This window comes from Rhinoraja longicauda, chromosome 30, assembly GCF_053455715.1.
Source record: "Rhinoraja longicauda isolate Sanriku21f chromosome 30, sRhiLon1.1, whole genome shotgun sequence".
In the NCBI taxonomy this organism is placed as follows: domain Eukaryota; kingdom Metazoa; phylum Chordata; class Chondrichthyes; order Rajiformes; family Arhynchobatidae; genus Rhinoraja; species Rhinoraja longicauda.
Genome location: NC_135982.1, coordinates 7,573,960 through 7,705,177, shown reverse-complemented (window position 1 = coordinate 7,705,177; position 131,218 = coordinate 7,573,960). Strand labels below are relative to the sequence as shown.

General features: G+C 45.4%; 1 protein-coding gene across 3 annotated transcripts; it reads left to right on the top strand.

Annotated features, from left to right (window-relative positions):
- Positions 1 to 20,746: 20,746 nt before the first annotated feature.
- On the top strand, positions 20,747 to 89,537 carry spsb1 (splA/ryanodine receptor domain and SOCS box containing 1). Of its 3 annotated transcripts, none has more exons than XM_078425068.1 (4): positions 20,747 to 20,853; positions 64,604 to 64,651; positions 66,843 to 67,674; positions 88,485 to 89,537. In XM_078425068.1, the coding sequence occupies exons 3-4, from the start codon at positions 66,984 to 66,986 to the stop codon at positions 88,610 to 88,612; spliced, it is 819 nt and encodes a 272-aa protein (XP_078281194.1). In that variant the 5' UTR covers positions 20,747 to 20,853; positions 64,604 to 64,651; positions 66,843 to 66,983; the 3' UTR covers positions 88,613 to 89,537. The 3 variants fall into 3 exon arrangements, with proteins under 3 accessions (XP_078281194.1, XP_078281196.1, XP_078281195.1); XM_078425070.1 differs by lacking the exon at positions 20,747 to 20,853 and adding an exon at positions 43,867 to 43,888; XM_078425069.1 differs by lacking the exon at positions 20,747 to 20,853 and adding an exon at positions 64,282 to 64,366.
- Positions 89,538 to 131,218: the final 41,681 nt, after the last annotated feature.

The window sequence follows — 131,218 nt, the reverse complement described above, 5'->3', positions numbered from 1 at the left end:
CAAAACCCGCCGTTCGCTCTACCTCTCGCAGAGTAATCAGTGTTTTGGGGGAACAGTGTGTGTGATGATACCATAAAAATGCAGAATATATCTCATCTATCAATTCACAGATTTTGTTATATATTTTTAAAATGTTTCTGCAAGTTTCTGCCTACTAAAATGGCGCCGTGGCGTACTATAGTTTTTAGGGTCGAGTGGTCTATCTTGCCCTGCTCTATTATCTTTGGTCGGCGGCAACCAAGTTCCAGACTCTCAGCAGGTCCCGGTAGAAGCCGGGCATCCCCAGCAGGACAGCATGGCTAATGCCCACCACTGGCATCCGCTCACCTCCTTGACCTTCACAGCCTTCTTAGTGGCAATGAGTTCCACTAACGCTCCAACTTGTTTTTAATTTGAATTTTTCCGGATGCTACGCAGCAGAATGGTCCGTTTTTTCCGTCATCCTGAGAATCTATGCTATTAGCTGACATAGTTCATTAGAGATATTGATATTTTGTTGTAGATGGTTGAAGATGTTTTTTTTTTTGTTGTCTTAGCTAATATAAAATGAATGCTTAATTTCAGTAAGATGAATGCTTGTGGCAGAAATGTTATCATTGGGAATGGAATGTGTTTGTCTCTCTAGGAGTGATAGGGAGTAGACAGAGGAGTATAGGGGTTTGTTCTTAAATTACTCCCTTGTCTGATAGTGTCGTGGTTACATATCGTATTATCTCCCATAATAGTATGAGAAAATAACTGCAGATGCTGGTACAAATTCGAAGGTATTTATTCACAAAGTGCTGGAGTAACTCAGCAGGTCAGGCAGCATCTCAGGAGAGAAGGAATGGGTGATGTTTCGGGTCAGACTGAAGAAGGGTCTCGACCCGAAACGTCACCCATTCCTTCTCTCCTGAGGTGCTGCCTGACCTAATGAGTTACTCCAGCACTTTGTGAATAAATACCCTTGTCTGATAGTGTTAGCTTGTGTATTTAAACAGTTAGAGCTATTAGCTAAGACAACAACAAAATAAACCATCTTCAAGCATCTACAACAAAATATCAATATCTCTAATTAACTATATCAGCTAATAGCATAGATTTTCAATCCCAGTACGTTTCAAGGGAGCACGGGTCCTGCGGTTCCGGTAAGAGGATGTGGAGCACAGGGAACATCACCTGGTGAACAAGACGCCGAACCATCAGATGATAGATTATCAGAATTTTATTGAGTCGCTGATCTGTGCCTGGTTAACCTCATTTCTTGACAGGAATTGACTGTCGTACAGCACGGAAACAGGCCCTTCGGTCAAACTTGCCCACGCTGACCAATATGCCCCATCTATGCTAGCCCCACCTGTCCGCATTTGGCCCATATCCCTTTCAACCTTTCCCATCTATGTACCTGTCCAAATGTCTTTTGAAATAAGCACCTGGAGGGCAACCTTTTTACACAAAAGGGTGGGGGGTGTACGGAACGGGCTGCCGGAGGAGGTAGTTGAAGCAGGTACAATTGCAACCTTTGAGAAACTTTTAAGACGGGTACTTTTAAGATGGATAGGATAGGTTTAGAGGGACACGGGCCAAAAGCAGGAAGGTGGGTCTAGTGTAGATGGGACCTGTTGGTCAGCATGGGCAGGTTGGGCCGAAGGGCCAGTTTCAACACTATGACTCTATGACTCTAAATGTTGCCCTTGCCATCATGTGGAGAACTTCACCACAAGAGTGTTTGGCATGGATTCGGGCAGCTGCAACTGAGTTGCCACCGTTGTTGCATGAAGTTTCAACATTTCCAGGTGGTTGGCGTTTTGAGTATTAACATTTATCCCTGGGTTAGTGGTGCTGAGCCAGAAGAGTTTAGGTTTATTATTTTCACATGTCCCGAGGTACAGTGAAAAGCTTTGTTTTTCATGCTATTCAATGATAACAGATAATACTATGTTTTAATACCATAAACCCAAACTCAAATCCAATAGGTAGAGCAGAATATAATTCTCAGCATTGTAACCCATCAGTTCCAGAGTCAATCTATTCTATATCTTAGGCACAAAAAGCTGGAGTAACTCAGCGGGCCAGGCATCATCTCTGGAGAAAAGGAATGGGTGACGTTTCGGGTCGAGACCCTCCTTCAGACTTGAGTCTGAGGAAGGATCTTGATCTGAAACATCACCCATTCCTTCTTTCCGGAGATGCTGCCTGTCCCGCTGAGTTAATCCAGCTTTTTGTGTCGATCTTCGGTTTAAACCAGCATCTGCAGTTCCTTCCTACACTATTCTACAGTTTCCTTGAGCTTCACCCCCTTTGATGGCTCTTTTTCACACCTTACACTTCCTTATCTCTGTATCTCCCCCTCCCCTGACTCTCAGTCTGAAGGAGGGTCTCGACCTGAATCGTCACCCATTCCTTTTCTCCAGAGATGCTGCCTGTCCCGACCGCTGAGTTACTCCAGCACTTTTGTGTCGATCTTCAGTTCCAGAGACAAAGTCCAATGTCCGCAATGAGTTTGAGGTGAATCGGACAGTACCCTTGCTTATGGAAGGACCGTTCAGTAGCCTGATAATAGAGGGGAAGATGCTGTTCCCAAGCTGATAGAAGAAGGATTGACCAGGCGTTGATTATGTTGGCTGCATTTCTGAGGCAGCGTGAAGTGTGGATCGAGTCTATGGTGGGGAGTCTGGCCTAGGTGAGGGACTGGCCTGTATCTGGGCTTGTGATGTGAGCTCTTTGGATGAAGGAGATCTCAATTTTTCCTTTGCATTGAGAAGCCAACAAGTTAAGGCTTTAGGATCTTGACAAATACCGGGTCCTGTTCATCAGCATATACTTTGTGCGGGCGAAGAGTTAAAAAGAATGTTATTTGTAAACTGTAAATGGAATGATGAGGCCACATCACAGCTTTGGTATGAATTTCACAGACGCGTTGCATTAGTGACACCAGGTGCTGAACGCTATGAGGGTGAGTCGATGGTGCTCCAAGGTCTTTGTGATCGGCTGCAGTAGTTCGAGGGAATTGGGGAGAAACTGAACAGTCATCAAAGTTGGGACAGCACTGCCCCACAGTGCCAGAGACCCGGGTTAAACCCTGACACCCGGTGCTGCCTTTGTGGAGTCTGCGCGTTCTCCCTGTGACCAAGCGTGTTTCTCTCCGCGTGCTCCGCTTTCCTCCCACATCCCAACAGCGTGCGGGCTGGAATGTTGCAAGTTGGCTGCGGTACACCGCCTCTAACGCGGAGATGAGCAGCAGAATCCAGGGACAATTGTTTGGGGATGTGGGGGGAATAAGTTGCGATCAATGTAGGATAAGGGGCATTACAGGACGTGCTTGATGGTCAGCACAGACGAGGTGGGGCCGAAGAGCCTATTTCTGCGCTGCATGCCGCGTTCCCTAAACTGCTGACTCATTTACCATTCTCAATCCTTGATGGGAACTTTCCATCGACAAAGCTAATTTTAGCAAGTACATTTGAGACTTGAATTACAATTTTCAGGATAACTTTAACCTATTTTCGTAAGTCCTTATGTGAGAATAACTCAATGTTCTCATTTCTTCGACTGAGGGCATGAAATTTAAAAAAAAGTGCCAGCTGAACATTAGGGGCTCGGCAGTAGAGTTACTGCCTTACAGCTCCGGAGACCTGGGTTCAATCCTGACCTCGGGTACTGTCTGTGCGGAGTTTGTACGTTCTCCCCGTGACCTGCGGGGGTTTTCTCCGGGTGCTCCGGTTTACCCCCCCCCCCACCCACCCACACTCCAAAGACGTGCAGCTTTGTAGGTTAATTGGCTTTGGTAAAGTTGTAAAATGTCCCTAGTGTGTGTAGGATAGTGTTAGTGTACGGGGTGATTGCAGGTCGGCACGGACTCGGTGGGCCGAAGGGCCTGTTTCCGCGCTGCATCTCTAAACTAAACTAAACTAAAGGAAGCACTGCAGTCGGTGACAACTTTAAACCCGGAGACAGGCCACAGAGTTGCATTTTGTACAAAGAGATTCTTTGCTCAGTATTCAGACAGAGCAAGGAGGGCTGTCGAAGGTGAGTGTCCTTTTAATCATCTCTTCGGTGTGGTGGTCACACAGTTTCTCAATAATAATAATAATAAAAGGGGTTGACTGTCCTCGATTCTTAACATGATAAAGTGGAGCAAAGTGTAAGGAAGATGAGGGATGAGAAGTGGGAATGATAAATGAACTCCAGTAATTCAGGAAACACCATCACTCAGGGGATCGTGTGCTCGGAAGAACAGGTGATCTATCTTTCTGGAAGAATGGATTTCATTGCAAAGTGTGTTCTTTTTTTAAAATGAAAGGGCTTTGGAGGGTAAACCGAAGTGCCTTGGCTGTGCCTGACACTGCTGGATCGGGTTTCCAAATCACAGGTTGCAAGCTCAAATTCCAGTCAACGTTGTCACACAGATTCGCTCAGCACTAGGGGGCGGTGTTGGGCAATTTATGCAGACATCAGAAACTGCAGATGCTGGTTTACAACAAAAAAAAGACACAATGTGCTGGAGTAACTCAGCGGGTCAGGCTGTATCTCTGGAGAACATGGATCGGCGCCGTTTCGGATCAGGACCCCACTTCGGACAGTGGTGCAGCGGTAGAGCTGATGCCTCACCGCGCCATAAACTTGGGTACGATCCTGACTACGGATGCTGTCTGTGCGGAGTTTGCATGTTCACCCTGTGACCGCGTGGGTTTCCTCTTGGTGCTAAGGTTTCCTCCCACATTCCAAAGATGTGCAGGTTTGTAGGTTAATTGGCTTCTGTAAATTGCCTCTAGTGTGTAGGATGTGAAAAGTGGGTAGATGTAGAACTAGTGTGCAAATGGTCGATGGCTGGCATGGACTTGGTGGGTGGAAGGGCCTGTTTCCATCCTGTATCTCTAAACACTACAAAGGGTCCCGACCTGAAACGTCACCTATCCATGCTCCCCAGAGACGCTGCCTGACCCGCTGAGTTACTCCAGCACTCTGTGAAACGTCACCTATCCATGCTCCCCAGAGATGCTGCCTGACCCGCTGAGTTACTCCAGCACTCTGTGAAACGTCACCTATCCATGTTCCCCAGAGATGCTGCCTGACCCGCTGAGTTACTCCAGCACTCTGTGTCTTTTTTTGATCACTTATCCTTGACCGCAGGAGGAAGTAAGGACAAAACGGACATACAAATCTTCTTATCGAGTCCACATCACAAGATTAGGAATTGTTTAGCCAGAGCTGAACACACTTCTCGGCTTCTACAGTCAATGGCGTCTTGCACTTCTTGTGGGAAGTGGTGGACAGATTGGTGGAAGCAGGGCCCCGATGTGAACGCTCTTTCCTTGACCCCAACGTACAAATTATACAGGAGGAGGCCATTCAGCCCATCAACTCCTTTCCGCCATGTTTTATCTGTAAATGTAGCTCCATCAGCCGGCCTTATTCCATGAATGTCAACTCAGTCAATGATCCAATGATACGTTATTGTCACATGCACCAAGGTGCAGTGAAATGCTTTGTTTCCCAACAACAACCTGGTAAAATCATGTGGAAGACCTTGCGTAGGCAGTACACAACAGTTGCCGTGTTTTGGTGCAGGCAAAGTTACAAAGGTTCACCGAACAGTCCTGTCTACTGCCTGCCGCCCCCCGGCACATGGCCGAAGCCCCCTGCCCCCCACCCATCGAGCCACTCCTTCGTTCACACGGACCCCACAGCATTGCTCTTCTTTATCATTGGCCCCCCCTTTCCCGCTGGGTTCCCCTTCCCTTCATTTTTTAAGGCGTATGATCTGCTCCCCATCAGCGGTCGGGGCATTGAGTATAAGACGTACAGGTATGTAGGTTAATTGGCTGGGTAAATGTAAAAATTGTCCCTAGTGGGTGTAGGATAGTGTTAATGTGCGGGGATCACTGGGCGGCACGGACTTGGAGGGCCGAAAAGGCCTGTTTCCGGCTGTATGTATATGATATGATATGATAAGAGTCAGGAGGTCTTGTTGCAGCTTTATAAAACTTAGGCTAGGCCACACTTTGAGTATTACGTGCTAGTTCTGATGGCCCCATTACAGGAAGGATGAAAAGTGAAGTAGGGTGTCAACCATTTCTTCCACCCAGAGATGATGCCTGTCCTGCTGAATTGTCTGAAGAAGGGTGTCGACCCGAAACGTCACTCATTCCTTCCGTCCCGGTCACAGGAGGAGGCAAGGGCAAACTCACTTTTTCTTTCGTACGTCAACTGCAACAATCGAAAGTGGCGATTGGTGCTTCAGAGTATCGTAGTTGACGCTCTGCTGCAAATGTTGCCAGTTCCGTAGAATTACCCAGGGTGGAAGACCAGGATGTAAGGCAGCTCCCACCCCACAAAGTTACTGTCCCGCTGAGTTACTCCAACATTTAGTGTCTATCTTAAGGATGTGGAGGCTTTGGAGAGGGTTCAGGTTTACCAGAATGCTGCCTGGATTAGAGCGTATTCGCTCCCGGGAGAGATTGAACAAACTTGGATTATTTTCTCTGGAATGTCGGAGCTTGATGGAAGTCCTTATAATAGTACATAAAATGATAGGCAAGGATAGGGTAGACAGTCAGACCTCATTCCCCAGGGTGGACATGTCAAAGACTAGAGGGCAGAGCTTTAAACTCAGAGGGAGAAAGTTTGAAGGAGATGTGCAAACTTTCGTCCAGGGTGTTCAGACCCACAACTTGGAACCCCTTTGTGAAATGGCCACTCAGTCGTACGGGCAAATTGGGGAGGACAACAAATCTCCAGCAACGTCCACAGACTGAGGAAGGATGGCAAGGAACCGGCGAGACCAAGCGGTGAGACGGCGAGACTGATAACGAGAGCGTTTCGCTCAACACCTCCGCTCAGTCCATCTTAACCAACCTGATCTCCCGGTGGCTCAGCACTTCAACTCCTCCTCCCATTCCCAATCTGACCTTTCTGTCCTGGGCCTCCTCCATTGTCAGAGTGAGGCTCAACGCGAATTGAAGGAACCGCGCCTCACATTTCGCTTGGGTGGGTTACACCCCAGCGGTATGAACATTGACTTCTCTAACTTCAGATAGTCCCTGCTTTCCCTCTCTATCCCCTCCCCATTCCCAGTTCTCCCACTAGTCTTCCTATCTAGGACTACATCCTATCTTTGTCCCACCCCTTCCCCTGACATCAGTCTGAAGAAGGGTCTCGGCCCGAAACGTCACCCATTCCTCTCCCGAGATGCTGCCTGTCCCGCTGAGTTACTCCAGCATTTTGTGCCTACCTTCGATTTAAACCAGCATCTGCAGTTTTTTTCTTATACAAAGCTTGCAGCAGTCTCTGCACCTTCTGATAGCCAGACTGCACTGGTGCCAGCTGCAGGAATTGGAGCGCGCGCGCTGCGAGGTTTGTGGGGACCTGCACCAGTGCAGGAGAGAGCATCAAAAATGGGACCGAGTGGCAAATAGAACAAGAGCAGCAAGTTAGAATGGTCTCTCTTAACACCACTGACTTTACTGGTGTTGTATTATTGCTCACTGTATATGATTGTATCGTTCATCCTTCTGAAAGCCAACATCTTTAAATGGTGGCGGAACTTTTTTATGGATATTTTTGAGCCTCACTTTTTCCATTAAATTGCGCACAGCTGTGAAAATCTATTTTTCCAAAATGGGTATTTTTAAAGTCTTTTTTCAGATTTTTTTATACATGAATAATGACAATCGGGTACGCATCTCTAATTATGTCAAATGTAAGATTTAATAAAGCCTTTATTTTACATCCAAGTCGCTTGGTATTGTGAGCCTGACTGGGGCAGGAGTTGGTCTGTTTTTTGAGGAATGAAAGGATTTCAATGCTTTTGTTCAGTCACTCCCAACATAACATTCCTGGATGACTCCATTGGGAAAATTCATCATCCATCCTTCAGGATCCCAAATGCATCGTGTAAGCTGCAGTTATCCATGCACTCTGACCAGGAGGCCATCCACACTTATCAATTGAGAACAAATATGGTAAGATCAGGCTGAAGGAGGGTCTCGACCCGAAACGTCACCCATTCCTTCTCTCCAGAGATGCTGCCTGTCCTGCTGAGTTACTCCAGCATTTTGTGTCTATCTTCGATTTAAACCAGCATCAAACAGTTCTTTCCTACACATTTGGTAAGTTTATTGTCAACTTTAGTCAGTAGAGGCTGAGGGGCTTTTATACACGGCTTACAGAGGCGTATAAAATTATGGGGGGAATAGATCGGGTGGATACACAGAGTCTCTCCCAGAGTAGGGGAGTTACAAATCAGAGGGCGTAAATTCAAGGTGATGGGGAAACCATTTAATAGGAACTTCAGGGGTAAATTTTTCACGCAGAGGGCGGTAGGCATATGGAACAATCTGCCAGAGGAGGTGGTTGAGGCAGGTACTATAACAACATTTAAAAGACATTTGGATAGGTACATGGATAGGACTGGTTGAGAGGGATACGGGTCAAACACAGGCCGGTGGGACTAGTGCGGAGGGGGCACCTTGGGCCAAGGGGCCTGTTTCCATGCTGACTGGCCTGACATTTCATTCTATAAACTTCCATCTTTTGGGACAACTGTGATGATCGGGACGTTGAATTGTTACAGCACAGGGAGCACATTGATGCATTAGTTTGAGCAGCCGCCTCACGGCGCCAGGGATCCGGGTTCAATCCTGACCTCAGGTGCTATTTAACGTGGAGTTTGCATGATCTGCCGGTGAAAGCTGGGGTTTGCTCCCATGGCCCAAAGCCATGTGGGTTGGTCGGCTAATTGGCCTCTGTAAAGTGCCTGTCGTGTGTAGGTGAGTGGTAGAATCTCAGATGAGTTGATGAGCATGTGCAGCGAATGAAAAAGATGGGATGAATGTAGGATTAGTGTGAATGGGAGGTTGATGGTCGGCACGGACTCGATGGGCTGAAGGCCATGCTTCATTGCTGTGTGCCTCTATGACTCTGGGCACATGTCATGAACCCCATTAAGTTCCCATTCCTACCCAATGGATAGGAAAGGTTTAGAGGGATTTGGGGCAAATGCAGGCAGATAGGACTAGCTTAGATGGGGCATCTTGGTCGGCATGGACAAGATGGGCCGAAGGGCCTGTTTCCGTGCTGTATGACTCAATGACTGTGTAAAAATGTCATCAACCCCATTAAGCACCCATTCCTACCCTATGGATAGGAAAGGTTTGGAGGTAAATGGGCCAAACACGGGCAAATGGGACTAGCTTAGATTGGGCATTTTGGTTGGCATGGACCAGTTGGGCCGAAGGGCCTGCTTCTATGCCTTATGACTCTCAGACTCTAAAGTGCTTCCTGTCTCTTTTTTACATTTGAACCAGCATAACTTTGTTTAACTTGTAACCTGTCCAAATATTTTGAAACCCCACTCATTTCCTTTTGTAAGTCATGGGATGGGTGTTACTGGCGAGGCTGATAATTGGTGCCCATCCCTAACGGCCCCGGGGAAGGTTGCGCTGAGCTGTCGCCCTGAGCTCCGGCTGTGCTTCTGATGTGGGTGCGCTGAGGGACAGGGAGTTCCAGGATACACTGAGGGAACGGGGATGCTTTTCCAGTGCAGGCTGGTTGACCACTTCGAGAGAAACCGGGCTTCCGCCCTCGTCGTTCCCAGCGAGAGACGGTGAGGGGCACGGATGGTGTAACACAGGTGAGGAACTGCAGCGCGTTTTGTGAATGATACACACCGTAGCCACTGCATGCGGCTGGCGCCCGAGGTGTTTTCAGAGATACAGCGCGGAAACAGACCCTTGGGCCCACCGAGCCCACACCGACCAGCGATCCCCACACATTAACACTGTCTTACACACACTAGGGACAATTTACAATCCATACCATAACGTACAAACCTGTATGTCTTTGGAGTGTGGGAGGAAACCCGCGCAGGTCACCAGGAGAACGTACAAACTCCGTGCAGACAGCGCCCGTAGTCAGGATCGAACCAGGGTCTCCGGTGCTGTAAGGCAGCCACTCTACTGCTGCACCACCGTGCCTGCCCGTTGATTTGGGGGATCAACGTTCAGTTTAGTTTAGAGATACAGCGCGGAAACAGGCCCTTCGGCCCACCAGGTCTGCGCCGACCAGCGATCCCCGCACATTAACACCATCCTACAAACACCAGGGGCAATATTTTTCATTTACCAATCCAATTAACCTACAAATCTGTACGTCTTTGGAGTGTGTGGGAGGAAACCGAAGATCTCGGAGAAAACCCACGCAGGTCACGGGGAGAACGTACAAACTCCGTACAGACAGCGCCCATAGTCGTGATCGAACCCGGGTCTCCGGTGCTGCATTCGCTGTAAGGCAGCAACTCTACCGCTGCGCCACCTTGTAAGGAGGTGGATGGGCTGCCCGTTCAGTAGGCTGGCTGGCGTTGATTCACGTGCTTGTTGTTGGGGCGGCACTCTTCCAGAGTGTTACACATCCCACAGCAGGAGAGGTGTGTGCTGTCGTGGGTTTAGTTTGTGTTTGAGTTTACTTCATTGTGAGGCAGCACCTCTACCAGCTGCGCCACTGTGCCACCCAAACAACTGGAATGGGGCATCGTACATTGTGTTTTGTTTATTGTGCTGGGTAAAGCTTTTCTTGCGTGCTAACCGGTCAGCAGAAAGACTCTAGATGATTACAATCGAGCCTTCCACAGTGCACAGGGACAGGATAAAGGGAATGACGTTTAGTACAAGACAACGTCCAGTAAAGACCAATCAAAGATTGTCTGAGGGTTCGATGGCGATGAGTTAGCAGCCACAGAATCTCTTCCAGTAGCTCCATGGCTCAATAGACACAAAGTGCTGGTGTAACTCAGCGGGTCAGGTGGCATCTCTGGAGACTATGGATAGGTGGCGATTCAACCTCTGAAGAAGGGTCCCGACCCGAAACATCACCTATCCTTTTTCTCCACAGATGCTGCCTGTCCTGCTGAGTTACTCCAGCACTTTGTGTCCATCTTTGGTATAAACCACCATCTGCAGTACCTTCCTAATACCTTCAGGTGGGAGTTTGGCACTGTGGATGTTATTACTGGGGAGGTTTGATGATGGTGTCACCTTTCATTGTCCATGGCAGCTGGCGTCTCAGTTATTTTAGTTTTAGAGATGCAGCGTGGAAACAGGCCCCTCGGCCCACCGAGTCCACGCCGACCATCGATCTCTGTGAGCTCTATGACATCCCACTTTCTCATCCACTCCCTACACACCAGGTGCAATGTACAGAGGGCCAATTAACGTACAAGCCCGCACGTCTTTGGAGTGTGGGAGGAAACTGGAGCACCCGGAGAAAACCCACGCGGTCACAGGGTGAACGTGCAAACTCCGCAGTCAGCACCCGAAGGTCAGGATTGAACCCAGATCTCTGGCGCTGTGAGGCAGCGGCTCGACCCGCTGCACCACTGTGCTGCTTCCTCCACACAGTCTGTGGAGATCCAGTTGCCCTGCTGACACGATCTTACTTGCCACTTACCACCCTGCCCTTGTACAGTGTGTCACTCTTGTGGATTGCAAGCCTCACCTGCTTTGCTTTCTGAAGCAGAGAAATGATGCTGATCATCCCATTAATGGGGTGTCCCCGCGGTGGGTTCAGTCCTGACCTCAGGTGCTGTCCGTGTGGAGTTTGCACGTTCTCCCTTGGCTTTCTTCCCGGTGCTCCGGTTTCCTCCCACAAACCAAAGACGTGTGGGTTTGTGGGTGAATTGGCCCTCTGCAATTGCCCCTAGTGTGTAGGGAGTGGATGAGAAAGTGGGATAGCATTGAACTGCCTGAGGCGGTGGTGGAGGCAGATACAATAGGATAGGCACATGGATGTGTACGGAATGGAGGGATATGGATCTTGTGCAGGCAGGTAAAAGTTGGTCTGGGCATCATGTTCAGCATACACATTGTGGGCCGAATGGCTGCACTGTTTAATGTCTTATGATGCCATTTCAAGAAGCATCTCATGGTCAAAGTCCTTTGGGACATTCTGACAGAATGCAGAGTGGCGCAGCGGATAGAGCTGTTGCCTCAGCTCCAGCGACCTGGGTTCAATCCTGACCCCCGGTGCTGTTTGTGTGGAGTTTGCACGTTCTCTCTGTGATCGTGTAGGTTTTCCCAGGGTGCTCTGCTTTCCTCCCACATCCTTAACCAACATGCATAGAAGGGGCATTTTGGTTGGCATGGACGAGGTGGGCCGAAGGGCCTGTTTCTGTGCTGTATGACTCCATGATTCTCTGTGACTGTTCCAACCATGCGTGAATGGTTAGGCTCGCGGAGTCACACAGCACGGAAACAGACCCTTCGGCCTAACTCACCCATGCTGACCAACATGCCCCCCCATCAAAGCCGGGCCCATTTAATCCACGAAGACAGACACAAAAAGCTGGAGTAACTCAGCGGGACAGGCAGCATCTCTGGATAGAAAGAATGGGTGATGTTTTGGGGTCGAGACCCTTCCTCAGACTGAGAGTCAGGGGAGAGGGAGCTACAGAGATAAGGAAGTGTAAGAGATCAAAAGAGATACAGATGAGGGAAAACGTGGAATAGACCATTGTTAGCTCGGAGACGGTGACAACAAAGCAAACAGAGATACTTTATAATCCGAGGGACAGTCAGACTGGTCGGCGCAGAACTCTCGTTGGAGAGAGGAGGAAAACTTCTTCAAAGTAGACCTACCATGAGGAGATATTGCACTGGATCATGTTTGACCCACATCCCTTTATAGACAATAGACAATAGGTGCAGGAGGAGGCCATTCGGCCCTTCGAGCCAGCACCACCATTCAATGTGATCATGGCTTATCATTCTCAATCAGTACCCCGTTCCTGCCTTCTCCCCATACCCCCTGACTCCGCTATCCTTAAGAGCTCTATCTAGCTCTCTCTTAAATGCATTCAGAGAATTGGCCTCCACTGCCTTCTGAGGCAGAGAATTCCACAGATTCACAACTCTCTGACTGAAAAAGTTTTTCCTCATTTCAGTTCTAAATCGCCTACCCCTTATTCTTAAACTGTGGCCCCTTGTTCTGGACTCCCCCAACATTGGGAACATTGGCTTTGTATAATTTAAATTGTCCCCAGTGTGTGGAGGATAGTGTTAGCGTGCGGGGATCGCCGGTCGGTGGGCTGCTGGGTAAATGTAAAAATTGTCCCTAGTGGGTGTAGGATAGTGTTAATGTACGGGGATCGCTGGGCGGCGCGGACTTGGTGGGCCGAAAAGGCCTGTTTCCGCGCTGTATATATAGGATATGATATGATAAACTAAACTAAACTCAGGCTGTTAGCTTTACAGAGGTGCAAGTCTTCCTTTACTTTCAGTTCTCTTGTCTGCCTTAAGGTGGCAGTGTCGCCCCAGTTAAGCAGAGAGGGCAGCAATATTCCTGCAGCAGAGCTTGGCACTGGTATCTTATGTGGACAACATAGCCTCATGTATCACAACAGTCTGATTCTCTCTGGAACGTATGCTTTGGAAACTTTTGCTGGAGCAAGAATGCCCACCCCCAACTGTCCATACCCCCTGATTTATTTATTCAAATGTTACGACACCAAAAGGTAAATATCAATAATGAGAATCGACACAAAAACGCTGGAGTAACTCAGCGGGTCAGGCAGCATCTCTGGAGGAAAGGAATAGGTGACGTTTCAGGTCGAGACCCTTCGTCAGACAGAGAGTCGGGGGAAAGGGAATCGAGAGATACAGATGGTGATGTAGCTAACAATAATACAATGATATAATAATGAGAAATGATTTTATAAATATGACGAATAGTTTGGTTTAGTTTAGAGGTGCATCGCGGAAACAGGCCCTTCGGCCCACCGAGTCTGCACCGACCAGCGATCCCCGCACATTAATACTGCCTACACACACCAGGAACAATTTACACTTATACCAAGTCAATTAGCCTACAAACCTGTACGTCTTCGGAGTGTGGGTGGAAACGGAAGATCCTGGAGAAACACAGGAACACAGTCACGAGGAGAACGTACAAGCTCCGTAGAGATAGCGCCCAGAGTCAGGATCGAACCCGGGTCTCTGGTGCTGCAAGAGCTGTAAAGCGGCAACTCTACCGCTGTGCCACCGTGCCGCCCAATAGTGTTTAACGTAGAACGTAAAATATAGAACAGTGCAGCACAGGAACAGGCCCTTCAGCCCAACAGTGTCTATGCTGAACATGATGTCAAGTTACATTAATCCGAGCGGCACGGTGGCGCAGCGGTAGAGTTGCTGCCTTAAAACGCCATAGACCCGGGTTCGTTCCTGACTACAGGCGCTGTCTGTATGGTGTTTGTACGTTCTCCCCGTGATTGCGTGGGTTTTCCCTGGGTCCTCTGATTTTGTCACACACTCCAAAGACGTGCAGGTGTGTACGTCAATTTACTTCAGTAAAAATTGTAAATTGTCCCAAGTGCGTAGGATCGTGCTCGTGTGTGTGGATCGCTGGTTGGTACGGAGTGGTTGGTGCGGTCGGTGGGCCAAAGGACCTGTTTCCGTGCTGTATCTCTGAAGCAAAGTAAACTAAAGTAATCTCCTAAATGTACTAAAGTTAAACTAATCTCCAAGATTTACTAAAAACGATTTTCAAAAAAATTAATTACCTCTGCCTGCACATAGTCCCTTATCCTTCCATTATATCCATGTGCCTGTATATAATCATCTTAAACCACCCTGTTGGCTCTTCTCCACCACCTGATAGTGCATTCCGCGCACCAACTATTCTCCTGCCCTGTTGGGCTCTACAAACGTTGTTCCTCTCATCTTAAAGCTCTCTTTGACATTTCCACCCTGGGAAAAAGTCTGTGAATGTCTACCCTATCTATGCCTCTCATAATTTTGTACACTTCTATCAGGTCTTCCCTCAGCGTCCGACGATCTGGAGAAAACAACCCAAGTTTGTCCAACCTCTGGTGTAGCGGTAGAGCTGCTGCCTTACAGCGCCAGAGACCTGGGTTCGATCCTAACTACTGGTGCCGTCTGTACGGATTTTGTACGTTCTCCCTGTGACCGCGTGCGTTTTCCCCGGGTGCTCTGGTTTCCTCCCACGCTCCAAAGACGTAAAAGTTTGTCGGCTAATTGGCTTGGTATAATTGTAAATTGTCGCTAGTGTGTGTTGGATAGCGATAGTGTGCGGGGATCGCTGGTCGTCGCGGACTCGGTGGGCCAAAGGGCCTGTTTTCCGCGCTGTATCTCTAAACAAAAGTAAACTAAACTCTCCATGCAGCCAATACCCCCTCAGATCAAATAGCATTCTTGTAAAAACAAGACACAAAGAACCACAGATGCTGGAATCCTGAGCAAAAAAAACAAAGTGCTGGATTAACTCAGCGGGTCAGGCAGCGTCTGTGGAGGAAATGGATAGGTGAGGTTTTGGGCTGGGGCTTCTTGGAGTGGGTTGTTGGTGAAGTTCTCTCTCTGTTGAGGTGTTTGTCTAAAGGGATCTGTCTGCAGTCTCTGCTTGAAGTAAAAGTCCCCATTACACTGGAATACGTGCGAGGGAGTTCTCCCTGAAGACCAGACCCAAATTTAACACCCAATTAACACAAGCAACAACAGATTACCTTATTATCACGTTACTCTTTCTGGGACCGCACTGTCTGAAAATTGGCCAAGTTCCCTCCATTACCACAATGGCTATTCTCAGTGCATTAATTGCTTGTAAACTGATTCAGGGCATCTGAGAAGGATATTGAGGAGCGCTGCATTCATGCAAACCTTTCCCGATAATGGAGGCAAATAGTTCTGCACCAGTCTGAAGAAGGGCCCCAACCAGAAACCTCGCCTGTCCATTCCCACGACAGATGTTGCCCGACCCATTGAGTTCCTCCAGCACTTTGTCTTTTGCTCAAGTTCCAGCGTCTGCAACTCCTCGTGTCACCTGCATTGTTCCTGTGATTTGCTGAGAAGTGTGCATGGAGACAGTGTTGTCACAATAGACAATAGGCAATAGGTGCAGGAGGAGGCCATTCGGCCCTTCGAGCCAGCACCGCCATTCAATGTGATCATGGCTGATCACTCTCAATCAGTACCCCGTTCCTGCCCTCTCCCCATACCCCCTGACTCCGCTATCCTTAAGAGCTCTATCTAGCTCTCTCTTAAATGCATTCAGAGAATTGGCCTCCACTGCCTTCTGAGGCAGAGAATTCCACAGATTCACAACTCTCTGACTGAAAAAGTTTTTCCTCATTTCAGTTCTAAATGGCCTACCCCTTATTCTTAAACTGTGGCCCCTTGTTCTGGACTCCCCCAACATTGGGAACATGTCTCCTGCCTCTAACGTGTCCAACCCCTTAATAATCTTATACGTTTCGATAAGATCTCCTTTCATCCTTCTAAATTCCAGTGTATACAAGCCTAGTCGCCCCAGTCGTTCAAGATATGATAGTCCCGCCATTCCGGGAATTAACCTAGTAAACCTACGCTGCACGCCCTCAATAGCAAGAATATCCTTCCTCAAATTTGGAGACCAAAACTGCACACAGTACTCCAGGTGCGGTCTCACTAGGGCCCTGTACAACTGCAGAAGGACCTCTTTGCTCCTATACTCAACTCCTCTTGTTATGAAGGCCAACATTCCATTGGCTTTCTTCACTGCCTGCTGTACATTCAAGGGAATGGTTGTAGCTTTGTTCATGCAGAAGGTTAGGCGATCATCGGCATTAGACAGGGCAGGCCACTCGGCCCATCATCCCTGTCCCTCACCCAGACTCTCTGCTGTCGCTGAGTTACTCCAGCAGTTTGTGTTTTTATTTCTCTGCAGCTTCTTTAGACTTTAGACTTTAGTCTTTAGAGAGATCCCTTGGCAATAGGCCCTTCAGCCCACCGAGACTGCGCCGACCAGTGATCCCCGCACATTAACACTATCCTACACACACTAGGGACAATTTTTACATTTGCCAAGCCAATTAACCTACAAACCTGCACGTCTTTGGTTGGGGACGTGAAAATCCCACTGAGTGCAATCCGTAACGAAGCATTAATCTATTTATAATTTCAGTGCCAGTGGAGATTTAACCCTGGGCTATCAGTACGCTTGATCAGTGGTTGATGACAGTGTGTCCTCATTAAAGTTTAACCGGTCACTCAGTACTCATCGAGCTCCTAGCCGTTCTCTGATGAGCTGTTCCATCTCGATTATTGGACTGAGGATATTAAATATTCATGGCAACAAACCTGAGACCAGGAAGGAGGAAAGATAAATATGTCCACCATTGCCACTCTTGCTTCTACCTCACTACCTCTTAGAAACATAGAAAATAGGTGCAGGAGGAGGCCATTCGGCCCTTCGAGCCTGCACCGCCATTCAATATGATCATGGCTGATCATCCAACTCAGTATCCCGTACCTGCCTTCTCTCCATACCCCCTGATCTCTTTAGCCACAAGGGCCACATCTAACTCCCTCTTAAATATAGCCAATGAACTGGCCTCAACTACCTTCTGTGGCAGAGAATTCCATAGATTCACCACTTTCTGTGTGAAAAAAAACTTTCTCATCTCGGTCCTAAAAGACTTCCCCCTTATCCTTAAACTGTGACCCCTTGTTCTGGACTTCCCCAACATCGGGAACAATCTTCCTGCATCTAGCCTGTCCAACCCCTTAAGAATTTTGTAAGTTTCTATAAGATCCCCCCTCAATCTTCTAAATTCCCTCTTGCTTCCACCTCCTTCTCTCCAGAGATGCTGCCTGTCCCGCAGAGTTACTCCAGCTTTTTTGTGTCTATCTTCGGTTTAAACCAGCACCTGCAGTTCCTTCCCACACAGTTCCAGAAAGTCCCATGCCCTCAATGGGGTAGAGGTGAATCAGACAGCACTCTAGCTTATGGAAGGACCGTTCAGAAGTCTGATAACAGAGGGGAACAATCTGCTCTTGAGTCTGGTGGTACGCGCTTTCAAGCTTCTGTACCTTCTGCCAGACTGGAACGGGGTGAAGGAGGAATGATTGTGGTGGGACAAGGCTGTGTTGGATGCTTTGGATTCTGCTCATCTTGCCGCTGATGTGCAGAGGGTTGCCTGGTTCTGACTGGCGTATGGACGGACAGGATGGAGTTGTGCATTCTGGCAAGGTCACAAGATAGGTGCAGGAGTAGGCCATTCGGCCCTTCGAGCCAGCACCGCCAGTCGATATATTCTTGGCTGATCATCCTAAATCAGTATCTTATTCCTGCTTTCTTCCCCATATCCCTTGATTCCGTTAGCCCTGAGAGCAAAATCTCACTCTCTCTTGAAGACATCCAGTGAATTGGCCTCCGCTGCCTGTTTGTGGTAGAGCTTTCCACAGATTCACAACTCTGGGTGAATTTTTTTTTTGCCTCATCTCAGTCCTAAATGGCCAACACCTTATTCTTAAACCATGACCCCTGGTTCTGGACTCCCCCAACATCGAGAACATTTTTTCCTGTCCAATCACTTAAGAGTTTCACATGTTTCTGTAAGATCCCCTCTCAATTGGGCATTGCCCAGTCCATCACGGGTACTGACCTCCCCACCATCGAAGGGATCTACAGGAGTCGCTGCCTCAAAAAGGCAGCCGGCATCATCAGAGACCCACACCACCCTGGGCACGCTCTCATTTCACTCCTGCCATCGGGAAGAAGGTACAGGAGCCTGAAAACCCTCTCCACCGGGTTCAAGAATAGCTTCTTCTTAACAACCATCAGACTCTGGAAACCTAGACAACACTAACCTCAAGAGCGCTAACCACTATTATGTCATGGTACGTTACATTCACATCCTGTCAAAGCCAGCTGGTGGCTTTCTGAGCATGGTGCTGGGGCGGCAGAGTCGCTGCCTTACAGTGCCAGAGACCTTGGTTCAATCCTGACAACGTGTGCTGTCTGCACGGAGTTTGCACGTTCTCCCCGTGACCTGTGTGGGTTTTCCCCGGGTGCTCCAGTTTCCTCCCACACTCCAAAGACGTGCAGGTTTGTCGGTTAATTGGCATCTGTAAATTGTCCCCCGCACGTGTCGGATGGTGCTGGAGTATCATCCAGGGGAGCGCTGGTCGGCGCGGACTCGGTCGGGCCGACGGGCCGGTTTCCTCGCTGTATCTCCAAAGTCTAGAGTGAAGATGGGCCTGGGCGAGCCACGGGGACAGTGCAGGGTGCTGGTCGGTCTAGCCGGACTCTCCTCATCTGTGACCCCCCTCCACTGGACAACCTTTACTCCGAATTGTGACTCACTGCAGGCACTTCCTCTGGGCTGACTCAGAGCACGGTTCTTGCATCACGGCACCATTGTGCGACCTTCTGGTGAATAGAACAGGAAGTGAGTGTGCCACACAACAGCACAGAAACAGCAGCTGAGGCCCAGTTTACTCAGACCCGACCTTCCAACATCTTTCATCAGGTTTACTCTCCGTCAATGAGCCAAATGGCCTTCAGTGCTCAAAAGGTCAAAAGGCAGGAAAAATGTTCCCAATGTTGGGGGAGTCCAGAACCAGGGGGCACAGTCTTAGAATAAAGGGGAGGCCATTTAAAACTGAGGTGAGAAAAAACTTTTCACCCAGAGACTTGTGAATTTGTGGAATTCTCTGCCACAGAGGGCAGTGGAGGCCAAATCACTGGATGGATTTAAGAGAGAGTTAGATAGAGCTTTAGGGGCCAGTGGAATCAAGGGATATGGGGAGAAGGCAGGCATGGGTTATTGATTGGCCCCATGCCTGCCTACAATGAATGGCGGTGCTGGCTCGAAGGGCCGAATGGCCTCCTCCTGCACCTATTTTCTATGTTTCTATAAGGTCATAAGGAATAGGAGTAGAATTAGGCTATTTGGCCCAACAATCTACTCCGCCATTCAATCAAAACTGATTTATCTAAATACGCCTTTAATCCTGGATTCAAAATGCATGACTCCACACTTTGCTACACTACATTCCATCTGCCACTTCTCTGCCCACTCATCCAACCTGCCCAAGTCCTTCTGCAGAGTCCCTGCTTTCTCTGCACTACCTGCCCCTCCACCTATTTTCATATCATTCGCAAACTTGGCCACAAAGCCTTCAATCCTCTCATCCAAATCATTAATATACAACGTGAAGAGTGCTGTAACTGTTAGAGTCATGGTGTCATACAGCACGGAAACGGGCCCTTCAGCCCAACTTGTCCATGCCGCCCAATATGCCCCATCTAAGTTTTAGAGTTTAGACGTTCGAATTAAGATGTTAGAGGAACAGCGCCCACCGAGTCTGCGGTGACCATGAACCCCGTACTCTGGAATTAGGGAGGAAACCTGAGCGCCCGGGTAAAATCCAAACGGTCATGGGAAGAACATACGAACTCCATACAAACAGCACCCGTAATCAGGATCAAACTTGGGTCTCTGGCGCTGTAAGGCAGCAACTCTACCTCTGCAGCACTCGATTTAGAGTGTGCCTCCACCAGGGGCGGGTGGGGATTTTGGGTGCGCTGCTACTAGGGGCGGTGTGGTGGGGATTTGGGGTGCGCTGCTACTAGGGGCGGTGTGGTGGGGATTTGGGGTGCGCTGCTACTCGGGGCGGTGTGGATTTCGAATGCTCTTCTACTAGGGGCGGTGGGGGATTTCGGGGTGCGCCACTACTAAGGGCGGTACGGTGGGGATTCTGGTGCTACCAGGGACGGTGGGGATTTTGAGTGCGCTTTACCAGGGGCGGTGCGGTGCGGTGAGGATTTTGGGGCGCGCCGCTAGTCGGGGCAGTGCGGTGGGGATTTGGGGGTGCGCCGCCACTAGGGGGCGGTGAGGATTTGGTGTGCGCCGCTCCTCGGTGCGGTGGTGATTTGGGGTGCGCCGCTACTCGGGGCGGTGCGGTGGTGATTTGGGGTGCGCCGCTACTAGGGTAGGTGCGGTGCGGGCAGCGCTGGCGGATAAAAGGTGGCCGGAGAGTCGCCGCCATAACCGGCGCGGCGGGGAAGGAGGAGGAGGAGAGGCTCGGGGTCGGCGACGCTCAGGTAACGAGGGCCCGCTGGAGGGTGGGTGGGTAAGGCAAGGCAAGGCAGGGCAGGGCAGGGCCACCCGGCCCACTCTCTCTCTCTCCCCGCCTGCAGCCAGACTCGACCCCCCGGCCCAGTCCCAGTCCCCGGCCCCTGCATTGCTGTGGCGCCTTGCACTGCCGAGCCGAGCTTGTGGCGCAGTTCGGCCCGCCGCGCCCATACTAGCCCACTAGTCGCACCTCATTAGCAGTGACTAGTCGCCCCTCGATACTGTGCCAGTGCATCACTGGTGTTGAAGCCGCCTGCCTCCACTGCAGCTGGCGACCAGCGCGCTGCCCAGTGGCGACCAGTGGCGACCAGCGCGCTGCCCAGTGGCGACCAGTGGCGACCAGCGCGCTGCCCAGTGGCGACCAGCGCGCTGCCCAGTGGCGACCAGTGGCGACCAGCGCGCTGCCCAGTGGCGACCAGCGCGCTGCCCAGTGGCGACCAGTGGCGACCAGCGCGCTGCCCAGTGGCGACCAGCGCGCTGCCCAGTGGCGACCAGTGGCGACCAGCGCGCTGCCCAGTGGCGACCAGCGCGCTGCCCAGTGGCGACCAGTGGCGACCAGCGCGCTGCCCAGTGGCGACCAGCGCGCTGCCCAGTGGCGACCAGTGGCGACCAGCGCGCTGCCCAGTGGCGACCAGCGCGCTCCCAGCCCTGACTCGCTCTAGTCTGACCTTGTGTCACTTTTACTTCCATTTATTTTCCTCAATCTCCAGGCCAGCAATGTCCCTGTCATTCTTGGTCCTCTGGTTAGTCCCACTGCAGCCTCCTCGCTGCCCTCAAGTGCCCCTTTGTTTGCAATAACTACCATCCGCTGCCCTGTTGCTGTGTTGCTTTGTTTAATCTCTCGGCAAGAGGCACAAGAGTGTTTAATTGTCCTGTTTACCGACGATGGTACAATGAAATCCGTACCTGCAGTAACTTAACACGTCTGTGAATGCAAATGTCGGCAACTGTAAACTTCTATGGCCTGTCGCTGGTTGCATCCAATACTTTGGTGTTTGCACTGAAGATTTTTTTTAATTGAAAATAAATTAAGAACTGTAGTACTAGTGCAAAGACCAAAGCCCTTTGCAACCAACGACAGTCTATGGAAGTTCATTGTTGCTGACACTTGCAATAATTTAAAGTGTGGTAATGACCTGCAAACGCTGCTGGTTGAGAGAACAACATACCTTGGCCGGAGCATGGGAGGATGGTGATGTGAGCTTGCCTACTCCTTGAAATAATTTGGTTGGGTCTGCGGTATCCACTTGAGGGCACTTGGTACTACAGTTTAGTGTCTAGTCTTGGAAGACGGTGCATCTATTGTTGCAGTGTTTTGTACTTTACTGTCGCACTGAGTTTTGTGCCTGTCATTTTGTTCAGTATTTCCACCCCACTCCCATCATCCCTTCCTAGAATTTACTTTTCAGATTGGCTTGATTCAACCTGTAGATTACTAGTCCTCGTATAATTCCTCTGGGCAGCCTCCATTCTGTATTTGATGCTACCACAGAGTGCCTTCTCCAGATTTTCAGGCCAGCCTCAATTATGCTGATTTGCTTTATTCAACCCTTCTCCCCCCCCCCCCCCCCCCAATGTATTCTGCCCCCCAGTCTTCTGTTTACTCACGCAGTTGGTGGGCAGTGATTCCTCGTATGGCCCCTTTTTAAGACTGGGACCTCAGCATTGTTCTCTGCAGGTATGCTTGATCGTTTGCACAGATGGTAAATGCATCCTCATGTGGAGCTTAATCTGAGGCTCTTTGCTGCTTTGCCAAAAATACGCTGTTGCTGTTTTTTTAAATGTTTGGGTCTTCCAGTGTTGCTAAAAATAATGACGGCAGAAGGGGAGAGGAAGGGGAAGAATGTTGGAAGACATTATAAATCTAGTCTCTAGGTTCATTATGTGAGCGTAAATTGCATTAATACTCCAGTGGTTTGTTTTCTCTCTGCCTTGCTCCAAGCACTAGTTCTGTGTTCTGTGGTGAAATTACTATAAAAGTAGTGATCTGGCATCCTTGAAACCTTGGTGCCAGATCAGCTGATTTTCCAAATTATTAGCTGCTTATCCTGTTAATAACCTACCATCTTGATTCATGTTTGGTTATGATAACATTCCCAATAATTGAGTTCGGAGGGAATTTGGGAAGTGGTGTCCTGCAGCGTCAGAATCTTAAAGTAGGATTTTCAAACGATGGAATAATGGTTGATTGGAATTTTACTGTGCTACTTTGAGGGTCTAACGGTAGGTTGCATGCAGTTTGGGAAGGAGGGTATTGGGAAGACAATGGTTGATGGGTGTAGATGAATCGATGGTTGGTGGGTGCTGATGAATCGATTCCACTCTGACTATGTCCTCTGGAGTATGAAGTATTAAGCAATTTGTAGAATTGGGTAACAAAACTTCAGCCTTATTTGGAGACACAAGAAACTGCAAATGATGGAATATTGAACAATGAACAGTGTTGGAGGAACTCGATAGGTCAGGCACCTTCTGAATGGAGGGGATGGAATGGAAAAGGGGATGTTTTAGGTTGGGTCTTTTCTTCAGACTGATTATAGTGGGGATGGAGAGCTGGGAAAGCAAAGTAGGATTGGGACGAAGCCTGGAAAGTGATGGATGGAGAAACGAAGAACTGTAGATGCTGGTTTCTGCCAGCGATATAGTGTAAATTAGTTCATGGGGTTGTTTCTGTTTTATTTGAAATGCGAAAGACTGGCCTTTGGTTCATTCAACATATGTTGGTGGTTTTAATTTTAGAAAGAGTGTGGAAACAGGCTCTTTTGTTCCATCCTGTCCATGCCGACCATTGATCTCTCATTCACATTAGTTCCATGTTGTTCCACTTTCTTATCCACTCCGTACTCTGGGATGTGGGAAGAAACCGGAGCACCTGAAGGAAACCCAGGTGGACCCAGAGAACGTGCAAACTCCGCAAGGACAGTGCTGGAGGGCAGCATAGAAGCATGGGTCTCGTGTTGAGGCAGCTCGGCCAGCTGTGCCACTGTGCTGCCCTCTTTGTTTTATTTTAAATGCAAAGGACTGGCTGTTGGTGTTTCTGCCAACATCATGGAATGTTGGCGTTTGAGGGGAGTTTGGTAGAAGTGTATAAACCTGTGAGTGGCATGGGTAGGGTTGACTGTCAGAATCTCTTTCCCCAGGGTGGAAGTTTCCAATGCGAAGGAACATTGGTATAAGGTGCAGGGGGGGGGTGGAGTTGAATGGAGATGTGCGTGTGAAGTTTTCTTGCAGAGTAGTGGGAGCTTAGAACGCATTGCCAGGGGTGGTGGTGGACGCAGGTATAATAGTGGCATTTCAGAGGCTTTCGGATAGGCATGGGTATGCAGGGAATAGAGGATATGAATCCTGTTCAGACATATGAGTTCAGTTTAACTGGGCATTGTGTTTGGCGCAAACATTGTGGGTAGAAGGGCCTGTTCCTGTGCTATACTGTTAATGTTCTAACGTAATGTTGGTGGGTCTGTGGTGTTGAATGCGTATCCTGCTGTGAGCATTGGATCAGTTGTACTTGTAATGGGCAGATTTGTGTGACTGGGACCAGCAGTTTGTTCAAAGCTTCTGAGTCTATATTTAGTTCTGTTTCTGTTTTCTACTGCACAACCGCCAACAGCTGGGTTATCTCAATGGGCCATATGAGCTATGGGCATTCTGTGTGGCGTGCGCAATTCATTATATTAAATGTGCCCCAGTGCTAATTGGTTGTGCTATTTAAGGGCGCATTTTGATAATAGCGTGACTCTGCATTTCTGGCAACCCATTGTCATCAGGTCGCATGTCATTCTGTTTGTTGCTAGTGATTCGGTTTGTGTTATGTTAAACCTGTTGTGCTGCCTGTGGTGAGATGTTGCATTCATGAGGAACCCATCTCTCCCAGAGGCACTCACGGTTCACCTTTGGGTTTCTCTTCTCAAAAACCTATTGGTTAATTTTGAGAGCAGCAAGTTTTGGCTATCCTTAGTTTTAGTGTTGGAGATACAGTGTGGAAATGGGCTCTTCGTCCCACTGAGTCCATGCCGACCGGCAATTATCCATACACTGGCTCCATACTACACACTAGGAATAATTTACAGGAGCCATTTACAAACCTGCACACTTTGCCACGTGGGATGAAACCGGAGCACTGGGAGAAAACCCATGTGGTCACTGAGAACATACAATCTCCACACAGACAGCACCCATTGTCCAGATTGAACCCAGCTCTCTGTCGCTGTGAGGCAGCAAATCTACCGCTGTGCCACTGCTGCTCCATCTGTGCACTAGTCTGATGCATGATCATAGAGCAAGTACAAATCCTGGACATCACCTGAGCTTGTTTGGGGTAGGATGCTGTGGACCCATGCTGCAGCCAGGCTGGGGTTTTGGCTATGAATTATACAAGAGCTAGCAGTTGTACATGAATTGTTCAGCTTTGAACAACCCTTCATGTTTTGCTCTGTCCATGTGCTCTGCCAAGTTGCAGTGGGGTTAGATTTCAGGTGCTTTCTGTCCTACGTTCGATTGGGATTCATAATTCATGTGTGGGATGTGCTGGGTTGATATTGTAAGTTTTGGATGATGAAGTAGGTTTGGATTTGTGGTGTCAAAAATTGGAGCACCGTACAGAACAAATGCAATTACAGAAAGGTGGTCTCTTCAATATTTATTTTTAAATAATAGACTGGTTGTCGGTGATTCTGTCCACATAATATAATTTCCAAGATTTATTCACAAAATGCTGGAGTAACTCAGCAGGTCAGGCAGCATCTCGGGAGAGAAGGAATGGGTGACGTTTCGGGTCGAGACCCTTCTTCAGACTGATGTCGGGGGTGGGACAAAGGAAGGATATAGGTGGAGACAGGAAGATAGAGGGAGATCTGGGAAGGAGGAGGGGAAGGGAGGGACAGAGGAGCTATCTGAAGATGTTAAGTGTGTAATTTGTGGATGTACTGATGGCGATGAAATTCTTCCATAAGCTTAGTTGGCCTGTAGACTCAATGCACACAGATAATGTAACAAAAACAATAAATAAATTAATAAGCAGAATACTAGAGCAAAAAATGTCCTTTGTGCAATCAGAGTCCACAGTTGTGGTCAGTGTGTAGAGTTCAAGATCCTGATGTTTAGAGACAAAATGCTGGAGTAACTCAGCGGGATAGGCAGCATCTCTGGAGAGAAGGGACGGGTGACATTTCGGGTCGAGACCCTTCCTCAAAGAAGGGTCTCAACCCAAAATGTCACCCGTTCCTTCTATCCAGCGATGCTGCCTGACCCGCTGAGTTACGCCAGCATATTTTGTCATCTTCGGTGTAAACCAGCATCTGCAGTTTCTACCTACACAAATCCGATGGTTGTTGGAAAGGAGTTAATCTTGAACCCGGTGGTCAGTTTTCAGACTCCTACACCTTCTTCCTGATGATAGGAATGAAATGAGAGGGGGAGTAAGCATGCATCCCTATTGTTAGGAATGATCATGTATTAGTGATAACTAGTCGATGGAATTAATTGCCTGTGAAATGCTGTGGCTATTCATCTTAAAAGAGGGTACCAAAGAAATTAAAGCCCATGATAGGAAGATGGAAAAATGTTTACTAGCATGGCTTGAGAACTTTAGCTGTATAGAATCTTTTTTTTTGTGCACTTAAATTTTTTTTTGTGTAGATTGACCAGGTTGCGTTTGTGTAGAACCAGTAAGTGATGACGTGTCTGATCCACTACCTCAAGGCCCGGAATGTTCTACGTCATCACATGAAGGTCAATAATGAGCCTTCTGGCGCTGTAGATTAAAGACTTCCGTCTGGCCTGCCTGAGGTGTATCTGGGTGTTGACTGCTTCAGAGTCGTTCTCTGCTCCAGGGAAGGTCCATCCCCAGGGATGATGGGAACATTTAAATGGTGATGAGTGTTTGTGTTGCAGGCACGTGTCTGGTAACATCGAGCCCTGAGGACTGTTGTCAGTTGGACATTTGAATACAGTTCCCCATGTTCCCAATACATGTTCCCAATGTTGGGGGAGTCCAGAACCAGGGGTCACAGTTTAAGAATAAGGGGTAGGCCATTTAGAACAGAGATGAGGAAAAACCTTTTTAGTCAGAGTTGTGAATCTGTGGAATTCTCTGCCTCAGAGGGCAGTGGAGGCCAATTCTCTGAATACATTCAAGAGAGAGCTAGATAGAGCTCTTAAGGGTAGCGGAGTCAGGGGGTATGGGGAGAAAGCAGGAACGGGGTACTGATTGAGAATGATCAGCCATGATCACATTGAATGGCGGTGCTGGCTCGAAGGGCCGACTCCTGCACCTATTGTCCATTGTCTATTGCTGCCTTGTTAATATTCAGATGGAATATATTCAAATTTTATATGCAAAAATTGTCCATTGGTAGAGAGAAGCAAAGCTGGAGTAACTCGCGGGACAGACAGCATCTCTGGAGAGAAGGGATGGGCAATGTTTTGGGTCGGGTCGAGGCTCTTCTTTGTTGATCTTGGTTATGCAAACATCAGTGGTCGGTTATGCAAACCAAAGGTTTCGGTGTTGTTTGTGCAGCAAAAGAAATGGGGTCTCTGATGGTATGGTCTTCAGTCAGTGTCATGGTTGACCTCCACTGAGTCTTCATTCAATGCTCTTGCCTGTTTCTCTAATATTAGTTCAGATCCATTGCCAGATTGAGTACTTTTAAAGCCTCTGCTTAGATGTGTGTTATCCAAAGATTCAAGATTAGATGGGATGAAATTCCTTCTAGTTCGTTTCTTCTGACAGAGCAGCTTCATCTTGAATATTTTCTCCAGTTCCCCTTTGAAGAATCCTCTTCCAGAATCTACCTGTCAAGCTGTGCACCTGTCTTTGGGTAAGATTCTTGCTTTGCAGTCAGAAAAATCTGGTTTCAACCATCAGCAGCTAAAATGTATTTTCTGCATGTCATTCAATCCTCTTGAAATTATCCTTGGTGCTTAATCTAAGTAGTTCTGAATTAGTATCAAACTGTTTTTTGCTGCTGATGAATGTTTCTTGATACATTTCAATTGCCGTTTTACTGGAGTTTGAATCCTCTGTCATCTTGACACGGGAGACAGAGGATTTCTCAACTGATAAACTGAAACAGATTGATGCAGTCTGCCATATTCCCACCTCTGGGTGTGACGATGAACCTTCAATCCACCCTTGTGCACAGGTTGCATTGAATGATGATCACAATGATGGAAACCTGTGATCTGTTCTATAACAATGCAACAGGTGAGGCTTTGGTTGTCAATTTTGAAGTGCAAGCATGCAGTTGATGCCTGAACAACAGGTTTTGTATTGATTGTGGGGCCAGAATATCAAAGGGAAAATGCCCTTTGTATCAAGTGGCTTTGTCACATTCAAGAAATGCTGCAGTGTTCATTCCACTACCCCACAGTGCTAATGGATTCCTGGACAGTGTCTCGGAAGTCTCCTGTAAATGCAAAATGACCCCAGGGCCTGAAGATCAGACTTGTTGCAGCCGCATTAATGCGGGCACTAGGTTAGTGTCTGCCACAATCTAGATGTCAGACCTATTACAGACTGAATTGAATAAATTTTATTAGCCAAGTATAATTCATCCAAAGAAGTTGCATATACCTTTAACAAAACTGGGCTAAAATCAGCTAAAAAAGATTTTGGTGTCTTAAAGACAAGAGGCGAGTTTGTCAAGGAAGTGCTAGGAAGCAGGGCTGATCGTGGCAATTGTAAATGTATGTGGGTATTACTGTTGAATGTGCTACAACACCAGGATAAGTGCTTGACTAAGAAAACCAAGGCAATGCCAATGAAGTATCCAAACTACATATAAACACTTGTGCTGTAGGACAATAACTAACTTCATAACATAACATAACATAACAACACTTTATTGTCACTCGGCTTTTTACACCGAACGAAATTTCAGCAGTCACACAAAACACAGCAAAAAAGAAAAGAACACAGGACACCCGACCCCAACACAAACATCCATCACAGTGACTCCAAACACCCCCTCACTGTGATGGAGGCAACAAAACTTCCCTTCTCTTCCCCCCGCACCCACGGACAGGCAGCTCGACCCCTACCGAGGCAAACGACACGCACAGTCCCCGCAAGGCCCCGCGGCCGAGCCGCCCTGGGCACCGAAACGTCCCGCGGCCGCACCGGGCGATGTTAAGTCCAGCGGCCGAGCCGCACCGGGCACCGAAACGTCCCGCGGCCGAGCCGCACCGGGCACTGAAACGTCCCGTGGCCGAGCCACACCGGGCGATGTTAAGTCCAGCGGCCGAGCCGCACCGGGCACTGAAACGTCCCGCGGCCGAGCCGTGCTGGCGATGTTAAGTCCAGCGGCCAAGCCGCGCCGGGCACCGAAACGTCCCGCAGCCGAGCCGCGCTGTCGATGTTAAGTCCAGCGGCCAAGCCGCACCGGGCACTGAAACGTCCCGCGGCCGAGCCGCGCTGGCGATGTTAAGTCCCGCAGCCGAGCCGCGCCGGCGATGGAAGGCCCCGCGGGCGAGCTACGCCCCGGGGAAGAGACCTAATAAAAGAAAGGTTTCCCCCGCCCCACCCCCACACCCCACACCCAACCCCCCCACCACACATACACAGCCAAAAACAGAAACAAAACCCATCCCAACACCGACACAAACAACAACAAAAAAGACAAACAGACTGCCAGAGAGCCGCAGCCGTTAGGCGCAGCCAACTCCTCCTATTCACTAATAAGCTATCTTCATGTTAACAGACACACAAGTGACATGTTTAACCAAGTAACCCAATCCCAATGCTACATGAGAGTTTAAAATGCCTTTAAAAATGCACAGTTAAACTATAGAACAAAAAAAAACTAGGGGTATAGATGCCATTATATTATGGGGTTCTCCAGTGGGCACCTCCCATTCACTGGTGTTTTGTAGAGTTGGGCGCACAACATCTTGGGAAGGATCAACAGTTGGTTCTGGTGTCCCAGAGCCACCCCGCTCAATACCTGCTCTCACCACCAAGAATAGTTGGTAGACACAAAATGGTGGAGTATCTCCTGAGATGCTGCCTGACCCGCTGAGTTACTCCAGCATTTTGTCTATACCTTCGATTTAAACCAGCATCTGCAGTTTTTTTTCCTACACACCTAGAATGTTTGGTTGGGCTATGGGGTGCAACTAGTCTAGAATCGTGCTACAAAGCTTGATCCAAGCTGGAGTGAAACCACTGGGCAAACTGATTATTTAAAAGTAACCTGGCTTGCTGGGTGGATTGACTATTTTGAGCAACTTGTGGCAGCGCTTTCTTGGCATGCACACCATCAATCTCCTCTGGAGTCCAGTGTATAATTGACAGACGCACTGGCAATGCAAGAATGAAGGAATAAATTAAACTTGCCTTGTTCTTGATTTGCCGCATCTATTATATCTTCCCCACGAAGGTTGTTATTAAGAGGCCGAGTCTGAAGAAACGTCCCGACCCAAAAGTCACCTATCCATGATCTCTGGAGAGGCAGCCTGACCCGCTGAATTACTCGAGCCCTTTGTCTTTTGTTTTACCCAAATTTGAAATTTTGTGTCTTGACAGCTCCTTTTTTTCTGTCATTACTTCGGGTCGTTCTTTGGCCTAAATGGCCTGTAGTGCTGTGAGGGTCAAGGTTTGGCACATGTTTCTTTTTAAATTCTCTCTGTTTAAAATTGATCTGCTTGTGCAGTGTAGTGCTGTGAGCATTGTCAATAGTTGTAGTTACTGGCCAAAGACTGCACGTGTAGCTTACACAGTGAGAATCTGTCGCACTGTCTGGTGCACTACTGAGATTGAAACAGCATGTTGGAGGCACAACTCATCTCTCCGTGTTCTTTAATTCCACACTGAACAGAGAAAATTATCCCTCAAAGCTATCAATTCTTCCAGAATAATAATTCCTTCACCAGATACATTCCTTCTCGGCAGCAAATGTGTTACTGTAGCTAAGGCTTTGTTTTGAGGGCACTACTGAAATCTTCTTAATATCCATGCTAACAGTAAAAGCAAGCTGATCTATCGTTTCCCTAAACTTGTTTAAAAAGGTTTGCAGCTGTTAAGTGTCTGGTCCTGTGTGACTGTTTTGATGCTAGCATATTTGTACGTCTGTCAGAACAGCCTAGTATTAAGATTTGGGATTTTATTTTAAAGTAAAATAACTTGAGGTTACATTTGGGGAAAATTGTACCCTTTGTGCATTTGTTATTTAAACCAGGAAAAGAATGACCAAATATTTGAATGTCTCATCTACCACTTGGGGAACTCGCGGGCAGTCCCAGTGAGGGCTTCCTACCTCTTGTGTTTTGAGCTAAGATCACAATGGGACATTCTGGTGGAGTGGTGGGTAATTTGGGAACTGGTGGTATTTAAACCGGACTAGTGCCATTCTCTACACCATTTTGAGAAGTAGTGAGTCAAATTCCTATGAATTAGTGGAATGTCGTACTTCCCACAAGAGGTTTTGACAGCCTCTTTGTCTTGGTGGCATGGATTGGCATTTGGGGGTGTGTGATGGTGGTGTCCATTGGAACTGATTTAATTGGGGTCTCTGGTGATAGCCTGGTCAAGATACGTAAGTAGCTTTGCTTATCTGCCAGTGGATTTGGAGGATTTTGCAGATAATGTGTCTTTGGGGCCCCTCTCCAGTATTTTGAGGGCTGTCCTGGAAGTACACAAGAGCAGGTTGAATGATGCCAGGCGACCATGAGCTTTGTATTGACTGAGGCAGCTCTTCCACTATTCCTCTCAATGAGCTAAAGGCTGGTGCAATGCAGGAAAGGAACATCTATCATTATCTGTGTTCATGAAGAAGGCCGTAGGAACCGGAAGTCTGGGAAGCAGTTAATTTTTGTTGTCGTCATTCTTCTTATTGCAAGGTTGTAGTGGTATAGCTATTTGCTGGCGAAGGTTAAATGCTGACATTTGGTTAACCTTGCTTCCTACAAATATTGCAGTACTAGATGCATCAATGCATAATTGGGACATGAATCATTTGAAGTTTGGTTATTTTGCAGATGCTCAATGGCAATTCTCTATTACTGCATGAAACTCATAGTAACTTGTTTCTGAATGGAAGAGTATGAATTTTGCTTTTGTGGGTTTGTGTGGTTCACTGTTCCACTGTATGGTGAGTAGCAGCCTGAGCGAAGGTGTTGAGTGAAACGATCGCTGAGCCTGCGTTTGGTCTCGCCGATGTAGAGAAGTTGACATCTAGAGCAGCGGATACAATAGATGAGGTTGGCGGAGGTGTAGGTGAACCTCTGTCTCACCTGGAAAGACTGTTTTAAACAAGTTTAGGGAAACGATAGATCAGCTTGCTTCTGTTAGCATGGATATTTTCCTGATTAAGAAGATTTCAGTTGTGCCCTCAAAACAACGTCTTAGCTACAACAACATATTTGCTTGATGGTATTTTATTAGTGACTCTGGCAACAAGGAAATAATGTTTGAATCATGTACCTTCCTACCCTGAAGAAGGGTCTGGACCTGAAACGTCACCCATTCCCCTCTCCCGAGATGCTGCCTGACCCGCTGAGTTACTCCAGCATTTTGTGTCTACCCTGACTTTTTGATCAGTGTGCCTGGAATCATCCCATCTATTCTGATTTAAAATATTTGCTTTAGGTCGTTATAGCCTGTGATTCTAAAGCAATCAAGCAGCTATTTTTCTTCATACTAAGCATTAGGTAAGATTAAAGGTTACCATTCATTCAATGCTGGAATTGTAGAGAAAACAAAGTAGGAACTGCTTGGTTCAGCCAACTTCTCAAGAAATGGGGAACATTTTGTGTTGTCAACCATAACTGGAACAAGTTGGATTAAAACTGTATTGAAAGTGCAGAGGGAAGGGAAAGAACAAGAGGTCCGTGATTAAAGTACAGAGCACAACAGATAAGTGGTAGTTGTGTAACATGAGTGTGGTAAAGGGATTAGTTTCATCAAGATGTAAATGGTAGATGTGGGATGTTGACCAGATTAACTAGTTCAAGCTGCAGCTCCATCTGTGCAGTCCTTATTGATTTGGAATTAAGTGTACTTTTCATAACTTCTGAATAGTTGCTGGATGGCCATGTGGGCTGTGAGGAGGAAGTAGAAAAGCTTTGGAGGTGCAAGAAACTGCAGATGCCAGAATCCTGAGCAAAAAATGGTGGGTGAGTAACCCAGTGAGCCAGGCAATATCCGTGCAGGGAATGGACAAACTATCAGGGTCCTTCACATTGAGATGAAGATGAGGAAAGCTTTATGGTTGATGTGGATATCAAATCAAATATAATGTGGAAAAGCAAAGCCGTCCAATTTGATAGACATGTTATTGAAAAATTGCTTATTTGAAAGGTGATGTTTGGAAAGATCTGAGTGTGGAAAGATCTGAGTTTTCTTGGACATGAGCCACAAAGTGAACACGCAGATATTCCCAGCTATTGGGAAGGTTAATAGCATTTCTGATTTGGTGGGGAAAGGTTAGTGAGACATCTTATTTCCAATTCTGGGGTTCTAGCCTTGTGGTGGAGGAAGTGTGCTGAAATTACATTGGATTTTATTCTTGGAATAATGGGATTGTCTATCTAAATTTCATTTGGAGCAATGAGCTGGTCTCATTAAAAGCTTTTCCTTTTGAGGGTTGATGGGGTGAATGTTGGCATGTTTTCCCCCAGCTGGTGTCCAGAATCGTGTGTTGGTCAAATGCAGATTGTTGTTAAGACTGCAGTGATTTCCTTTTACACGTTTATACCCTGAACTTTTAGAATTCACTAACTCAAAAAGGCATCCAGCATCAGCATCATCAAAGACCCGCACCATCCCGGCCATACTCATTTCACCATGAGGCTCATTGAGGAGGCGCTGTGAACTGTTTGCGTGCTACTGTATGTTTCATTTTTTTTCCTTAGTACCTAATCAGATGTACAGCACTTTGGTCAACGTGGGTTGTTTTTGAATGTGCTATACAAATAAAATTGACTTGACTTGACTTGACCACTGCCATCGAGAGGAAGGTACAGGAGCCTGAAAACTGTAACGTCTAGGTTCAGGAACTGCTTCTTCCCTACAGCCACCAGGCTATTAAACACTACAACTTCAAACAAGCTCTGAACTACAATAGATTATTATTATTATTTACATTGTTCTATGTTTACATATTCTGTTGTGCTGCTGCAAGACTTTCATTGTTCTATCTGGGACATCTATATACTAAAACTCATTTGTTTGTTTGTTCCTGAATTACAGCCAAAACGGTACACGATAGTGTGACAATTTTAGGCCCACCTTACTCACTGTCGTCCCTTTGGTGCTAATGGAAGAAGTTTCATTGAAATCGGCGTTATATTTTTTAAGTTGTTCACATTTTAATGTTTAAATCTATCTCCTGGGGGGAGGAGGGAGGGTACAATACAAAACAATACAATATATCTTTATTGTCATTGTACAGGGGTACAACGAGATTGGGAATGCGCCTCCCATACGATGCAATAAATTAATTAGCTAGTCGGTATTAATTTAAACAACCCAATGAAACACATTGGAATGGTTTTAAAACAGAATAAAGTGCAAGTAGGTCTGTGCCGGTTCACTGTGCGATGTGACCATCCGGCTCAGCAGGACCGGTTCATAGCAGCTATGGCCCTGGGGATGAAGCGGTTCCTGAGTCTGGAGGTGTGGGCGTAGAAGGCCTTGTAGCGTCTGCCCGATAGTAGAAGTTCGAACAGACTGTTGTAGGGGTGTGAAGAGTCTTTTTGGATGCTGGTGGCTTTTCTAAGGCATCGTGTGTTGTAGATGCCCTCCAAGGCTGGTAGCTGTGTTCCGATGGTCCTCTGAGCTCTATGGACTACCCGCTGATGGAGTGGGCATGGAAGTATAAGATCTGCTAAAACTCTGAGGATCTGGTCTACTGCAGGGATTGCACCTGTAATATTTGTAGCCTGTTGTGAAGGGGTTGTAATGGTAATCCAATTGGGATGCTTATCAATTATCAGTTTCAAACTTGGAACAATGAGAGTAACCAGTCGTCCGATTAAACAATTTGTCTCCAACCCTTCCATTGGCAGCAGATTTTTTGTGACCTGCTTCGTTAATTTATTGTGAATATGATCCCCTTGTGTCCTTTTTTTGCTGTTAATTAAAATATTTCGGGACACTTTTGGGTGCAGTGAAATGGTGCCCAGTCTCGGTGAGACAACTGACGACAAGGTTGATAGATGGACAGAAGATGCCTGGAGTCTGAGGTTGCTCTTGGCTTCCAGGCAAAGTACGAGATGCAAGAAAGCAGGTGGGTGTCGCAGTATGGTGTGCTCCCTTTGAAGAAAGATTACTTGAATGGCTGCTGGGGTTAGATGTGGGGAAAGTCGACTTCATCTGTAGATCAGTTTTATTACTAAGTAATACTACTTACTTATTACTAAGTATGATTGTTTTGTCTTGTGAATAAAGTATTTTTTGCTGGTGTATCTTTGGATGCAGCACAAAAATAACAGTTTGTAGTGTTGAAACTGTCTCCTGGTGAAGTCATGAGACCATTGAGATGCATATCAGGATAGAATTCTTGAACTTGCCTTGTGTTTGTGGTGGAACATTTCCTTCACTTGATACAAAAAAAGTAACCATTACAGCACAATGGACCTCCTAGCTTGCTCCATTTTGTCATGTTAAGAATCCTCTGCTTTAATTTTCACTACTTTGCATCTGCAAATGATCACAATATTAAGGTTGTCTTTGAATCTATGCATTATGAGCCAGTCCCATTGAAAACTTTCTTTTGAGGCTTGAAGGGGTAGAACTGTGGAATGTATGTACGTTACAGCAGTTCAGATGACAGAAAATAGTCATCGTGGCATTCGCATCTGGACCCATAATCTGGCTCTGAATAATTTGCTCATGAAATTTGTGAGGGGAAAGTAAATACAATTTTTTTTTAAAAATCTCGTTTCTTCAAGCATGTGCAGATGACATGGGTTTGCATCATAGAAAATTGAAAGATGATTCATTTTGAAGGAACTTGGCCCTCAGTAATGCAATAGTCACCTGTGCTGTCTAGCCTGCTAATACTTCAATGGGTAGCTTGAGATGTAGAAGTCAGATTTCTGAAGAACAATGGGGATTAAAATCATCATGTAGATATGTAGATCACTCATTCAGAGGATCTTTTTGAAGTTACTCATTTGTTATGACCAATTCATTTGTTAAGACCAATATCTAGCATTATGCTGCAGTTTTTGTATAATCCTTTTGGTCTCAAAGGTTTCATGGGCTGAAGGATATATCCAAGCTAAGATTAGAGTGGGGATTTGATAATTTTTTAACTATGTGTAATTTAGTTTTTGCAAGGCAACCTAGATGTCAGGATTCCATCCGTTCTAAACTTTTTCGTAATTGCCTGAGGTGACTTTACACTTTGTTCTAGTTCATTTGTTCACCATTCCAGAAACTAAATGTTAAAGGTGTAGGAAGGAACTGCAGATGGTGGTGTAAACCAAAGATGGATGGAGTCTGAAGAAGGGTCTCGACCTGAAAAGTCACCCTTTCCTCCTTTCCAGAGATGCTGCCTGCCCTGCTGAGTTGCTAAATATTAAAGTACTATTTTTGGCAGCATGCTTTATTGTCTGTTAGGAGTCTGCTTGTTTAGATTTGTTCAGAATATCACAGAAGCCACTTCTGTTTCTCTTGGTGCCTTTTTTGTGTCCCACGAGTTTTAATGGGTATCTTGCTGACCAAACATGTGATGCTGTGTTACAGGGGCATGTTTAGGCAGGTGGCAAAGGTTGACCCAAAGATTGCCGATGAAGAGGACATGTTTTTGGTCATATGTAATGGCTTGAAGATTTAACTTGTCACAGTGGGTAAATGATGTTAATAAATGTGGTGAAAGGCCTGTAAAATGGCTGCAAATCAGTTCAAGCACAAAAAGCAGAACAAAGAATTGCTAAATAAAGTTGGATGGTAGAAAAAAAAGGCATTGGGCTAAATAACCTTGTTAATCCTTGCATTAAATGTAAGGGTAATGAATAAAAATCGGAGGTGATTTCATAGAGCTGATTCCTTTGAGCATTCCACAAGCCAAAAGAAATGACTTCCTTCAGAAAATTGGGCCAGAAATTAAAACTGACTGTAATTTAAATGTTCTGTTCCAAATCGCCAGAAATTCAGATGCAGTTAAATATTTGGTTATCTGTTGCATTAAAATTCTATAGTCTGATGTGGAATATTGCCTGAGTTTTAATATTTTAAATCTCTGCATGGAAATTTATTAGTTTGGTAGTGCCTATACTTCAGAAGTACTTTGGCTGAAAGTGTTTTGTGTGCTGAGGGGCCACAAGGCTTTGAGCACAGTGTCTGTCGATCTTTGCTTTTTTTTGGATGCCGCCTTGTGCCCCAGTGTGTGTGGATGTGAAAGTGGGATAACATGAAACTAGTGAGCAGGTGAGTGTGGATAAAGTCCCTTCGCCCATCGCGTTCATGCTGACTATCAGTCACTCGTACGCTAGTTCTATGCTATCTCATCCTACACACCAAGGGCAATTTACAGAAGCTAATTAACCTACACACCTGCGCGTTTTTGGGATGTGGGAGGAAACTGGGCAGCTGGAGAAACCCTACAGTCTCAGTGGAGAAAGTACAAACTTTATGCACCCGTAGTCAGGATTGAACCCAGGTCTCTGGCACTGTAAGGCAGCAGCTCTACAGCTTATACAGGTAAGTGCTGTAATATGGGAGTGAGTTCCCAAATACAAACACTAGCTAATATTGTATAAGAAAATAACTGCAGATGCTGGTACAAATCGAAGGTATTTATTCACAAAATGCTGGAGTAACTCAGCAGGTCAAGCAGCATCTTGGGAGAGAAGGAATGGGTGATGTTTTGGGTCGAGACCCTTCTTGGCTAATATTGTGATCATCTGCAGACACAAAGTAGTGAACTAAAAAGCAGAGGATTCTGTATGACAAGCAAAACAGTGCGAGCTGCAGGGCCCCTTATACTTTAAGGGTCACCTTTTACGCATTGAGGTAAGGAAATGTTCCACCACCACAAACGGTGCGATCAATGTTTTCCATGAAGGTGCAAATGTGGCTGTGTGTTGTGACATAATTAATGTCTGGCCATCAAATTTAATTCAGCAACTTAATGTGCATTTTGACTATGATGCCATAAACCTTGCATGAATGATTTGCAGTGCAATTTGACACACGCCCTGGTATGGAGTTTGTTTCCTTCATGAAGACAAAAACTTAAAAGCAAATGGCTTAATGTTGTGATTTGTAATGTTAATTTTGAGCCGCAGTTGCCGGCTTGAATGATTTGGTTCATACCAGGGCTAGCTGTGACTGGGCAAATTCATTTGGAACACTTCACCAGACTAGAAAAATCTCATCTTCCTTTTATGGACTATGAGCAGCAGTATAGTGGGTCCCAATGTTGTGTAATGGCTGTTCTATTTTAATACTTGCTACCTTCCAAAAAAGATTATTTTCCATTGGGTTTCAAAGTTAATATACTGTCCATGTGAAATTCCTCAAGTGCTTTGTGCAGAGATTGATGGAAAGTTGCCAAAGCAACCTTTCCTCCTCCTGTTGGAATTCAGAGTTGGGTATAATCCAGTAAGTGCTGTTTTGTGTCAGACATAGGGTTTACTGTCTCAGTAGTACAAACTGTCATTAGATTTTGGATATTTTTGAAGTGAACCAAGTCTGGTGTAATTATAGTGTCTACGTCACTGGAGACTCTTGTAAACTATTCAATTTATCCATGATGATAGGATTGGCAATGCATTTACATGATTCAGTCAATGCTGGAGTGTTTTGCGATGCTACTTGATAGTTTTTTTTATCATAAAGTCATTTATGTTTCATCAATGGTTCAAACTGTTGAGCTTTTAAGCTGTTGTGCGCCCCCATTGCTCCTACTGTCCCACAGGTTGGCTGTTGTCAAGAGTGTTTTATTGTCAGATGTCTCGGATAGGACAATGAAATTCTTACTTGCTGCAGCACAACAAAATATGTTGTGCTGACCATGGGAGGAGGTGTGATCATTGTGGATCTAGTCCATTGCACAAACTTGCTATGTCCACCCACTTTGTTCTGTATACAGATCGCCAGACAAGCTGACCCTCTGTTTGGATTGGATGCGCTGATATCTGCTCTCTCCTGCTGTCTGTGATATGGTTAGAAGTCCAAAGTGAGCTGATCTCTTGGTTGTGGCGAGGTGGTGATTGTGCATCTTAATAATGAATTTATCAATCAGTTGTTCTCCAATCTGAATCTCATTCTTTGCACAACTTGTCAGTGCCTTGCCAATGTTTGGTTGTCAGTTCTTGAGGGTGGGGTGGGTGTCCATGCGAGTTAAGTGCCTTTAAAATTCTAAAAATTGGTGTCAGCCACTTTGTTTGGAAATGGCCTTTGTGCCAACGTGTGCAATTGTAACAGAGCACTGCCTTTTAATTCGTCATTGGATATGTTGTGTCATGATTTGGGCAAATGTTTGGGTTGGTTGTTTTTACAATCCTCCATGCGTTTTTGGATGCAAGTACCTGAGCAAGCTTTGTATGTACAGAACTGGATTGCTACATACTCTGCTCTCCAACAGTACGGGGATAAATGGATAGTGTAGTGCAAAGTTAGGAAACAGAAGTAAAGAGCTGGGAAGTGTGTAGGAAGGAACTGCAGATGCTGGTTTAAACCAAAGATAGACACTAAGTTGGAGTAGCTCAGCGGGTCAGTCAGCATCTCTGGACAAAAGGAAAAGGTGATGTTTTAGGTTGAGACCCTTCAGTCTGAAGAAGGGTCTCGACCAGAAACGTCACCTATTCCTTTTCTAAAGAACTGTGAATGTTGTTTTTAAGCAGGTAGTTTTGACAGTAGTTTACACTGCCTTAATCTTATTGCATCAGTGATCAAGGAACATTGATTAAGAAAATAACTACATATGCTGGTACAAATTGAAGGTATTTATTCACACAATGCTGGAGTAACTCAGCAGGTCAGGCAGCATCTTGGGAGAGAAGGAATGGCCGGCGTTTCGGGTCGAGACCCTTCAGACTGACGGGCCAAAGGGCCAACTTATACAGCACTGAAGTTGGCCCTTTGGCCCACTGCATTAACCAAGCCTTGATTTTACAGAAACCCTTTGTTTTATTCTCTTGACATTGCTGACGACTCCTTTGACTAATTCCTTCTCTCTGGGGAAACTGCTGTACATCAGTAAGTGAATAGTACAAGTTTGTTGATTCAATGTGGAGTCTTGTATACTTCACTTCAACAAGGACCAATCAAAGATTGGCCTCTTGTGTTTTCACCAGTTGACTCCTCAGTGTAGATTGTGGGATGTTTGCAGGCTGTGCTTCCCTTTTACTGTGGGAGCTCTTTTTCACATAATGGAATTGAAACTCTGCCACAGGGAATTTTGCAGCTCTAGAAACAACATGAGGTGCTTATTGAATTTTAAACCGCATGAAATGTGAACACTTTGCCTGTCTTTTGTAAACTCTATATTCTGATATTTTCAAGTTCAATTGACCATACTTGATCACAATCTAGACTAACATGAGATTTTGTCTAAGTTCCTCCCTTTTTTCTTCCAAAAAAAGTGGTGGCATTTTTTTGTTGAAATGCAGCAATTCTCCCAGGTTCTGGTCAATATTTATACTCGTGTTTCAAATAAAATAACTGATCTTTTTATAACTGGTCTGGGTGCATGTGGATGACTGCACACCAGAAGTTAGTCCATTTTGGAATGATGCATAACTACCGGGTTCCTAAAGTATATTGAGTTAGAGGTGCAAAGTATTGCAGTCGGTGGTGTGGGCAATGCAACAACAATTTCCACTGTCCAGATGCTAAAATATCTGAATTGGCACTTACTGATCGGGATTACTGAAGGTTAAAGCACAGAGATGACTTCCCAGCTATTATCTTGCTGAGGTAGCAAATGAGATTCTAATTTTCATCCAGTGGCTCTTGAGTCTTTTTAAAAACCATTCTGCAGAGAGGTCTGGTGTACATTGAAACTCTGACAGGCAGCTAGTAAATTGCCTGTACGTTAAATATGGCGTACCTCGTATCTGTTCAGAAATGTTGCGACAAATTAGTGAATTGTGTATATTTAACTATATAATGCAGGGGCAAAGGCAGTTTGCATGTGGTACTTGGGGGCTTGCAATCAAACGATGTACTATATTGGATTTGTGCCTGGAGTAACTGACTCCACTGATCCTTGCCTCTTTCCCCTAGCCGCCAATAGGCCAGCGCCGTCAAGTCACATGGATTCTCTGCCCATTTCCAGATCGAGAGTCTGAAGAAGGGTCTCTATTCGAAACATCTATCAGTGTTCTCCAGAGATGCTGAGTTACTCCAGCTTTTTCCTTTTGTGTATTAACCAGCATCTATGGTTCTTTGTTTCTACTACTTGTGCAATGATACTCTATTACTCGGTATTAGCAGACAATTGGCTATAACGACCATTTTCCACTCCCCATGGTCTGCTATAACAAGGGTTTAGTTGACTGTGTTGCTTGGAAACTAAACTAGCTTTCATCTGTGCCATTGAACATACTTCACAGCCATCTGGCAGGGCAAGTGCAGGCTTTATGCATTTCTTTGTTTAATACAAATCTGGAGGTTATTAATATGTGCTGTTTTCTTACTTGAAGTGCTCGAAGAGAAGTATATTTACCCGTGAGAAGTTGATTCTGTTTCATCCACTAGTGCAATATTAGTGGAGATTTGTCATCTTGGGGATAACTCAAGATGACATTTGAGGATACAAAAGGAAATTAAATAAGACTGTTATACAGGAAGCCTTGATTGTACCTATCAAAATTCTGAAAACTATCATGAAGGGTTAAATTTTGCTTTAACGGCTATTCATCTCTTCAGGGCATGTAGTGTTAACCTGTCTTTTTTCTAAAAGAAGGTGCAAACCTAACAGTGGGCAGCAACATCTGACAAAGATGTCACAATTGGCTTGCTGGAAAGATAAAGAAGTGAAATTCAGGTTGTGGTCACAATAGACGAAGTCTGAAGGAAGTTGATCAGACTCTGTAGTAAAAGGTGTTCCAGACCAATTGGTGAGAGCAGCATTTTGTCCCTGGGTGTCAGCCTTGTCTTAGTGTTGATTATTCACCTCTGAATCAAAACCCCTTCTGGAGACTTGAGTGCCAGAACTTATTTTGTAAGATCAAAGGTGTGCCTCATGTTGACTTAATGCAGCATCAACACTTAGCATTTGTCAAAGGCAAATGTTCAGCTGAAATCTGCACATGCATGGCTGGGACCTATCTGGTACACAAAGTGCCATAGTGAGTCCCACCGGAAATTGGAGGAACAGCACCTCATATTTCGCCTGGGCAGCTTGCAGCCCAGTGGTATGAACATTGACTTCTCCAACTTTAGATAGTTCCTCTGTCCCTTTCTTCCCCTCCCCTTCCCAGATCTCCCACTGTCTTCCTGTCTCCACCTATATCCTTCCTTTGTCCTGCCCCCCCTGACATCAGTCTGAAGAAGGGTCTCAACCCGAAACGTCGCCCATTCCTTCTCTCCCGAGATGCTGCCTGACCTGCTGAGTTACTCCAGCATTTTGTGAATAAATACCTTCGATTTGTACCAGCGTCTGCAGTTATTTTCTTATACTTATTGTTCACTAAGCGTCTCTGGAGAAAAGGAATGTGACGTTTTGGGTCGAGACCCTTTTTCAGACGTGTGCAGTGCCAACCTACATTATTACAGCTCTTGTGATTTTTAAAATCTGTACTTTTGCTGTCACATTATCTTCTGTGCTCTGGTATTTTTCCCTTTGCCTACCTGTGTGGCTTGATTGTAGTATTGCATTGTATGACTTGACTGGATGACGTGCAAACGTTTATCGCTACCACTGTCCATCTAACAACCTCACAATGAAGCATACAAATGGGTGGAGATCATTGCCTCGTTAGGCCATGTTTGTTTCAAATAGAGTCTTTGTTAAACCTTTTCCTTGAAGGCTAAAAGATGTTCTAGCAGAGAAGGTGGTGCTGACTTTCATCTTTTCTGGGGGATGATTTGCTAAGTGATTTGTTTTTCTCCACATTTACACGGTCGACTTGAAGCCCAGTGTAGGAAAATAACTGCAGATGCTGGGACAAATCGAAGGTATCACAAAAAGCTGAAGAAGGGTCTCGACCCGAAACGTCACCCATTCTTTCTCTCCAGAGATGCTGCCTGACCTGCTGATTTACTCCAGCTTTTTGTGAAGCCCAGTGTTGTGCACTGAATGAAGGATGTTGCTTTGCAGAAATTTGTTGCAAGGCCCATCCTTGGCTTGAGCTCCAACTGTGAGTTTGCACATGAACAAACCTGTGGAAATTGTTTGCTAAATTGTATGCACACTTGTATAATGTGTTTTGAGACCCAAGTTAATAGGGCCACGAAGTGTCTCTGCTTTAATCATTGACTTGACGGTTAGGCAACTTGTATCACTTGCACCAATGATCTGCCATAATATTGTCATCAGATGAAGCATTTGTGTAAAATGAGGAAAAAAATCATTGCTCCAGCAATTGAAACCGACTTCAGTGATACAGCGTGGAAACAGGCCCTTAGACCAACCCAGTGATCACCTGGTACTCTTCACACTATCTTACAACTTGCCAAAGCCAATTGTATGTCTTTGGAATGTGAGAGAAAAGGATGAGGCCCACGCGGTTGGGGACCGGGGTCCACGCGGTCAGGGACCAAGGCTGCAACACTATTGTTATGTTGCTGGAGGTTATTCTGAAGGGAAGATGACTGTTTGCTCCGATCTGACTCCTGAGACATGACTTTTTGTTTAAGTGGAACATGCTTGATGCTTGTTACTTGCATGGACAGATCAGTTTGCTTGTTGGAAGTGGGTCTTGCAAAATAAAAAAAAACATTAAGCTGCAACAATAATTGTGGCTCAACACTGCAGGAACTAGCTAGCACCTTGTGCAATGCTGATTGTGTAAACCTTCAGCATCCTCATGCAGAATGTGCTGTCTACAGCTAGCAGTTCGGCAAAGCATCCTCGGCAGGTCCCAAATCCTTGAACTGGAAGGACACAGGTAGGAGGCACAGGAGTGTTTCACTCCATGGGTTCTTTACAAATTAGTGAACTTGTTTGGAAACTTCACCATTCCTTCATCACTCAATCTAAATCCTAAACTCCTTACCAAGCTGGACAACTGAGTAACCCGCACTGCACAGTCTGCAGTCTTCAAGGGTGGCTCAAAGTTGCAACATTGAGGCAGTGGTGGATGTGCAAAGCCTCGCTGAAATAGTGGACAGGGTGGGGAAAAAATGCTGGCTGTTCAAATTGCACTTTTGTTAAACCTAGCTTAAGCTGTGCATCATGCTTCAGCGTTTCTTGCACCTGTTCATCCTTGCCTTTTACAACAACACGGTGGTGCAGCGGTAGAGTTACTGCCTTACTGCGTCAGAGACCCGGGGTTCAAATCTGCCTATGGGTGCTTGTCTGTACAGAGTTTATCCATTCTCCCCATGGCCTGCGTGGGTTTTCTCCGCGATCTCCTGTTTGTTTCCTTCCACATTCCAAAGACCCACAGGTTTGTAGGTTACTTGGCTTTGTATAATTGCAAGTCCCTAGTGTGTAGGAAGGTGTTACTGTGCGGGGATAGCTGGTCGGCGTGGACTCCGTGCACCGAAGGGCCTATTTCAGCGCTATATCATTCATCAATGAAAACCAGGGAATGAGTGGGATAGTAGTCAATACTTGGCCTGTGCCACAGTTGATCTTGCAAATGGAGCCTGTGTTCTATAATTGGGCTTACAGCTATATTTTGCAAACTTCACTTTGACCTTATATTTAGAATTTTGCATGCACCGTCAGTTTAAAATCTCTAATTGCTGCTGAATCTAATACAATACGAAAGATCTTTATTTATCCCAGGAAGAAATTAATCTGCCAGCAGTCATAAAAGCACAAAATACATGAAACATGAAATCAAAGTGACGAGTGGAAAGGATTGGGATGTGCAAAGATTGGGGTGGGGTGGGGTGAAGAGAGTCTGACTCAGTCTGCCCCACGACAGAAGGGGGAGGGGTTGTAAAGTTTGATAGGCACAGGGAAGAAGGATCTCCTGTGGCGTTCTGGCCTGCATCTTGGTGGAACAGTCTGTTGCTGAAGGTATTCCTCGGGTTGACCAGTGTGTCATGGAGGGGGTGAGCTGTTTGTCCGCTACATTCTGCAGTTTGAGGAGCATTCTCCCCTCCAAGTCCACCCCCCATGGATCCAACTCCGCCCTCAGGACGGAGCCAGCCTTCCGGATGAGCTTGTTAATCCTATTGGTGTCAGTGGCCTTCGCCCTGCTGCCCCAGCACATTGCAGCGAAGAAGATGGCACTGGCCACCACCGATTGGTAGAACATCTGCAGCATCTTACTGCAGACGTTGAAGGAGCGGAGCCTCCTCGGCTCTGTCCCTTGTATGGAGCCTCAGCATTCCTGGACCTGTCCAGGTACACTCCAAGGTATTTGTACTCCCTGGTAAACTGCACATCCACACCACTGATGGAGATAGGACAGGGGTGTTCCCCCCCTCCTAAAGTCTGCCATTAACTCCTTAGTCTTGTCGGTGTTGGAATGTTGGCCTTCGTAACAAGAGGAGTTGAGTATAGGAGCAAAGAGGTCCTTCTACAGTTGTACCCGGCCCTGGTGAGACCGCACCTGGAGTACTGTGTGCAGTTTTGGTCTCCAAATTTGAGGAAGGATATTCTTGCAATGGAGGGCGTGCAGCGTAGGTTCACTAGGTTAATTCCCGGAATGGCGGGACTGTCGTATGTTGAAAGGCTGGAGCGATTGGGCTTGTATACACTGGAATTTAGAAGGATGAGGGGGGATCTTATTGAAACATATAAGATAATTAGGGGATTGGACACATTAGAGGCAGATAACATGTTCCCAATGTTGGGGGAGTCCAGAACAAGGGGCCACAGTTTGAGAATAAGGGGTAGGCCATTTAGAACGGAGATGAGGAAGAACTTTTTCAGTCAGAGGGTGGTGAAGGTGTGGAATTCTCTGCCTCAGAAGGCAGTGGAGGCCAGTTCGTTGGATGCTTTCAAGAGAGCTGGATAGAGCTCTTAAGGATAGCGGAGTGAGGGGGTATGGGGAGAAGGCAGGAACGGGGTACTGATTGAGAGTGATCAGCCATGATCGCATTGAATGGCGGTGCTGGCTCGAAGGGCTGAATGGCCTTCTCCTGCACCTATTGTCTATTGTCTATTGTGTTGAGCTGCAGGTGATTCAGCCCACACCACTCAACAAAGTCGTTGACTACACCTTTGTATTCAGCTTCCCTCCCCTCACTGATGCAGCCCACAATTGCAATTTACTGTCTTCTACTTGCCTTCCTTGCACACTGCCAAAATTAGTTTGTCATGTTCTTGTGCCTTGGTCACCCTGCCAGTTGAAATGGGGGAAAAAAAGCATAGTGCTGGAGTAACTCAATAGGTCAGGCAGCTTTCTTGGAAAACATGGATAGGTGATGTTACGCATTCCGACTTGAAACATTGTCAATCCATGTTCTCTGGTCATGCTGCCTGATCCACTGAGTTACTCCAGCACTTTTCTTTGTAAAAGACCAGTACCGTGTACCCACAGTCAAAATTGGCAGTATAGTTAACATTCGTAAGGGGTAATTTTATGGCTCTACACCAGAATTTGAAAAAACTATTCTTCCATTTTCCACTCCAAACATGTTATAAAGTCTTTCCACAGTGTAATTGCAGGCAATCGAAATGTTCAGTCGGTATTAATCAAATGCAGCAGTGCTAACAAACCAGGTGATCTCATAATTGACGGGTTGACCTGAATGCTGAATGTTTTTAGCTTGGCAACCTGCCAGTTAACTTCAGCCAATGAATTATCTGGGGAGCCCCAAAATCTCCAGTTGGCAGTCTCCATTTTGCACATAATTAAATATTACAGGCTGCTGTTTTTAGCACCTTTTGCATTTTTGGTGGTGCAGAATACTTGTACTAAAATGTCACAGCGTAGTCCCTGATGTAATGTATAGAGAGGTTGGCTGCCGGAATCTTGTGAAGTTCAAAGAATAAATGTTTGAGAAGTCTGGACTATTGTCCCAGCACCAGAAATAACACTGACAAAGATTCATTGTTGTAATCTGTGAAGGTGGGTAAGGACTCTGGAGGATGAGTAATGTTTTGTTTAAAGAGAGCACCCTGGAATTTGTAACTCTTATCATGGTGCCACTCTGAAATGCCAAGATGGATTTTACTTCAAGTGGGGCTTCAATCAACCTGCATCATTGCAACTTTTGTACCAACAAATCTTATCAAGATTTAGAATAGCATATTGTAAACATCGTCAAAGCTGTAAACACAAATCTTAAAGATGCAATAAATGAGGGAATTTTCAAAATGACAAAAACATGTGGAAGCATCAGCTCCATTCTAGTATTTTTTGCTCTTTATGCTTCAGTAAACAAATCAAGAGAGACTACAGCGCCTTTGTGTGCAAATGCATGTATTGTCTTTGTGCTGAAACTGATGTCAATCAGGAATTGAGTAAAGGTTGAATAGTTTCTAATGAGTTTCTAATGGCTCTATTTCTTTGTAAAGCTTAAATTGAAATTGGTTTTAAGACTGCCCCTGTTTGACATTGAGTTTTGGTTTGCGCTGACATGAGAAAATGTAAAACTAATTTAAAGGCAAATTAATTAGTGGGAGATATTCCACTGTACCTATAATTGTGAGTCTCTAGTTTTAAGAGGTCAAGAGGTATTGCATTGTGCGCTAAACTGCTGGCTTCACTTGGAGTTGTGTTGTGATTTGGGGAGTGACCTTTGCTGCTGGGAGGTGTTGGTCGAGTTTATTGGCCACTACTTTCTCTGGTATAATATGCTGAGGTGTCTGTTACCACCGTAGGGTTGATTTGTTCTTGATGGTCAATGTTATAGTGTCTGGGATTCTCCGGTAAATCATCTTTCCAGATGTGGACAGTGAGACTGGATTTGCGATTGAAATTCTTCAATGGCACTGCAGTTCTCTTCTACAAAACTTTATTTCGTAACTGGGATGTGGCCATTTTGGTGACTTGTCAGTCTGGCAAGGCTAGACTGAAAAGTTTGCTGGGTTGCTAGCTTGGTGGCTAAAATTTGAACCTGGATAAATGATCTATGTGTTTTTTGTAGTGCACAGGAGTAAAGTTCCTGTTGTATTTTTCAAGTTCATGCTCAATTTGTCTTGGAATTGTTGATCACTGATCTAGTTAGTTGGGTAAGGCAGAGTGCAATGTAACAATATTAGCCACCATTTCTCCTAGACAATGTGACTACAATTTAATGTATGTCTACTCCAGCACTTTAAATTGTTCTACACTGTGCTCTGAAAGTATTTTGTTATCTACTTCCTGTGGGCTGCGTCTTTGCCAAATGTATTTCATAAGATACATCAAATTCTCCACTAAGTTGTTTTTCTCTATTAGTGGGGATTGGAAAGGACTTGTTTGAGAAGAATCCTGAACATGAATGTCTACCTAATGAGCTTCTAAAAACGGCAGCTTGCTTGTAGCCAAGACGGCGTTTGCTGTGCTTTTAGTAGTTGTAAGCTTCTGCTTCTTCCAGAGATGAGAATGGTAACAACTTCGGTTGATTTTTGTACTTTAAAAATTGTGTCATTTGATACTGCTTGTGTAGTATTTAACTTAACTACTATTTTTTTCAAGTAATCCTGTGGCGCACTAGTTTATTGCTACGAAGGTCTGCTTCAGAATTGGACTGTGATTCAGTGGATAGACCTTCCTGTAGGTGGTTGGGAGTGGGTGGCCCAATTGATTATATTTTTTAAGCAAAGGTGTGAACAGTGCAGACTTGTTAAACAAGTGTGAAGAAATTTGGTTCCAAATGTGTGCTTAGAGTCTTCTACAGTCTAAACACCATGCTGTATTGTCATAAATATTCAGGGGGAGCTATGCAAGTGAAGTTGTGGTGGGTTTCTGGAAATATTGCTTGTGCTGTAGAGTTGTGGTGACAAAAATCCTGTGTACGTTTGGAAAGTTGGCTTTTATCCACTGTTGAAATAGTTGGGAGGATTGAAATGCAGGGAATTTCCAATAGTGAAGATGGGGAAATGCCAGATCTAACTTGTTTTATTCACATTGTCAATAATTAAAACCTAAAGGTCTCCAGCTTGATGTATTACATCATTATTAATTCACTAAAATGTGGGTAAAAGCAGCTTCCCAAATCCCTGCGACTGTTTTGCAATCAGTCAGCAAGGCCTGCCAGATCTCCCAGTTGCTTGCCATTTATCCTTGATTTCCATACTGACATTTCTGTCGTGGCCCTCATTTGCAAACTGGAAGAGCATCTCTGATTCTGCTTGGGTAGCTTACAATCCAACAGCATAAATATTGAATTATCCAATTTTAAGTAAGGTATGTAGGGGCCCTCTCCCTTGATACATGTGCATTTCTACCTCCATCCTTCCACCTTGCCTCTCCCTCATTCCCCTGGAAGGGCAGCTGGATCCTTTGATGGATCTAAGGGTGGAGATTTAGGAACAGGTATTCTAGTTACAGGGGAAAGTACATGGGGAGGGAGTGGTTTGGGTGGGCCATTTTTTGGTTCTCTCTTTTTAAGCATCCCTATTTTACTTTGGTTTGTACTATTTTTTGTAGTCCTGTGCTAATGACAAAACTATGTTTTAAATTGATCTCTGCGGTATGGATAAAGAATCTCCAGCTTGGCACTGTTAAAACAAGGGAGAAATAAATGCAATCATTTTCCCATTGTCTTACAACAAACTACTTGCTTGAAGCTTGCTAATTGTATTAAAGGAAAATGCTATTTATGTGGAGCAACTGATAGCATTATGCCAATCGACTGAAGATGTGCCCTTGGTTGATATCCGTGCCAATGATAAAGAAGCATTTGTGTGGAACTTCTGGGTGTAACTATCTGGAGCATGCTGAAGGCTTGTCCATTCATACCAGTTATGGGGTCAGAGCTTGACATTTTGTTCCCCAAAGATACTACACACTTGTGACAATTTTACTGAGTCACTTAGTTTGAGAAAGTTAAGCTGACCTGAAATGTAAACATGATGGGAATGGTATAAAGTACATTTGATGGTTAATAGAAGACTCTGTTTTGGAAGATTTGTAGTAACAGATTTGGCTAATTTTTAAACTGGAGCATAGATTGACTGAATCGATTCTCCATTTAAAGCCCTGCACTGTTTGGTGTAGTTAAATAACTAAACATGCCATTGCCAAAGGTTCAGTTGGCATGAAATTCTTTAATACTCTTTAACCTATCTAGGTACGTAAAATATTTCTCTGGATGTGGTAATTGCTGTAATCATAATGTCTGAAATGTTTGGACAGTTCTTGCTGTCTAATTGTCAAGTGGGGAAAATATTAAATTTCATTCAGTCTTGTAACAAGGCAAGATTGTTTCATCAGAAATGTGTATGAATGAATGAACTTTAGTTGTCCTTCTGAAGAAGGGTCTCGACCCGAAACATCACCCATTCCTTCTCTCCCGAGATGCTGCTTGACCTGAGTTACTCTAGCATTTTGTGAATAAATACCACCTTAGTTGTCCTTGATCATTTGTATGTGTGAATTTGATCCATTGTTTTAAAGTGCATTTCCAGGCAGTCCTGTTGATTACTTTTTTGACCTGGAGGGTTGCCTTAAACCAAAGCTTTCTTAGACACTTTTACAAATACTCTAGAGAGTGTTAAGAGTACAGGAAAAATGTCTCTGGGTCTAAAAAGTAATCGATATGAAGTTGGAGAATTAATGTTTTGTAACAACAATCGATGTAAATTGTTAGCTAATGATTTCTAATTTTGGGAGCAAGCGAAGAAACTGTTAATGTTTCTTGGCCTTCAGTTGATCTGCAGGCATTGAGTAATTAAATTTATGCAACGGTGCAGACCTTGAAGAAAATTTTGAGATAAAGGACTTTGATATTGAAGTCTGGAATTGGGACCATTGTTCTTGCCATGTTGACCTGGCTTTCCTATGTATCAGAAGTCTGATCAGCTGGCATAAAAACAGTGCTGCAAACACTCAGCTGGTCAGGCAGCATCTGTGGAAAGTTAACGTTTCAAACCTGAGGTAACTGACAATAGATTTTGATAACAAACACTAAATGTTTCAACACTAACATTAGTATAAGACAATAACTGCAGATGTTGGTACAAATCAAAGGTATTTATTCACAAAATGCTGGAGTAACTCAGCAGGTCAGGCAGCATCTCAGGAGAGAAGGAATGGGTGACGTTTCGGGTCGAGACCCTTCTTCAGTCTGAAGAAGGGTCTCGACCTGAAATGCTGCCTGACCTGCTGAGTTACTCCAGCATTTTGTGAATAAACACTAACATTAACTCTTAATGGTTTCTGGCCAAAAATCCTTTCAAAGCTTGAACCACTAACCCTTTCCATAGATACTGCAAATACTCAGTTGGTCAGGCAGCATTTTCTGGTTTCCAGCAGCTGCAGGTTTACTTCTTTTGAGTTTGTTGTCATGGTTGAGGTGACTTAGGCTTGCTCAAACTTTGGGCAAAGTCATTTGATAATGCTGAAATGTGGGGTGGTCAAATGTGTCTACTTTTTTCCCCTCTCTATTTAATGTTAATGGAGTGAGTTTTTTTTTTAGACAAAGCCAAGGGTCTTGGCAATGGAGGTGTTTCTTGGTAAGCTGGATTGTACTCCATGGCCCCACTCTCAAGATAGGAACAGAATGCCACGTGTGTATTTAGTGGTAGTAACTAAAATGCTATTTTACTCATCTGGATTATGAACTTTCCTAAATGTTTGTGGAATTGGGCTGTCAGATATTAGTTGAGACTTGGGTAAATGCCAGAGACAATTTGAAATTCAAATCCTCTCCCAGTATGTTGGAACAAGTGCTCTTTGAATCATTGGGGAAGTGAAAGGCAGAGTTTGGTACTTCCCTGTAACTTAATAGATTATTCAGTAGCCTGACCACTCTTGTCTGGTTCAGTGCGTCCCGTCGATTTTGCTATTCACACGCTCCAAGAACTTGCTGAAAGACTTCTCATTTGCATCCACGCTGAAGGGTGGGTAATTATTCTTTTGATTATTTCATGACAAACTTGTTGCCTGGAGGTGGGGGAGGGGAAGGAGAATGGATGAATATTCTGTTTTCCAGTAGAACAACCCACTCACAGTGAGTAGATGTTTTAATCATTGCATCTTGCTTTTTTTTTAATGCTTCCTCAGGGTGGGGCGTTCAGTGGTACTTTTTGTCACGTGTACAGAGTACATACAGTGAAATTGTTTTAATTTTTTTTGCATGCCGTTTAGTGGCAATCCTGCTATAAATTAGGCAAAATCATACTAGGTACAAGTATCAGATGGTAGACCACCTTGAGTCACTACGTGGTGGGTGACATCCTGTGCTCTTCCAAATTCAAATTTTAGAAGTTGTTTTAATTTGACCATAAAGGCCCCTTCCTTCCTTCTGGCAGAAAAAGAACTGGGCCAGAATTTCAATGGTCGGCCTGGCCAGGTGATGTTTCAGTGTCGGTGTCCACCACCACTGCTCCGTGCAGCCACAAGCCGCATCCATCAATGCAGTGACAGACAAACAAGTCATCCATCGGTGTTAGACAATAGACAATAGGTGCAGGAGGAGTCCATTCGGCCCTTCGAGCCAGCACCGCCATTCAATGTGAGCATGGCTGATCATTCTCAATCAGTACCCCGTTCCTGCCTTTTCCCCATACCCCCTGACTCCGCTATCCTTAAGAGCTCTATCTAGCTCTCTCTTGAATGCATTCAGAGAATTGGCCTCCACTGCCTTCTGAGGCAGAGAATTCCACAGATTCACAACTCTCTGACTGAAAAGGTTTTTCCTCATCTCAGTTCTAAATGGCCTACCCCTTATTCTTAAACTGTGGCCCCTTGTTCTGGACTCCCCCAACATTGGAGACTGAGGAATTAATTTTGTCTTTTCTTTGCCTCTTCTAACTCACTTTCTATGCAAATGTTGAATTGGGCAGTCTGTGTCAGAGTCCACTGTCTAGACTTTCGCAATGCAGTAGTAATGTTGTTGACTGGGTGGCATGAGTCATTTAACGCAGAATTCTGATACACTAGAATAAAATGATGGATTGAGTAAACCTTAAACACTGCTGTTTTCACAATGCCTGTGATGTCATGGGTTTTGAAACATCCTTGTATTCATCATTCCCACGGCTAAATATTGCACAAACTGAATACTATCTTTGCTAAATATTGCACAAACTGAATACTATTAGTTTTCTCTGCCATTTAAACCAAACATCCACCTCTAATCAACGTTTGCCCTTTATTGATTTTTCATTTCATATGTATATTATCTTGAAATTGTAAATTGAGAATTGGAGTTATCTTGAGAGGCTAGAATTTGGGCTTTTATATCCATCGGCAATTTTAAAATTGAACTAATTTACGTTGCCAGAATATTTCTGTGATAGCAGTTTTAGACAAACTTGCTGAGAAGGATAATAAGACGAGGGCAGAATTAGATCATTTGACCCATGTCTGCTCCACTATTTGATCATGGCTGATCCATTTCCCCACTCAACCCCATTCTTCTGCCTTCTCCCTGCAACCTTTTGGCTCCCTTACTAATCAAGAACCTATCAATCTCCACTTTAAAATACCCATTGACTTGGCCTCCATCTCCATCTGTGGCAATGAAATCCACAGATTCACCCCCTTCTGGCAGAAGAAATTCCTCATCCTCTCTGTTCCACAGGTAGTATAAGAAAATAACTGCAGATGCTGGTACAATACGAAGGTATTCACAAAATGCTGGAGTAACTCAGCAGGTCAGTCAGCATCTCAGGAGAGAAGGAATGGGTGACGTTTCGGATCGAGACCCTTCTTCAGACTGAATGTTCCACAAGTACATCATTTTATTCTGATGCTGTGTCCTCTGGTCCTGGACTCTCCCACTACTGGAAACATCATATCCAAGTAGGGTCAGCCGATGAAATCCCTGTACAAGAGGGTATAGAATCCTGATTTTGCACCAGCCATCAGTTTTAAATCCCAATTTGAATATTTAAAAAACCATACACAATTTTAAAAAATATATTGTTTTTGTCCATTTGGATCCTTGTGCAGAGTGGACTTGCCTTGTCAGCAGAAATCCTGAAGTTTCTGTTCAAAGTTCTTAAGTAGGATTGGATGTTTTGTAAACTGGCCTGAGGTTAGCTAATCTCAACCCGAGAGTGTTGGTATAGTTTCATTACAATTGGCCCCTGGGAAGAGCGGAAATTGGCCACCACTCACAAGCTCTCAATACTCAGTAAATCTCGCTGGTAACTGTGCATAAGAGCGTGACGGCCTTTATTCCTGATTCAACGGGTCAATTCCTTGGTGCCAAGCAGCAATTTGTGTAATGGCACACTCGGCAATTCTGGCCCCTTGAGGAGAATGGGCAAATGCCAAAAAACATTAAACTTGTTCCATGCCTTGCACTTGGTTGGTTTCACTATTTTCATTCTCACTGAAGGATTAAGAGAATGGGAATTTCTGGCAGAAATCCTCTCTGTGGATTGTAGACAGCAGCTGTTCCCAACTTGAGTGTTTGTGGATGGCTAACAGTGTTTTGAAATACTAATTGATTTTTGCATTTTGTGGGTGAAATGTTTCTGCCCTTTTAATTTCCTACATTTGTATAATTTTCTACTTTGCTCACAAACTTGTATACTGCTTTCAGAGCAGGTGTGAACTATAACATGTCCTTGTACACAAGGCAGATCTTTGATCTTGATTTTGTTAATCTGTCCTGTAGTTCTATTGATTTAGCAAGCAAATTTTTGGGACCTTGACAGGAACCAGTTGTTTTTTGCATAGCAAGAGCCTGTTTCACACCACCCTACTTAGTTTGACCTCCTTCCTGTCCAACCCCCCCCCCCCCCCCACCCAAAGTCGAGCATGTGGAGCCCCCTATGTGCATTGTAGAGAATTGTTGTTTCACATTCAAGATTCTAGTGTTTAATTGATATTTTTATTGAAAAGGAACAATGAAATTCTTACTTGCAGTGCAGCAGTATAACGGGTCTGTAAACACTTCTCAATGGATGACATAATCAACAAAGTTCAAAAAATAAATAAACTCCGATGTTCATGGCAAAACTCAAAAGGTCCAAAATCCTTAGTGCAACTAAAACAGTTTGATAGTCCATTTGGTGTTTGTCGTGTTCAATGGGCTGGTTGTCGGGAAGAAGCAATTCCTGAACCTGGAGGTCAATTTTCAGGCTCCTGTAGCTTCAGATAGGAGTGGAGTTGGAGCGTGGCCAGGGTCGTTGATAGTGGTTGCCTTTGAGGCAGCGATTCCTACAGATCCATTGGGAAGATGCCTGTGGTGGACTTGGCAGTTCCACTTTTTGTAACCTTCTTTGTTCCTGGGCATTTGAGTTGGTGACCCTGGCCATGATGCAACCAGTCAATGTGCCCCCTATTATACACCTGTAGATGTTCAAGTATTCGATGAAATACCAAATCTCCTCAAAAAAAGTAGATGCATTGAGCTTTATAATTGCATCAATGTTCACATCTAGTACTAATGCTGGGTATAGGAGAGTTGGCTACAAAAGTTGCCTCTGTTCCAATCTTGCAGTCACAATGTTGGTGACGGCTTGAAAGATGTCTATTGGAGCATTATCATCTTTGTATGACTTGTAATGCTACATTATAATCTTTAGTATAAACCTAGTCCTTGCTACCGAGAGTTCTAGGAGAAATAATAACATGGATTGAGAATTGGCTGTGAGACAAAGTCTGGAGAAGTCATTTCCAGATCAGCGAGCTGCAGTGAGTAGGATGTTCCAGGAATCTGTGCTGGGGTCCTGAGTATACAGTCCATATTAATAACTTCGATAACCAGGCCAAATGCCTCACCGCTTTTCGCCAGAATGTGAAGCCAAGTGAAGAGGAAAGTAACAATGTTCGGAGGCTGCAAAAAAAATAAGCAAGTGGGCAAATATTTGGAAGAGAGCTATGTTGGGGAATGTGAGGTTATTCATCCTATTGGGAATAGAAATACAGCATATTGCTTTCTGGAGAGAAGGCAGAATGCTGTGTGCAAGGATCTGGGCTTTCATTTAACTGAAGCGCAAGGTTTGCATGTTTGTCCAGCAAGTATTTAGGAAAGCAAATAATAAAATGGTCTCAAATGCTCGGGGTTGTGGTATAGAAGTGGGAGTACTTTTACAGCTGCTTGGAATTGGAGACGGCAACTGGAGTACCGTGTACAGTTTTGGTCTCCTTTCAAGAGAAAATTGAATTGATTTAATTTACTCCTCCAAGGAAGGGGTTATTATAATTAAGGTTGAGCAGGTTAGGCCATAATTGGAGTTGCTGAATGAGAGGTGTAATTGAAGCCTAGGATTAAAGTGTATGCTGACAGTTGAGTTGAGTTTAGTTTATTGTCACGTGTGCCGAGGTATGATGCTTGCCCAGAAAATCTAGTAGAACGAGAAGGCTGGGCTTCCGAAGGAGCTGTGCATTAAAGACTAGAAAGGAATTTCTTGTGGATTTTGAATCTTGAGATTTTCTATTACAGAGCTGTGGTAGCTGGATCACTGAATGTCAAGGCGGAGGGTTGCATTTCTTTGTGTGTACACAAGCAGGCTTGTGGTAACGGCATCTGATTTGTCTTAATTTTGCTACGTGTTGATCCTTGTTATTTCCCTTTAAATCACCATCACAACTCTAATGTTATTGTTATGACTAGTGTACCCCCTTTTGGCTTTTGGATATTAATTGAAAATGGATCAAAGTAAAATTTGGACCTGCAATATTTATAAGTGGAACATTTTGGAAGAACAAGAGGCAGGAGTCTTTCAAGGAGGCATTAAATTGTTAATTGAAATAGTATGGCTAACTATTGATGAATGCATGATTTGCAGAATATGCAGTATTTTGTCTTGACTTGAGTGACTTCTGCGATTTGTATTCAGTGCCCAGGCATTGAAGCTATTTCAGAGCTAATATGGAAAAAGGTGAGGAGGCTGGTAAGAACTTGCTTGCCATACTATGGATCCAAAAGCACACATGATTTACCATAATGGAGTTTCTGCACAGTATTTTTTAAACCTGAGCTAGTTGACAATTTTCCTGCAGGTTTGAAAATGTGCACCATGCTCAATCAGCACATGACTGGGTAGCACTAATCTTTTTTGAAGATATCGCAATGCTGGAGTAACTCAGCGGGTCAAGCAGCATCTCAGGAGAGAAGGAATGGGTGACGTTTCGGGTCGAGACCAGACTGGTGTCAGGGGAGGGGGCGGGACAAAGAAAGGATGTAGTTGGAGACAGGAAGACAGTGGGAGAACTGGGGAGGGGAAAAAGAGGGACAGGAGCTATCTAAAGTTGGAGAAATCAATGTTCATACCGCTGGGGTGTAAGCTCCCCAAGTGAAATATGAGGTGCTGTTCCTCCAATTTCCGGTGGGCCTCACTATGACAATGGAAGAGGCCCATGACAGAAAGATCAGACTGGGGGTGGGAGGGGGAGTTGAAGTGCTGAGCCACTGGGAGATCAGGTTGGTTAAGGTGGACTGAGCGAAGGAACAACTAATCTTTTTTGAGGTTTGTGCAACTATGTATTTTGTTCTATTGTGAAATCTCTTGCACAGGTTGATTTGCACCCAACCTCTATTTTCCTATTTTGTGGTTTACCTATTAGGAAAATGCCCTTTTTTGAAAATTACTTCTGGGGGTTTTCATTGAACATTTTTGAACATTTTCTTTTCTGCAAACACCGCTCCAAATGGTAAAGTTTGCTGTCCAGATAGCACCATTAGAAGAGCGTGTAACTTTAGGTCCTTGCTTGCAGTCCATGGATATTGGCAAATTGGAGGAGAATGCTTTGCTGAAGCAGGTAAAGTGGAGAGAAGTCTTGTTGGATGGTGCAGAGCAAAGTAGGATGATTTAACCTTTAAGTAGGATGGCTTAACCATTATATACTATTATATACGCAACATACCTCTATTTTCCAAACAAAACAATGTTGCGTTAGATTGCCGTTCGCTTGGAAAGATAATTGAATGCTGTATGTGGAAATTGAGACTTCCTTGCCATAGTGCGCAAATGTTCCCTGGTCAAGCATTTGGATGTTGATTTGTGCAAAACACGAATTATAATGAAAATGTTTCTGGACGTTTTGTTTCCTTGTAATTACAACATTCATCACAGGACTTGTGATTGTATAAAATGTCCATATCTCATTGAAAAATCCAAAATATTAGCTTGTTTATAATAGCAGAACGCATGTACTTTGAGCTGCAATTGTTTATTGGTGTTAGTTGTGATCCTACATTCTTCATATGTAGCCTGGTAACCCCCTGTGTTCTTCATATGTAGCCTGGTAACTATTGGGGTAGATTAAAAATGACCTGTTTTCTTTGTTTTGGAGGTCCTGGCTGACTTTACTTAAAACCCATGTTTTAATTGTTATATAGCACTAGAAAAAGGGCTCAAATTAATTGGTGAAGGAAGCTTGTTGTGTGCTTGTAGAATCTCCAATGATCAGTTATTCCCAAAACCGCAGCTATACTTGCAGCTTCCAATTTGCATGCCAAATTTTTTAAATGTTTCTGCCTGATGGGAGATGTTTATTTTTCTGGAGGCTGAATGAATTGGCAAATAGTTTTGCAGTTGTGGAAATGTGCCTTCAAAACAGGTTTTGTTGTTGGTGGTGGATTCTTCAAAACAAAATTTTCTTCACAAAATTCTGACTAAATTTTGAACCTACCCATATCTAAAATGGTCTTTCAAACTCAAACTAGTTTTTAAGCTGTATATTGGAACTATTAATCTCAAGATGTCTTGACTTTCGTCCATGTCTTGGTCATTCGCACTAAAATGTTGTTGTCTTCCACTTTATCAGTGCTTTGCTTTTGCAGAGGTGTTTACTTTTGTTTACTTGTAGCTCCATGACAATGCCTCTTCCTGTAATCTTGTCAGTCCAACATTGTGAATAACTTTGTTTCGAGCATCCCTGAATTTAATTGCTGCCTGTTTCTCCTTCAACTGTGGATTGATCTTCCCCAAACCTTCTCACAACCAAAGTGACTTTTCAAAAGGGCTTGAGGCTTTGCTCCTCTATCCTTGTGATGTGGCTTGGGGTCAAATCTTTATTTGATTTGACGGGCATGTGAAATACCTTGGGCCATTCCATAAATAGAAATTGTTTACATGCTGTTGGACCAGCGAAGTTGCTCAACGAGTTTCCCCCTTGTGATGTTGACGACTTACATGACTTCATGTGCTCCGTCATATGCACGCTTGGCAAACAGGCTTGGCCTAAATATATTCCACACTGTTTCTCCACCCTCTAGTTACTATAGTAATAGACCAGCCACATTTGGGCTTTGGTGCACAAGTGTGTGACCATCTCTCGTTCCAGACTACACCACGTTACTCTACCTATGCTGGATCTGACTTCAAATGGTAGGCAGTACCTCTTAAACTTTTTGTGACAGTAATATTGTTGCTACTTTGACAGCTTCCATCCTTTTGTACCATGGACCTAGCGCTTTTGCAAGAGAAAGTGATGGATTTAATTCTAACTCGAATGCTTGAGCATATCTTTAGAGGACAGAATGGTGCACTGCCACTTTAACTGCAATAATATGGTTCATGACATGGTTTGGGCCTTTGTTGGCAAATTGGTAGTGCTTTCCACAGAGCATTGACAGAGCTTTGGGGTGTTGGGTCATGAAGGGAAATAAATTGTGTTCTTGGTTGTATTTGCTGTGTTTATACTAATGAGATGCCATAACTCATGTCAGTGACTTTATCTTCACCTATGAATCTGATTTTTGGCAACCGGGTGGTGTGGTGGCGTCGGAGTAGAGCTACTACCTTGCAGCACCGGAGACCAGGGTTCGATCCTGACTGCGGGCGCTGTCTGTAAGGAGTTTATACGTTCTCCCCGTGACCTGCCTGGGTTTTCTCCGAGATCTACGGTTTCTTCCCACACTTAAGGCATACAGGGTTGTAAGTTGATTGGCTTGGTATAAATAAAAATTGTTCCTAATGTGTATCGGGTAGTGTTAGTGTGTGGAGTCAGTGGGCTGAAGGGCCTGTACTGTACCTCCAAAGTAATTTAAACTGAATGTGGACTTTCTGAAAAGCCTTTGCAAAAAGTACCGAATGTAGATTTGAGTGTAAAATTGTTGTTTACTGTTGCCATTGGAATTCAGTGGCCTTTTTAGATGGCCCTCTGAGCATCGTTTCAACTGATGCGTTTCATGCTTGATCAGAGTGACTATTAGGTATCATGTTCACTTTGCCGGTTAGACTAGTTCACTGTTTTTGGGGTCCTTTTGATTGTGACCCTATGTCCTGTGTTGCATTGACTGCAAGTCATTTGTCACACCATGTTGGATTTGTGTAAAATAAATGCATGGCTGGTTTTTCTTGGTTGGTACTGGAGACTTATGAAAGATGGCTCAAACGCGTCAATTGAGTGATCATTTGAGGGGCTACCTTGGAAATTTTACCTTCTGCTCAGCAGGGCATGCTTGGAGCGGCCACTCCGAAGGAATGGGTTTGAGTTGATCTTGATGCCAACAAAAAAAGTGATGTTGAAAACTGCTGATAAACCTTTTGGTTCTTGCTCACTTTTAACATGTAGCAGGACAGCTTGAAGTTTATGTATTCTTTTAAGAATAATATATTAGAATTTCAAGACTCTTTTCTTTGCCATTTGGGCCAATATTTCTTTGGCTCTTGCCTCTGTAATTGGCTCTTCCATCTGGAGAGGTGTAGAGTTTCCTTAGTGTTGGTTATTGACGGTAATGCCCATATAACGATATTGTCGAAAAGCTGTCTGAAGAAGGGCCCCAACCTGAAACTTTTCCTATCCATATTCTCCAGAGATGCTGCTTGACCTGCTGAGTTTCTCCAGCACTCTTTTTTTGTAAACCAGCATTTGCAGTTCCATGTTTCTGCGAAAGGAGTCTGTTTCCTGGCCAGAAGTCCTCGTAGAAAGAGTGACTGAAACTGTTCCATGGAACATATTAATTGGTTGCACTCTTCCTGTTTTAGGACTGCAGTTCAGAAATAATTTGGCTACAATCATTTTGGGATCCTAAAGTAAATGTGTTGCTTTCAGAACCTCTATGCTAGAATGGGGAATCCCTCCTAACTTAGTGCGAGGGTTTTTGCCTTGTCTTGCAGCAATTGTAGCTAACTGCATGTGATTTAAAATGGACTATTTGAAGTTTGATTTAAATGCCATTTTATGTCAATCTATTTTAAACTAATAAAAACAAAAGATGCTGGAAGTACTCAGTAGTTCCTACAACATTTGTGGAAAAAAACAGTAATGTTCCAGACATCCACTGGAGTAGCAGCAACAGTCCAGGCAGCATCTGTGGAGGAAAATGAACAGACTGTGGGTCAGAGGTATCACAAAATGCTGGAGTAACTCAGCAAGTCAGGCAGCATCTAGGAGGGAAGGAATGGGTGATGTTTTGGGTCGAGACCCTTCTTCAAACTGAATCTGAAGAAGGGTCTCGACCCAAAACGTCACCCATTCCTTCTCTCCTAGATGCTGCCTGACCTGCTGAGTTACTCCAGCATTTTGTGATGCCTTTGATTTGTACCAGCATCTGCAGTTATTGTCCTACAGACTGTAGGTCAGGACTACCTAAAATATCATCTATTCATTTCCCTCCACAGATGCTGCCTGACTTGAATTCCTCCAGTTTTTATGCTCAAGATTCCAGCATCTGTAGTTTCTAGTGTTTCCAGTTAATGTTTCAAGAAGCATTTAACTCTTTCTTTCCCATATTCTGCCAGATCTGTTGATTCCCCCCAGCAGTATTCTCCATTTCAGAATTCCAGTCCCTGCAGTTACACGATTATACATTGGCAATGCAGTAGATTTCTTAGTTTGAAATTCTCTTGGATGCCTTGAATTTGAGTTAATGTAAAACAATACCTTGCGATTGCTCACGCAAAAGATCCAATCTCCTAAATCACTTTATTTTAGTAGATTGAATTACAAACCGTTCAATTAAAACTAGTTGTATGACTTTTGGAATGCTTAAATGAATATGCTATCTGTTTGCAGGAGTGGGGAATTCTGAAGCTATCAAGCCACTTGTGAATTCTTAAATTGGTCCACAGTGTTTGTTCAAAGCAATTCAGACTCTTTCTCAAAATGGAAGGGATGAAGGAAAGACTGCATGTGAAATTAAGATGAAGTGCCATTATTTTACCAAGGCTGACCACATGCACACCATAGAATTCCAAGATTATACTTTGTTTATTTCAAGTGAATGCTTCAGTGGCTGCCGTGTTTGAGTCTGCCCCTTGAATATATTTGAGGATTGTGAGTGTATAAAATTAAGTTCTGATCACTGCCAACACCCTGTTCAAGTCCTGTTGGGCATGGTTTCTTGTCTGGCTTTACATTGAGGAATATAAGCCTTTGCACTGCAGGCTATTTGGGTCAGTTGATAGTTGTGGAGATGCAACACAAACTGACCACAGTAATGCTGGCCAGCTGTGCATCAACACTAATTCTACATAAAGCCCACTTTATTCTGTCCACATGGTCTAAATCTACCCAGAGTTTTATCATTAACTTACACCCAGGCAAGTTAGTGGTCAAATAACCTACAGAGCATGGGCAAAGGTCCAGATTGAATACTGGTCTCTTGTGCTGTGGGACAGCAGCTTGCAGCTTGATTGATCCAATGGTAGAGTTGAGGTGAGCTGACGATGAGGACTTAAACTTTTTTAATGTCAGTTAAGTGTTCTATCAGACTCTGATTAGGTAGATAGGCATTTGTCCTGCTCTATGATCATGATGTATGTATTCAATTGTCTAGTTTAATTGTTCTGTTTCTAATGGTGAGCCTTCACTTTTGCTGTGAAGTTGTGAACTTGCTGTGCTGCAAGTTGCCCCACAAAAATAGTGTGCTTCAAATTCTCAAATCTTTGCTTGAGAGCACTGTAGCAAGATATGGTAACTTGGCCACTAGCTTGAAGGGCTAGTACAGGTGACTCTTCTTCAGATCATGGAGACTTGCCCAAATTGAATTTGCATGTTGCTACGCACTGAAGGAGGGTCCCGACCCAAAATGTTGCTCGTCCCTTTTCACCATAGATGCAGCCTGACCGCAGAGTTGCTCCAGCACTTTGTCTCTCTTTGGTATAAACCAGCATCTGTAGATCCTTGTTCCTACACCGACAAATCTGAGATCCGTAATGAAATCTGTTTTCTTGCAGAATGCAATGTGGGGAAACCGATAAATAAAATGTAAAATTAGTCAATTTTATTTATTCACTCAATACTGCAAGGCAGTAAGTATTATACTTTGGTATGCTTTTTCTATGACCAAATTAAACACCTTCATTTGTAGTTGGTCTGGGAAGAACCGGTCGGGTGTTTTGACCTCCCCGAGAGAATCTCAACTGGGGATTGGTGAAAGATAAAATGAATGAGCTTTCATCTTGGACTTTGTTGATTTTTAGATTACAATCTCCCCAGTATGTGAATAAACCAGACCATGTATATGCTTACCCTATCCAGTTTTGGCTAGAATTTTTGTGACAATTTAGTGCTTCTACTAATTTAAGTTGCAAGAATAAAAATGAGTGGAGTTGCAGGATATTGCGCTGTACAGTAACATGTTTTGTATGTGCCTTCAGCAGTGTTAACTGGCAGATATTATCTCTTCCCAAAGCCTTTGCAAATGATTCTAATCTTTATCCATTGTTAATAAATTCCTTTGAGTCTACTGCCTGGGTTCGAGGAGGCCATTTAATGCATGAATTCTCTGCATAGTTAATGCGGAGAATTAATACATTGAATGGCCTCTTAAAGATTGCATATCACTTTTGACTTCTATGCTCTTTTATAAAATAAAAGCTATGATAGTGGGATTGGTGATATCTTTTGTGGGGGTGGGAGAGGGGTCAGAGGCATGTGCTGAAATATGCTGCAAATATTCAGCTTGACACTTATTAATAGCTGTTATGTTTGCAATCTCTGTTGAAAGGTGCACTTTAGTTGTTCATGCCTTCCAATACATTAGCTGCTTTGTAGCAGTAGGTCATGTGAAGTTTAAGTTCCAGATTTACTGGATGGTTGAGAATGAAGTGTTTAATCTATTAGAACTAGTATTGCCTGTCTGTATAGCATTCCAGAATAAGCATTTAGGGAGGTTTTGCTGCAAATATCACCAGTCGATCGCCTAATTCTCCAAGCCATCTTTATCTAAAAGCTATAACAATTGAGCTAGATACTAAAGCTAGAAGTTTAGTATCACTGTTTTGTATCCGTCTCGACTGTTCGGGCCACGTTGGTTTTGTCGTGATGAATAGTCTACTATTTCGCCCCGAAGGATGGGCGTGTCTTGTCAAATACTGACGTAGCCTATATATATCACATACATGCACACTGTCATGCCTATTTAATTGCTAGTACGTAGATTCCGTACTAAGAGCACTTTTGCCAGTATTGCAAACGGGGCAGGTCTGTTCTCCTGACCACATTTCAAAGCTATCTTTGGTAATGTCTGCTTCGTCTTGACTTTAATTTGGTACAAGAGTTGCTCCTTAAATTGTAAATTTGCAAAGTTAGCTTTAAATGCTTTGTAGTTGAAGACTTTCAAAGTAGAGAGTACTTGGTATATGCATGCTGCAATGCATTAATTGGATTCAATTCCTCTTCTGCTAAATATAGACTCTGAATCTGCTAATGATGAATGTGTTGTCTTGATTTTGATTTTTTTTGTTTTCCTTCCAGATCATTTGAAAGCATGTTTTGGTACAGTGGAGATTAACGCAATGTGAGGTAAGCTAGTTCATCGCATTAAGTTTTTTAAAAATAACTTGTAAAATTGTGTTTGGTGTGTTATACTGTGAAAGTGAGTGTTCTGTTGGCGAGTCTCTTGACTGGCATAATCAAGGTCTGGGTGATTCCTTTAATGATCACCTTGCCTTTTCATAGCACAAAGGGGTGGAAGCTTGAAGAAAAGTAGCAGCCCTAATTAATCATGTGAAATATGGTAATTAAAACATTTTCATTGTAAATTCTAGACCTTGCACTCCAGAGATTTGAAAGGGCTAACTTTACAGAGTGATCACTGCTTATCCAAATTCTATAGATTTTAGATTTGGGGGGAAGCAAATACCTCCTTGTAAATGGAGAACTGGGTATTTGGTCTAATATCTGCAAAGTAGGATATCCACTAGACAACACATTAAGAGTGAGCAGAATCAGCATGGATCCATGAAACCAGACTTGGCTGATCTACTGGAATGCCTTGAGTAAATGCCCAGTAGAATATATAAAGGGAACCAGTTGTAATGTGTTTGGGTTCTAGGCTTCCAACAAGATCCCATGCACAAACATGGTCAACAAAGAGCAAGAGGGTAATTATTGAAAGGAATTGAGAACTAGTTATTGGACATGACTGGGTACAAAGAAATGGGTCAGATGAGAAGTGAGGGTCTGGCGGAATCTGTGCTTGAAGCCCCAGCTATTTGCAGTTTGACCGTTGGTCCCATTTTGCTGAAACTAAACTAGATGGGATTGGGTATAGAGGTGAAAATTGAGATTTTAAGGGAACACAGCCAGTAAATGGCCAGGAGTAATACGATATGGAAAGAATTGAGTTACCCACTTTGCACAAAACAAAAGCAGTGTTTATAAGTGCCAAGATTGAGCATTGTAAATGAAGGGCACTTGGGTTTACTTGTCAACAAATGTGCGTGTGCAGCAAGTAATTACGAAGGCAAATGGCATGTTGGCCTAGGACAAGATTTGGGTGCAGGCAAAATGTCATGTTGCAATTATAGGTTTGCATTGAGACAACACCTTCAGCATTGTGCACCGTTTAGGCCAAAAGGTTGTACTTGCCATGAGCAGTGCAGTGAAGATTCCCTAGACTGGTTCTGGAGATGGTAATGAGGTGAGGTTGATAAACAAAGTCTGTTTTACCAGGGCATAGAATGAAGCGACCTTTTTTGAAACACATTCTTAGTGGGCTTAATGGAGGCGTTACCCTGGCTGAGTCTTAGTTGGGAGGCAGTTGCAGTCTAAGAACTTGGAGGGGAATCTGTTAGAACCTAGTTGAGAAATTTACAAATCTCTGAAATTGTCCTACCTGCAGGGTTGTGTGGGTTCAGTCATGAATTAATTCACAACAGACAGCAGATTTCTGAATATAAAGAGAATCTGATTGAGATTGGGCATGACTTCTACTAACAAAACTGGCTTAACCCATTGCTTGACATACTACACAAGAGGAACAATGCAGACATCATTCACAATTTGTTAAACAGGATGAGTTTAAGTCTAACAAGATGTGAATAAAATGGCTGCTCACCGGTAACAAATATATGCATGTCTTTCAAAAAAAAGCAAGGGAGGAACAGGCAGAGGCTTCATATTTCTGAAGCTCCTGGCTACAGGCAAGTGGTAAAGTCCTCAATTGGTATATTCCCCTCCAAAATTAGTCCTATTAACAGGTCAGTTTGTGTGATGGCATCATTGTTTTTCATTGAAGAATGGCATAAACCAGCGTTCAGAGGGGCATTGGGTTTAGAATTGGCATGGATTTGTTAATGCAAAGTTTTAACTGACTTGGGGAAGTTGAGTAGGAGCCTAGCACATAAACCCATTTCTTAGGATCTACCTAACAAAGTTTGACGTAATTTTCATTGAGAAAATAAAAGGAAAATTTAAAAATGCAAATAAGTTTCTAATTTCTCAGTGGAGGGGGGGATTGGGAATAGTTTTTCACAACGGGATAGACAAATTCTAACAAGCCTCTGGTTTAGTTTGAGGATCTAATTTATAAATATCTTAGCTGCCTCTCTCCCAGAGAAGTCCTTATTTTATTGTTGGTTATCTTTTCAATTGTGTTTAATGTTTTTGATTAGCAAGTTCTGTATGAATATTAGCTGTAGAACTTGTCTTGCAAACAATATCTGAAGAATGAATGTTTGACGTGTCTTTTTAATGTGTTTCTATACGTCAGGAAGTGAAGCTAAATATTTCCATTCGCCTGATGTGTTTGACCTACTTGAGAGAGTTCGATTTGAGGCCGAGCGAATTGGAAGGCTGGGTGCAAGGAGGTTTGGTTGTTTGGCTATTTTCCTTTCTGCCCTGAAGTTTAACCATGGGGCAACGAGTTGCTGTTGGACTCAAGACTGTGGATGTAAGAGATCCTTACCGGCCCCTTCGACATGAGCAGCAGGGGCTCGACTATTGTAAGCCAGCTCGGCTGGACATGCTGCTGGACATGCCACCAGTTTCTTGCGAAGTCCAGTTATCGCACTCGTGGAACAATGATGACCGATCACTGAATGTATTTGTTAAAGAAGACGATAAGTTGATATTTCATCGGCATCCAGTGGCACAGAGCACCGATGGCATACGAGGCAAGGTCGGATATACCAGAGGACTACACGTGTGGGAAATTTCTTGGGCAATGAGACAACGAGGGACACATGCAGTGGTTGGTGTTGCTACGGGAGATTCTCCTTTGCACTCGGTCGGTTACACGGCACTTGTTGGAAGTAATTGTGAATCCTGGGGCTGGGACCTTGGACGTAACAAACTATACTATGATGGCAAAAATCAGCCAAGCCAGACTTATCCAGCTTACCTGGAGCCCCATGAGACTTTTATTGTACCTGATGCATTCCTAGTAGTTTTGGACATGGACGAAGGAACTCTCAGCTATATGGTGGATGGACACTATCTGGGAATAGCATATAGAGGACTTAAAGGGAAAAAGCTTTATCCTATTGTAAGTGCCGTCTGGGGTCACTGTGAAATCCGACTGCGCTACATTAATGGACTCGAACGTAAGTAAGCTAAAACTAATTTGGAGGCGTAGACTAATTTATTGTAACCTTTATTTTCAGCTCGTCTAACTAAAGGCAAGTTTTAAAAACTGAAGTCTATAATCTGACTAATTCAAATGTTTTGTCCATTCACAAATACGGGTTATTTGATTAGTGCCACATTCACTTTAATCGATTGAAATACATTGCTTATCTGAAGTTGCAAATTAAGTCAATTTTAAATGAAAATTAATTGATGCTCAATCATATTTCGAGTTATGACTGCCATTTGATTTCTATCATTTTAATTGATGGCTTCATTGGCTAGGCTGGAAAGGCTCACAATACAAACCTCCATTTTAGTTGAGTCATTGGGTAGCATTCAAGAGAGCTAGATAGAGCTCTTAAGGATAGCAGAGTCAGGGGGTATGGGGAGAAGGCAGGAACGGGGTACTGATTGAGAATGATCAGCCATGATCACATTGAATGGCGGTGCTGTCTCAAAGGGCCGAGTGGCCTCCTCCTGCACCTATTGTCTATTGAAACTAGATACCAGATGTGGTTTGATTCTGTCAAATAAGCAAAGGTTTTGTTGTTCTAATTATTAACTGGTGTTTTGGTGTGAGAAGTGCTTATTCTGGGAACATAGAATATGTAGCTCTTTGAAATTGCTTTTTCCAGACTACCTCCATACATGTGCACCGTATTAAATTTCTAATGGTCCAAAATGTGACAGCCAGTTTAGGTAAATGGGACGTTAAGATTTATTTCCATCTCCTCCCATGGATATTGACGCACACAGTGACATGATTCTGTCGGCAGCAACATTCTTCCAATACCTTGCAGAAATACCTTTTGTCACCTGCCGTGAATAATGAATGTAACCAAGGCAAAATCTACAGAGCAAATTTGAAATGAAAGCAAGGACCACCCGAGTTGCAGCTGCATATTTGATTTTCATGATCTTTTTGTCAGGGGCTGTAGGCTTTTAAAGATGAACTAATTTGAACACCTGTGGGGAGGTGTTCAAGTTGGAACAGATCCTATTGCATACATTGGTAGCTTGAATTAATAATATAGCAGTTACATTGCACATTAATGAGCAACTATTTGTCTGGAGTTTAATTAAACACGTGCAAGTTCAGTCACAAAATCATACCAGGAATATCCACTGCATCTCCTCTACAAGGAGAGAACGCCAGAGCATTTGTTCAACAGTTCAACAGAGCTTTATTTGTCATTCGGTACCAAGGTACCGAACGAAATTACATAGCAGTCATACACAAAAAAGAACACAAGACACATGACCCCTACACAAACGTCCATCACAGTGACTCCAAACACCCCCTCACTGTGATGGAGGCAACAAAACTTCCACTCTCTTCCCCACGCCCACGGACAGACAGCTCGTCCCCGACCGACCCGCACAGTCCCCGCAAGGGGATGGAAGTCCCCGCGGCCGAGCCGCACCGGGCGCTGAAACATCCCGCGGCCGAGCCGGGCGACGGAAGGCCCCGCGGCCGAGCCGTGCGGAGCTAAGTCCCGCGGCCGCGCCGTGCGATGCTAGGCCCCGCGGCCGAGCCGCACCGGGCACTGTTAAGTCCAGCAGCCGAGCCGCACCGGGCACTGTTAAGTCCAGCGGCCGAGCCGCACCAGCGATGTTAGGCCCCGCGGCCGAGCCGCACCGGGCACCGCTAAGTCCAGCGGCCGAGCCGCACCAGCGATGTTAGGCCCCGCGGCCAAGCCGCGCCGTGCGATGTTAGACCCCGCGGCTGAGCCGCACCGGGCGATGTTAAGTCCAGCGGCCGAGCCGCACCGGGCGATGGAAGGCCCCGCGGCCAAGCCGCACCGGGCGATGAAAAGTCCCGCGGCCGAGCCGCACCAGCGATGAAAAGTCCCGTGGTCTCTGGTTGATGGGACAGTTGCCTCGAGTGGAGAAACTTTAAATGGTCACAGTTGGCAGGCCAGAATTGGAGCTCAGAATTGGATCATCAGTCTGGAGGAGATTTGTAGTGGGATTTAAGTGTGATCTTGCAGTTGAGCCAATGTGGTTCAAGCAAGCGGAAAGTTTTGAGTTGGGTTAGGGGAAAGCCCTTAAGTAGGAGGTAGTAGACTGGTCTTAAATGTAGACCTGTCAAATCTAGCGATTAGATCCAGTCTACAGACTTGTAGCCATTTTATTTTAACTATTATTTACATTTCTTCGTCTTGCGTGACTCTGTTTATTTTAAATACAGCTGCAAAGCCTATTGAAGTATCTTTACAGCATGAAAAATTGCAATTTAATCCATGTGCTGTACAGGGTGCATAATTCAATTCATTATTAAATATTCTAGAAAAAAATCTAAATGAGTCATTTTTGACACGTTCAGAACTGTGTGGTAAATATAATCTGCAACCCTGCAAGGTAAATAAAACAGCAGAACATTCAACCTGTGGTTTAACAAATACTGAAGTCTCAGTACAGCAAACGAATGAGTTTGTTATACACGGAAATGTAGGATAAAATGACTACAGCCTCAACCAGATGTCTTGAAGACCATCTTCAAAGGATTAGAAATGGCAAATGATATCTACTTTCAAACAATGTAGACGCAACATGAATTGTGACTGGAGAAAGTTAAAGACTTGAGGTTGGAGGGGTGGGATTTGCAAAGAATGTCATTTGAAATGAGGCATTTGAATTGGATGTTTGGACTAGCTGGCACTAACAGTCAAACAGAATGCTCTTGGCCAGTGACAAATGTTGAGTTGAGATTAAGTTGGGGAAGTGTGAGGGTGTAGTGCGAGACCTGCTGATAGAACAAGTGGTTTGTGGATTTGAGCAGCTCGTGGGCTAAGACAAAAGTAGTGTTGCTAATCTACTGTAGAAATGACGTTCCTGGTGTGGTACATTTTAGTCGGAGGATCATCTCGGCCAAATTGGAATGTTTCTGAGCAGTTAGGATCAGAGTTGCCAACAGACGGTCACGTGTGTTCTGGGGATTGAAAGCAATGGTTTGAGACGCTTGGATGCTTTTCGTCTGGGAGCAAGTTGTTAATGGAGAAGTCTTGACAATTTGGAGATTGGGTTGAGACTGATGACACAGCTGGGTGCAATGAATGGGGGATGAGTTCTGAGAAAACTGTTCTAGCTATTGGAAGTGTGCTTACTTCCTCAACTATCATTAAGTTTTTTTTTTAAAGTTGTCTGGGCTGTCTTCCACCACAAAAAAATTTAATTTCCTTTCAAGCATTCTTATGAGTACTTGATGCATAGATTGATCCAGAAACCTGGAACAGTGTCGTTTGTGGATATTCTGTTTCAGAGGTGATTCTCCTTTGGGAATTAACTTTAAATATACAGCTCCTCCTGGGTTATGAACACCTGACATGTGTGCAACCCCAACACACTGGTGAACATTTGGATGACCGGTGGAGTGGATTTGCCAGTTGCTGTAGGTATCCTTTGCCAACTGGCATCTCCGTGGCTGCACTTCTGTCTAGCAAACTGTCCAGGTTATGAGAGTCAAGTCAAGTCAATTTTATTTGTATAGCACATTTAAACCCTGTCATAACCTGTGGGTTGTTTTATGTTTTACTTTATACCTCTTTAACTAGTTTCCACTAGTGGGAGCGTGTAGGTCCAGATGTCATAGCCTCAGAATTAAAGGAAGTCCCTTTAGGAAGGAGCCAAGGAGGAATTTCTCTAGTCGGAGGTGTCTGAGGTGAATCTCTGGAATTTATTGCCACAGAAGGCTGTGGCGGCCAAGTCGATGGGTATTTTTAAGGCAGAGATAAATTTGTTGATTAGTGCAGTTGTCTGGTGTTATGAGGAGAAGGCAGGAGAATGGGGTTAGGAGGGAGAGATGGATCAGCCATGATTGAATGGCTGAGTAGATTTGGTGGCCAAATTCTACTCCTATCACTTATGAAATGAAATCACTCTGGGGTTTTTAATTATCATTCTTTGCCCTTTCATTTTTTTCTGGTAAAATGCAAAAATGTTGCTTTCCCCGAGGGAAGGCTGGAATGGAGGATGTTTTGCTGTTTTGTTCAATCTTTTTGGCACTTTAAAAACAAAAGTTTGATTTTGATTGACTTGAGGGTTGATGGAATGTTAATTTTGTTCATCTTTGCCAACCCTTCTCAGTGAGTCACCAACTGAATTACAGCATCCTCTGTGGCAAAGTTTAGAGTTGCACTTGCGACTTTCACAACTGATCCTGAATTGCTTAAACGGCTAACAACTTGCTTCACTTTATGTCATTTTTTGTACTCTTGAGAGATGCTGGGGTTGCATGGTTTAACCTGGCAGTGATGAAGTAACAGATGAACAAGTACAATAGACAATAGACAATAGGTGCAGGAGTAGGCCATTCAGCCCTTCGAGCCAGCACCGCCATTCAATGCGATCATGGCTGATCACTCTCAATCAGTACCCCGTTCCTGCCTTCTCCCCATACCCCCTCACTCCGCTATCCTTAAGAGCTCTATCCAGCTCTCTCTTGAAAGCATCCAACGAACTGGCCTCCACTGCCCTCTGAGGCAGAGAATTCCACACCTTCACCACTCTCTGACTGAAAAAGTTCTTCCTCATCTCCGTTCTAAATGGCCTACCCCTTATTCTCAAACTGTGGCCCCTTGTTCTGGACTCCCCCAACATTGGGAACATGTTATCTGCCTCTAATGTGTCCAATCCCCTAATTATCTTATATGTTTCAATAAGATCCCCCCTCATCCTTCTAAATTCCAGTGTATACAAGCCCAATCGCTCCAGCCTTTCAACATACGACAGTCCCGCCATTCCGGGAATTAACCTAGTGAACCTACGCTGCACGCCCTCCATAGCAAGAACATCCTTCCTCAAATTTGGAGACCAAAACTGCACACAGTACTCCAGGTGCGGTCTCACCAGGGCCCGGTACAACTGTAGAAGGACCTCTTTGCTCCTATACTCAACTCCTCTTGTTACGAAGGCCAACATTCCATTGGCTTTCTTCACTGCCTGCTGAACCTGCATGCTTCCTTTCATTGACTGATGCACTAGGACACCCAGATCTCGTTGAACTCCCCCTCCTCCTAACTTGACACCATTCAGATAATAATCTGCCTTTCTATTCTTACTTCCAAAGTGAATAACCTCACACTTATCTACATTAAACTGCATCTGCCATGTATCCGCCCACTCACACAACCTGTCCAAGTCACCCTGCAGCCTTATTGCATCTTCCTCACAATTCACACTACCCCCCAACTTAGTATCATCTGCAAATTTGCTAATGGTACTTTTAATCCCTTCGTCTAAGTCATTAATGTATATCGTAAATAGCTGGGGTCCCAGCACCGAACCTTGCGGTACCCCACTGGTCACTGCCTGCCATTCCGAAAGGGACCCATTTATCCCCACTCTTTGCTTTCTGTCTGTCAACCAATTTTCTATCCATGTCAGTACCCTACCCCCAATACCATGTGCCCTAATTTTGCCCACTAATCTCCTATGTGGGACCTTGTTGAAGGCTTTCTGAAAGTCGAGGTACACCACACCCACTGACTCTCCCTTGTCAATTTTCCTAGTTACATCCTCAAAAAATTCCAGTAGATTTGTCAAGCATGATTTCCCCTTCGTAAATCCATGCTGACTCGGAATGATCCCGTTACTGCTATCCAAATGCTCAGCAATTTCGTCTTTTACAGGCCAGAACTGTAATACTTGGCGTCACTCTTCTGTCTTTATCCACTTGCCATGCAGTTTGCATATTTTGGAGGTACTGCAACATTCCAGTGGCACCTCCCAAAAGTGTAGCGATGTTAATTCAACAGAGGAAGTTGTGCACAGCACCACCCGCCAATTAACATGATCAGCGTTGAATACCAAGCCTTGGTTTGAAACTTCAAACTTAATCCATCCCTTAAGTTGCTGGACTAGGCTACACGTGTTTGAGCTACAAAAAGACAGTGCTGGAGTAACTGAGCAGGTCAGGCAGTGTCTCTGGAGAACATGAAGTGATGTTTGGTGTCGCGACCCTTCTTCAGACTTTAAGGTTCCATAAGAGTGTTTCTACTGAGTGCAACCACTGAATAATTAAATCGTATCTTGATGAATGATTTGTCACAGAATGCAAAAGATATTATCGTAGTTGAAATGTTATAGGATCCCTTCAACCCTAAAATATTTGTGGGAAACTGCAAATTTGGAATTAGGAATTAGGAATCATCTCTAGTTCATAAGACTGCTGCCAAGTATTGTCTTGGCATGGCAACTTGTAGTCAGTCATAGGGCATGGAAACAAGTCCTTTAACCCAACATGTCCATGCCAACCAAGATGACCTTATAGGCTAGTTGTTTAGAGATACAGTGCGGCAACCCATGTGGTCACAGGGAGAACATACAAACTCCATACAGGCAGCACCGGTGGTCAGGATCAAACCTGGGTCTCTGATGCTGTAAGGCAGCAACTCTTCTGTTGTGCTGCTTTGCCTCCCCACAACGGGTGAATTCTCACCCTCTGTAGTACACTCCTTAACTGAATGTGTTACCATTGTACTATTGACCTGAAATGCACTTGGTTATGAGTGGTTTAGATGGTGAACTTGATGGATAGACACAATGCTGCAGTAACTCAGTGGGACAGGCAGCATCTCTGGAGTGAAGGAATCCAGAGATGCTGCCTGTCCCGCTGAGTTACTCCAGCATTTTGTGTCCACCTTCTATTTAAACCAGCATCTGCAGTTCTTTCCTAAACATTTTGAGAACTTGGTGGAGTTGGGTAACTTTTAATCATTTGAGTTGTTAAATGCCACCTTTTTTGGCAAGGAAATGTATCTGCCTCTGGTTACTTTCAGGGGTCCTTTGCCCTGACTGTTGCTCAGAGGCTAATGGTAAGACTGGTGCAATTTGGTTTGAAGACTAACAAGAGGCTTTGGATTACATGCTAGTAAACTTAAAATTGCATATACAAACATAGAAAATGGGTGCAGGAGATGGTCATGTGGCCCTTCGAGCCAGCACCGCCATTCATTGTGATCATGGCTGATCATTTACAATCAGTAACCCGTGCCTGCCTTCTCCCCATATCCCTTGGTTCCGCTCGCCCCGAGAGCTCTATCTAACTCTTAAGTTCATCCAGTGAATTAGCCCCCACTGCCTTATGTGGCAGAGAATTCCACAAATTCACAACTCTCTGGGTGAAAAAGTTTATTCTCGCCTCAGTTTTAAATGGCCTCCACTTTATTCTTAGACTGTTCTGAACTCCCCAACATTGGGAACATTTTTCCTGCATCTAGCTTGTCCAGTCCTTTTATAATTTTATACGTTTCTATAAGATCACCTCTCATCCTTCTAAATTCCAGTGAATACAAGCCCAATCTTTCCTCGTATGACAGTCCTGCCATCCTGGGGGTTAACCTTGTGAACCTGTGTTGCACTGCCTCAATAGCAAAGATGTCCTTCCTCAAATTAGGAGACCAAAACTGCACACAATACTCCACATGTGGTCTCACCAGGGCCATGTACAACTGCAGAAGGACCTCTTTACTCCTTTACTCAAATCCTCTTGTTATGAAGGCCAACATGCCATTAGCTTTCTTCACTGCCTGCTGTACCTGTATGTTTACTTTCAGTGACTGGTGTACAAGGACGTCCAGGTCTTGTTGCACTTCCCTTTTACCTAATCTGACACCATTGAGATAATAATTTGCCTCCTTGTTTTTGTCACCAAAGTAGATAACCTCACATTTATCTACATTATACTGCATCTGCCCACTCGCCCAACCTGTCCAAGTCAGCCTGCAACCTCCTAACATCCCCTTCGCTGTTCACACAGCCACCCAGCTTTGTGTCATCTGCAAATTTGCTAGTGTTACTTTTAATTCCATCATCAAAATCATTAATATACATTGTAAATGGTTGCGGCCCCAGCACCGAGACTTGCGGCACTCCACTCGCCACTGCCTGCCATTCTGAAGAGGACCCGTTTATTCCTATCTTTGCTTCCTGTCTGCCAATCAATTCTCTATCCATGTAGAGAGCTGTAGAGAGCATCCTGTCTGGCAACATTACAGTCTGGTTTGGGAACAGCACTGCCCAGGACAGGATGGCCCTGCAGAGAGTAGTGCATTCGGCAGAACGCACCATGGGAACTACACTCGTCCCCCTGCAGGACCTATACATCAGGAGGTGCAGATCCAGAGCAAGCAAGATCATGAGGGACCCCCGCCACCCCAATAATGGACTGTTCCAGATGCTACGATCAGGCAAACGCCTCCGCTGTCACGCTGTGAAAACAGAGAGGATGAGACGGAGTTTCTTCCCACAGGCCATCAGGACTGTCAACTTGTATAACTCCAGAGACTAAATTTTTGTCTACACTATTTATTTTTAGTAACTTATTAACTTATTATATGCTGTAACTGTAATTCTTTTTTGTGCACAATCCGCAGGCATTGCCACTGTCATTTCACTGCACATCGTGTATGTATGTGACAAATAAATTTGACTTGACTTGATGTCAGTACCCTACCCCCAAATACGATGTGCTCTAATTTTGCCCGCTAATCTCCTGTGTGGAACCTTATCAAAAGCAAATTCAACTGTAAGAAAAAGGAGCATGTCCTCAACATGCAAGTCTAAAATCGGGGTTAATCAAAGGTAACTAGTTATGGGAGTTTTGTGGAGAACGGAAGTTTTCACAGCAAAAGGCCACAGGAAGCCTACATGGCAGTAAACCAATGGGGAACAATGTAAAATTGGGCATGTCCAACATTTTATGCCAACAGAAATGGTGGGAAGCAGAATGACTAAAAAGGCAATACGGGGAGAAAAGATGAGGTACGAGGGTAAACTAGCCAATAATATAAAGGAGGATAGCAAAAGTTTTTTTAGGTACGTGAAGAGGAAAAAAATAGTCAAGGCAAATGTGGGTCCCTTGAAGACAGAAGCAGGGGAATTTATTATGGGGAACAAAGAAATGGCAGACGAGTTAAACCGTTACTTTGGATCTGTCTTCACTGAGGAAGATACACACAATCTCCCAAATGTTCTAGGGGCCGGAGAACCTAGGGTGATGGAGGAACTGAAGGAAATCCACATTAGGCAGGAAATGGTTTTGGGTAGACTGATGGGACTGAAGGCTGATAAATCCCCAGGGCCTGATGGTCTGCATCCCAGAGTACTTAAGGAGGTGGCTCTAGAAATAGTGGAAGCATTGGAGATCATTTTTCAATGTTCTATAGATTCAGGATCAGTTCCTGTGGATTGGAGGATAGCAAATGTTATCCCACTTTTTAAGAAAGGAGGGAGAGAGAAAACGGGTAATTATAGACCAGTTAGTCTGACATCAGTGGTGGGGAAGATGCTGGAGTCAATTATAAAAGACGAAATTGCTGAGCATTTGGATAGCAGTAACGGGATCATTCCGAGTCAGCATGGATTTACGAAGGGGAAATCATGCTTGACAAATCTACTGGAATTTTTTGAGGATGTAACTAGGAAAATTGACAAGGGAGAGTCAGTGGATGTGGTGTACCTCGACTTTCAGAAAGCCTTCGACAAGGTCCCACATAGGAGATTAGTGGGCAAAATTAGGGCACATGGTATTGGGGGTAGGGTACTGACATGGATAGAAAATTGGTTGACAGACAGAAAGCAAAGAGTGGGGATAAATGGGTCCCTTTCGGAATGGCAGGCAGTGACCAGTGGGGTACCGCAAGGTTCGGTGCTGGGACCCCAGCTATTTACGATATACATTAATGACTTAGACGAAGGGATTAAAAGTACCATTAGCAAATTTGCAGATGATACTAAGTTGGGGGGTAGTGTGAATTGTGAGGAAGATGCAATAACGCTGCAGGGTGACTTGGACAGGTTGTGTGAGTGGGCGGATACATGGCAGATGCAGTTTAATGTAGGTAAGTGTGAGGTTATTCACTTTGGAAGTAAGAATAGAAAGGCAGATTATTATCTGAATGGTGTCAAGTTAGGAGGAGGGGGAGTTCAACGAGATCTGGGTGTCCTAGTGCATCAGTCAATGAAAGGAAGCATGCAGGTTCAGCAGGCAGTGAAGAAAGCCAATGGAATGTTGGCCTTCGTAACAAGAGGAGTTGAGTATAGGAGCAAAGAGGTCCTTCTACAGTTGTACCGGGCCCTGGTGAGACCGCACCTGGAGTACTGTGTGCAGTTTTGGTCTCCAAATTTGAGGAAGGATATTCTTGCTATGGAGGGCGTGCAGCGTAGGTTCACTAGGTTAATTCCCGGAATGGCGGGACTGTCGTATGTTGAAAGGCTGGAGCGATTGGGCTTGTATACACTGGAATTTAGAAGGATGAGGGGGGATCTTATTGAAACATATAAGATAATTAGGGGATTGGACACATTAGAGGCAGATAACATGTTCCCAATGTTGGGGGAGTCCAGAACAAGGGGCCACAGTTTGAGAATAAGGGGTAGGCCATTTAGAACGGAGATGAGGAAGAACTTTTTCAGTCAGAGGGTGGTGAAGGTGTGGAATTCTCTGCCTCAGAAGGCAGTGGAGGCCAGTTCGTTGGATGCTTTCAAGAGAGAGCTGGATAGAGCTCTTAAGGATAGCGGAGTGAGGGGGTATGGGGAGAAGGCAGGAACGGGGTACTGATTGAGAGTGATCAGCCATGATCGCATTGAATGGCGGTGCTGGCTCGAAGGGCTGAATGGCCTACTCCTGCACCTATTGTCTATTGTCTATTGTCTATTGACTTGAAGATAAAGAATAGTTAAGTGGTCCATGCATTGACATGAGGTAATATGAGAACATGATTGATACAGTGACAGATTTGTTAATTTTGGGTAAAGGCCTGGTCCCAAACTTGAGCATATCCCTATGAAAATAAGTGAGTGCAAAACACTTGCTCCATGCACTGAAGGCAAGGTTTTAGTGTATCACAAGTTATCAAGAAGAACATCTGGTTGTAGTTCATCGCACTAACACCATCAACTTTGCACAAAGATTGGTACTGAAAATTGCTTAAATCTTCCCTCACAAATGCTGATGGGATTCATGCTGAAATATTCAAGTGTGCTCGGAGTATTACAGATTGTAATGACTGGACTTGCTCTGCTAGATACAAAGACATCTACGTTCATGCAAATGCACTGAACAATCAGATGGATGCTTTTTTGAAGAGCTTTGTAAACTAGGTGACGGTCGTGGTACTTAAAGTGAACTGTTGACTGATTATAGGGTGATTTGAGCTGTGCTGGATGTTTCCTGCATATTACAGTTAATACAGCAACTCCATGTGAAATGTCCTGAGTCACGTCAATATTTAACACCAAGTCACTAAAGGAGATGCAGGCTAAGTAACCGAAAGCTACTTTCCAAAATAAATCCTTGGCTGGCAGCTTTTAAAGATGGAGAGAAGTCTTCAGCCACCAGGCAAATGGGTGAAGTGCACTGTTTGATGCAGTAGGAGCAAGTGAGTTGGTGTTTTGGTTACCACCTTGCCAATACTTGCAACACGGTCATTGTTTAAAAAGAGTCGAGTTAGAGATTTGGGGAACTATGATGCTGATTCTCACTGAAGATAGACACAATGCTGAAGTAACTCAGCTTATCAGACAGCATCTCTGGAGAAAAAGAATAGGTGATATTTTGGGTCACAACCCTTCAGACTCCAGTCCAGACTTTTCTCCAGAGATGCTGCCTCTCCTGCGTTACTCTAGCATTTTGTGTCTATCTTTGGTGGAAACCAGCATCTGCAGTTCCTCCTCCTGCAGATGATTCTCGCTGATAAGTGTCCACCCTGAAATGATGGAAGTAGATTTTAATAATTGTAGGAACGTGTTCATCTTGACGTGGCAATTGTACATTGCACATAAATCCTTCAAGGCAGTGAAAAAGACTTCAAAAATAAAAAAAGTCGCATGTGCCAAACCCAATTACAAAGAAAAGGCGACCGTGGTAGTGCGTAGTGTTCTGTAGCCAAGTAAGATTGGGGCTGTGCAGTTCAGTTCCTGAAGAATGTAGATCTTCCTGAACTTGGTGGTTATGGATTTTAGGCCCACACAAGAAGGATCTTACCTGATAGAATCGGCAAAAAGATGGCAGACCTGGATGGTGGGGGTCCTTAATGCACGACGCTGCCACCTTGAGGTAGAGCTTCTGAATGCCAGGATGTCTGATCCCATGATGCACTGGCCTGAGTCTACCACGCTACTGTCTCTTGCATGCCTATGTTTAGTTTAGTGTGGAAACAAGCCCATCAGCCCACTGGGTCCGCGCCGACCAGTGATCCCTGCATATTAACACTATCCTACACCCACGAGGGACAATTTTTACATTTACTAAGCCAATTAGCCTACAAACCTGTATGTATTTGGAGCGTGGGAGGAAACTGGCGATCTCGCAGAAAACCCACGCAGGTCGCGGGGAGAACGTACAAACTCCGTACAGACAGCATCCGTAGTTGGGATGGAACCCGGGTCTCCGGCGCTGCATTCGCTCTAAGGCAGCAACTCTACCGCTGCGCCACCGTGCTGCTGTTGGGATTGCTGCACCAGGTGATGCAACCCAACTCTACAGTGCCTCTGTAGAAGTTTGTTTGAGTATTCAGTGACATGCTGAATCTTTCTACTTGTAAAAAGTAGTCAATGACATGCTGTCTTCACGATTACATTTTGTGTGGGCCCAAAGACACATTAATGTATTAATGCCCAGGAAATTGAAACTGTCAACTCTGCCACCAGCTCACAATGAAAACTGGCACATGGCTCCTGGCTTCCCAATTCCTGTTGAGGTGGGAGGATTTTAATTCCCAGCATATTTATGCATTTTCAATTGCGACATCAGCTCAGAGCAATTGTGTTGAGACACTTCTGTTGGCAGCCAAACATTCTTCTGTCTAGACTACGTAAACCAATGTAAATGATAATCAGCTTCCCTGGAAGATGTACTCCAGCTCACAAGTGTTCATGGCTAACTTTTCTGTTTGACTAATCTTCAGTTTTGAAGCCCGTAGATTTACTGGAACAATTCTGTGTAGGTGGCATTGACTCAGATTTGATGTACAATAATAAATTGTTCCCATATATAGCCTGTGATAGACACACAACGCTGGAGTAACTCAGCAGATGAGACAGCATCTCTGGAGAAAAGGAATGGGTGGCGTTTTGGGTCGAGACCATTCAGGCTGAGAGTCGGGGGGGGGAAGGAAACGAGAGATATAGACGGTGATAGAGAGATATAAAACAAGTGAATGAAAGAAATCCAAAAAAAAGTAACTGATAAAGGGAACAGGTCTTTGTTAGCTGTGGCGTAGGTGAAAACAAGTTACAGACAATGAGAGTCACCAGCCTGAGTTTATTTAATCCTCTGAACAATTAGTTTTGACTATTGATTGGATTGTCTTGTTGACTGTAGGTTAGTGACAAGTTGAAGGAAATTTTCCAGCCAAGGCTTGGAAGGGATAGATTCCATTTAGTACTACGTGTTTGTGGTCCCAATTGGCAAGTTGCAATTGCCATTGCCATTCTTTTATTTCTGAGTACAAATGAAATGAGTGTTCATTGGATCACGATTAATCTTGCCTAACCTGGTACCAGCACAATATAAAAACAGCAAGAACCATTTTCACCAAACACTTTCACCACGATGTGCTGGATCTCCCGGTTGCTAACATTTTAACTCTTCCCATTCCCATACTGATCTCTCTGTCGTGAGCCGCCTCCATTTCCAGAGTGAGGCAACACGTAAACTGGAGGCACAGCACCTCATATTCTGCTTGGGTAGAAGACAGTCCAATAGTATAAACACTGAATTCTCTAATTTGGGTTAATACCCCCATTTCCCCCTCTCCTACCCCTGTGTACATCTAATTTTCCTACTCTTTCCCCCAATTCTCTTTGACGCATTTCACTCACTCTGACTTCACCTTTCTCTTCTTGCTTGACATCCTTTTTGTCTCCTTTTCATCTCTACCCTTTGTCGGCCCATCTTCCAGTCAGCCACCACTCGTCTGAATCCACCCATCACTTGTCAAGCTTTATCTCCCCCCCCCCCCCTCCCCCCCAACCACCTTTTTTCAGGCTTTCTCCCCTCAACTCCAATCAGTTGGAATAAAGGTCCTGACCAGAAACGTCAGCTATCCGCATTGTCCATAGATGCTGCCTGACCTGAGTTGCTCCAACATTTTGTTTTTCTCAAGTTTCCCACGTCAGCAATGCCTTGTGTTTTCAAGAATAATTTTAATATTTGTCTAATGTGACAGTTTTCCTGGTTGTGGATTACCCATATTGACATTGCACCTTATTTAAATTTAGTATTATAAATTTGCTTGACTCAACTGGAAAAGCGGTATTTGAAAGCCATACGCCCCCTTATTAGCAGATGTGGATTGTGAATGCATCGTACCACTCGAGGTGACTGAGGCCAACATGGGACTGCAGACTCTGCCATGTGATGAACGAATGGGTATAATGAAAGAATGGGTCGACTGGGCTTGTGTTCATTGGAATTTAGAAGGATAAGAGGGGACAGAAAGTTAAACATAGAAACATAAATAGGTGCAGGAGGAGGCCATTTGCCCCTTTGCACCAACACCGCCATTGTGATCATGGCTGATCATCCACAATCAGTAACCCGTGCCTGCCTTCTCCCCATGTCCCTTGATTCTGCTAGCCCTTGGAGCTCTATCTAACTCTCTTTTAAATTCATCCAGTGAATTGGCCTCTACTGCCTTCTGTGGCAGAGAATTCCACAAATACACAACTCTGGGTGAAAAATATTTTTCTCATCTAAGTTTTAAATGGACACCCCTTTATTCTTTGACTGTGGCCCCGGGTTCTGGAATCTTATAGAAACGTATAAAATTCTTAAAGGATTGGACAGGCTTGATGCAGGAAAAATGTCCCTGGTGTTGGGGTCCAGAACCAGGGTCATAGTTTAAGAATAAGGGGTAGGCCATTTAGGACTGAGATGAGGAAAAACTTTTTCACCCAGAGTTGTGAATCTGTGGAATTCACTGCCACAGAAGGCAGTGGAGGCCTAGTCACTGGATGTTTTCAAGAGAGTTAGATTTAGCTCTTTGGGCTCAAGGGATATGGGGGAAAAAGCAGGAGCAGGGTACTGATTTTAGATGATCAGCCATGATCATATTGAATGGCGGTGCTGGCTTGAAGGGCCGAATGGCCTACTCCTGTTTTTCATTTGTTCCTAGGCCAGGCAAATGATAATTGACCAGCTTGGTATAAGAGGAAAAAGTTTCAAATACTCCTAATGTGACTCTGGCTTCGGTGTACTGCCCTTCCCCTCCCCCTCCTGGACTGGATGTTTTCAAGTCTGCTGATATTTTTGGCTCGATGAGGTGACTTTGATCATTCTTGAGCCCATTTTATTGTGAGAGAACACAGCCCTTTCTGTGATGGGTATCAACGTTTTGTTTCTGGTGTCAGACATGTTAATTGTGACTAGCCTGCAAGTCAGCTGATTGTGATTGGTGTTATTGGTACTGTGGTCCTTGAGTCTGTAAAATGATTCTGCCGAAGATGGGACAAAATGCTGGAGTAACTCAGCGGGACAGGCAGTCTCTGGAGAGAAAGAATGGGTGATGTTTTGGGTTGAGACCCTCCTTCAGACTCTGATTCTGCCATTTTGGCCCATTTCTTTTCAAAATCGTCCTTGATTTGCTGATAATTATTCCTCTAGTTTTCACTATCAGTAAATTAGGGAAATACTCAATGGCTAAGTCTTGCTCTGACTTGTGAATGGCCACTTTGTCTTGTCTCCTTGGCTGCTGCTTTTAAAAGGGAATTGGAGATGCAAGGAATTGATTATGTACTTGAAGTGAGTATTAGTGGAGTAGGTATTTAACTTGTTAATGTTAAATTCAGGGGGGCCAAGAACTGATTTGTGATGTGTCTACTAGTATCATCCTTTGCCCATTTAGTTAAACTGCTAGCTGCTTATTACAGGTCCACCAATTTTTTCTTCTCCAGTAACTGGTGGTTTCAGCACCTCCTTTTAATCCAAACCTCCAGAGTGCACACTTGAAGTGGGGCATTTAACCTTTAGACATCAATATGTAAATGTCAAACTTAAGAAGCTAGAAATATGTAACTAATGCTGAAAATAATCAGCTAGTCAGACAGCTTCTGTGCAAAGAGAAAATCATTTGGGTTAAAGATGTTAACTGGTACTCTGCCTTTGAATGTGTCCTGCATCTTTGTAATCGGTGTTTACCAATAACACAATATACAGCAGCCTCTACTTCTGTCTGTCTTTTAATTCTTTAGGTGTGTAAGAAGGACCTGCAGATGCTGTTTTGAAACAAAGATAGACACAGAAAGCAGGAGTAACTTTGGGTCCAGACAGCATCTCTGGAGAAAAGGAAGTGGTGATGTTTTGGGTCAAAATCCTTCTTCAGACTGAGTGTCAGGGGAAAGAGAAACGAGAGATATAGATGGTGACATAGAGAGATGTAGAACAAATGAATGAAAGATACGTTTAGAAAAAGGTAACGACGATAAAGGAAACAGGCCATTGATAGCTGTGGGATAGGTGAAAATGCGTTTCAGACAATGGGACTCAACAAGTCTACTTTGAAACCAGTACAACAACTTGGGTGGGGGAGTGAGGGGATGCAAGGGTTACTCGAAGCTAGTTTCTTTTTGCACAACTACTCAATTGATTAGAATTTTGTTCCAAACCCAAATCAGCAGTGTTCATCTTAGCTGGAATATCAGTGCTGGCATGCAAAACGTGAACACTGTACCCAAGCTAACACGTCATTGCCAAGTAGAAATGCAAAACACTGTCTCCATTCACAGCCTGTATGGACAGTTGTAAACCCGACTTTTTTCAATGTTTGCAAAAACCCTGCCCACGCTACTCTGGAGCGGAAGTGTAGAGTTTTGCACGCACAACTGGTGTCGGGTTCACAACGATTGGCTGTGTCTGGCTTTAATTTCAAGTGGGGTGAAGTGATGGTCAAAAGTTTGTGTTCAGATCTGTGAGTTCTGGCTCTGCTCAAGTAAGTGACCTGGTTTGGCGGTGTTGGTGGGTGGGGAGAGGGGGCAGTGGTGGAAGAGAAGAGGGGAGGAGGGGGGCAGAGGCATCCCTGAAGATTGCCACAAGTTTTCTGCTTGGGCATGGCTGCCAGTGGCATGCGGAAACAAAATTTTAAAATTGCAAATACTGAGTCTGAAGTAAAACCAAAGTGCGGTCAGCAATTGGCAGGTCAGGCTGCAGCTACAGAAAGAGCAATGGTTAATGTTTTGAATCTGGGACATTGCCAGGAAACAGGGTGGTAAGTTTTCAGTGGGAGAGAGGATCGGTGAGCAAAGAGAATCTCTGGGTGAATCTTGATAGAATAATTGCAGGTGTTAAAAGCAGCTTGTGTCTAATTGTTGTAAATAGCATGAAACGTGTCCAGGGAGGACATATCCACAAATAGAATAAGGAAAATTGGAGCCAAGGTGATGAGCAGATATGATGAATTCTGCCAGAGGCCAGTTTTGTTTCTTGTCACGTGTACCAAGGTACTGTGTAAAGCTTTTGTTGCGTTTTAACCAGTCAGCTGAAAGACAATACATGATTACAATCGACGGAGGTTGGCATGGAGAGGTGAAATTGGCAGGTACCAGCGGTTCAAGGTTACTCCAGTGGATGAAGCAAGTGCTGTTTGTCCTGGTTAGCCCACAACAAAAAGCTATTCACTGTACATGTGACAATAACTTAAACTATCCACAGGTGCTGCCCGAGCCTGCACTTTCTCTTTAATTTTTTGGTGGCATAATATGTCGAGTGCTTCATTAACGTAATCTCTGATCAGTGTGCTTGTTTGAACAGACTATGAATGTCTTGGTGCCGGGTGTTTAGTGCAGTGCACAGCTAGAATGAGGAAGTTGGCAGCATTTGAAATGAAGCCATCTGGCACAAGGTTTTATCTTGCAACATTTCCTGCTTGTGTTTGGGATGCTAGATAACTAACTGGTTATTCATCACTCCCCATTCTTACCCACGTCTGGTTAGACCATTCTAGTTAGACGAAATATATATTTTTTCAGCAGCGTCAGGCCGATGATGCTGATTGGAGTTAACTGGATGTTTTAAGTGGCTTCCACTTGGGTTTGTTTTGGGCGTGTTTTAGTTTCCGTAACGACCCCTGGCATCCAACTTCTGGTAGAATTATGGTTTTGGAGACCACCGGGCCAACTGGCTCCCATTGCTCTGGTACTATGAATGGTCAAGGTCTTTGAATTCAGTAGGTTAGTGCACAGAGCAGAACAGCACAGGAACAAGTCTTTTGGTCCACAATGTCTTGTGCCAAACATGATGCCCCTGTCCCCAAATTTCTCCATTCCTTGCAGATGTGTGCCTATCTAAAAGTCTCTTGAATGCCATTCTAGTATCAGCCTCACTACCACTCTGACAACTTGTTCCAGGCACCTATCACCCTCTAGCTTCAATCCTCTGGAGGAACTTGCTGGGTCAGGAAGCATCTGCAGAGGGAAATGGGGCCCTTCATTTGGACAGAGTGTAGGGGAAATGGCAAGTCTTGTGGTGAAGGAAATGGGGCAAGACCTGGCAAGCAATACATGGATGAGGAGGTGTGTGGTAAGTTTATCGGGGCGAGGCAACAGAGGCTGGGATTGGTTTGGTGGTGGGGGGGGGGGGGGGGGGGGTAGAGGGAGATGCTGTGGGCAGATGGGACCAGTGAGGGGAGGGGTGTGTGGAAATGGGACAGTAAGGTCCTTCTTTATTTCCCTGCATGGATGCTGCTTCGCCTATGGAGTTCCACCAGCAGTTTTTCTTTGTGCACCATAAAATATGGTCTGGCGTTCAGAAGGTCCAGATACGTCCAGATTATTGTTTATTCTGGTAATTCAGTTACCCTGCAGAATTACATCACAGGTTAAAATAGGTAATTGTGCTACCCGTGATGATAGCTTTGTTGCTGCAAAGCCTGGTTGTAGAAAATAGTGTCATCAAATCTGGAAATGGGGAAAAGAGGTGAAGGGCTGGTCTTTCTGACTCAAGAACAAAGTTATTTTAAATGGGTTTTTTAATAGCTGCATACTCTGCTCCTGCAAGCTAAAATTAAAGTCTATACATTAGGTAGACACAATGTTGGAGTAACTCAGCAGGACAGGCTGAAGAAGGGTCTCGACACGAAACGTCACCCACTCCTTCTCTCCAGAGATGCTGCCTGTCCCGCTGAGTTACTCCAGCATTTTGTGTCTACTTTCGGTTTAAACCAGCATCTGCAGTTCTTTCTGTATATTAGATGGTTCAAGAATCTTGTTACACAAGTGACAAAAGCGATCAGTTTACATGGCCATCCGCAGTTAAATCAGCAATGGTGTCTGATTACTAGCAGGGCCTATTTGGAAGCATTCTTTGTCGCCATACTGCCCAAATGTAAGACTGCTTTGCTTGTCAATTTCCAAAGTTGCAAGTGGTTCTCTGGTTAACAATCCAATTTGTGTTCTAACCAATTTGGCCTTTGTAATGCAAATGTTTCCGAGGTCCTCTTGCATTATATCCAATTGGCATTATGGAAAAGGCCAAACTGCTGGATTAGTCAGCTGGTCTGGCAGCAGCTCAGGAAGACGTGAATAGGTGAAGTTTTGGGTCGGGCCTTTCAGCCCCACATTATGGAATGGCGGTTTATAGTGGAACCACCAGCAGCTGATTTTCTTTTTTAAGTCGAGGCTTTTGGTGTCTAATTTTAAAGCCATGTGGAAAAGCAGTTTGATTATTGTCCTTCAGCATGAATTTGTGTCTGAGAATGTTGGTCAGCTTTTGTCCATGTACAATATGTGCCAGAGAAGTGACTGGACTTCAGCTGTGGAGCAATCATTGCCTCCAATGAATCCTATTGTCCCATTAGATGCTGCTCTAATCCCTGTAGTTGTAGCTTGATGCCAAATACACTGGTTTAGAATATGGAATGAAGACTCCTTCCTGCATTTTCTCAGCTTGTGTAAACTCCCGTAACTGCTGAATTTAGTACAAGAATTTGCAGAATCTATCACACAAGTATGTCTTGAAATACTCTAGGAATTAATTGGAGGGGTTGTCCTGTATTTACCGGTTCAAACAGGTGGTTATGGTGTTCCTGTAATTGTGGTGTGCTATCAGTCACTGTGCTCCTGGGTGCTGTATAAACCGGGCAGTGTTGGATGTCAGTCTGGAGATCCTAAACAACTGGTACGAACTGCCCTGTTCCTTCACAGTCGTGTGAACGCTTCTGTGAGATTTGCAAGTTTTTCGTGCACCAAGCGTTTAGCAATAGCTTGCAGTTTCATTTATTTACTTTTAACAAATGGGTTGTTTTAATTGTAGTATTTGCCAGTGAGGTGTAAAGATGTCAATTGGTGGCTTGTCACTCTTGTGCATCATGTACTCACTGTGACTTCCCCAGTGCAGACAAATGGGGGGCACAGAGCTGCCTGTTTCGGAGTGACTCCAATAGGGGTGGCACAGCAGCCGAGTTGCTGCCTTACAGTGCTTCCAGCGCCAGAGCTGTGGGTTTGATCCCAACTACAGGTGCTGTCTGTTCGGAGTTTGTACGTTCTCCCTGTGACCATGACCATGTGGGTTTTCTGCGAGATCATCGGTTTCCTCCACACTCCAAAGACGTACAGGTTTGTAGGCTAATTGGCGTGACATTAACTTAAATTGGCCCTAGTGTGTGTAGAATAGTGTTAATGTGTAGAGATCGCGGGTCTGTGCAGGCTTGGTGGGCCGAAGGGCCTGTTTCCGCCCTGTATCACTAAGCTAAGCATGCAATGGCTTTGGTATTGGATATTTTGCATTGAAAGTTTGGTCACTGTGAATACACTACAGATTAAATGCAAGGCTTTTCCCTTCTGTTTTCAGCCGAACCACTGCCATTGATGGATCTCTGTCGGCGTTCAGTGCGGGTTGCTCTTGGCAAGGATCGCTTGAATGAAATCCAGTCTCTACCACTCCCGGCATCCCTGAAGAGTTACCTTGCATACCAATGACAGCCGAAGAAAAGGACTGAAATCTCCAGACATGGACAGTTAATCCATTTATCTTCCATCCATTGTGTGGTGGGCATTATTTTTAAACTTTTGTCTTATTTTCCCCAAAGCCCAGCCACTCTAACATTTTTATCCAGTCATTTTTGGGGGGGGGGGTCTAGAGATTTTTTTTACAAGTTGGGAGATTTTTTTAAAATCTGTGGAAACCTTTGCATTAACATTTGAAATTTAATCGGCCAAGTCCCCAAAGAATTTGAAGGCAGCTTTCTTTTAAAATGACTATAATCTACATTTCAGTTTGTCAGAATAGAAATTTGTTCTAGGTTTTCTGCAGTGTATTGCTACTTCGCAAAAAAAATAATGCTGGGCATAAAATATATTCTTTTAAAAGCTGCTATTGGAGTCTTTAAGGAGAAACATTAGAGTATTTGGTGTAGAGAATGGGTGGGTGATGGCATCGGGTGTGGGGAAATTGCCATTGGATATTTGAGTGGAGGGAAAGTTTTTTGAAGATTTTAGTTGGGTTGAATTCACTCCCTTGAAAAGACCTGATTGAGTCTATCCAAAGGAAACATGCCTCTAATACTGAATTCCTTGCTCTTCCCTTATAATAAAAATCTTACCATTAAATTATCCTAGTCTAACTTTATGAAGTTGGTCAGGTTTCATTGCTGTATAGTTTGAGTTGATCCATTGTCCCTCTGTTGCTGGGCTGCACAAAATGTATCCAAATTGCAAATTAAAGGAATGCTGTTTCTGAATGCCAAAATCCTAATTACAGACTTTACTAGCCGTGCTGGTAGAAAATGTATTCCTAATACCTACACTTGCAAGTAACTACATATGTGATTTGTTTTTTTTGGGGGGGGGGGAATATATTTGCCTGGTCTGAAGGTAACCCAGTGCCTCTTGGTTTTAATGTGCAATATGTCAATAAAATGGTTGTTTTTTAAAACTATCATTCAATAAAACTTAAATTCTAAATTAGCTTCTGTTTATTTTGAGAGTCTTGACTTGGTTTGCAACGGAGTTTTGAGTTAAATCCTGCAGGTGATTGCTGAAAGATGTCAACAGAAGGCTTGTGGAACGTTACAGCTCTTGGATCTATTCTTTTTGTGGACTGCCAATATATTTAAACGAGCCACTGCTGACCATTATTACTTTACCTTTGCAATCTGCTTCCCAAATTAGTTTAGTTTAGGGGTACAGCATGGAAACCAGCCCACCGAGTCCACACCGACCAACAATCACCTACCTACCTGTACACTAGTTCTATCCTACATACTAGGAACAATTTGCAGAAGCCAATTAACCTGAAAACCTGTACATTTAGTTCAGAGATGCAGTGCGGAAACAGGCCTTTCAGCTCACCGAGTCCATGCCGACTAGCGATCCCCGCACGCTAACTCCATCCTACACACATTAGGGACAATTTACATTTATACCAAGCCAATCAACCTACAAAGCTGCACGTCTTTGGAGTGTGGGAGGAAACCAGGACACCAGGAGAAAACCCATGAGGGAGAACATGCAAACGCCGCACAAACTGCACCCATGGTCGGGATCGAACCTGTGTATCTGGGCTCCGTAAGGCAGCAACTCTACCGCTCTGCCACTGTGCTGCCGTCTAATACTTTGAAGGCACTAATGACAGTGTGCGTAGTTTCCTTATCAAGGTTTCAGTTTGACAGTTCTGTGATAAACCTGACCTGGAATGCAACTGACATGGTTTGAAATGAGTATGTGTAAAAGGTCAGATGTGTCCTGTGGGTTGCCCTGCTGCAAGCCCCGTGGCATCACTTGGAAGGGGAACTGCTATGTATCCAGAGAAGGGGCGATTTAAAGGGCATAGTATATGACTTTTAAACAAGTTTACCAATTGACTTAACTTTAAATTGGTATCAAATGGCAACAGGCGACCAAAACAAAAATCAGAACTTTGCAGGTGACTGGTGAACCATATGGTATGTGATATTTTTACGTTGGTCTATTTGCTTCTTGACTGAAGCCTCCATTTACTGGGTTAAGAGGAGTGGGTTTAACAGTGACTAGTCAATTTTGAAGCTCGTTCAGTGCAATGTTTTCACTATTCAGTCTAAACAGACAATTAACTGCACCTGCTCACTTCACAATAAAGGTTGCCTTCTGCATGGAAGCATTTCCTTCTGATTTGGAAGGAATGAGAACAGTTGGCTTTATCACTAATCTCTGCAAGCCAGAAAATACAAGCCCATAACTTCCTAGCTTCCACTGAGGTTTGAGTTTCTCTGAAAGGAGTCGTGTTTTTACCACAGCAAACATTGTTCGCAGATTGGGAATTTCTTGTAGAATTGCTAATGTCTGGCACACATGGTTGCTATGACTGCTGAATGGGCTTGAGTGAGTCTGGCTAAGCCTCAGCTGCAGCAATCAGTGAAACTCTATCAATTTAACTTAATTGCACTTTGAAGGAAGTTGAACCATTTTTCGTGCATTATAGATTGCAGCAATTATTGGGATTGTTTAAACTCTGATTTGGCATCTCTAGGCAAGTGGAAAAGGACTTGTTTCTGCTGCTGTAGGTTGTCAAGTTACTAATTCTGAAGCAGGGTCTCAACCCGAAACATCACCAGTTCTTTTTCTCCAGTGATGCTGTCTGACCTGTGTCTAAAATACTTTGATATATGGTTTGAAAGATGTGTCCACATGGAACATTGTACAGACTAAAAAGTATCAATTCAATCACCAAGTAGTCCTTGTTTGTTAATGGAAGGAACTGCTTTAATTGAGGGCAGCATGCACATCACTTCATGAACTGAACAAATCAGTTCAACTGACCTCTATTTTCATTGCTGCAATCCTCTGATTTGAAACGAATCTTTAACGTTTATGCCGTAGATATTGTATACAAACATTTTAAAGTCTATTTAGAATTGAAAAGTTGCTTACTAATGCAAATGCTTGACAGACTCATTTAAAGGGTCGATTTTGAAGTGACGTTATCCAGACTAGACTGCCATTCTATTAGTCTCATTCTGTGATGGTCAAATAGGATATCTGTCGCAGATATAGTGTTTGTTGCTTTGCTTGCAACAGTCTGTTGTCTCTTCCCCCAGCTCATGTCCCAAAGGGACAATAATCTGACCGTGAATCCTTGACGGGGTAACAGTAATGAGCGGCTTTTTCTATGGACTTTATAGATACAGCATGGAAACGGGCCCTGCAGCCTACCGATTCTGTGCTGACCGGCAATCACTTCATTCACTAACACTATCCTGCACACTAGGGATGATTTACAATTTTACTGAAGCCAATTAACCCACAAAACTGTCTTGAGTGTGGGGGAAACCATAGCACCCAGAGAAAACCCACGGGGTCATGAGGAACGTACAGAACACCATACAGACACCAAGTTGTCGGGTTCAAACCCTGGCCTTTGGCACTGCACCAATATGACATCCTTTGTGCTGCAGCAGAGATTTCTGCAGAATACTGTATATTCGCTTAAGTAATGTACTCGTTTTTTTTAATGCAGGGCCAGTCAACAGCAACAAATGTTGTTGCTGGGATACTTGAAAGGCACCTCCTAGTGTGTGTAGCACTCGCCCAACCGTTCATGTTTTACTGCTGGTTTGCATGTGATTTTCATCTCTTGCTGATTGAATCCATGCACGAGTGGAAGATTCAGAGTTTTTATTCTGAGTAAGTTTGCTGTTGCTGCTTCGGTCAGCATTTCTCCATTTGCAATTGGCTCCTAGAATGTATCGATTGCCCGTTCCTGAGCATATTTACCATTCAAAGACTCGAGCCCTGTAGATTACTCCCCTTCACGACACCAGCGAGCCAGAGGTTTTTATGACAGTCCAATAACTTTGTCACTCGCTGAGGCTTATGATTCCTGTTTTGTGTTTAAAATTTCTGGTGGGGTTTGAACCTACTTCTCTGGATCAGTAGTCCTCTGCTCTCCAGACCAGATGGTGACATAATCACCTATTCCACTCTCTTTAGTTTAGAGATACAGTGAGGAAATTGACCCTTTGGCCCACAGAGTCCTGTTCACCAGTTCTATCCCGTGCACTGGAGACAATTTATGGAAGCTAATAAATCTGCACGTCTTTGGAACGTGGGAGCATCTGGAGAAAACCCACGTGGTCACAAGGTGAATGTACAAGCTCCACATGGACGGCACCTTGGTCTGAATCAAACCCGGCTCTCTGGCGCTGTGAAGCTGCTGTGCCACCTCCATAGCGGGTGAATTCTCACCCCCTGCAGTCCGCTGCTTAAACTGGTTGCTACCTTTGTACTTCTCGAGCTGCTTCAAAGTGTAAACTTATTGGAAAAGTGGCTGGTTATGAATTAAACTTTCAGGCAAACTTTCTAGTGAATAAGGCCCGAGCTGTAGTTGATCAGGATGTGCTTGAAAGCTCCTATTTTCTAAGGGATAGGGACTGGGGCAGAAGTAAACCATCTTCCATTTGTACTCTGTGCTTTTCCACCCTCTTCTCAAACGCCTCTAACTGGTTTTATCTGTCAACACAAGACGTTTCTATCAGTTGTAAAGATCTAAGGACCTGTATCTTTGTCCATTCTTTACGTCATTTGTACATTTTCTTAACCCAAGCTTGATTAAATTTCATCTTTATCTTTTCAAATTCATTGAGTCATGAAATTGTACGTGTCATGACTTACCATGACTTAATAGATGTTTCCACTAGTGGGAGAGTCCTGGCTGAGAGCCCATAGCCTCAGAATTAAAGGATGTACCTTTGGACAGAGATGAGGAGAAATTTCTTTTGTCAGAGGATGGTGAATCTGTGGAATTCATTGCCACAGCAGGCTGTGGAGGTCATTAAGGAATATTTTAAATGCAGAGATTGGTAGATTCTTGATGAGTTCGGGGGTTATGGGGAGAAGGCAGGGGAATGGGATTGAGAGGGAAGGATAAATCAGCCATGTTTCAATGGCGGAGTAGACCTGGACCGAATGGCCTAATTCTGCATCACTTATGAACTGGTGACAAGCCCAGCATTTGCCAAATTTTTGTAAACTGAATAATTTTGAAGGTCCCGTTTCGAGCAGTTGGGCATCCACATGCACCTCAGACCAATGGTTCTATCAGGTTGGATAAAGGATCACAATCACTTTTTGGTAGGAACTCATGTGAATGCTTCCACCATTGCTACTGCTAGTGCTTGTGCTACTAATTTAATGTCAAAAAAGATATTTTAACTTAGCTATGGATTTTTATTGGTCAGGGCGGCATGGTGGTTCAGCAGTAGAGCTGCTGCCTTACAGCGCTTGCAGCGCCAGAGACTCGGGTACGATCCCGACTATGGGTGCTGTCTGTACAGAGTTTGTACGTTCTCCCCGTGACAGCGCCAGTTTTCTCCTAGATCTTCGGTTTCCTCAAGACGTACTGGTTTGTAGGTTAATTGGCTTGGTATAAGTGTAAATTGTCCCTAGTGTGTAAAGTACTGTTAATGTGCGGGGATCGCTGGTCGGTGCGGACTCGGTGGGCCGAAGGGCCTGTTTCTGCCCTGTATCTCTAAACTAAAGTTGTATATTGATCCCTGTGTAAAATGATGAGCAGAGTGCAGAGAATAAATAGTAAAGTGAACTTAAGAAAACAAGGTATCTAGTATGACTTCAAGTAGATTCCTGCTCCCCTCAAAGTTCTGCATTAATATGTACCTCGAGTTGAATAAATGTTTAGACTGGCTACAACTTGATATTAAAGTGCTGCATGAAACATTGCCTGGTTTCTTCACAGTAGCTAAGCAAGAAAAAAATAATTGAAGCAAAATGTTTGGTTATTTCTCACTGAAGCAAAATGCAAATTACGGTGGGATTGTAGTGGTTAGGGAGGGGGTCTCTTCAAATTGTCAACTCTTAATAACTTAAATCAGTGCTATTAAACAGTACTAACTTATTTATCCATGCCTCCCGAGTTAAAGCCAAAGATAAATAATCCAAGCAGAGGATTATGTTTGCTAAAGACAGATGGAAAGATTTTGGGAAGGAGTTTGTGTTTGGATCCCTGGGAGGAAGGCACAGCCATTTCCTGCCCCCACCCATAAGATGGCCTCCTTGGCAAAGCCAAACAATGGGGCAGTAGTTTCTGAGAAACAAGAATTCTTGCAGGTTGGAGGCGAGAGGAGGCCTGTGATTGAACGTATTAGTGACCACTGAAGTTTTTCCCATGACATCCGTCTGAAGAAGGGTCTAGACCTGAAACGTCACCCATTCCTTCTCTCCTGAGATGCTGCCTGACCCGCTGAGTTACTCCAGCATTTTGTGTCTATCTTCAATTTGAACCAGCATCTGCAGTTATTTTCCTACACATCTTGCCGCTCCACTGCGAATTCTTCGCAAGGTATGTCTACTTTGTTCTCCTCTCTTCGACGAGTGTTTAGCAACATGCTCTCTCACTGCTCCCCCTCTGTGATTCCTCCTGCCCTCCAACTCTACGACCATATTTTGAGTTCCTCTGTCCCTATCTTTCCCCTCCCCTTCCCAGTTCTCCCACTGTCTTCCTGTCTCCTACTACACCCCATCTTTGTCCCGCTCCCTCCCCTGACATCAGTCTGAAGAAGGGTCTCGACCCTGAAACGTCACCCATTCCTTCTCTCCTGAGATGCTGCCTGACCCGCTGAGTTACTCCAGCATTTTGTGTCTACCTTCAATTTGAACCAGTATCTGCAGTTATCTTCTTACACATACCGAAGTTTGATAGGTTTGCAATCGGTAATTGACACTTCTATGGCCAAGAATTGGCAATTTTCAAATCTGCATTGTGATGATGGGGTGAGTTATTTTCCCTTTTATGGATAATTTAGTTTAGAGATACAGCGCGGAAACACACCCGTCAGCCCACCGAGTCCGCGCCAACCAATGATCGCCGCACACTAACACTATCCTACACACACTAGGGACAATTTACAAATTTTACCAAGCCAATTTGCCTACAAACCAGTACGTCTTTGGAGTGTGGGAGGAAACTGGAGCACCTGGCGAGAACTTGCAAACCCCATTAAAGTGGGCAACAGAATTTCGGCTGAGTTCCAAATCCAGCAATGCGGCAGGTAATACCAGCCTGCACTGCAGCAGAGGTTTAAGTCTAAAAATGTTCAGTATGGATGAAGGCTTCAGTTGCAGATTGCCTGTTGCAACAGTAGAGATGCCTCATGATGGTAGGAATAATTAGTATCTAAGTTCCTGAAAGATTCTGAGTTTCAATTGTGTCGGATCCTGAATTTTAACCATCCAGTTGAGTCTAAGAATGTGGCCACTAATCCAAATAGTGCAGTGGGAGCAAGGGAAGGTTTTATTATCTCCAATATTGAACTCCACATTGTGAAGTGTCCTGTAAGTACAGCCTGTTGTCCCTGTAGTTGACTTGATTCTGTGACGAACTTGTAGATTTGTCATTCAAAACAAGATCTGCAGATGGCGCCACCTAGATCCCTCTGGCATCCTTGGGCCAAGTCAACCCTATTATGACTGGAACCTGTTGGGGTGCACTTGCACTTTGATTAGTACAGGTGTCGGGGGTTATGGGGAGAATGGGGTTAGGATGGAGAGCTAGATCAACTATGATTGAATGGCGGAATAGACTCGATGGGCCGAATGGCCTAATTCTGCTCCTGTCACTTATGACCTTATGAACACTTCCAGCCATTTATAGTTTAGAACATTAGAAAATAATTGAGATATCTTCAGTGCTTGTTGGCCATTATCAGTAAATGGTCACATTCTTGGACAAAAGCTAAATTATATTAAAGCTGAAAGCTTCCCTTTTTTTAAAAAAAAAAGCTCCAGAACCAGTTGACTTGCATTGTAAGTAGTATAAGACAATAACTGCAGATGCTGGTACAAATCAAAGGTATTTATTCACAGAATGCTGGAGTAACTCAGCAGGTCAGGCAGCATCTCAGGAGAGAAGGAATGGGTGACGTTTCGGGCCATTCCTTCTCTCCTGAGATGCTGCCTGACCTGCTGAGTTGCTCCAGCATTCTGTGAATAAATGCATTGTAAGTAGGCTCATTAAGTAATCAGGATCCTGCAAATGCAATTAGTATTTGTCCCCCCAACTCTCAGCCCTAACTGTTGGAGTTGTTCATCGTTCTCATGCAGCAGCTTTTGTGGTACAACATTTTGCTGAGCGACTAGTGTTCCTCCAGTAAAGCTGTTCAAGGCAGCAAACAGTGCAGTGAATGACGCTGCTCCCTGGAGCATCCAAACACCAGCGTTTGAGGCTGCAGGCGGGTACGGACTCCTTACCGTCTGTAACTTTATCTTCCCTGTGTTTCCAAATGCCAAACATGTTGAGTCAAGAGTGTTTTATTGTCACGCTGTGAAAACGGAGAGGATGAGACGGAGCTTCTTCCCACAGGCCATCAGGACTGTCAACTTTGATAACCCCAGAGACTAAATTTTTGTCGACACTTTTTGTGCTATGTTTAGTAACTTATTAACTTTATTTATATGCTGTAACTGTAATTATTTTTGTGCACAACCCGCAGGCATTGCCACTTTCATTTCACTGCACATCGAGTATGTGTATGTGACAAATAAATTTGACTTGACTTGACTTGACTTGATATGTCCCAGATAGAACAATGACATTCTTACCTGCAGCAGCACAACAGAATATGTAAACATAGTACTCTGCAAACAATAAACGTGAAAAAAAAGTTCAGTGTGTATATCAGTGTGTGTGTTGTGCAGGGCCGTCTTAACGCATGGGCCTGATGGGCACTTGCCCGGGGCCCCACGAACATAGGGGCCCCATGCTGATCTGTGTATGTTAAGTGACTTGCAATAAATAAATCTATATACTATTAAAACTCAGATCTTGTATCTATATATATATATCCCACTGATGTCGGCTGAAGACGGCAATTCCGGCAAAACGGTGAACCGTAGCGCCACGATTTTTGTACCGCCTTAATCAGCATGCGGTTCGCTGCTGGAAAATTATATTTTTATTTAATTCGGACGCATATTTTTTAAGTTACAGAGGTTTAAAAGTGCTGCCCCCCCTGATTTATCGAAGTTTTGACAGAAGGGGGGCGCTGCGGTGCGGATTGTGATGTCACAATGCCCCTGTGAGATGGACTCGAGCTGACCCCCCTTCCCCCCCACCCCAGCGGTATTCAGCGTGTGACGTCACAATGCCCCTGTGCTACATTGTTGCGAAGAGCTGTCAAGTCAAGTCCATTTTATTTGTACAGCACATTTAAAAACAACCCACGTTGACCAAAGTGCTGTACATCTGATTAGGTACTAAGGAAAAAAATGAAACATACAGTGGCACGCAAACAGTTCACAGCGCCTCCTCAATGAGCCTCAAACGCTAGGGAGTAGAAATAGGTTTTGAGCATGGACTTAAAGGAGTCGATGGAGGGGGCAGTTCTGATGGGGAGAGGGATGCTCTTTCCACCCTCCCCCTCTCTCCCTCCCCCCTCCCCCCTTTCCCCCCTCCCCCCCTTTCCGCCCTCCCCTTCCCCCCCTCCCTTCCCTCCTCCCTCCCTCCCCCTTCCCTCCCTCCCCTCCTCCCGGTTACAATGGAATCCCTACGAGGACGGGCCCAACGGGGAAAGAGGGGTACTGGGAAAAGGGGAGAGCCCCCTCCCTTCCCCCTCCCCCCTACCCCCCCTCTCCCCCTCCCTCCCCCTCCCTCCCCTCCCCCCCCTCCATCCCCCTCCCCCCTCCCTCCCCGCCTCCCAGTTACAATGGAAACCTTACGGGGACGGGCCCAACGGGGAAAGAGGGGTACTGGGAAAAGGGGAGGTCCCCCTCCCTCCCCCTATCCCCCTCCCTCCCCCCATCCACCCTCCCGCCACCCCTCACCCTCCCCTCCTCCCTCCACACCTCCCTCCTCCCTCCCTCCCCCTTCCCTCCCTCCCCTCCTCCCGGTTACAATGGAAACCTTACGAGGACTGGCCCAACGGGGAAAGAGGGGTACTGGGAAAAGTGGAGGTACCCCTCCCTCCCCCCTTCCCCCTCCCCCCCTCCCTCCCCCCCCCTCCCCCCTCCCCTCCCCTCCCCCTCCCTCCCCCTCCCCTACCCCACTCCCTCCCCTCTCCCTCCCCCCCTTCTCCCCTCCTCCTCCCTCCCCCTCCCCTGCCCTCCTCCCTCCCTCCCCCTTCCCTCCCCCGCACTCCCCTCCCGGTTACAATGGAAACCCTACGAGGACGGGCCCAACGGGCACACTTGAGATGGGTGCTACAGTGAGAAGCACTATGTGACCGCGAATGTTTCAAAACAAGCACTTAAAAAGCACTTATCTCTTTTTAAAGTATTTTTTTTTATTGCAAGTTACTTAACATACACAGATCAGCATTGGGCCCATATTGAGGGGTACTGGGAAAAGGGGAGGTCCCCCTTCCCCCCTCAACCCCTTCATCCCCCCTCCTTCCCACCTCCATCCCCACTCCCTCCCCCCCTCCTCCCCCTCCCTCCCCAACTCCCTCCCCCCTCCCCCCTAACTCCCCCCTCCCTCCATCCCTCCCTCCCCAATCCCTCCCCCCCTCCCTCCGCCCTTCCATCCCTCTCCCCCCTCCTTCCACCCTCCCTCCCCCCCTCCCGGTTACAATTGAAACCCTACGAGGACGGGCCCAACGGGGAAAGAGGAGGACTGGGAAAAGGGGAGGTCCCCCTCCCTCCCCCCTTCCCCCATCCCATCCCCCCTCCCTCCCCTCTCCCTCCCCCTTCCCCCCTTCCCCCCTCCCCTTCCCCCCCTCCCCCCTCCCTCCCCTCCCCTCCTCCCTCCACACCTCCCTCCTCCCTCCCTCCCCCTTCCCGCCCTCCCCTCCTCCCGGTTACAATGGAAACCCTACGAGGACGGGCCCAACGGGGAAAGAGGGGTACTGGGAAAAGGGGAGGTCCCCCTCCCTCCCTCCCCCCTACCCACCTCCCTCCCCTCTCCCTCCCCCCCTTCCCTCCTCCCTCCCCCCCTCCCCTCCCCCCTCCCATCCCCCCCTACCCCCCTCCCTCCCCTCTCCCTCCCCCTCCCCTCCCCCCCTCCCTCCCCTCCTCCCTCCCCCTTCCCTCCCCCAACCCTCCCCCTTTCCTCCCCTCCCGGTTACAATGGAAACCCTACGAGGACGGGCCCAACGGGCCCACTCGGTCTAGTACTACTTTAAAAATGTAGGTTCAATAAGTGCTTTTTTCGCAACATTTTCCATCCCTAAGTGCTTCTCACAGCGATCTGTAAGTGCTTTTCGCAACAATGTAGCACCCTAAGTCCATCGTTAAGTGCTTTTCGGTAAGTGCTTTTCGCCGGCACGACGGGGGGGGGGGGCTGGTAGGGAAAGGGGGGTGGGGGAGAGTAACGGTAGGGGCCCCAGTACACTGCTTTGCCCGGGGGCCCATAATGCTGTAAAAACGGCCCTGTGTGTGTGTGTGTGTATATACACACTGAACATTGTATACATATATGCACACAAACATGCACACACTGATATACACAAACTGAACTTTTTTCAAGTTTATTATATTGTTTAGAGTACTATTATCTACATACATACACACACTGAACTTTATATACACACACGTGCACATACTGACACATGTATACATACATATATACGTATATATGTATGTATACATGTGTGTCAGCGTGTGCACGTGTGTGTATATAAAGTTCAGTGTATAAAGTTTTTGCATGCATGCACGCAAAAAGATAAAAGCAATCTGTAGTTCTGAGATTATTTGAACGTTAATTGATTGTAAATTGCCTCTGTGCAGTGGTGTGGCAGGAGAAAGCCAGGTGGGGTACAGTGAGTAGAATTGATGAGGGTAAGAGGAAAATTGAATGGTTGCAAGTGGATGTTTGATGGTGAATGTTGAGGCAGTGAGTCGAAAGCCTCACTTTCTAGACCTGTGGTGTATGTCTTTTTGTTAAAGCAATGCAGTATCTATCAAAGTACTGGGTTGATTGTGAGATTGGATAGAGAATAAACAAAAAGACCGATCTGTAAATAAGTCTTTAACCAAGTATATCCATGAAGAAATTCTAAATTCCTGATTAGATTGTTTTGACAGATTGCTGCAGTTGGTCCTTGGAAAGGTCGTGTTTTGGATTTGGTTTAATTTAATCCTGATGGAATAAATGTCTGTGGTTCTTTGCCAAAGAACAGATGACTTGTTTGTCTGTTAATGTCTAGTGACTGAACTAAAATGTGTACTTTTGTGCTTAACCAATCAAGAAAATTCTATTAACCACTGAAGGCTTTGTTACGTTAGGTCCACGGTGGGTAGACATACCTTACATATTTATTCCATTCTGGGTTCTGGCTGTTTACTGTCCATCTCTAAATGCAGTTAAAGTACTTGAGTGGTTGAAAACCATAGCATTCAGGGCCACAGCCACGAACTGGGATTAAACTGAAGCTAATTTCTAGTCTAGGAAGGAGTTGCAGATGCTGGTTTACACCGAAGATAGACACACACATCTTTTGATGCCTCGTTTTCACACCTTGCCCTTCCTGATCTCCGTGGCTCCCTCTCCCCTGACTCTCTGTCTGAAGAAGAGTCTCAAACCGAAACATTGCCCATTCCTTCTATCCAGCGATGCTGCTTGCCCCACTGAGTTACTCCATCATTTTGTGTCTGTCTTTGAAGTTAATTTGTGTCAGATATTGCTGCACACAGCAACTAGATTGAGTCTTGTACAGGGTCGGATCAAGTAAAGATCCTTCTTTCCTTCCCGTATGGTGAATCAGGTGGTGTTTATTACAGACCATTTGTTTTGTGCAAGTCATTGAATGTGAGGAGTCGTTTGCTGCCAGTGTGGATTACCTGCCTTCATCGTGTACAGGGATTGCTAGTCGGCATGGACATGGTGCGCTAAAGGGACTGTTTCCTTGTGACGCACACTATCAGGGTGACTTTTGCTTTAGCACCGTTTCTCACTGGCAGTTTGGGAATGGTTGTGATGTTGGGAAACACAAGGCTGAATTATACTTTTCTGCATTTGTCATAATCTGGATTCAGGTCACGATTGATTGATTGGTTTGTGTTCCTCATCGATGGGTCCGGCAACCACAAGCTGTTCCTTTTATTGATCACAGGGCGTGGTGTTAACCTTCCGTTGATATTCATTGTCCACTTCTGACCACAGTAGAGGAGGTAGCAATGTTGGTGGGTCCCAGTTCGAACTAGGCAAAGATGAGCATGCCTTGGCCTACGCGATCTCCCGGTTGCCAAACATTTAAACTCCCGTTCCCACACTGACCTTTCTGACTTGGGCTTCCTTCCCAGCTGTTATCAGGCAACTGAACCATCCTACCAGTGCTGAACTTATTTTTACCTCATTGGTGACCCTTGGACTATCCTTGATCAGACTCTGCTGGCTTTACCTTGCACTAAACCTTATTCCCTTATCATGTAAATGGCTTTGTTATTGCTCGATTGTGATCATGTTTTGTCTTCTGACTGGTAGCATGCAACAAAAAGCATTTTACTGTACCTCAGTGCACATGACAATCAACTATACTGAACTGTCAGAGTTAGGCCACCCACAAATTAGAGGAACAGCACCTCGTATTTCACTTGAGCAGCTTACAACCCAGCAGTATGATTTTTGAATTTTCTAATTCAAGTAACCCTTGCATTCCCTGTCTCTCCGCCTCCTCCCCAACCCTAGTCACCCTGCTAGTTTCACTGTTCGTATCCCTTCTTTATCACCTTTTCCACAGCCAACAATGGACTATTGTGGGTTCTTTGGCCATCGGAGCCATCTCTGCTTTGTTCTTTCCCTTTTCATACCACTAGTTTCCCTCTCCCCTGACTCTCGGTCTGAAGCAGGGTCTTGACCCGAAACATAGCCTATTCCTTTTCTCCAGAGATGCTGCCTGACCCGCTGAGTTACTCCAACATTTTATGTCCATCTCGAAGCAAGGATGTGCTTACAATACTGGATGTTCCTGCAGATGGCAGATTTTCCTCCTCGATCCAGGAATTCCATGTTTACTGTTACTGAGGCAAGCCTTTAACTTTAACTTTATTGAACCTGAATCCCACAGCAGATGAGGAATTTTACTTTTCTCTCAGGATCAGTTGACCAGGGCTGTGTCTGCTGGTCCAGTTAACCTTCAGTACCCTGAGCTGATTCTAGTTGGATTTAGTCCAGATGGATGTTTTTCTAGTTAATTTTCAAAGCTTGCTGTTTGGGAATAGCAATGGAAGACTGATTTCAATGTTATTTCGTTTAGTTTAGAGATACTGCACAGAAACAGGCCCTTTGGTCCACCGAGTCCAGGCTGACCAGCAATCCCCGCACATTAACACTATCCTACACACACGAGTGACATTTTACAATTTTACCAAGCCAATTATTCTACAAACCTGGGTTGGATAGAACTGCAGATGCTGGTTCAAATCAAAGATGGGCACAAAATGCTGGAGTAACTCAGCGGGACATGCAGCATCTCTGGAGAGCAGGAATGTGTAATGTTTCGGGTCGAGACCCTTCTTCAGACCTACAAACCTGTTCATCATTGGAGTGTGCAAGGAAACTAGAGATCCAGGGTAAAGCCCACGCAGGTCACAGGGAGAACGAACAAACTCCGTGCAGACAGCACCCGTAGTCGGGATCGAACCTGGATCTCTGGCGCTGTAAGACAGCAACTCTACTGCTGCGCCACCGTGCCGACATGAGATAAGGAATTTTGCATTTCTGGATCGGTGGGGAAGAGTTGTGGCTGCTGGTCCAGTTAACCTTCAGTACCCAGAGCTGATTTTAGTTGGATTTAGTCCAGGGAGATGTTATTCTAGTTAATTTTGAAAGCTTGATGATTGGCAATAGCAATGGAATATTATTGGAAAGGAAGTCTGAATTAAATGCTGTTAGTTCATGACACAGAATGGGGGGGAAAGAAAGCAGTCTGGCATTCCTTTGAATGTTGCTGCTGGTAAGAGCTTAAAATTAATCCAATAATCAATCAGTAGTTCCTGAGTTACCATATGTGGTAAAATGGTTTCGAAATAACTGCTTCCTAAAACACATTTTCTTTGGAATGTCTGCTTTAAAAATCCGAAAACTGCTTCTCAACAAAAAAAAATGCTCCGTCAAATCCAGACACCCAAACATGATCTCGTTCCAACGATGCTGAATATTTGAAATAAATGAGTCTTCTCTGAGCTTGATGTGTTCAACGTTTAAACAGCACACTGTGGCAACAAAACATTACAGTCTGTTCTTAGACACTCTAATTGGCAACTGCTGGTAAAGGCTTAAATAAAAACAGTTTTTAAAAATATCACGGGCTTATCTGAAATGCTGACTCATTACACATGGGTAATTAGAGCTTGGCATGGGCTCTGACTGTTCACTCAAATTTTAACTCTTTGGTCAGTTGGATATTAACAGCACGTCTTTATGTGTGGATTGAGCAGAGGTGCTTGTCCGTAACCACCTTTCTAGATGCCTTCTTGGGCAGTCCTTTGGAGATCGAATGCTTCCACTTCAATTCCAAGGTGGCTGAAGATTTGAGTATAGTTTTAAGTGTAGATTAGAGACACAGGCCCTTCGGCCCACCAAGTCCCCACCGCACATTCATTGAAGATCCTAAAGATGTGCGTTAATGGGTTAATTGGCCACCAAATTGCCCTTGGACATGAATGGTTCAGCAGTTTAAAGGTTAGATGCGGGAAGATTGTTCCCGATGTTGGGGATGTCCAGAACTAGGGGTCACAGCTTAAGGATAAGGGGGAAGTCTTTTAGTACCGAGATGAGAAAACATTTCTTCACTCAGAGAGTGGCGAGTCTGTGGAATTCTCTGCCACAGAAGGTTGTTGAAGCCAGTTCATTGGCTATATTTAAGAGGGAGTTAGATGTGGCCCTTGTGGCTAAAGGGATCAGGGGGTATGGAGAGAAGGTAGGTACAGGTTACTGAGCTGGATGATCAGCCACGATCATATTAAATGGCGGTGCAGGCTCGAAGGGCCAAATTGCCTACTCCTGCACCTATTTTCTATGTTTCTATGTTAAGAGGGATGTGGGTAGGTGGTACCCGTATAGTTGGGGCATCTTGGTCGGTCTGGGCAAGATAGAATTGAATTTCTTTGTCACTGTAGTGGTGCATACAACGAAATTCAGGCGCACTGCCTGAGCAGAGCTCAATTGTACAAGATAAAAAATAACAACAAAATAACAGTAAAAGAGTGAGAAAAATAAAATCTGTTCATACACTCACGTGCACACTGTGACACATACACATAGATTCACACATGCGTATACATTATGCCTTATCAGAATATAAGATATTGCATCTTGTCAGAATATAAGATATTGCACAGAATAGTATTATAAATGAATATTCACAAAATGCTGGAGTAACTCAGCAGGTCAGGCAGCATCTCAGGAGAGAAAGAATGGGTGACGTTTCGGGTCGAGACCCTTCTTCAGACTGATGTCAGGGGGGCGGGACAAAGGAAGGATATAGGTGGAGACAGGAAGATAGAGGGAGATCTGGGAAGGGGGAGGGAAAGAGAGGGACAGAGAGTGCATCTTTAGAGTGTTAATATATACTCATTCACCAGACCTTGAGAATAAAATGGCTACTGTAGTGTAATGGTTAAGGTGTTGCAAGGCTTGCTCTGCTGGTCGTGACATCCCACCATAGAGTCAAAAATCAAGTCATTGTGAAATTTAAAACTCGGTGATGGAAAGTTCCCTGATTGTTTAAGCATCCGGCATCATTAATGCTCATGCTTAGATTGTACCATGTGTGGGGGCACCAAATCTATATTGTAGGTAACTCTGGTCAATGAGATGGAGAAGTGGTCAGTGAGACAATAATTACCAGAGTTCTCCATTTTCTTTCAAGGGACAAATATGTTTATTGGGAGTGAGATACTTAATTGTGGACAAGTTGCATCATATCACAAGGTTCTACAAACCTTTAGTGAACAGTGATGTTAGCTGTGGGTTTCAATGCATCCGCTCATTAGCTCCAATGAGTATGAACCCTGTTATTGAGATAAGAGGGTTTATTTGGGACTTTTCCAGATCCACTTGGATTGCAGTCAAGACCATTGAAGTCTTGCTGATACACAAGGTATATGGACATGTACCTCCGATAGGTTTCTGCAAATGGAATCTTAGTGTCACCTGAATATTTGGCCACATGAGATCCTTTCAATATCCACAACTGATTTTGCCTTTACCTTGGGTCACTGAGATACATGGAAGATATACTCTACCAGGTGGAAGGAGCTTAAACTCAGCTATCTGATTAGACATGTTTGGTTTGGCATCTGGCTCTCCAGGAATCTTGTTCCCACACTGTGAGCTTGCTGGAAATTTTATTGTACAATTTATTATGTGTGCTTGAGTATTAGTTGGGATATACAATAGACAATAAGTGCAGGAATAGGCCATTCGGCCCTTCGAGCCAGCACCACCATTCAACGTGATCATGGCTGATCATTCTCAATCAGTACCCCGTTCCTGCCTTCTCCCCATACCCCCTGACTCTGCTATCCTTAAGAGCTCTATCTATCTAGGGATAATATTTAATAGTTTGCAAATGGCCAGTCTTGCATCCCAAGTCTTGAGCTTGCTGCATTAATGGTGCCTTACTGTATCCAATTCAAAGTCAGGGGACAAAACATGTCCTCTCCTATAACTTTGACTGCTGCAGTCTTGGAACTTCCCTGCTCTGCAAAGCACTTCATATCATGCTGAAAAATATGCTATATAACTGCAAGTTTGGTATGGTTACTGTAATTAAACTAGTTCATCTGGTTTTGCCTGTGCTGATGGCATTGCTAAGTTTGTATTTAGATGAGTTGGGAATGCTGTAAAGGTGAATGGGAAGAGAGAGAGAGAGAGAGACTTAAACAATGCTGTTTGCTTAATACCTCGTGCATTAAATAGTGATGTAAGCTCGCTACTTCTTGCCACTTCCAGGATCTCGAAACCCAGTTCTGGGCTGAGACCTACCACAGCTGTGGGTGTATTTGAAGTTGGTGCCAATGAGCCTTGGACCTGCAAATGATCACTTTCCAACTGCGACTAGTAAAAGACCCGCTCCATTCGGGCATGTTTCCATCTCCATTTCCATCACCTACTAATTTCCATTAAATTGATCCAAGTAGTTGGAAAGTTGAATGGAGCATTTAACTCTGACTTTAAATGTCTATCTTGTTTCATCACAAGTTTATTTTTTACACATTTGTCCCATGTGGTTCTTCAGCACTTAAAAAAAAATCAACGACAGTCTGGCAATTTCTTCGTGAAAGCTTAAAAGACCATTCTGTTCTCTCCAGGATCTGCACCTCCGGAATAAAACACAGCAATCTGTGTTAATGCAGCGCACATTAAACGCAGTGAAGCAGCCAGAGGCGGGAGATTTATCAAAGAAAATGTAAGGGTTGAGAAACAACCAAAAAAGCTTGTTTTAAGAGGGTTGTGGGGGTTGGAGGGAAAATCCTGAAGTGTGTGCATCTCCAGACGTTGTATGTTCAAGATGCCAGAAGTAAGGGCAGCACAATGACGCAGCTAGTCGAACTGCGCCAGAGACCCCGGTTCGATCCTGACCTCTGATGCTGTCTTTTAGTTTAGTTAGAGATACAGCGCGGAAGGAGGCCCTTCGGCCCACCGAGTCTGCACCGACCAGCGATCCCCACACATTAACACTACTCTACACACCAGTGACAATTTTACATTTACACCTAGCCAATTAGCCTGTACGTCTTTGGATTGTGGGAGGAAACCGACGATCTCGGAGAAAACCCACGCAGGTCACGGGGGGAACGTGCAAACTCCGTACAGACGGCGCCCGTGGTCAGGATCAAACCCGGATCTCTGGCGCTGTAAGGCAGCAACTCTACCACTACTGAACCGCCCTTTCTGTGTGGAGTTTGCATGTTCTCACTCTGACTCTGCGGATTTCCTCTGGGTGATCCCACAAGGAGGTGGGGGTTTGCAGGATGATGGGCCCGGCGAGCTGCGGCCACACCCGACAGCAGGCCTGGCTCGCCCGCCGCGGAACCGGGAACCAGCACGGAAACGCCTGGTGGGCCGTGGCCTGTAGGGTGAAGGCCTCCGAGCCTGGCCCCTGCTCGACCCCCGGACACCGGAGAACCGACGGGGAGGGAGCCGGCAATGACGGGCCCAGGGAGCAAGGCCGGGAGGAAAGTGAGCCGAGGTTGTCCTCGAGGTCGGCTGCGGGAGCCGTCACCGGGCACAAAGGCGGCCGGGCGAGGATAGGGACGTCGGCTCGCTGAACAATCCACACGGAGGCGATGGCTGGAGGCCCTGCAGCAGCCTGGGGCTCGCCTGGATCAGGCCCCGCTCCACAAGACCTAGCACAGGGACCAGACTTGAAAAATAATTTCACTGTTTTGTACGTTACAAAGAAGGGCCATTGAACCATTGCCAATCGTCCCTAGTGTGTAGGAAGTGGATGAGAAAGTGGGTTGGGCAATCCAGTGAAGTTCTACCATTAATGCCTCTTGGTATCAGTAATCTCTATCATTTGACCAGGTGTGGATATTGCTGCTTATACCAGTATTTAGTGTCCGACCCTCGTGGCCTCTGAACGTGGAGTCCAGCCCATTGGTTGGTTAGGCAGACTGGCTCAGAACAGTAGCCTTACGTCCCTGAAGGGTGGCACGGTGGCGCAGTAGTAGAGTTGCTGCCTCACAGAGCCAATGACCCCCAGTTCGATCCTGACCACCGGTGCTGTCTGTACGGTGGTTGTACGGTCTTCCCGTGACCGCGTGGGTTTTCTCCGGGTGCTCCGTTTTCCTCCCACGCTCCAAAGGTGTGCAGGTTTGTAGGTTAATTAGCTTTGGTAAAAATTGTAAATTGCCCCTAGTGTGTGTGGGATAGTGTTAGTGTACGGGGCGATCTCTGGTCGACATGGACTCTGTGGGCAGAAGGGCCTGTTTCTGTGCTGTAAAAGACACTAGTGGAACAGGAGGTTTTAATCTATCTGTTACCTTCATGTCGCTGTCAGTGAGACCAACTTTTAGAAATTCCAGACTTGGCTAATTCATTTAATTTCCTGGTTGCTGAGATTCGAGTTGAATGAAAGTCTTCGGCACACCAATAACTGGTCTTGTAATTGAGCTGCTGTGCTAAAGGGGTCCATTAAGCCTCTCGCTCTCACCCAGACTCCCTCAATGGACCAGAGGGTTGACCTTTGCTTCGTGGTGATCAGGGAGTGAGGGTGGGGGGTGGGTTAACCCACGAGCAACAGGTTAGAGTGCATTGATCCACCTGTTACTCATGGCAAGCTCATTTAAGGCAGAGAAGTAGAGTTACTGCATCACAGCGCCAGGGACACGGGTTCGATCCTGACTACGGGCGCTTGTCTGTATGGAGTTTGTACGTTCTCCCCGGGACCGCGTGGGTTTTCTCCGGGCGCTCCGGTTTGCACCCGCATTCCAAAGATGCACAGGTTTGTAGGTTAATTGACCGGTAAAGACTGTAAATTGTCCCCAGTGTGTGTAGGATAGTGTTACTGTACAGGGGTCACAGGTCGGTGTGGACTCGGTGGGCCAAAGGGCCTGTTTCCGCGCTGTATCTCTAAACTAAACTAAACTAAACTGGGCTGCTCTGTCTCACTTTGTTGGCTCTCAGTACAGGATCCTTTGGCAACCCTAACAGGTTGCTGTGGGTGGAGGTACCTGTAGTGTGCAGGTTGGTGAGGATGTGGTCACTGGGGTTATTTCCTCATGTTGTCTCTCATCTGTGGCCCTGTTGGTGACACTTTCATGTCTGTGGGATCGAGCTCTTCACGTCAGCCTTGATGGATCTGGGTTGATCTCTGATCGAGGTTCTCGCAAAGAACTCGAGCCCACAGAGAGGAAATTATCACTGAGCCGCTAACTATGCTCGGCAGTACTGCATCGCGGTCGAGGAGGGATGGGCAAGGGGATAATGGAAGGATGACCATCTTCGGACACATCATCAGTAACCTACAATAGACAATAGGTGCAGGAGGAGGCCATTTGGCCCTTCGAGCCAGTACCACCATTCAATGTGATCATGGCTGATCATTCTCAATCAGCACCCCGTTCCTGCCTTCTCCCTATACCCCCTGACTCCGCTATCCTTAAGAGCTCTATCTAGCTCTCTCTTGAATGCATCCAGAGAACTAGCCTCCACTGCCTTCTGAGGCAGAGAATTCTACAGATAATAGACAATAGGTGCAGGAGGCGGCCATTCGGCCCTTCGAGCCAGCACCGCCATTCAATGTGATCATGGCTGATCATTCTCAATCAGTACCCCATTCCTGCCTTCTCCCCATACCCCCTGACTTAATGCATTCAGAGAATTGGCCTCCACTGCCTTCTGAGGCAGAGAATTCCACAGATTCACAACTCTCTGACTGAAAAAGTTTTTCCTCATCTCAGTTCTAAATGGCCTACCCCTTATGATATTTGACTCTGCATTAAAATTTGATAAGCAAGTCAACGCTGTGGTAAAAGCCAGCTTCTTCCAACTTCGAACCATAGCTAAAATCAAACCTTTCCTCAAATTCGACGACACAGAAAAAATCATTCACGCTTTCATTTCCTCCCGCCTAGACTACTGCAACTCCCTATACACTGGGATCAGCCAATCTTCCCTGTCCCGCCTGCAACTGGTCCAAAACGCCGCAGCGAGACTCCTGACGGGTACCCGTAAAAGGGACCACATCACCCCGATTCTGGCCTCTCTCCACTGGCTCCCTGTACGGTACAGAATCAACTTCAAGCTCCTCCTATTCACGTATAAAGCCCTAAATGGACACTCCCCCCCCTACATCAAAAATCTTCTAACCCCCCTCTCTAACTCCAGGTCCCTCAGATCGGCCGACTTGGGGCTATTCACTATCCCGCGGTCTAGGCTTAAACTCAGGGGTGACCGCGCTTTTGCGGTTGCAGCTCCTAGACTGTGGAACAGCATCCCTCTCCCGATCAGAACTGCCCCCTCCATCGACTCCTTTAAGTCCAGGCTCAAAACATATTTCTACTCCCTAGCGTTTGAGGCTCATTGAGGAGGCGCTGTGAACTGTTTGCGTACTACTGTATGTTTTCATTTTTTTTTCTATTGGAACCTAATCAAATGTACAGCACTTTGGTCAACGTGGGTTGTTTTTAAATGTGCTATACAAATAAAATTGACTTGACTTGACTTGACTTATTCTTAAACTGTGGCCCCTGGTTCTGGACTCCCCCAACATTGGGAACATGTTTCCTGCCTCTGACGTGTCCAACCCCTTAATAATCTTATATGTTTCAATAAGATCCCTTCTCATCCTTCTAAGTTCCAGTGGCAGGCAAACCTGCACCATGAAAGTCCAGCCCCTAACCATCTCCAACAAGAGAGTCCAGCCTGTCGAATGTGTAGGGAGGAATTGCAGATGCTGGTTTAAACAGAAGATAGCCACAAAACGCTGGAGCAACTCAGCGGGACAGACAGCGTCTCTAGAGAAAAGGAAGAGGTAACTTTTCAGGTCAAGACCCTTCCTCAGACTTCAGCTTTCTTCTCCTCCCCCCCAACCCCCCCCCCCCCCCCCCCCCTCAAGTCAGCTTAAGAAAGGTCTCGACCCAAGACGTCACAGCAATTTGTGTCCTTTTAATGCATTAAATGTCCTCTGCGGACTGCAAGGTTGTGGTCAGAAGGCAAATAGGGATGGACAATTTTGGCACCACTTACCAAAAACACAAGCTTAAAGCAGGGAGGAATCTGCTAACCACTCAATGGGCTGCAGTCTGAAAAATTGTCTATAAGTAGTAAGTACTATAAGTAGTATACTATATCTAGTATAAGTTTTATATATATATATATATATATATTTATATACATATATATATTTTTATATATATTTTTAAAATATATTTATAAATATATATATACCTTTTTACATCAGTTTAGTTTATTGTCACGTGTACCGAGCGAGGTACAGTGAGAAGCTTTTATTGCGTGCTGTCCAGTCGGCAGAAGGACAATGATTTCTATTGAGCCATTGACAGTGTGTAGATATATGATAAGGGAATAACATTTAGTGTAAGGTAAAGCCAGCAAAGTCCGATCAAAGATAGTCTGAGGGTCACCAATGAGGTAGATAGTAGTTCAGCACTGCTCTCTGGTTGTGGTAGGATGATTCAGTTGCCTGATGACAGCTGTGTTGCCTGCTAAACAGCTCAATATACTCGCCACCCTTCCCAAAGAAGTCTGCCAACTGCCGCCTTCCCCACACTGTCCACCTGTCTCACTGTTCCACCTTTAGGGGAGCATGCACGCGTACCCCTAGATCTCGCTGTTCTGCAAAACTCCTCGCGGCTCTCCCACTTACTGTGCAAGTCCGGCCCTGGTTTGAAATACCAAAGTGCAACACCCCAACTTGTCAGAGTTAAATTCCACATGCTGTTCCTTGACTGACCTCCCAACTGATCTAGGATGGCACGGTGGCGCAGCGGTAGAGTTGCTGCCTCACAGCAGCAGAGAGCCGGGTTCGATCCTGACTACGGGTGCTGTTTGTACGTTCTCCCTGTGTCCTGCGTGGGTTTTCTTCGGGAGCTCCGGTTTCCTCCCACACTCCAAAGACAGCCAAAGGTTTGTTGGTTAACCTGTTCAGTGCCACCCTCGATAATACAATAATAACAAAAACTTGGCAGTGAACAGGTTAATTGGCTTTGGTAAAAATTGTAAATCGCCCCTAGTGTGTAGGATAGTGTCAGTGTGCGGAGATCGCTGGTGGGCGCTGACTCGGTGGGCTGAAGGGCCTGTTTCCGCAATCTATCTGTAAACTAAACTAAACTAAAATCTTCTAAACTTAGATAACCTCCCTCCCTGTTTACTAATCTTTTGTATACTTAAATATGTTATGAGCTTGTGATATCAGAGCTTTAATGTTTACACGGCTTCAAGTCATGCCCATTGATAATACTGTTTACCTTAATATTAGATTTTTTTTTGCCTATGTTCACTACAACTTCTTTTTATTCAAGACTTGTTCTGCTCCTTGTTCCTCACAGTAGCCCCAGTGATGTGTGTCTGGGATGAAGACTTTGTCGGGTACATCGTGACCCATTCTAAGTGGGCTCTGTCTCTGTAGTGCAATGCCCAACGTTCTTTGCCCAAGAACCCTTTTGATTAAATGGCAGAGCAGACTAGATGGGCCGAGTGTCCTAATCCTGTTCCTAGGTCATATGGTCTTATGGTCAAATGGACCACCAAACCTTTTTTGGTCACATTAAAAGGTACAAGCATGCATATCAATCAAAACCATTTAAGTGGTGGCACGGTGGCGCAGTGGTAGAGTTGCTGCCTTACAGCGAATGCAGCTCCTGAGACTCAGGTTCAATCCTGACTACGGGCACCGTCTGTACGGAGTTTGTACGTTCTCCCCGTGACCTGCGTGGGTTTTCTCCGAGATCTTCGGTTTCCTCCCACACTCCAAAGGCGTACAGGTATGTAGGTTAATTGACTGGGTAAAATGTAAAAATTGTCCCTAGTGTGTGTAGGATAGTGTTAATGTGCGGGGATCGCTGGGCGGGGATTGCTGGGCGGCGCGGACTCGGTGGGCCGAAGGGCCTGTTTCCGCACTGTATCTCTAACTCTAAAAAAATCTAAATCTTAAAAAAAAATCTAAAATGAAAGTTACATTTGTCAACAATAGTTTTCTCCCCCTCTTCTGTTTTGATTCTGTGACCAACCAACTTCTCATTTCATAAACTAGTTTTATTTTACTAAAAAATGTATTTACTAGAAAACTTATCTTTTCTAGTCAATTTATATTTTCTAGTAAAGGGTCGGCACGGTGGCGCAGCGGTAGAGTTGCTGCTGTACAGCGCCAGAGACCCGGGTTTGATCCTGACTATGGTTGCTGTCTGTACGGTGTGAGTATGTTCCCCCTTGACCTGCATGGGTTTTCTCCGGGATCTCCGGTTTCCTCCCGCACTCCAATGACGTACAGGTTTGTAGGCTAATTGGCTTGGTATAATTGTAAATTATCCATAGTGTGCCAAGAGGGAATTCTGGCCCAAGCTGGAGTCTCCAGGCAGGGACACGAATATCCCAGATTGATCATAAGGAATAGGAGTAGAATTAGGCCATTCGGCCCATCAAGCCTACTCCGCCATTCAATCATGGCTGATCTCTCTCTCCCTCCTAACTCCATTCTCCTGCCTTCTCCCCATAACCTCTGAAACCTGTACTAATCAAGAATCTATCTATCTCTGCCTTAGAAATATCCACCGGCTTGGCCTCCATAGCCCCCCTGTAGCAACGGCGACAAAGTGAAGGTGGGCATTATCGATGGCAACAGTGGATCCCCCCCGATGAACTCAATGCATTCTACACTCGCTCTGAACAGAAGGTTGGTGGGGAGTACATTGCCCACTCTGCCAGTCTCGGGTACATCCGTACCAACGGTTACCGAGGCGGGCGGAAGATCAACCTTCCTGAGAGTGAATCCATGGACCGGACCGGATGGAGTCCCTGGCCGTGTCCACAAGACCTGTGTGGATCAGCTGGCAGAGCTGTCCACAGACATTGGGGTGGCACGGTGGTGTGGCGGTAGTGTTGCTGCCTTACAGCGGCAGGGACCTGGGTTCCATTCTGACTACGGGTGCTGTCTGTATGGAGTTTGTACGTTCTCCCCATGAACTGCATGTAGATTTTAGATTTACATTGAGAGATACAGCGCAGAAACAGGCCCTTCGGCCCACCCGGTCCGCGCCGCCCAGCGATCCCCGCACATTAACACTATCCTACACCCACTAGGGACAGTTTTTACATTTGCCCAGCCAATTAACCTACAAACCTGCACGTCTTTGGAGTGTGGGAGGAAACCGAAGATCTCGGAGAAAACCCACGCAGGTCACGGGGAGAACGTACAAACTCCGTACAGACAGCACCCGTAGTCAGGATCGAACCTGAGTCTCCGGCGCTGCATTCCCTGTAAGGCAGCAACTCTACCACTGCGCCACCGTGACGCCCTATTTTCTCCAGGAACTCCGGTTTCCTCCCACACTCCAAAGACTTAAAGGTTGTAGGTTAATTGGCTTGGTGTATGTGTAAATTGTCCCTCTTGTGCATAGATAGGATAGTGTTAATGTGCAGGGATCGCTGGTCGGCACGGACTCGTTGGGCCGAAGGACCTGTTTCCGCGCTGCATCTCTAAGCTAAACTAAACATCTTTAACTGCTCACAACTCCAAATGAGACTAGCTTGGATAGACATCCTGGTGGGAATGGATGTGTTGGGCAGAAGGGCCTGTTTCCGTGCCGTCTCACTGTGACTTTGCTTTCTTTGTTTCTATGTTTCAAACAACATTAACCTCATTGCCAGCAAGGCACTTACAAGCTATTTATAGCAGGGACCATAGCATTATCCAGCAAACAATGTGACTTGAATGATATTCTTTTGTCCTGGCAGTCTCGGGTTGAGACCGGTCGGGAGTTCCTAAAGCTGCACGAGGTTCGACTGGTCATGACCCGGGGTAGATCGCCGGCGCGGGGGAGCTGAGATCCTCCCCCTCCCCCCGATGGAGGAGCTTGATCGCCCTAACGAGGGAGGCTCGCCGCCGCCTAGGGGAGTCAAGATCGTCCCGTCAACGGAAGGTTAGAGGTCCCCGACCACTGGAGGACAAAGAAGGGAGAGATGGAACTTTTTTTCGCCTTCCATCACAGTGAGGAATGTGGAGCAGTCACTGTGGTGGATGTTCATGTTTAAAATGTATTTTGTGTGTCCTGTTGCTTTTTATTGTTATGACTGTGCGGCACATGAAGTTCCTTGTACGTTGCAAAACATACTTGGCTAATAAAGTTTTATTGTGATTGTGATTGTGATAATCGGACAATGGGCACAAAGTGCGGGCCATCGTGGTACGCTTCCAGCCACGCATTGTTTGGGGAGGTTTTGCCCGTGGGTTGGCTGGTGAAGGCCTTGTTCGGAGTGTTCAGTTTGGTTGCTCCATAGTAACGGCAGAACCAGTTCTTTCAGGTCTTGGAGCGAATGCAATCTGATGCAATTCTTTTGCAACCGGTTACACCCTTTTCCCATCACGGGCTTTGCACCTGCACTTCCTAAATGCCTTGGCTTATTGCCCGAGGTCATTCAGACGAAGTGAAAGAGCGGGCACTGGCTTCTGATAAACTGGGACAATCACCCGGAGACATAAGATGGCGGAATCCTCAGCAAAAATCAAAGTGCCAGAGGAACTCGAGCGTAAAGAATGTTTTATTGTCGTGTGTCCCAGATAGAACAATGAAATCCCTACTTGCTGCAGCACAACAGAATATGTAAACATAGTACACTGTAAACTCAGCGGCTCAGGCAGCAGCATCTGTGGAGGGAAATGGACCGACAGAGTTTTGGGTTGGGACTCTTGTTCAGACTGGTGGGTCAGGTTTGATGAAGGATGTCAATCTGTAAATATGTCGGTCCCATTCCCTCCAGCCTGCCCCGCTGAGATCCTCCAGCACGTCGTTAGAGGCAACAACTTATTTCTTTTCGATTACCTCTGAGAAATAAACCCCTGAGTCATGCTGAAATGAGGAACTGCAGATGCTGGTTTACAAAAGAAGGCACAGACCGTTAATGAGGGATCTCAGTGGGTCAGGCAGCGTCTCTGGGGAACGTAGACAGGTGACGTTTCTTGTCGGGACCCTTCTTCGGACGTGTTTTGGATTGTGACCCTTGTTCAGACTGGTCTCGAGTCTGAGGAATGGTCCTGATCTGAAACGTCGCCTGTGCATGTTCTCCAGAGATGCTGCACGGCCCGCTGGGTCACTCCAGCACATTGTACCTTCTCCAAGCCTCGTGAGCAGCTTGCAGTACCGGTTTATGTCCGGTTCTAACCTTGTAGTGGTGCTCTAATGGACCCCTGTGTTTGCAACAGGCTCGCTGGTGGCATTGACAACTTTCCAACTTCCCTACAATGAGATCTTTGTTGAATTCACTCTTCCGCCCGTGGATCGTGCCGTGAGGGAGGAGGGAGTTGGAGGATGTCCGCCTGTGTTCAATGACTCAGCTGCTCCCTCGGGTGGAGCCCATGTCTGCAGGGCATCCCTGGGTTACAAACGCCTGGGGCGGCACGGTGGCGCAGCGGTAGAGTTGCTGCCTTACCGCGCCAGAGAGCCGGGTTCCATCCTGACGATGGGTGCTGTCTGTGCAGAGTTTGCATGTTCTCCCCATGACCTTGTGAATTTTCCCAGGGTGCTTCGGTCTCCTCCCACGCTCCAAAGACGTGCAGGTCTGCAGATTAATTGAATTCTGTAAAGTTTTATATTGTCCCGAGTGTGTATAGGATAGTGCTAGTGTACAGGGATCACTGGTTGGTGCAGACTCAGTGGGCCGAAGGGCCTGTTTCCACGCTGTGTCTCTGAAGTCGAAAGCCTGGCATAAGTGTGATCGAGCTCCCACAATGTTAGTAAATTCAAAAGACTGACATATCTGTACATTCGCTCCTCCGTACGAACGGCAGAATGAATTTGCTCTCTAATGTAGAAACAAGGAACTGCAGACACTGGTTTACACAGCGGAGACACAAAGTGCTGCAGCAACTCAGCGGGTCAGGCAGCATCTCTGGAGAACATGGAACCAGAGTCTGAAGAAGAGTCCCAACCCGAACCATCCGCTGATCCTGATCTCCAGAGATGCTGCCTGACCTGCTGAGTCACTCCAGTGCTTCGCGTCCTTTAGTTTTCTCTCTCACTCTCTCTCTGCTTTGAGGAATAATTCTTTATGTGATTAGTGCTTTTGATGCCATTCGTTACGATACTGCGGAGGTGTGGTTGCCATGCCGAGTGATGTTTGTTTATTTTCCGACTGAGAGACAGAGATCCATAAGGGAGGAATGCTTTCATGAACGGGACAGGTGTCAGACATAGAAACATAGAAAATAGGTGCAGGAGTAGGCCATTCGGCCCTTCAAGCCTGCACCGCCATTCAATATGATCATGGCTGATCATCCAGCTCAGTAACCTGTACCTGCCTTCTCTCCATACCCCCTGATCCCTTTAGCCACAAGGGCCACATCTAACTCCCTCTTAAATATAGCCAATGAACTGGCCTCAACTACCTTCTGTGGCAGAGAATTCCACAGATTCACCACTCTCTGTGTGAAGAAATGTTTTCTCATCTCGGTTCTAAAAGACTTCCCCCTTATCCTTAAGCTGTGACCCCTGTTGACCTATTCCATATTTGATCAGCGGAAAGCACACATTGTCAGTCAGATAAATCACTTCAACTCACGGGGAGAACGTACAAACTCCGTACAGACAGCACCCGTAGTCAGGATTGAACCCGGGATCTCTGGCTCTGCGAGGCAGCAACTCTACCGCTGCGCCACCGTGCCGCCCTATCTGCGACGTGAGTGCTCCTCCTCCCTGTAACCGCCTGGGGGGGTTCCTTTGGGTGCTCTGGTTTCTTCCACATCCCAAGGACGTGCGGGTTTGTCGGTTAATGGACCATGAGGGCAAAGCAACCCGTGGATTTCATTGTCGTGGAGGACAAGTCATTGGGGATTTGTGAAGCAGAGATTGATGGGTTCTCGATGAGGTAAGGCATCAAAGATTACCGGAAGAAGGCAGAAGTGGAGAGAGGAAAATTAGATCAGCCATGATCGAATGGCGGAGCAGACTCGATGGGCTGAATGACCTAATTCTGATCTTATGATCCATCCCTTACGTGTGGTTGGATACGGGGGGGGGGGGGGGGGGGGATGTGGGGTTGATGTGAGGAGATGGATATAAATGGGTTGAGTGTAAATGGGTGTTTGATGCTCAGTGCAGACTGTGGGCTGAAGGTCCTGATGTCCATCAGTCTGAAGAAGGGTCTGGACCCGAAACATCATTCATAACTTCTCTCCAGTTATGCTGCCTGTCCCGCTGAGTGACTCCAGCATTTTGTGCCTACCTTCGATGTAAACCAGCATCTGCAGTTCCTTCCCACACGTCCTGGTGTCCACGGTCCATAACTGTGACTCGATGCATCTGTGTGTGTGATGGGGTCATAGGAGGGCAGTGGAGGAAGAGAAAATGGATTTTACTCTGGAGGGCCACAGATATCATGGAGTTTGATGTTTGTTAAGCTGGAAAGAGAAGATTTACAAGTATTCTATTGCCAGGACTCAAACGGCCTCAGCTACCCGAAGCGGTTGAACAGGCTAGGACTCTATTCCTTGGAGTGCAGGAGGATGAGGGGTGATCTTATGGAGGTGTATTTGAAGCTTCAAAGTCATCTTGTTGAGTCTCATTGTCCGCACTCGTTCTCACCTAACGAACAGGTAACAGTGTTGTAGGAAGGAACTGCAGATAAACCGAAGATAGACACAAAATGCTGGGTTGACTCAGCGGGACAGGCAGCATCTCTGGAGCAAACGGATGACATTTTGGGTCGAGACCCTTCTTCAGACTGATGTCAGGGGAGAGGGAGATACATAGATAAGGACGTGTAGGGTGTGAAAATAGGACAAAGGGGATGGAGATCAAGGGATATGTAGAATGGATCACTGTTAGCTGGGAGAAGTTAACAACAAAACAAACAGAGATAAAATGTAGTCAGAGACAGTCGGATTGGATGGAGAACTGGGAAGGGGGGGGATGGAGAGAGAGGGAAAGCAAGGGCTACTTGAAGTTAGAGAGGTCAATGTTCATACCGCTGGGGTGTAAGCTGCCCAAGAGAAATATGAGGTGCTGTTCCTCCAATTTATGCTGGGCCTCACTCTGACAATGGAGGAGGCCCAGGACAGAAAGGTCAGTGTGGGAATGGGAGGGGGAGTTAAAGTGTTTAGCAACTGGGAGATCAGGTAGGTGTTCAGTAAAACGATCACTGAGCCTGCGCTTGGTCTCCCTGATATATAGGAGTCCACACCTGGAACAACGGATACAGTAGATGAGGTTGGAGGAGGTGCAAGTGAACCTCTGTCTCACCTGGAAAGACTGTTGAGGTCCCTGGACAGGGTCGAGGGGGGAGGAATAGGGACATGTGTTGCATCTCCTGCCGTTGCAGGGGAAAGTACCTGGGGAGGGGGTGGTTTGGGTGGGAAGGGATGAGTTAACCAGGGAGTTGCGGAGGGAACGGTCTCTGCAGAAAGTGGAAGGGGTGGAGATGGGAAGATGTGGCCAGTAGTGGGATCCCGTTGGAGGTGGCAAAAATGCCAGAGGATTATGTGCTGTATGCAATGGCTGATGGGGTGGAAGGTGAGGACAAGGGGAATTCTGTCCCTGTTACGAGGGGAGGGGGAGCAAGAGTGGAGCTGCGGGATATCGAGGAGACACGAACGAGGGCCTCATCTCTGATGGGAGAGGGGAACCACCGTTCCCTAAAGAATAAGGACATCTCGGAACACCTCATCCTGGGCGCAGATGCGGCATAGACAGAGGAATTGGGAGTAGGGGATAGAGTCTTTACAGGAAGCAGGGTGGGAAGAAGTGTAGTCTAGATAGCTGTGGAGTCAGTGGGTTTGTAATAGATGTCAGTTAATAGTCTGTCTCCTGTGATGGAGATACTGAGATCAAGAAAAGGTAGGGATGTGTGGAGATGGTCCAAGTGAATTTGTGTGCAGGATGGAAATTAGTATTAAACATCAGATCGACACAAAAAGCTGGAGTAACTCAGCAGGTCAGATAGCATCGCTGAAGAGAAGGAATGGGTGAACGTTTCGGGTCGAGACCCTTGATCGGACTGAGAGTCGGGGGAAAGGGAAACGAGAGATAGAGACAGTGGTGGAGAGAGATACAGAACAAATGAATCAAAGATGTGCAAAAAAAGTAACGATGATAAAGGAAACAGGCCATTGTTAGCTGTGGGCTCGAGTGAAAATGAGTTACAGACAATGAGACTCAACAAGACGACTTTGAAACTAGTACAACGACTTGGGTGGGAGATTTGAGAAAGAATTGTTTAAGTTTCTGTGGGTAAAACGTGCAGCGCTGACTTGCATTTCTCAAAGAGACATTGAGTCATACAGAGTGGAAACAGGCCCTTCGGCCCAACTTGTCCGTGCTAACCAACATGCCCCATCTACACTAGTCCCACCTGCCTGCTTCTGGCCAATATCCCTCTAAACCTGTCCTATCCATATACCTGTCTAAATATTTCTTAAACATTGCGATAGTCCCTGCCTCAATTACCTCCTCCGGCAGCTCGTTCCATACACCCACCAACCTTTGTAGGGGAAAAGTCACCCCTCAGATTCCTATTAAATTATTTTCCCCCCTCACCTTAAACCTTTGTCCACTGGTTCTCGATTCTGCTAAGATTCTGTTGAATCTTATCCTTTGATAAATTCCGCCGGTCCACTCGTTCATGGCCTGAAAGATGCTGCCTGTGTTTTGCATCAGTTTCACACTAAAGATCACGAGAGCCTATTATAATGAGACAAGTACAGCAAAAGGCACTTCTGAGCACGAGATATTTGCAAATGATATTGCACAGTGGGTCTGATCTTTAACCCAAGCAGCCAGGGGGGAAAGTGTCGGAAGGAACTGCAGATGCTGGTTTACACCAAAGATAGACACAAAATGCTGGAGTAACTCAGCGGGCCAGGTAGCGTCCGGGGATAGGGCCAGTGTACGCCTGGAACAGTGATTGTTCGACGTACCCTACCAAGAGGCAGGCATAGCTGGGGCCAATGCGGGTGCCCATAGCCACGCCTTGGACTTGGAGGAAGTGGGAGGAGTGGAAGGAGAAGTTGTTCAGGGTGAGGACCAGCTCCGCTAGGCGGAGGAGAGCGTTCGTAGACGTAAATTGGCTGGTTCTGTGATTGAGGAAGAAACAGGGGGCTTTAAGGCCTTCATGGTGGGGGGTGGAGGTGTAGAGTGACTGGCCATCCATGGTAAAGATGAGGGAGTGGGGGTCTGGAATGCAGAAGTCATTGAAAAGACGAAGGGCATGTGAAGTGTCTTGGACATAGGTAGAGAGGGATTGGACCTGGGGGGATAGGACAAAGTTGAACCATCATCTGCAGTTCCTTCATACATATTTTGTGATCGAATGGAGGTGTATTTGAAGCTTCAATCATCTTGTTGAGTCTCATTGTCTGTACTCGTTCTCACCAAACAAACAGCTAACAATGGTCTGTTTCCTTTATCATCGTTACTTTTTTTGCATATTGTTCATTTCATTTGTTCTATATCTCTCTACATCACCTTCTATGCCTCTCGTTTCCTTTTCACTTGACTCTCAGTCTGGAGAAGGGTCTCAACCCAAAACATCCTATTCCTTTTCTGCCTGACCTGCACAGTTACTCCAGCTTTTTGTGTCTTTCTTTGGTTTAAACCAGCATCTGCAGTTCCTTCCTACGCATAGAGGGATATGGGCCAAATGCAAATAGGTGGGACCAGTGTAGATGGGGCATGTTGGTTGGCATGGGTAAGTTGGGCTGAAGGGCCTGTTTCCATGCTCTGTGACTTTGACTCAAACTTGTTTTAAGTGAGTGTGAGCATTCAGAGAAAGCAGCTTGTGTGCCCACTGTTACTTAGCTTTACATATAATGCAAATAATATCACAAAGAAATACGAAGCATATAAGCGCATGATTGTTCAAGGATGTGTGTGAAAGTGTCATTGTTAGAGTGCGTGTGGTGTTCAGGCAGGGAAGAGGGGCCTGTGAGCCTGGGGTTTGGAGATTATGACCTGGACCATTGGTTTGTGACCATTAAACAAAGAGGCTTCAGGGCATTTAATTTCAGAAAAACGTCTGATTCTCATTAATCACAGTTTTAATTTCAAAGAACATAAGATGTGCATCTCATCAGCTTGTAGTTAATCCTTCCTTTAATCCTTCTCAGTCAACTGAGGTAAAGACATCAAAAGTCTTCCTGACTGGAGATGAGATCTTGCACACTACGCTTTCATTCCAGATTGATGTTACCGGAGAGCTGGCCGGAAAGGAATTCTTTGGGTAAACATCAGATCGACACAAAAAGCTGGAGTAACTCAGCAGGTCAGATAGCATCGCTGAAGAGAAGGAATGGGTGAACGCTTCGGGTCGAGACCCTTGATTGGACTGAGAGTCAGGGGAAAGGGAAACGAGAGATTTAGACAGTGGTGGAGAGAGATACAGAACAAATGAATCAAAGATGTGCAAAAAAAGTAACGACGATAAAGGAAACAGGCCATTGTTAGCTGTGGGCTCGAGTGAAAATGAGTTACAGACAATGAGACTCAACAAGACGACTTTGAAACTAGTACAACGACTTGGGTGGGAGATTTGAGAAAGAATTGTTTAAGTTTCTGTGGGTAAAATGTGCAGCGCTGACTTGCACGCCTCATAGAGATATTGAGTCATACAGTGGAAACAGGCCCTTTGGCCCAACTTGTCCGTGCTAACCAACATGCCCCATCTACACTAGTCCCACCTGCCTGCTTCTGGCCAATATCCCTCTAAACCTGTCCTATCCATACACCTGTCTAAATATTTCTTAAACATTGCGATAGTCCCTGCCTCAATTACCTCCTCCGGCAGCTCGTTCCATACACCCACCAACCTTTGTGGGGGAAATGTCTCCCCTCAGATTCCTATTAAATTATTTCCCCCCCCTCACCTTAAACCTATGTCCACTGGTTCTCGATTCTGCTAAGATTCTGTTGAATCTTATCCTTTGATAAATTCCGCCGGTCCACTCGTTCATGGCCTGAAAGATGCTGCCTGTGTTTTGCATCAGTTTCACACTAAAGATCACGAGAGCCTATCGTAATGAGACAAGTACAGCAAAAGGCATTTCTGAGCACCAGATATTTGCAAATGATATTGCACAGTGGGTCTGATCTTTAACCCAAACAGCCAGGGGGGAAAGTGTCGGAAGGAACTGCAGATGCTGGTTTACACCAAAGATAGACACAAAATGCTGGAGTAACTCAGCGGGCCAGGCAGCATCTCTGAAGGAGACAGAGTCTGAAGAAGGGTCTTGACCCAAAACATCGTCCATTGGGTCTGAAGAAGGGTCTTGACCCGAAAGGTTACCCATTCCTTTTCTCCAGAGATGCTGCCTGTCCCGCTGAGTTACTCCAGCATTTTAGAAACGTAGAACATAGAAAAATAGGTGCTGAGGTAGGCCATTCGTCCCTTTGAGCCAGCACCGCCATTCAATATGATCATGGCTGATCATCTAACATCAGTACCCCGTTCCTGCTTTTTCCTCATATCCCTTGATTCCCTTAGCCCTAAGAGCTAAATCTACTCTCTCCTGAAAACATCCTGTGAATTGGCCTCCACTGCCTTCTGTGGCAGAGAATTCCAGATTCACAACTCTCTGGGTGAAGAGGTTTTTCCTCATCTCAGTCCGAAATGGCCTACCCCTTATACTTAAACTGTGACCCCTGGTTCTGAACTCCCCCAATCAGGAACATTTATCCTGCATCTAGCCTGTCCAATCCTTTAAGAATTTTATATGTTTCTTTAAGATCCCCTCTCACCCTTCTAAACTCCAGTGAATACAAGCCCCGTCGACCCATTCTCTCATCGTATGTCAGTCGCGCCATCCAGGGGAATTAACCTGGTGAACTCCCTCAACAGCAATAATGTCCTTCCTCAAATTGGGAGACCAAAATTGCACACAATACTCCAGGCGCCGTCTCGCCAGGGCCCTATACAACTGCAGTAGGACCTCCTTGCTCCTAAACTCAAATCCTCTCGCAATGAAGGTCAACATTCCATTGGCTTTCTTCACTGCCTGCTGCACCTGCATGCTTACTTTCAGTGACTGATGTACAAGCACACCCAGGTCTCGTTACACCTCCCCTTTTCCTAATCTGACACCGTTTGAATAATAAATGGTGTGCCATTCAAATAATAGATTTTGTGCCGGGGGGGTGGGGGGAGGCCGATTTTGATATCGTAAGACAGAATGTGGCAATATTTGACTGAGAGCAGCTACTTGCAGGTAAGTCTACAGTCAATAAATAGGAGTATTTTAAAGGCGAAATAGTGAGAATTCGGGGCCAACATGAAAGGGCGAAATGTGAGGAAAACAGGTCCATGGAGCTTTTAATATTGAGAGGCAGTGAGGGCTGCATAAATAAATAAAGGAAGCAGAGGGGGAACTGTGGAAAACTGGTAATGGGAGAGGTACTTTAGGAGTTTTGGAAGAGTAGGGGGATACCTATTAAAAGAAAGTTGTAGATAAAGAGGGGACATGGAATATCATTGATGAACAATGAGTCTCACCCCGGCCACTCCCTCTTCTCCCCTCTCCCATCAGGCAAGAGGTACAGAAGTGTGAAAACGCACACCTCCAGATTCAGGGGCAGTTTCTTCCCAGCTGTTATCAGGCAATTGAACCATCCTATCAACAACTAGAGAGTGGTCCTGACCCACCATCTACTTCATGGGAGATCCTCGGACTATCTTTAATCAAACTTTACTGGACTTTATCTTGCAATAGACATTATTCCCTTTATCCCTGTATCAGTACACTGTGGACGCGCGATAGTAATCATGTATAGTCTTTCAGCTGACTGGAAAGCACACAACAGAAAGCTTTTCACTGTACCACAGTACTCGTGACACTAGACTAAACTAAACTAAACTAAACTAAATCGCAAAGCATGCTAACGACAGGAGGCCAACCAGGATAGACACAAAGGGCAGGAGCAACTCAGCGGGTCAGGCAGCATCTCTGGATAAAATGAATAGGTGAAGTTTTGGGTCGAGATCCTTCTTCAGACTGAGAGTCCATGGAGACTGATAACCTGGAACTCAGTGGGAACCAAAATAGGCGTCTCTGCTGGAGCCAGAGGACATAGATAGAAACATAAGTAATAGGTGCAGGAGTAGGCCATTCAGCCCTTCGAGACAGCAGCGCCATTCAACATCATCATGGCCGAACATCCAAAATCAGTACCCCGTTCCTGCTTTCTCCCCATATCCCCTGATTCCGTTGGCCCTAAGGGCTAGATGTAACTCTCTCTTTTCTTCTGAGGCAGAGAATTCCACAGATTCACATCTCTCTGGGTGAAAAGGTTTTTCCTCATCTCAGTCCTAAATGGCCTACCCTTTTATTCTTACATTGTGACCCTTGGTTTTATATTAGAGATACAGCGCAGAAACAGGCCCTTCAGCCCACCGGGTCCGCGCCGCCCAGCGATCCCCGCACACTAACACTATCCTACACTCACTAGGGACAATTTTTACATTTGCCCAGCCAAATAATCTACATACCTGTACGTCTTTGGAGTGTGGGAGGAAACCGAGGATCTCGGAGAAAACCCACGCAGGTCACGGGGAGAACGTACAAACTCCGTACAGACAGCGCCCGTAGTCAGGATCGAACCTGAGTCTCCGGCGCTGCATTCGCTGTAAGGCAGCAACTCTACCGCTGCGCCACCGTGCCACCGTACACTCCCCCAACATGGGGAACATTTTTCCTGCATCTAGCCTGTCCAATATCTTAAGAATTTTACATGTTTCTACAAGATCCCCTCCCATCCTTCTAAGTTCCAGTGAATATAATCCCAAAGATGAGTTTATTGATAAATCTTTCTTCTCTGGATTCACTAAGGATAAGTCCATTGTAGTTGGGGGAACTTGGGGAGGGGTATTTGCTTTCATTTCAGTGCAGGAGGTATTAGTAGTCTGAATAGGCTTTGAGGTGGATAAATCAGCGGGATCTGTTGAGATATATTTCAGAGTGCGATGGGGATTACTAGGGCTGTGGCAGATTTTTAAACCTCTCTTGGCCACAACTGAGCTGCTCGATGACTGGAGGACAACAAACTCTTTCTGCCGAAGACAGACACAAAAAGCTGGAGTAACTCAGCGGGACAGGCAGCGACTCCGGAGAGAAGGGGGACCACAGAGTGGAAGCAGCGAGAGAGGATGCTGCTGAACTCTCAGTCTGAAGAAGGGTCTGGAGCCGAAACATCGCCCGTTCCTTCTCTCCAGAGATGCTGCCTGTCCCGCTGAGTTACTCCAGCATTTTAGAAACAGAGAACGTAGAAACATAGACATATAGGTGCAGTTCCCTTGCTGATTGCCTTCTCCAGCAGTAAATATTGACAGGAGATCAGATGGAGGTCCTGGCTGACTGTTCATTCTCACTGAAGATACATACAAAAGGCTGGAGTATCTCAGCGGGTCAGGCAGCATCTCTGGAGAAAAGGAATAGGTGACGTTTCAGGTTGAGACCCTTCTTCAGTGCCAGACTTGAGTCTGAAGAAGGATCTCAACCCGAAACGTCACCTATTTCTCTTCTCCAGAGGTGCTGTCTGACCCGCTGAGTTACTCCAACTTTTTGTGTGCATCTCAATAGACAATAGATAATAGATAACAGGTGCAGGAGTAGGCCATTTGGCCCTTCGAGCCAGCACCACCATTCAATGTGATCATGGCTGATCATTCTCAATCAGTACCCCGTTCCTGCCTTCTCCCCATACCCCCTGACTCCGCTATCCTTAAGAGCTCTATCTAGCTCTCTCTTGAATGCATCCAGAGACTTGGCCTCCACTGCCATCTGAGGCAGAGAATTCCACAGTTTTAACCAGCGTGTGCAGTTCCTTCCTACACTGTTCCTTCTCACTGTTTAGTTGGGGATTACTGAGGGCAACTGTGGAATTCACTTTGCAAAGACATTTTGCGTGTATCCTTAGTAACTGCTGATGTGTAATTCAAGTCCCTGCACGTCTAGACAGAACCTGATGCCTACACACAGTGGTAGGTGTGTGAACACACAGGTTCAATTGTATTCAAAATCTGCTTGGTTGGTAAGATGATGTGTCCCTGGAAACAGGATGGGTTATTCTCATTAATTATGAGCAAACATTTCACCTCAGCCGAAGGTAGATACAAAATGCCGGAGTAACCCAGCGGGACAGGCAGGATCTTTGGAGAGAAGGAATGGGTGACGGCTCGGGTCGAGACCCTTCTTCAGGCTTTCACCTTCGCCTGTTCTCTTGGCTGTTCGTGAAATATTACTGAATATTTCACGAACTTAAGTTGCAACGTGCAATAAGATACAAACCTAGAAACAAGTAACTGCAAGGACACAAGTGAGGTAAATGCACAAGAAGAGGGGAAGCAAGAACCAGAGGATATAGGTTTAAGGTGAGGGGGGAAAGATTTAATGGGAACCTGAGGGGTAACGTTTTTTACACAGAGGGTGGTGGGTGTATGAAACGCGCTGCCAGAGGAGGTAGTTGAGGCAAGTACCATCGCAGGAAGCGAGGAAGGGCAGGACAAAACCTGACAAGCGAGAGGTCCAAAGAAGAGTCTCGGCCCTCAACGTCACCCATTCCTTCAGTCCAGAGATGCTGCCTGTCCTGCTGAGTTACTCCAGCATTTTGTATCTGAGTGAGAGGTAGATACAGGTGAGGGTTCTTTTTTTTTTTTGGACAGGCAGATGGTTGATCAAAGTGCAGAGATGGAAAAGATGGAAGGTTTGAGACAAAAGAAGAGTTTCAAATTGTGAAGCCAGAGGGAGGAGGGGGAGGGAAGAAATAGAACAAAGCCCAGGTGGGACACAGGGAAGTGGTGGTGGAGGGGGGGGGGGGGGGGGGGGAGAGGAATAATGAGATGGGGAGGAACAATGGGAACAATGGAGGGGGGGTTAGAGAGGAACATCTACCCTTGTCCTTAGCGGCCGAGTCCACGACACCTCCCCCAGTTACCAGGCAGGGCAGGGCTTCAGGGTAACGATGTCCTTTATTGCAGGTATTTACTTCACAAAATGCTGGAGTAACTCAGCTCTATCTTCCTGTCTCCACCTATATCCTTCCTTTGTCCCGCCCCCCCCCGACATCAGTCTGAAGAAGGGTCTCGACCCGAAACGTCTCCCATTCCTTCTCTCCAGAGATGATGCCTGACCTGCTGAGTTACTCCAGCATTTTGTGAATAAATACCTTCGATTTGTACCAGCATCTGCAGTTATTTTCTTATTTTCTTATTGCAGGCAGTTGTCGGCATCCCGGCCTCCATGGCCCCTTGATGTCATGTCATTTCTCACCGTCTTGGCTGGGCAAGTGTAACACTTCTATCTTAGTTTAGTTTAGAGATACAGTGCCGAACCACCGACCCGACCCACCGAGTCCGCACCAACCGGCAATCCCCCGTACACGAGGACTCTCCTACACACTGGTGACAATTTACAATGTTTTCCGAAGTCAATTAACCTCTACCAACCTGCACGTCTTTGGAGTGTGGGAGGAAACCGGAGCACCCGGAGAAAACCCACCCGGTCACGGGGACGATGTGCAATCTCTGTACAGACAGCGCCCGTGGTCAGGATCGAACCTGGGTCACTGGCGCTGTGGGGCAGCAGCTCTATCACTGCGCCACCGTGCCACCCTGTGGAGTTCACTTTACAAAAGACATCATTAACCAACTGCTGATGTGCAATTATGCCAGCACGCAGGTTCAATTGTATTTAAATTTTGAATTGTTGGTAAGATGATGTGTGGATCGTTTGAGCAAATGGAATGGGTTACTCTAGTTAAATCAGGGACTAGCTGTTTGCCTTCATCTGTTCTTGCAGCTGTAATTGAAATATTACTCAAGTTTTACAGTGCAACAAGATACAATCCCATAGGAACGAGGAACTGCAGCTGCTAGTTTACGAATAAAGACACAATGTGCTGGAGTAACTCAGCGGGACAGGCAGCATCTCTGGAGAATGTGGATAGGTGACGTTGGCACGGTGGCGCAGTGGTAGAGTTGCTGCCTTACAGCGATGTTAGGGCCAGAGACCCAGGTTCGATCCCGACTACGGGTGCTGCCTGTACGGAGTTTGCACGTTCTCCCCGTGACTTGCGTGGGTTTTCTCAGGGATCTCCGGTTTCCTCCCACACTCCAAAGACGTACAGGTTTGTAGGTTAATTAGCTTGGTATAATTGTAAATTGTCCCTCGTGTGTGTCGGATGGTGTTCGTGTGCGGGGATCGCTGGTCGGTGCGGTCTCGGTGGGCTGAAGGGCCTGTTTCTGCGCTGCGTCTCTAAACTAAACTAAAGTAAACGTTTTGGGTCGGGACTCTTCTTCAGATACAATGCTGTCTATGGTCTGAAGTTTGGGAAAATGAGAGGTAACTTCATTGAATCAGAGATGGGTGTGGGGAGTTTGGGGGTTTGGCTACGAGGAGGTTTCGTCTGGTTGGGAGAGGGTTCTAGAACATTGGGTATAGAGTCGTTGAGTCAAGCAGCACCGAGTTAGGCCAATTGGCCCAACTTGTCCATGCCAACCAAGATGCCCCATCGAAGTTCTCTCCAGCCCTGCATTAATGTCATCACCAACTGGAAACATTCATGTCAGGAACAGCACCTCACATGTTGCCTGGGCAGCTGACAACCCAGCGGTACGAATATTGATTTCTCTAACTTCAAGTAACCCCTTCATTTCCTCTCTCTCCGTCCCTCTCCCACCCTAGTCGTCGTACTAGTTTCACTGTCGTCCTGTTGAGTTTCATTGTCAGTATAACTTGTTATCACCTACCCCTCTGCCAACAATGGACCATTGCGGGCTCCATCTTTCCTTGATCGTCGTTACTTTTTTGCGTATTTTTTGTTCATTTGTTCTGTATCTCTCTTTCTCACCATCTATACCTCTCATTTCCCTTTTCCCTGACTCTGAGACTGAAGAAGGGTCTTGACCCAAAACGTCACCTATTGCTTTTCGCCAAAGATGCTGCCTGACCTGCTGAGTTACTCCAGCATTTTGTGCCTTCCTCTCAGGCAGGACATGTCCTGTGTAGCACAGGACAGGCGGCACGGTGGCGCAGAGGTCGAGTTACTGCCTTGCAACGCTTACAGCGCCAGAGACCCAGGTTCGATCCTGGCTACGGATGCTGCCTGGGCAGTGTTTGTACGTTCTCCCCGTGACCTGCATGGGTTTTCTCCGAGAACTTCATTTCCTCCCAAACTCCAAAGACGTACAGGTTTGTAGGTTAATTAGCTCGGTATAAATGTAAAAATCGCCTCTAGTGTAGGATAATGTTAATGTGCGGGGATCGCTGGTCGGTGCGGACTCGGTGGGCCGAAGGGCCTGTTTCCGAGCTGCATCCCTCAGCAAAAGTAAACTAAACTAAAGTAAACTAAACATGCTGGCAACTCGAGCCAGTCGAGCGAGGTCCAAGTGTTCAGTCTGCCGTCTGCCTCTGCTATACGAATTGAAACCTTCAGCATCAGCTTTCATGTAACCACAATACTCTCTGAACTATGAAGAAACTTTGGATCGCATTATATTGCAATGTTTGGGGAACTCAAATAAGCAAAGAATCAAATTCAAGGAAGTACCGCACTGGAGGCAAACAATTTGATGTGGGCCCCTTTGATTTTATAAACCCTTGGTGTGTGTTGTTGAACTGCCCTCCACCATCAGGTTACCATTACTCTCACCAAGGGTCGGTCACGCCTCTCGATGGGTGGTTAACTTTCATCGTATTACTGAGGCAAAAGAAACATCATTTACTGACGATCCTTGCACTGGTAACGTCAGGCGTGCACGTAGTAAAGGCAACAAAGGAGTTGGGAAGTAAAGCATTTCCTCATTGGTCTTGTTGATCTTAAGATCCGGGAACAGGTTGGTGGAGCAGGGGGGGGAGGGAGAAATACATTTAGATTCAAAGAACTGCAGATGCCATTTCATACACAAATAGACACAAAGTGCTGGAGTAACTCAACAGGCCAGGCAGCATCTCTGGAGAACATGGATAGATGGCGTTTTGGGTTGAGACTCTTTGTTTA

Bases quoted from the DNA above. Each gene is read 5' to 3' on its own strand.
- spsb1 (XM_078425068.1), top strand. From the start codon at position 66,984: ATGGGGCAACGAGTTGCTGTTGGACTCAAGACTGTGGATGTAAGAGAT. The intron at 67,675-88,484 runs GTAAGTAAGCTA...TTCTGTTTTCAG, and splicing joins CTACATTAATGGACTCGAAC to CCGAACCACTGCCATTGATG.